This window comes from Microtus oregoni, unplaced genomic scaffold (genome assembly GCF_018167655.1).
Source record: "Microtus oregoni isolate MIOR12 unplaced genomic scaffold, Mior012 000005F_ref0000423, whole genome shotgun sequence".
Taxonomy (NCBI): Eukaryota; Metazoa; Chordata; class Mammalia; order Rodentia; family Cricetidae; genus Microtus; species Microtus oregoni.
Genome location: NW_024543064.1, coordinates 5,602,010 through 5,745,363, shown reverse-complemented (window position 1 = coordinate 5,745,363; position 143,354 = coordinate 5,602,010). Strand labels below are relative to the sequence as shown.

General features: G+C 46.7%; 5 protein-coding genes, 1 non-coding gene and 1 pseudogene across 7 annotated transcripts in view; 4 read left to right on the top strand and 3 right to left on the bottom strand.

Moving 5' to 3' along the window:
* The window catches only part of LOC121448444 (Parkinson disease protein 7 homolog), a 14,526-nt gene extending 6,921 nt beyond the window's left edge, over positions 1–7,605 (bottom strand). Inside the window, exons 1-5 of the mRNA XM_041652486.1 lie at positions 7,476–7,605; positions 6,547–6,652; positions 4,717–4,818; positions 2,892–2,951; positions 1,599–1,668 (exon numbers count right to left, since the gene is read on the bottom strand). Of these exons, the coding sequence (XP_041508420.1) occupies positions 1,599–1,668; positions 2,892–2,951; positions 4,717–4,818; positions 6,547–6,636 (322 nt within the window). The 5' untranslated portion in view covers positions 6,637–6,652; positions 7,476–7,605. The remainder of the gene's footprint in view (positions 1–1,598; positions 1,669–2,891; positions 2,952–4,716; positions 4,819–6,546; positions 6,653–7,475) is intronic.
* A 20,071-nt stretch (positions 7,606–27,676) lies between these two features.
* On the top strand, positions 27,677–40,847 carry LOC121448809 (tumor necrosis factor receptor superfamily member 9-like). 2 transcript variants are annotated; one of them, XM_041653027.1, is made up of 8 exons: positions 27,677–27,723; positions 29,118–29,242; positions 29,767–29,871; positions 32,567–32,704; positions 33,281–33,350; positions 33,641–33,729; positions 34,551–34,688; positions 40,724–40,847. In XM_041653027.1, exons 2-8 carry the CDS (start codon positions 29,143–29,145, stop codon positions 40,816–40,818), a joined length of 735 nt encoding a protein of 244 aa, XP_041508961.1. In that variant the 5' UTR covers positions 27,677–27,723; positions 29,118–29,142; the 3' UTR covers positions 40,819–40,847. The 2 variants fall into 2 exon arrangements, with proteins under 2 accessions (XP_041508961.1, XP_041508960.1); XM_041653026.1 differs by having other exon boundaries at positions 33,641–33,768.
* An 11,465-nt stretch (positions 40,848–52,312) lies between these two features.
* On the top strand, positions 52,313–52,470 carry LOC121448972. Its single transcript, XR_005974439.1, has one exon. It is a non-coding gene; the product is annotated as a U1 spliceosomal RNA (small nuclear RNA).
* An 18,913-nt stretch (positions 52,471–71,383) lies between these two features.
* LOC121448810 (urotensin-2-like) lies at positions 71,384–78,231 on the top strand. The gene is made up of 4 exons (XM_041653029.1): positions 71,384–71,486; positions 73,429–73,539; positions 74,859–74,902; positions 78,118–78,231. Exons 1-4 carry the CDS (start codon positions 71,384–71,386, stop codon positions 78,229–78,231), a joined length of 372 nt encoding a protein of 123 aa, XP_041508963.1.
* A 2,249-nt stretch (positions 78,232–80,480) lies between these two features.
* LOC121448811 (period circadian protein homolog 3-like) lies at positions 80,481–132,743 on the bottom strand. Its single transcript, XM_041653030.1, is given in 22 exon segments — positions 80,481–82,724; positions 84,696–84,843; positions 85,507–85,675; positions 86,697–86,799; positions 88,878–89,560; positions 90,395–90,625; positions 93,711–93,884; positions 97,952–98,073; positions 98,554–98,686; positions 108,034–108,160; positions 108,657–108,785; positions 109,868–109,973; positions 114,570–114,726; positions 114,896–115,002; positions 117,438–117,516; positions 119,462–119,554; positions 119,557–119,603; positions 125,700–125,748; positions 129,256–129,457; positions 130,651–130,766; positions 131,740–131,885; positions 132,244–132,743. Coding segments are annotated over 22 exon segments (3,303 nt in total). The 5' UTR covers positions 132,342–132,743; the 3' UTR covers positions 80,481–82,640.
* A 2,780-nt stretch (positions 132,744–135,523) lies between these two features.
* LOC121447791 (vesicle-associated membrane protein 3) lies at positions 135,524–142,479 on the bottom strand. The gene is made up of 5 exons (XM_041651039.1): positions 142,396–142,479; positions 140,345–140,429; positions 138,412–138,570; positions 137,684–137,735; positions 135,524–137,134 (listed from the first exon to the last, which is right to left on the bottom strand). Coding segments are annotated over exons 1-5 (315 nt in total). The 5' UTR covers positions 142,398–142,479; the 3' UTR covers positions 135,524–137,117.
* Positions 139,270–139,441, top strand: LOC121447793 (annotated as a pseudogene).
* Positions 142,480–143,354: the final 875 nt, after the last annotated feature.

Below are 143,354 nucleotides of genomic sequence, written 5' to 3'. Positions count from 1 at the left end.
GTGACTTCTTCTTTTACTTAGCATCATCAAGGGCAAAGCTAACAAAACAACTGTGTTTGTGGAGTTCAAACACGGTACTGATTCCTGACCGAAGCACCAGACGGCCTGACCTCTGCTTCATTCCCTGGCCGAGCTACTCCTGTTCTCTCTGCTCACTATTCAGGCTGTGACCCAGGACAGCCAATGCGGTGAGCACACTGCTAGCACTGTTTCCTTTTCAGTAACAATCTGGTCCACAGGAAGGCCTCATTCAGCTTGCCTCAGCACAAGCGGTGACCCAGCTAAGGCTGATCATGTTCTACTCAGTGACACAGAAAAACAAGATGACACCACACTTTAGCTTCAGTCAAATCGGAGGGAACAAAGCCAGGGAAACCCTAAGGAGGCCAATGTCGCAGATCAGTGAAGAACACCAGCCCACCTGTGACTCCCTGCCCCAAGACAGGTCAAGGCTGCAGGGATCGCAGGACCATCAACCAACAACACCCCTGGGCCTCAGCACGGCAGGGAATCAGAGCGTAGGAGCCAGGACAAGGTGCCCAGGGCAGTGCCTAAGAGCTCCCACTGGCTCTGTGATGGCTCGAGCACACAGTGTGGGGCCTCTGAACTTCTACACAGATGATGCCCATTGCTGTGTCACATCAGAGATTGAGAATGGTTCTGCCTGTCTGTCTTTGGTGCTGGGAATGGAACCCAGAGCCCCACACATGTGAGGCACACAGTCTACACCTGAGCTACTCTACTGGCCCCAAAGTGGGAACATTTAGAACGTCCCCCAATTATGCTTCCCCCTTTCTTTTCTTCTTTGAAGAGAGGCTCCACTATGTAGCTCAGGGTGGTCTTGAACTCATGAACCTACTTCTAGATCCCCTGTGCTAGGATTACAGGCATGGTCTCCACGGCCAGCCCAGAACTGGGAAAACTTACAACAGGAGACTACGGCATGATGCCTTGCCTGAAGGATGGCCTCGACAGGCTGATGTCATTCCAGTAAGAAGTGAACAGAACAGGTGCAGAAGCTCCTGCACGATAGACTGTCCCCAAACAAAACCATCCACCCTTTAGTCACGGGTTCACCTGTTCTGTGACACACGGGAAAGGCACCCAACAGGCAGACACTGGCAAAGTCGCACTGACCCAGAGGCCAGAACATCATCTGATATTAGGGCAGCAGGAATGGGTTTCCAGAAAAGCAAGCGATTACGGTTCATGGCTCAGGACACGTCTGAAATCCAAGAAGACCTTATTTGAAGCCACGGGTGTTCAAGAGCACTCAAGCAAAGACTCAGCAAGCCGGAGGCAGGAGAGCCCCGCCGAAGCTGTGGTGTTCAGGCCACAGATTCGTGCTGACTCTCCTGGCAATCCGAATTGCTGACACAGGCTCTGCTGGAACAAGCGGTTTGCTGGACACCAGAGGTCTTGTCCTCCAGGTCAGCAAACAGGGAAAACGGTGAGTTTCCCAGAACAGAGGCCCAGAGCACAGAGAGACAGAAACAATCTCGCTCAGCTGCAATGTTGTGACGTTGCGGCACTGAAGGCCAGCTGTGTGCGGTCAGGCTTCCCCTCGGAGCTCCCTCTCCACACCCGCACGCACTCACCTGCACAGATGGCAGCTATGAGCCCCTTCCTGCTCTCCTGCTCCTTCAGAATCTCCTTCACCACAGGCGACTAGAGAGAACACACACACTCGGTCACCACTGAGCCACAGAGCCTCCTGCAAGAGCTGGGAGAGTCATTCTCGGCTTAGCTTCCTTCCAGCAGCTTTCCAGAAAGAGCTCCAATCATTAACACGGAAGTGACAGGTTCCCCACGCGCCTGTGTTCCCAAGCCTGGGCAACAGCACTCCCCCCAGAGAAAGGCCACCTCAATAAGGATGAGCAAGGAAAGCAATGTCACCAGGGCACTGAACCCTGTCCTGTGCTGCCTTCCCATGGGACTCTTGACACAGGGCTTGAGAGGAAGCACAGAGGCCACCTCCGGCCCCACAGCAGCCCCTGACCCGATGACAAGCAGGCAACACCTTCTAGGTTGAGCCCATTTTGCTGCAGCAGCCGCTGGACATTCGCAGCTCACACTAGTCTACATGCACTGAGCCTATCTGCAGCTGGACATTCGCAGCTCACACTAGTCTACATGCACTGAGCCTATCTGCAGCTGGACATTCGCAGCTCACACTAGTCTACATGCACTGAGCCTATCTGCAGCTGGACATTCGCAGCTCACACTAGTCTACATGCACTGAGCCTATCTGCAGCTGGACATTCGCAGCTCACACTAGTCTACATGCACTGAGCCTATCTGCAGCAGCCGCTGGACATTCGCAGCTCACACTAGTCTACATGCACTGAGCCTATCTGCAGCTGGACATTCGCAGCTCACACTAGTCTACATGCACTGAGCCTATCTGCAGCAGCCGCTGGACATTCGCAGCTCACACTAGTCTACATGCACTGAGCCTATCTGCAGCTGGACATTCGCAGCTCACACTAGTCTACATGCACTGAGCCTATCTGCAGCAGCCGCCCCATTTCAACTTACTCAGCAGTAAATGTTCCTAGAACTGTGCTCTGCAATGTTAGACACCACTCGGCTAACCTCCGCTGCTTCTCCTGCATCTACAGTAAATGTTCCTAGAACTGTGCTCTGCAATGTTAGACACCACTCGGCTAACCTCAGCTAACCTCGATTTTTTTACTGAGTCTGCAGTAAATGTTCCTAGAACGGCCCTCGGCAATGTTAGAGGCCACTCGGCTAACCTCAGCTAACCTTGGCTGCTTCTGCTACGTCTGCAGCACGATCCCTCGGCACACCAGATCAAACATGACAGAACAGAGTAGAAGATGCAAGACTTTCCCGTAAGCCCCTCACTGAGGCATGACTGAGCAGCTTACCTCTGATAAATTCTGTGCACCCAGATTGCCTCCTGGAAGAACCACCACGTCGTACGGTCCCTGTGAATTGGGAAACAAAAGGGAACGTTTTACTTCTACTGTGTTAATGCGAGCCCAGGAGTAGCTTCGTATCTGAGGATGCACTATCTGCACAGAACAGCGCACGTGCCTCAGGGGTGGGGCTATGCACACAAGCAGCTCTAGACAGAGCTTGAGCACACTCTTAGCACAAGTGAGACCCTGGGTTTGATTCTTCAACACTAAAAATAATAAGGCATAGTGGTGCCATCAGAAGGAGGAAGCAGAGCAGGAAGATCAAGGGTTCAAGGGTGCCCTCCACTACACACTAAGTTTGAGGCCAGCCAAGTATACATAAGACCCTGTCTCAAAACAACAAAAATCACCAGATATCAAACAAATAAATTAAGGCATATCCCTATGGAGGAACATTGTAAAAAAAAAAATGCAGCTATGAGGGCTGGAGAAATGGCTCAGCAGTTAAGAACCCCTGTTGCTCCTGGAGGGCTGCAGTTTGGGTCCCAGCACCCACATGGTGGCTCACAACTCCATATAACTCCAGCTCCAGGGGACCCAGCACCCTTTTCTGATCTCTGTGGGTACTAACACAGACAGACACACACTCACACATAAATAGTCTCTTTTTTTGTAAAGATTTATTTATTCATGTATTTTATGTATGAGTGCTCTGTCTTCATGCACACCAGAAGAAGGAATCTGATCCCATTATAGATGGTTGTGAGCCACCATGTGGTTGCTGGGAATTGAACCCAGGACCTCTGGAAAAATAGCCAGTACTCTTAACCCCTGAGCCATCTCTCCAGCCTGGAAATACTGTAACTTCTTAGAGAGGAATGCACGGCCCTCCACTGGGGACAGCGTGGGGAATTACACTCATGCCTTTCCTGCCTTTGCTGCCACGTCTCTGCTCACCAGGGCACAGCCCATCTCTTATCACCCTGAGTCATGACCTCTGACCTCTGGTAGTAGCTGAGGGTCAATGGGCAGGCACGCTGATGAGGAAAGTGATAACCAATAGTCCCCCATCACCATAAAAACAGAGAAGGCAACAGTTTAAGGAGCGCTCTCACCTCACCCTCAACCCAACTACTCAAGTGTGCATCCCTCCACACAGGTCATTCGAACAGGAAGAAAAGGACAGGAGCCGGGCCCTTGACCCAGACGACAGAGGTCACAGTCAGGCCACCTGGGCCACCACCAGTGCCATTTCCAAAACCCTGTCTCAAAACAAACCTTTAACAAGGGGGAGAGGTTAGGAGGACAGAAGTCAGTGGCAGAGAGCTCGCCTGACATGGAAGGCCCGAGGTTCAACTACCAGTACTGAGAAAAGAAAATGGAAAATATGGTAGGCTACTTACAAGGCAAGGAGGCCTCTGGGAGAAAATACCAAGGAAGAACAATGCTCCCACTCAGCCGCCACTACCCTGCTCCCTCCTGCTCCCCCACCCACACCACCCACTTATCGGACACAGGATCCAGCCATTCTCATTCAGGTACAATCATTTTCTTTAATTCTTTCTGTTTGTTGAGACAGGGTTTCTCTATGTAGCCTGGCTGTCCTGGATCTTGCTTTACAAATCAGGCTGGCCTCAAACTCACATTTCTGCCTGCCTCTGCCTCCCGAGTGCTGGGATTAAGGGTGTGTGCCACCACCGCCACCAGCCAGAATCATTTTCTTGAATTACGTCTGCTCTAACTATAGTCATAGATACAACCAAAAGGCATTTCAAAAAAAAAAAAGTAATAAGCCCCCAGAGAAGGAACAGTCCACATGTACAAAACAAACCTGCTTTTTTGCATCTTCAAGACTGGCATCAGGACAAATCATTACATCACGGCTACACTGCACGGGGTCTTTCCCAGCCAAGCCTGCAACGGTGACTTTAATCTAGGAAAAGAACAGATGCTCAAGACCATGAAGATACACAGACACGGGCAACATTTATACCCATTCCGTGGTTCTAAGTAACTAGTCAGGGAATACCACAAAGCCAAGTCGAGGCAATGGCCAAATATATTTAATACTGGTCTCTTCTGTTTTGCCTGAGACAGTCCTAACTTGTAGCTGAGCCGTTGCCCCAGTTCTGACTGGCTAGGACACGCTTTACCCCACACACATTGAGTTTGGGAGATGAATTACAGGGTCACCCTATTAATAACCCATCTTGCTAAGCTACCGTTGTCATTTAAATCTCAAGACCTTTTCCAAAAGTAGAAATGAAAACCAAACAAATAAACAATACTTTATCCTCCAGAACACTCATTAGGGGACATTACCAGGAGCTAGTACCCAAAACACGGACGTTTCCTACAGTGCTGGGAGGTCACAGGTCAGCTCACTGAAGACGAGCTTGCAAAATTTAGCAACACTGACCATAACAGTCCTGGTCCAGCAATCCCATGTTTAGGTGCTGAGCCTCAAAAGCCGTCCTCATGCTTGCTTATTGCAGAGGCTGGAGAGATGGCTCAATGGTTAAGAGCACCTGGATTTGGTTCCCAGCACCCACATGGCAGCTCACAACCACCTATAATTCTAGTTCTAGGGCATCAGGCACAATTTCTGGCTTCTTCGGGTACCAAGCACACATGCAGTGCAGACTTACATGCAGGCAAACATTCACACACAGAAAAAAGTTGAAAATCTCAAATATCCAGCAGCACAGGCTATAACTGGAGTGAGGAGGCGGTGGTATTCCACACTGTAGAGCACTGTACAGCAGCATGAAAAGAGGACGCTGGCCTTCCAGTGTGCAGAGCTGACTGTAAACACACACCCGGGGCTGAGCTCTGCTCACACAGTGTGTGCGGGGCTGACTGTAAACACACACCGGGGCTGAGGTCTGCTCACACAGTGTGTGCGGGGCTGAGTGTAAACACACACCGGGGCTGAGCTCTGGTCACAGTGTGTGCGGGGCTGACTGTAAACACACACCCGGGGCTGAGCTCTGCTCACAGTGTGTGCGGGGCTGACTGTAAACACACACCCGGGGCTGAGCTCTGGTCACAGTGTGTGCGGGGCTGAGTGTAAACACACACCCGGGGCTGAGTTCTGCTCACAGTGTGTGCAGACCTGAGTGTAAACACACACCCGGGGCTCACACACCCGGGGCTGAGCTCTGGTCACAGTGTGCGCGGGGCTGACTGTAAACACACACCCGGGGCTGAGATTAAAGGCGTGCGCCACCATCGCCCGGCTGGTACTACAAGTTTTCAAAGTCAGCAGTGAGCCAGACATTTGGGAAGCTGAGGCAGGAGAACTGCCAAGAATTCAAAGCCATCCTGAGTTACGTGGTAAGTTCCAGGCCAGCCTGGTCGAGAGGGTGAGCCTCTAGCTCAAAAACAAAAAAAAAAGTGAGCAGAGAACAAACTAATGTTTTACTATGTAATCACTGTAGCTTTGTACTTGAAATAGTTCACAAAGTAGGGCTGGCAAAAGAGGCACTGGCCTCCAAGCCTGAGGAGACCTTAGCTTTATTCCCTGGACCCATGGTGGACAGAGAGCCAACTCATACAATTCACCCTCAGTCCTCCACATCTGCACCCCAGGACCCCAGGACGCAGGCTCGAGTACAGTAAACAAGTAAAAATGACAGGCTAGCGCATAAGGGAGACTCACCCCAGCTCGGCGCATGACATCCACGGGAATCACTGTCTCCATCTCCTCCGCGCCTTTGGCCAGGATGACCAGAGCTCTTTTGGAAGCCATTTCTAATTCTTAAAGACTTAAAAAAGAAAAAAAAATTGTTTAAAAAGTTGCCAATGTAATAGCCACTGTTCAAGCAGTGTGAACAGCTTCCTGGGAACAGGCCGGGACAAACGAAAGCAAGCAGTTTAGGTTAACACTGCTTTACATGGTAGACGTTCAATCGCTAATTCTGGGTGAAAACAGGGTAGCTGGCCTGCAGGGATGGACCAAGGTTTAGTTCCTAGCACCGTGACAGCTCACAACTGTCCCTAACGCCAGTTCTAGGGGATCCGGCGCCCTCTTCCGGCTTCTGCGGGCACTGCACGTATATGCACGCAGGAAAAAAACACACCAAAAAATTTTTAAAAACAGAAAGCAGGGATGGCTAACATATGTTAGTAGTGTTTGGATTTTCCTTTACTGTGCTTTTTTAAGTCCAATTTCTTACAAAGGCAGGTCACATAATGGGCCGTGAAGAACTGATTCAAAAAAGAAAAAAAAAACCTACATTTCACGGGTCACAGAAATGAATACACAGTCTGGAAACTTGTACATTTTTGGGGGTTTTTGTTGTTATTGTTCCAATAAGCGGTACTAAAAACTCGGGACCAGGTTGGGGAGATCAATCTGACCACACTGTTAATGATGAAGAGAGACGGAGTCAACCCTGTGGACAGCCGCAGCTAGACGCCTCTGCGGAGCCCTTTTCGCGTGTTTTCCCTGCACTTTAAGTCCAAGCCACAACTCCGTGCAGAGCTCTGGCCCGGCATGCACCGCGGCCGCCGCCCCCAGCCCGCCCGGCCGGGACCCTCCCCGGGCAGCGCGCGGACAAGCCGGCCTCTCTGTTCCCGGGCGCTGACCTGCACCCGCGCCTCCTCCACCCACGCGAAGCCTCGGTCAGTCACGCAGCAAACCCACGCCAGGCCCAGTCACACAGACAGACTCGCAATGCAGACCGCCAGCACGCATGCGCGCCGCCCGCGCTGAGGCTGCGCAGTTTGCTCGCTTCCGCCTAGGGGTGCGTCACATCCGGTCGGGCCCATCCCGGCGAGATGGGAAGGGGGGGGGGAGGATGGACTGCGTTGCCACCGCGACCTTTAGACGCCAAGGCGTGAGAATGGCCGCGAGTTCGAGGCCACGCTCAGCTAGAGCGTGACCGCCTCCCCCCCCCCCCCCCCCCCCCCCCGCCCCATGCAGACAAAAGAGAAGAGAAAATAAAAGCCCGGCGTGGTTGCCCACACTTGTTTGTAATCCTAGTACTTGCGAGACGGGGGCCAAAGTTCAAGGTCATCTTTGGTTTGGGTTTTTTGTTGTTTTTTTTTTTTTTGGTTTTTCGAGACAGGGTTTCTCTGTAGCTTTGGAGCCTGTCCTGGAACTAGCTCTTGTAGACCAGGCTGAACTCACAGAGATCTACCTGCCTCTGCCTCCCGAATGGAAGGCTAAAGGCACCGCAGCCCAGCGCTGTTTCCCTTCTTGCCCCTTACTGTGACACCCCCCTCTTTTTGCCTCTGACCTGCTAATATTCCGATCCAAATCACACCAGGCCTGTCCCGCTCCCCCAGGCCTGCTCACCCTGTCCATGGGATCACAAGAGTTTTGGTTTTTCACTGCACTTCTGGAGCTGGAGAGGCAGCTTGTGATACACTCTAATAAATCCACTTTCAACAAATATAGTGAGATTGATTTTTTTACCAGCCCTGCTCATTAGAGAACCTGAATTGTGTAGACATGGTTTTTTTCATCTGCCCATCGAAGAAGATGCTCTGGCCAACACAAAGGGCTGACTAGTACTGATAAAGACAACATTCCTAACTTCAGGCAGCTCAAGGCCGTTTTTGCAGAGGACACAGGTTCATTTCCCGGCACCCACATGGGGAGACTCATAAAAGCCTGTAACTCCAGTTCCGGGGGAATCCAGTGCCCTCCGTCTGACCTCCATGGGCACCACACGCACACAAACAAAAGCCCTGCTGCAGCATGGTAGAACAAGGCTGACATCTCCAATGCATTTTACATGGGTTATTTAGATTATGTAATTTTATTCTGGGTTTTTACTTTTTTATTTACATTTATTTCTTGTCTGTGCATCTCAAACTGTACCAGAGAATGCACTCGAAGGGTCAGAGGAGACTGCTTGCTGGAGTCCGTGCACTCGGAGGGTCAGAGGAGACTGCTTGCTGGAGTCCGTTCTTTCCTTAGCATCTGGGCCCAGGGATGGATCAAGTGTGCGGCAAGCACCTTTACCTGCTGAGCCCCCTCACCTGCCCCTCCTAAGTTTTTAATGAATATCTTTACCAGCTGAAAGGAGGGAGACTAGTCCTCACCTGGTCCCATCCCTACTGCCTACAGGGAAGGGCCAGTTCATTTGGCACCTCTCAGGACTTCGTGCAAACCCAGGCAGGATACACACTTGCTTTCCTTCCTATATAACGAGATAAAAGACATTGGATACCCCACATACATTGGTTGACCTCCATTACAGGTTCAAATCTTATATACTGGACATTCTTACAATGACAGTGGATATGTTTTGTTGTTTGTTTATTTATTTATTTATTTGTTTGTTTTGTTTTTTCAAGATTTTCTGTGTAGCCGGGCGGTGGTGGCGCACGCCTTTAATCCCAGCACTTGGGAGGCAGAGGCAGGCGGATCTCTGTGAGTTCGAGACCAGCCTGGTCTACAAGAGCTAGTTCCAGGACAGGCTCCAAAGCCACACAGAAACCCTGTCTCGAAAAACCAAAAAAAAAAAAAAAAAAAAAGATTTTCTGTGTAACCACCCTGGTTGTCCTGGAACTCGCTTTGTAGACCAGGCTGGCTTCGAATTCACTGAGATCCACATGCCTCTGCTTCCCTACCTCCCAAGTGCTAGGATAAAAGGTGTGTGCCAACCATTGCCTGATTTGTTTTTAATTTTTAAAATTGTTAAGCCATGTAGATAACACTGTACTTGAGCAAATGTTTGATGTCGTTTAATGATTCAGGAAGAAATCTTTAGGAATTCTAGAACGACCTGGCTTTTCACTGTCTGCAAAGGGAAGAGGCAGAGCTAGCTCCCTCAGCTTTGGAGGTGTAGCAACCTGGAGTGATGGACAGAAACAGACAGGGACAACTTGTCAGCCATGTGCTCCAAGATTCACAGAGGGTGCTGGACACAAATCCCAGGGACTTTTATAAAGAATGAAATCTACCTTAGGTGGACGCATGCCCTTGTCTCTTTACTTAGGGTTAACCCAGTGTGGCAGCTTGGAGTCACGGCTAGGGGACACCCCAGGAAGGCAGCTTCACCTTGAGAAGGTGTGCTTCTCCTTACTGGAGTGGCTGCCCCTTTGTGCAGTCCCTGGCTCAAAAAGGCAGAATTTTTCCTTTTTCTTCCTGATGCTGCTCAGAATCTATGCATTTAAATTCTCTAATGTGGGGCTGGAGAGATGACTCAGCAGTTAAGAGCACTGCTCCTCCAGAGGTCCTAAGTTCAATTCCCAGCAACTACCTGGTGGCTCACCAGCATCTGTAATGAGATCTGGCGCCCTCTTCTGGCCTGCACGGACAGGTGCAGGCAGAACACTGTACATAATAAATCAATCTTTAAACTCCCTAACTCTAAGTCTCCTTTCCTAAAGCCAGTATGTGCTGACCACTGCAGCTGACCTCTGCAGCCACTGTGTGCATGCGCTGACCCATGTCCACTGACCCGCGCCTTTGTGTGTGTCAGTGGCCAGGTGCTGACCTGATCTCTGCCACCATAAGGCCAATTCTTCGCACTGTGTGGCTGCCTGCAGGGCGCTGACCTCTGTGCAGCCATTCTCTCCCTCCAGACAGCGTTTAGATGGACAGCGTGCCTGTCCTGGGGTCTTCCTTCTAAACTCGACTACACCATCCTCAAGCTTCTGTTTGAACCCATTCTTAATTTTTTTTTTTTTTTTTTTGGTTTTTCGAGACAGGGTTTTTCTGTAGCTTTGGTGCCTGTCCTGGAACTAGCTCTTGTAGACCAGGCTGGCCTCGAACCCCCAGAGATCTGCCTGCCTCTGCCTTCCGAGTGCTGGGATTAAAGGTGTGCGCCACCACCGCCCGGACCATTCTTAAATTATTTTAGTAATTTCATCAGGATCATAAGCCGGCTCCATAGAGATTTCCCAAGATTTGTGGCAATACATTATTCTTGCCTTTTAATTCTTTAATTGGCAAAGACCATGAATCCATTCTGCATCCCTTGACAGCCTTATGTAGCATGAATAATGAAAACCCAGAGGCTCTGTACGAGCTCACAGGCAGATACTGGGGTTCAAGCTGAAGATCAGAAAAGCAAAGCAGCCAGCCACGACCTTTTACCTCTCCTTCAGACTAAAATGGGCGCCTGCCTCCACGGATCCTCAAACTGAGACTGAGAGCTGTCTCCTCCCGTTTTATATTCCTCTCTCGTGCTGGGATTAAAGACATTCACCACCTCTGCTTGGCCTGTATGGCTGACTTGTGTGGCTGCTTGGAACTCTGATTTTCAGGCAAGCTTTATTTATTAAAACACATACACCACTATGCATCACTTGAGAAAATGAGGCAGGATCTCAAGTTTCAGGCCAGTCTGGGAAACTTAGCAAGACCCTGTCTCAATGCAACAACAAAATATGGCTGAGGTTGTAGATAAATGGCAGAATGCTTGTGTAGCAGGAGTCAGGGCCCCTCATTCCAAAAAAGAAAAACAAACAAACAAACAAAGGGAGAATTATTTTGAGGACCAGGCTCAAAAAGCTGGCTATCTGCTATGGCATAAAACAAAGCCAAGGGAAAATAATGGTAAGCCCAAGAGAGGTGGGGCGGCTGCAGTGACCATGACAATAGGTTTGAGGGCAACACTCAGAGAAGCTCACACTCCTGAAATCTCTGCACCACCATCAAGAACTGAAGTGGAGCTGAGACAACACAGCTTTCTGGCCAATGAATGCTAAGTCTCAAACCCTAGGGCACATGACTGAGATGTCTACTTAACAAATCAGAGCAGACCTGGCCACCAAGTTCTCCTAGCATCCGTCAGTGCTGTGCAACGATCTTTGTTCACTGTAAATATGTACTACTCTCATTGGTTAATAAAGGGCTGACTGGCCTATAGCTGGGCAGGAAGAGATCGGGCAGAAGAGTTGTCCTAGGAGGATGCTGGGAAGTCTGAGGAGTCTTGAGCCAGAGAGAGAGAAAGCAGGATATGCAGGAGAGGTAAAAGCCAGGAGCCTCAGGTCAGCACCTAGATTAATAGCAATGGGTTGATTTAAATCATATGAGCTAGTTAGTAATAAACCTGAGCTATCAGCTAAGCATTTAAAATTCATATTGTCTGTGTCAGTTATTTCGGAACTGGCGGGAATGTCCACCAACACTTCAGTCCCTATCTTTTTTTTTTAAATATTTATTTACTTATTATGTATACAATATTCTGTCTGTGTGTATGTCTGCAGGCCAGAAGAGGGCACCAGACCTCATTCCAGATGGTTGTGAGCCACCATGTGGTTGCCGGGAATTGAACTCAGGACCTTTGGAAGAGCATGCAATGCTCTTAACCACCGAGCCATCTCTCCAGCCCCCCAGTCCCTATCTTTTAAGGGTGTGGCTGGTAGACCTAGCCTGTATTCAGAAGTTTCCTGTCCCAACTGCCCGGTCCCAAATAATCACTCAGAGGAGAGGCTTATATTAATTACAAATGCTCGGTCAACAGCTCAGGCTTATTACTAACTAGCTCTTACATTTTAAGTTAACCCATATTACTTATTTATGCTCTGCCACATGCGGTACCTTTATTAGCACGTTCATCTCCTGCTCCCTCTGCGGTTGGCTGGCGACCCCTGGCTCCACCCTTATCCTTCTCAGCATTCTTAGTTTGGCTCTCTCACCTAACCTTATTCTGTTCAGCTACAGACCAGTCAGCTTGTTTATCAAACCAGTCACATGGAAAACTCTTCAGTGTACAAAGGGATTATTCTACAGCAGCGGCCCTCTACCCTGAACTCTCCAGCCCAGCATCCAGGCTGCCCTTCTCCCAGCTGCCCTTCCCTATATAATCCAGCCATTTTGGCTATGCCATTCTCTTGGTCAGTCTTGGCCCAGGCTGCCCCTCTTAGTCTTTGGTCCCTCCTCCCTCCCGCTCTGCACACGTGGCTCAGGGTCATGTGCACCCTAGACTCTCCCGGATATCTCTGCCTCTGGCTATGCTCTCCCTTTTATCAGCAATAAACTTTCTCCTCCTCCATACCCTAGGAGCTGTCACGTCCTTTTCTTTCTTTCTTTCTTTCTTTCTTTCTCTCTCTCTCTCTCTCTCTTCATTCAATGGATACCCTGCACACAGTTTTAAAACTCAAATATTGGGGTAAAGAAATAGTTCAGCAGTTAAGTGTTGCAGAAAACTTGGTTTGGGTTCCCAGCACCCACTTCAGGTGGCTCATAACAGCCTGGAACACCCACATCAAGGGCTCCAACGCCATCTGCTGGCCTCCAAGGGCATTCGCCCTCACATACACATACCTACACACAGAGAGGAACACAATTAAAAGTTTAATCTTTTAAAAATCCTCAAATATTACTCATTGTTACTTTTGTAGCTGGATCTTGCTCTACCCCAAACAGGCCTTTCCCCCTCCAGCTGCATGTATAACATGCTTTCTTCCCCTTTGCCCGGGTGTCAGTCTTGTCGAATATAAAGGCAGGACTGAGCAAAGCCTTGAAAAGCCAGGGCTTGACGAGAAGAGCACTTCTCCAAAGCAACTTCCATGGCTCCTCAAACGATGCTAACTCACACAAGGAGCCCCTGGCCTTCAATCCTTCCTACCCCAACTCTTTGTTTATCTTCTCTGCCAATGAGCTCAGTATTTTGGGGGGGGGGGTTCTATGTAGCCCTGGCTGGTCTTGAATTCACTATCCACACAAGGGTGGCCTCACAGAGATCTGCCTGCATCTGTCCCCTGAGTGTTGGGGTTAAAAGTAAGTGGCATACACCCAATTTGGTATCAGTATTTTTAGCCAAAATGCTAATGTTTGTTTTCTCATTGACTTTGACGGTTACTATTGTCAGCATGACAAGATGTAGCATCCACAGGAACAAGCCTCTGGACTTATCTATGAAGAATTACTTAGATTGGGTTGAGGTGGAAAGACCACTGTAAATGTAGGTAGCATCCTCCCATGGGGTGGGAGCCAGTCCCTGGACACACAAAAGCAAGGCAAACTGAGCACTGGCATTCAGTGCCAATACAGTGTGGCCAGATGCCTCCAGCTCCTGCAGCCATGTGGTGATGGACCACATACATCCCTCCAACCGTAAGGTAGAATAAACCCTCCATTCCTTATGAATTCAGATAAGGAGAGAAGTGATATAGTATCGTAATTTCCATTTTACAGATGTGAAGATGAGGTGGAGGAGAATGAACTTATTCTTGCAGTCTTGGAAAAACCCTGATATGATGATGCCAGGACTCATTCTACCCACCATACAGGCTGCCAGCATTAGTTAATAGTGCCAGTAACTCTCATGGCAATCCAAACGTATTTCTCAGCACACACAAAAAACCCAACCATGAACCAATATATTGCTGTAATACTGGTCATGAAGACCCTATTAGTTTCTCAGAACAGCCCCATCCTATCCAGGAACTTTTTCACTCAACGTTTGACAAGTCATTATGCATTGTGGGAAGAAGTTAAACTCCCGGGTTTCAAGGAAGTCGGTGTGTTGAAGAAATCACCATATTTAATTTCTTTCACACCCCAAGGTCATCTGGGCAGACGGTGCAACACGGGCACTTGTGGCGTGAAGTTAACGGTTTCACCTCTTTCTTCCTTCCCTGAATTTAAGTCACAGATACTGGGCAGAAGAAAGGTTTGGGGGGACATTTATCGAAATAGAAAAAAAAAACAACTTTTTTTTGAGACTGTCCCTCATTGCAGCTCAGTCTCGACTAGACTCGAGCTCGCGGCCATCCTCCTGCCTCTAACTCCAGAGCCTCCACGTCCTGCTGATACACGAGTTTCCAATGTCGCGGAGAACCTCCCCCTCGGAGCCCAAGAAAGGTCAGGTCGGCGCGACCGGAGTGTGGGCGAGCCCTGACCTTTGAGGCCGCGCTGGCGCAAGAGGGAAATTCTGACTCGGAGCCCTGTGAGCGGCCGAGCGCCACTCCGCCTCGGCCGGAACCGGGAGAAAAGCCTCCCGCGGGTGGACCACCCGGAACGCCTCCAACGGACCATCGGCTGCCGGAAATGGGTCGGCTGACCCGCAGAGACGCACGGCTCACTTCCGTCAGCCGCGGCGCCGGCGATTGGCTAAACCTAACCGCAGTGGGCGGAGCAGAGCGGCCCGTGCGGGACCCGGTGCGCTTGCGCATTCTCCGCGTGGGCTCCACCGGAGCGCGGGAAGATTTCGTTTTCGCAGCGTTGGCTGCGGTTCCCGGACGCCCCAGGGTCACAGAGAGCTGCGACCTTGCGGACTTCCGGGGGGAAGACGGCGGCTTGAAGGTGTGACGTGCTTGCTGGTGACCGCGGCGAAAGGCTGGCGGGAAAGTGACCCTGTTAGCGAATTCCCAGCTCTGGAGTCCGGGCTGCCTTGACGTGTTTGAAGACGGTGTCGTGCTCCAAAGTTACTGAGAGCTGCTGCTTCAAGCGGCACCGAGCCTTCGACATTTAGGGTTTTGTAACCGGCCTGGCAGAAATGAAAATATTAAATAGAGACTCTGGCCGGGCGGTGGTGGCGCACGCCTTTAATCCCAGCACTTGGGAGGCAGAGGCAGGCAGATCTCTGTGAGTTCAAGGCCAGCCTGGTCTACAAGAGCAAGTGCCAGGACAGGCTCCAAAGCTACAGAGAAACCCTGTCTCGAAAAACTAAAAATAAATAAATAAATAGAGACTCTGTGTTCCAGTCTATGAGACTGTTAAAACAATGGCCCCAAAGAAATGGGAATGTCCCCAAGAATCTCATGTTAGGGGAAGGAAAGAAACCAGACTGAGGGGATTTGTTACCCAGTAACCGATTGCACAGGATGAGACTGAAGTGGCGGTCGGGACCGCAGCTTGACCCGGACAGCTTAGATGCGCATATCCTTGGCCTTCTATTAAACACTGACCAAACTCCAGGACCATAAAGATGACTTAGAAGACAGTTCTCTGCACCTCTTTGTTCCTCTCCACAGAGTGGCCACACTGAATAAATCCTTTGCTGCTTTATTCATTCAAGTCTTAATTGGCTTACTGAGGGCAAGTGGCCAGACCTTATTGGCAAACAGATTTTGGCACCCAGTCCAGATGGATGTAGTTACAGTAAATATAAACAGTTCCCTTCTACTCTAGGTTAAGACAAAGACAAATACTTGGGTGATGGAGTACTTGATCTTAGTTCTCTGAATCTGCTGGTTTAGGCAGCGACTCCTATGGAGGCATTAAAATCCATAGTAGAGGCCAGGCAGTGGTGGCGCACGCCTTTAATCCCAGCACTCGGGAGGCAGAGGCAGGCGGATCTCTGTGAGTTCGAGGCCAGCCTGGTCTACAAGAGCTAGTTCCAGGACAGGCTCCAAAGCTACAGAGAAACCCTGTCTTGAAAAATCATAAATAAAATTCATAGTAGATATGCCAGTCACATTCCACCCTTGCCACAGTGGCTCACAAATCTGTGGTCTCGTGACCCTGTGTCCCAACAACATTGTAAGGCAGTGTGTGTCACTTCATTCTCTCCTGCCTGTGAAGTAGCTGAACAGTGTGTCTGTGTCACAAACAGGAACACATTCGTGATGTTTTTCAATTGTGCTCTTTGTTCCAAGTGTGCAACAGTGGACAAATGATGTCCTTCCCTGGCAATATAGAAGATTCTGTTAGGTGGGGGAAGACGGTGAACATCAGCATAGATAAATCCAGTCATGTGCCACCTGAGATGTGTTCCGAAAACTACAACATTGGTTTTGTGTGGACATCACAGACATACTTCAATGCACTGCACTGCACACTCAACTTCAATGTCGTTATGTAAGCATCTTCTGGGACCACGCTGGTGGGTGTGGTCTGGTGCTATTATATTCAGTATATCACTGTGTATGTGTGCCAGGCTCTCGTACATATTATATTGTGAAGGACAGAAAAGGATGAACAGGTGAGTGTGTGTGTGCCCCCATCTGTAACACATCATGGGACATTCTTACTTCCTCCAAGGAGGAAATATGAGTAAGACTGGGGTATGAGTCACACAGCTCTGGAAGAGCATTTCAAACTGGAGAGCCGCAACCAACAGACTAGTCTGCCACAGAAGTGTGCTGACAGGCAAGGACGGTGAAGAGCAGTGGTGGTGGCAGGCTAAGCAGACCTGGACGGCCAGCACCAGGTGCAGACACTCAGTCCACAGATGCTAGGTGAACTGAGTTCGCTGACTTGAGGAAAATACTTCATGTGTCTATTTTGGTACTTGATCAAATGCATGCTAAGCGCACACTTTGCTATCAAGTGACACTGAGCCCCAAGAAAACTTAATGACTGTAACATGATCTTGGAGATTGCTTGAGGTCGAGTTAGAACTTTGATTCCGTGCGATGATATTTAAATAAAAAAACAAAACAGAAAGCAATGGTTTATGCATCGATCCATCATAAAAGAAATTCAAGACAACAGGAGACAGACACGCAGGGAGAAGTAGAATAATCTGCAATTATTTGGGTTGTCTGTCACCATTTAAAAGTCCGGGGGTGGCTAGGTACATGGCTCAGTTCTTGTGCAGAAGCACAAGGACCTGGTTTTTATCTTAGAACTCAAAGTGAATAAATAAGGCAAGCATTGTGGCATGTGCCTGTAGTCCCAGCCCTGGGGTGCTAGGGACAGGATCCTCTGGGCTCTCTGGCCAGCCACTGTAGCCAATGGTGAGCCAGGTCCAGTGAGAGAGTCAACAGCTTGGGAGGAATCTTCCTCCCGGCTGCCTTACTCTTCATTTGAACAACAACAAAAATGGAGTGGTCGTTGACAAAAACTGAACCTATGAAGTAATTCTGGGAATTTAGGGATTGATTTAGATAGTCTCCCCCACCCCTACCCCCACTCTGCCCTATGCTGGTGGTGAGTGTTAGGGAGGGGGAGCCTGCACTTCACAGGTAGAATTTGCTGGAAACACAAAATCACCCAACTCTGGATGCTGCTTGGGAGTGATTCCGCTGTGGCTACCATTTCTCTCTCCTGAGTGACGTTCGACTGCTGTCTAAAACGAACACAGCACATTTTATTTAATAGTTTTTGGTGATGCACTCCATTTTTTTCATTTTGTTTCTGGGAACTGGACCCTGGACTCCCTCGTATATATAAGTAAGACTGTACTACTGTGGTGCTAGTTTAATTGTCAACCCAGCCTTGAGTCACCTGGGAAGAGAGTTGAATAAGGGTCAATCTTGATCAGGTGGGGGAGTGTCTGCTTGGTGGAGGAAGACCCAGCTCACTGTGGGCAGCACCATTCCCTAGGCAGGGGTCCTGAACTGTATGAGTGTAAAAACTGAGCTGAGCACCAGCAGGCAAGCAAACAAGGGTGCATTCCTTTCTCTCTGCTCTCGACTGTGGATGTGATGTGACCAGCTGTCACAACCTCATGCTGCTGTGAATGCCCTACTTGGATGGACTGTAATCTGGAGTCCGAGATAAAATAAAGCTGTTCTTTAAGTCGCTTTTTGTCAGGGTGTTTTATTACAGCAACAGAGATGAGAGTAGGACCACCACTGAGCAAAGAGGCAGTGTGTGTGTGTGTGTGTGTGTGTGTGTGTGTGTGTGTGAATGGCACATGTGTGCAGGGACCCTCAGAAGAGGGCTTCGGATCTGTTGTGGAATGTTTGTTTAATTATGCAAAGATGCGTTAGATTTATGTTGTGGAATATTTATTTATGTAAAGATGTGTTGCTGGTTTACCTTGCCTGCCTAAGGCACCTGATCGGTCTAATAAAAAGCTGGACAGTCAATAGTGAAGGAGGAGGTATAGGTGGAACTTGCAGGGAGAATAAGAGTAGTAATTTAGACTGGAGGGGGGATGGAAAAAGAAAGAAAAGGAGACTCCAAGGGCCAGACAGACAGACACAGAGGAAGCAGGAAGATAAGACATACTGAATGAAAGAAAGCTAAAAAGCCCCAAGGCAAAAATGTAAATGAATAGAAACAGGTTCGGTTAAGTTAAAAGAGCCGGTGGGACAAGCCTAAGCTAATAATAAGTCTCCAGTAGCCCAAAGAAAATGCCAACTACGCAGACCCTCTCAGGCTAGGACCACAGGCAGTTGTGAGCTGCCTGATATGGGTGGTGGGATTGGCTCCTCTAGAAGGCCATCAAATCCTCTTAGCCACACAGCCTTCTCTCCCCATGATTTTTAGAAGCATGGCTCCCATGTAGCCACTGATGCTGCTCTTTGTCCTGTCTCCAAGGTGACGTGGATCATCCGTTTCTGGGTAGTCAAGCACGTAGCTGTGGTTTCTGTCTTAGCTCTCAACCACTGAGTCCGCAGTATCACTCCTGGCTGCTGAGTCAACACACTTACGTTTTCATTCACGCTAAAACCTGCCAAGCCGCTCCGAGTCATCACCCTTGCCCCAGGTTCAGGTGGCTTCCGAATGAGAAGTCCTGGGTTCCATCGCTGACATCTTCCTTCCTCAACTCCAGCAGGCTTGTGTTTGGAAACCCTACTCCCTCTGGTGGCAGCCTGGATAGGCCTAAGCCTGAAGTGTTCCTGAACAAACTGCTAAACCCGCAGGCCTCGGGCTCCCTGCCCATAAAACACTGACATGGCCTCTGTGTACTTCAGAGTCTTATCATGGGGATGAAGAGGTGCCAACAGAAATCAGAACGCTGGCCTGCAATAAACACAGGCTTCTTTTCCTCCCACAGTAGAATGGTAGCCACAGCTCTGAGTGGCTATGAGCTTCATTGAAAGCCTGTAATCTCAACATTCAGGAAGTCGAGTGTCTTAGTCACAGTTCTGTTGCTGAGGAGTCATTAACTGGGGGCTGGTTTACAGCTTCAGAGGCTTAGTCCGTTCTCATCATGGTGGGAAGATGGTGGCAGACAGGTGTGGTGCCTGCGAAGTAGCTGGGAACTACATCCTGATCCACAAACAGAGAGAGAGAGAGAGAGAGAGAGAGAGAGAGAGAGAGAGAGAGAGACAGAGACAGAGAGAGAGACTGGGCTTGGCATAGCCTTTTGACATCTCAAAGCCCCCCTCAGAGACGCACTTCCTCCAACAAAGCCACACCTGGGAATCTTTTCAATCCTTTCAAACAGTTCTACTCCCTGGTGACTAAGCATTCAAATATATGAGCCTTTGGGGGCCATTCTTCCTCACACATCACGCTGAGGCAGGAGGATGGCTGTAGGTCCAAGGCCAGCCTGAACTACAGTGGAGACCATGCTCATGCTGCCCACAGGTCTGCAAACTTGCCTTGGCTTCCAAGTGCTAGGAATGCAAGCATATGCACAGAGCAATAAGGAAACCAGGCGTGTGCAGCCCGCAGGAAAGGATGCACATAACCTGTTTCTTCCATCTACAGGGCTGGGAATTGGAGCTGATCAACAGCCTGCTGATCCGTGTTATCTGAAGGGCCAGGCCATAGCAAGGTCCCACAGCCAGGGACACAGATACGTAAGAGTTCAGATGCCCCTTATCTGTGTTATCTGTATATCAGTGGGTCCCTACGAGCACCCACAGGCAGGATAGAAGGTGGCTAACAGCCCAAATGACCTCTATGCTATCTGTGTGACCAAAACCACAACAGATCCTCCTTTAGGCTCTTAAGCTAATACAGGTAGCCTAACTCTAAAACCTATCTTCTTGGGAGAAATGGCGTGTACTTTAAATTGAATTTCGGTGTAATTGTGTCTCCCTGTGCACCAGAGATTGTATTACACCAGGAAACGTTTTTATGAAACTGTGCTGTATTTAAACATGTTTACAATAAACCTCTTGGGGTCAGACTCCAGAAGTTTGAAGTGGCTGACTAAGTCCTGCTGAACTGGCTTCCTTTCTCCCCTTTGCGGTTTGTCTACTGACTGTAGTGTTTGCAGGGACCCACACAAGGTGACTGCCACCAGCCCCAGCTTCGCTTTTGTGATTAATTTTAAATTATGGCAGACATATGTTAATGAAGAGATTCATGCAATATCAAATCCCACACTGGTATTTAAGATTCTTGGTAGGGGCTAAAGAAATGGCTCAGCTGGTAAAGGCATTTGCCAGCATCCAGAAAGGGCAGTACACAACTGCCTTTAACTCAAGTTCAGTGTGTACATACTCAACACAGGCAGATAGAGACACAGTTAAAATAATTTATTTTAAATTTCACATTTGACTTTAAAATATATTTTTCTAAAGCCTTCAATATTATCTATTAAAATTAAAGCATAAACTATAATGAATAGCGAATATATACTATCAAATACTAAAATTTAATAAAATATTTATTTAAAAATATTAAATATGGGATTTTTGTTTGTTTGGTTTTTTCTTTTTTGAGACAGGTTTTTTTTTTTTTTTTTGTATAGTCCTGGCTGTCCTGAAATGAGCTCTGTAGACCAGGCTGGCCTCAAACTCACAGAGATCTGCTTGTCTGCTTTCTAAGTGCTGGGATTAAAAGTGTGTGCCACAAATGCCCAGCAAATAGGGGATTTTTCTAATGTTTCAAATTTTTATTAAGTTGTGTTGGTTAGTTTTTTTCCCTAAGAATCACTCTTGTCGGGCCATGGTAGCATATGCCTTTAATCCCAGCACTGGGGAGGCAGATCTCTGAGTTCGAGGCCAGCCTGGTCTACAAAGTGAGTTCCAAGACAGGCTCCAAAGCTACAGAGAAACCCTGTCTTGAAAAAAAACAGACAAACAAACAAAAGAATCAGTTTTATTGTGTAGCCTTGGCTGTCCCGGAACTACTATACAGACCAGGTTGGTCTTGAACTTGGGGAAATCCACCTGCTTCTGTCTCCCAAGTGCTCAGGATTAAAGATCCACCTTTAACTATATCAGAATTTAATTTGTCTACAATTCTGGAGTTCAGTTTCACGCTAGGTTAAGTCTCTGTGCTGTCCACAGTCATAGTTGAGGGTGCTGTGGGAGGCTCAGGGCGCTGTTGCGGTGGATACAAAGTCCGTGAGTCACACCTTTTCTTCTAGAGCTGCAAGATGGAACATAGGAGGACAAAGAAAATGGATACCTAGGACAGGTGGAAACCAGGACTTCCTGAACATTCCTACATAGAAGCCAGTTTTCCAGGAATGTGCTGTACCCTCTGTGTCTGGGAGGCAGGGGGCAGCCCTGCCACTAGTCCACCCAGCATGGTGATGGGGGCACCACCTGCCCGGTCCCAGTCATAGACACAGATGCTTGCTCACTGTGTGTCTGTGGGCCTGGGCTGGAGAGTGCTTACTTAGTAGCAGATCTTACCTGAAAGATTTCTTCTAACTATCTGGATGTATGGGTTTCCTACTGTGCACGATTGGGACTATGTGGTTGGCCTAAAGTATAAATATTTACGAGCCACCAATGTGCAGTGGACACCCACAGGGAGAGCACAGAAGCCAGAGGGAGCCCAGTAGTCTGGCTGCCAGCACCTCACCTCAATTTCTGCCTCCTTCTGGAGTTGCTCTTCTCCATGGGTTTTTTTTTTTTTAACTACTTTTCTTTATCCCAACTCTGATTTTTTTCTCTTCCAGGTCAGCTCTTGTTGATATTACAAGTGAATAGATGTCTTATTTGATGATTACCTACTGGATAGTTGCCCATGGTGTGGGTAAAGGTCATGAAGACAGGTAACAGTCCTTGTATTAGATGGCTCTAAAATGTCCCCGAGGGAACAGAGCATTTTTCAGAGGAAGGGGCTGCTTTCCTTTCTAGCTCTCTTTTCTCTCCTGTCCTCCTTTCCCCCATGCCCCTGTCTTTCCCTCCCTGCCTCTCTTTTAAAGAATCTCAGGTAGCCCAGGTTGGTCCTGGAGAATGACCTCGAACTCCGGATCCTCCTCCAGTACTGGGTTTGCTGGCGTGCACTACTGTGCTCCGCATCTTCACGTTCCTGTAAACATCTCCTTCATCTCCTTAGAGCAGATGAGACTCACTTGAGATGTTCAGAGTTGCAGAGGCAATTAAGCCACACAGAGCCAGTCCCTGGCTCAGACAAAAATCTCAGAATGTGGCAGGAACAGTTTTATGGATTCTGTCAAAGGCTGATGCTCTCTGCCTGGACTTGAGAAGATTTTGTAGTTTTGTGATTTTTTTTTAAATTGCATTAGGAAGATTAGAAAGACAAAATGGTTAAAGCAAATGACCATTTAAGCTCTTTGCTCTCATCTCCCCTCTGTTGTCATGGTGATGTTATCACTCAGAACTGCAGCGACGTGATGGAAGCCAAGCAGAAACTTGCACAGGACACTCCTGAAGCAGTTGGTCTGACTCAGCTGCAGGCTGGTAAAACTAATCTTGAGAATCTGTTAGCTCAGTGAAGACTCGTGTCACAGGTGGAGGGGCCCAGATGAATGTCACGTGCTGGAAAAGGAGTGACAGACGTCACTTCAGGGGAGGTGGCAGCTCTGCCCACAACCACCTAGATAGCAGGAGTAGGAAGCAGTCAACTAAATGTCACCGTGCAGTAGGGGCACAGAGCACATGCGTCTGATATGTGAAAAGGCCACCGGCTCAGCCTGTGATGTTGATTGGCAGTGTGGCCTTGTTTTTTATGGTGTGACAGACTTCACACCATAAAATGTCAGAGCAAAGCTCACAGGGTGCCCTGCTAGATGGCCACTTCCCTCTGCTTCTCTCCTGGAGTTGTTTTTGTTTTGTTTTGTCTTTGATGCAAGCTTTCTCTGTGTAGCCCTCCCTGTCCTGGAACTCTCCCTATAGACCAGGCTGGCCTCGAACTCAGAGACCCACCTACCTCTGCCTCTCGAGTGCTGGGATTAAAGGTGTGAGCCACCACCACCAGACTTGTAGCTGCTTTACTGATAATTGTGGTGGGAGGCTGGAGGTAGAATATTTCAAAACCTCATTTCATGAGAATTCTGTTGTCTTAGGAAACACATGCCTATCATGTTATCAAGTTATGTAGCTCATATTAGTTTGTTCCTTTAGTCCTCAATGCATAGAATGGACCAGAACTACTATACTATAAAGTCCGATTGGATAAACTGAGGCTTAAGGATTCTTAAAAAAATAAAATCTATCTAAGGTCACATGCCCATAAATGTCAGAGCCTGGATTCATCCAGGTCAGACTGATGGCCAAGTGTGGACCTGTAATCATTGTGCCGTGTTCCACGCCCTCCCCTGCCGAATTCAAGCAGTCAGAATCCTGTGGACCCCGCACCTTCCAGGCTGGCCTACCACTTTTCCTTAACAGAAGACAAATCACAAGTGTTAACATGTGGAGAACTTGAAAGCTTTGTTTGCCGTGGGTGGGGTTGTGAATTGATGCAGTTGCTGAGGAAAACAAGCGCACAGAGACAAGATTAGTCTCAGGGATGAGATTTAGGCTTCAGAGAGATGCGACGTACATGGGAAGTTGGTTTGTTTTTCCTGAGATAGGGTTTCTCCGGGAATCCCGACTGTCCTAGAACTCACTCTGTAGACCAGGCTGGCCTCTGCCTACCGAGTGCTGGGATTAAAGGTGTGTGCCACCATGCCCGGCTTTAGGGATTTCTGTTTTTAAATATTTCTTAAAAGCTGGGCAAGTTGGTACATGTGGATCTCTGGGAGTTCCCAGCACTCAGAAAGCAAAGACAAGCCCAAGTGGATCTCTGGGGGCTGGAGGCCAGCCTGGTCTCCATAGTGAGTTACAGGCAATTGAGAGACACTGTCTCAAAAAATTGTGTGTATGTGTGTTTGCCTGTGTGAGTATATAAGTGCACCACATGCTCGCAATGGCCACGGAGGTCGGAAGGGCAGCAAACTTTCTTAAACTAGAGTTATTGGCAGTTGTGAGCTGCCCCGTGGGTTGCTGGGAACCAAACCCAGGTTCTCTACAAGAACAGCTGGTGCTCTTAACCACAAAACCAACTCTAGCCCGGTGATTTCTTCTTGATTGCCGTGGATGCTATGTAATTAAGTAGGGGCGATAGTTTCATATCATAGTGAATATACTAAAATCTGCTGAACTTTGTAGACCTCGAAGGTGGGAATTTATGGTATGGGAAATTCCCAGGAATCCACAAGGATGACCCCAGTTAAGACCCTAAGCAATTGTGGAGAGGGTGCCTGAACTGGCCTTGCCCTGTAGTCAGATTGATGATTATCTTAAATGTCACTATAGAATCTTCGTCCAGCAACTGATGGAAGCAGATGCAGAGATCCACAGTGGAGCACTGGGCTGAGCTCCCACAGTCCAGTCAAAGAGATGGAGGAGCGAGAATATGAGCAAAGGGGTCAAGACCATATTGTGGGATATTTTACTCTTTTGGCTTTCTGGACTTTTGGGGGGTTCCATCACCCAGCTCCCAAATAAATCACACACAGAGGTTTATTCTTAGCTATGAATGCTCAGCTTTACCTTGGTTTGTTTCTCACCAGTTTTTCTTAAATTATTCCCAACTACCTGTTACCTCTGGACTTTTATCTTTCTCTATTTCTGTACACCTTTCTTCTTTCTCCATGGCTTGTTGTGTAGCTGGGTGGCTGGCCCCGGCGTCCTCCTCTACTTGTTTTTTTTTTTTTTCTGCTCTTTCTCTTTGTTCTCTGTTGTCCTATTCATCCTCTCTGCCTGCCAGCCCTGCCTATTCTTGCTCCTGGCTATTGGCCCTTTATCTCTACTAGATCATCGGGTGTTTTAGACAGGCACCGTAACACAGCTTCACAGCGTTAAACAAATGCAGCATAAACAAAATTCACACACCTGAAAATATTGTTCCCCAACAGACCATGATGGGGATACCCACTGAAAAAGCTTACAGAAGCTAATGGGAACCCACTGACTGGCCTGACAGTGGGAGGGGGGTTGCATAGGACCAAACTAGGCCCTTGGAATGTGGATAACAGTTGTATGACTGGGGCAGACTGTGGGGCCACTGGCAGTGAGGACAGAGAAAAGTTTTTATGGCCCAATAAACCTCTCCGCCGATGAAATAATCCAACCAGACCACATCAAACCGAATTAGAAAAAGCCCAGGTTTAATGGATGCCAGTTCCCCCCGGGTGGCCCTCAGAGAGGAGATGGGGAAGGAAGACCAGAAAACCATGGAGAGGGGAAAGAGACGCGGAGTTTGTTATGGGGGGGGGGTAGCATAAATATCCTGTGGGAGTGGTCTTGAGCATCTCTGGGGAGGGATCACCATTTGGCAGGCTTTCTTGGAGGTGGAGTCTGGACTAAGACAACTCCCAGAGGAGTGGGCCTGGGTTGGAACTTTCCACCCAAACATTCCAGACTCTTTGGATGCAGAGATGCCAGGGGCTGGGGTGGAGCCTTAACCTAAACAACCAGGATTTATCCCTACTGCATGTACTGTCTTTTTAGAACCTGTTCTCTTTGGAGGAATACCCTGCTCAAGGATGAGAGAACCAAGTTTGAACTTGTAATTAAAGATACTCTTTGATTTTACGTCGTATCTGGTCTTTTGGTGGTTTTGGGGGGTCCGGATTCTGGGCACAACACAGCCTCTGTCACTATGAACCCCTCTCCCACCCTTGATGAACAAGTTTATCTCAGCTTCCATACAACCACTTCCTCCGTTCCTTTTCCTCCATTCCCTCTTCTCCTTCCTCCATTCCTTCTTTCTTCCTTCCCCCTCTGGAGTGATATTTTATTTGTGTTTTAATAAATAAAGCTTGCCTGAAGATCAGAGTGCAGAGCTAAGCCACTAGAGGTCGGGGAGTGGTGGCACACACCTTTAATCCCAGGACTCAAGGCCACCCAGGGCTACAGATTGAATCTATCTAAAAAGAGAAATAGAACTCAACACAAAAGTGATCCCAGCACACGGGAGTCACAGGTCTTTAATCCCAGCACTAGGCAGGTGGAGACAGGAGCGATATGGCTGGGTGGAGAGAGGAATATAAGGCAGGAGGAGACAGAAGCTCAGTGCAGTCTGAGGTTGGCGGGGAGCATTGCAGCCTAAGTCATGCTGAGGATAGAATCGCCGCTTTATTTGTCTGAGCCTTGGTAGAGGTAAGAACTCTCTATTCGCTTGGCTTCTTTGCTTTTCTGATCTTCAGCTTCAGCTTGAACCCCAATATTTGTCTCTGGTTTTATTATTCATGCCACACTCCTCCCTCCCCTCCTCTTCTTCCTTCTTTCTCCCCTCCTTCTTCCCACCTCCCCTTCCTATTCTCTTCCTCCCCCTTTTTGCTTTTCTTCACCCGCCACCTTCTCCATTTCTACTTTCTCTGTTCTCCCTCTCTCTCTCTCTCTCTCTCTCTCTCTCTCTCTCTCTCTCTCTCTCTCCACTCAATTTAACATTTCTCTAAAAATCCTCACAGGTCCCCACTTTGCCCAGGAACATCACCTAGCGCCTACTCATGCCTGCCTGGCTTCCCTCCCTTCACGCTGCCCTTCACGCTGCCCTGCATTTTTCCCTCCTCCCTGGTCTCAGGCACCCAGGCACAGCACAAAACGTCCTGCTGATCCTCCCCGCCCTGTTTATCCTCTCATTTGCATAAGCGCATCCTAAGAACAGCCTAAGAACAGCCGTGGTGAGACTGCTCTCTGGGCCCCTTAGCGGTTAGAGCAGGTAGGTGCACTCCACAGCGTGCACTCCACAGCGCAGCTCCGTGCTGAGTTTAAGGGGTATTGCTTCTCTGGATGGCTTGTGACAAAAGCACTGTTTACTTAGTTTGACCTCACCCCTTAAGGTTCCAAGATTTTAAGGACACATCAAAAGCTCTAGCATGGAGAAAGGACCACATTAAGTGACCAAATCCTTTCCGTATGATTGCTTAGCAAATGTCCTAATGGTTGAGAGCTGATTCCAAGAAACCCTTCAAAGTGACCTTATCAAGTGGGTTCTGGGGATTTTGAGAGTGCAGGGGTGAAGAATCACCTCACAGAGCTGCGTGGGGGATTTCCCAGGAGGCTTTGCTCAATTGAGTCACCGTTTGACCCGTGGTCTTCTGGAGCGGCAGAACCTCGCTGAGCTTCTCACAGAGCAGAAGGTTCTTCGCTGCCCTGAGATCACAAGGTTTGTTAACTTGGGGCTGTGTGTGTGTGGCGGGGAGCTAAAGAAGAAAGAATGGACTGTGTTCTCACTGCAGATTTCTAGACTTTTCTTCCCTTCTAATTTATAACTTCTATGTCCACTATGTAAAGACCAAGAAAAATGAAGTTGGTCCCCCCAACACACATCTTTCCTTTCCTCCTCCTCCTCCTCCTCCTCCTCCTCCTCCTCCTCCTCCTCCTCTTCTTCTTCATTATTCTTATTCTTATTCTTCCTCCTCTTCCTCCTCCTCCTCCTTCTTCTTTTAAGACAGGATCTCATTTAGCTGGGTCTAGTCTCAGACTCTGACCCTGAATTTCTGATTCTCTTGATTCTCTTGCGTCCACCTTCTGGGTGCTGGGATTAGATATGAACCACTGTGCTGTCTGATTGAGTGCTGGGGATGGAGCCCAGGGCTTCACGCATGCCAGACGCACTCTCCAGCTGAGCTTCATTCCTAGCCCCAGGATTTTTTTAATTGCCATTTTAATCTTTTTTTTTTCTACAAACTTCAAATTTCAGAACTGGCCAGTGCAGGTCTGTGCTTGAGAAGCTCTCAGCCGGTGACTTTCAGCAGAGGTCTTCCGCAGTCAGGGCAATGAAATGCCCAGCCACCGAGGGCAGAGCAATAACTGCGGGGCTCCCTCTCCCTGAGGGGGCACTGGATGGCATCACCCTCATGACTTTGCCTCAGAGACAGCAGGGGCGCCAATGCCAGGAACCTGAAAGTCCCTAATGTTCCTGCTCTCATTTCAGCCTGAGTTTTGGTGGGCGTGCACCAAGTCAGTGGCCATTGTACAACTCTCTGTAGATTTACTGTGTTTCCATAACATTCCGGGCTTTTTTAAAAAAATATTTTTTCTTAAATTTTCGATTGTGTGTATATGTTTGTATGTGGTATCTACACTTGGATGCAGATGGTAACAGGCATAGGATCCCCTGGAGCTGGAGTTATAGACAGTTGCGAGCCACCCAACATGGGTGTTGGGAACCGAACCTGGGTCCTCTACAAGTGCAGTGTGTGCTCTCAAGCATTGACTGATCCCTCCAGCCCCAATATTCCTTAAAACCCTGCAGGACTGTCTAAGTATTGCTGGCAATGCAGAGAGTTGTGGAAGGACCACCCACCCTGCTTATATTTTGCGGAATGACATTTGGGAATGAACCCCTCTCTTAAAGACAGGCTCAGGTAGTCCAAGCTGGCCTTGAACTCTCGGCCCTCCTGCCTCTGCCTCTTGAGTACTGGGGTTGTGGGCATGGACCTCCACCATGGTTTCTGAAGTATGGATGCCTCTTGAGGAGGCACTCTACCAAGTGAGCCACACCACCAGCCAGAGAGCAGCTTGTTTGACTGAAACTCTTGGAATCTCCTTTGCTAGTGTCATATGTGTGCAAGAGGTTGTCATGGGGAACAGCTGTTACAACATGGTGGTGACTGTGCTGTTGGTGGTGGGCACTGAAAGGACAAGAGCCCTGCAGGATTCCTGTGCCAAGTGTGAGGCGGGTAAGTACCAGACCGACAGGTGCGTTTTCTGACCGTTGAAAACTCAGTTCGGTTAGCCCGTTCAGAAGACCGCTCACTCCCTTGCAAAGGCTTTTTGGGCCGTGGGGATCTGGCTCACTCAGTCTCAGCTCCTCAACCTTGCCACTTGAGTACAGTCAGAGAGGCTGTCTCAGGGTGCTTGGAAGGGCCCAGGACAGGCTCAGAACAGCACACGGTGCATAAACTCTGCAGCAAGGAACAAGTAGGTGGCAGCATCGCTCTTCTGGGCCCCTCCTGTTACACTTATCTCAGGAGATCAACAGACTTAGGGTTTTCTTCTCTTGATTTCTTTGTTGCAGCATTTATACACTGTTACTACTAGTTGCACGGTTATGCCAGGGGGCACCCTGCAAATGTATAGTCTTAAAATGCCAATCAGTAAATGTGCCATTGCCAAGATGCCTAGACATCTGCTCTGATGTCCTCATGATGCCTCGGGTGACAGTCTAGTGTTGTCAGACACGGACACCTGTGCTGCCTTCCAGGTACCTTCTGCGAGAAAGACAATCCTGTGTGCACCAGCTGTCCCCCAAGCACATACTCCAGCACGGGCGGACAGCCGCACTGCAACATCTGCAAAGTGTGTGTAGGTGAGTCTGTCTGTCTGTGTCGAAACAGAATCTTTCTGCTGCCTATGCTGGACCAGACCTTGTGATCTTCACCCTCCCAGGACTGGAGGTCAGCTTTACACTGAGGCGTCTCCATCTTTAGGAAATCTGGGGCGAGACCACCTTTGGTCCCCCTTTACTAACTGGTCTCTACTCAAAATCTTGAGCCTCACAGGGGCTGACTCCCCTGTCCACAGCAGGTGTAGCCAAAGGATTTCATGGAATAGCTACTGTCGCTGCCTCGAGGACCAGCCTCCAGCAGCTCAGGGACTGAGGGGGATCCCACAAAGTCAGCTGACTAATCTATCTGAGGGAGTAAACTTAACTCTTTGGGGCCTGTGAGGGGGGCTAAATTTAACTCTCTGGGGCTGGCGCAAAAGGGACCCCCCCTACACACACCCACCCCCACACACACCCCTTTAGGGTCTCCCCATCATCTTCTCTCTATGTTCTTTCTTTTCTTAGCTCTCTCTACATGTATTCCTCTGTCTCTCGTGATATTTTTCTTCTAACTAATTTTATTTTTTTCCTACAGCTTATATACCTCAGCAAAATCTTTCAAGCAGTATAGCCATTAGAATGAGCTTACACACTATTTTAAAGAAAATGATTACAGTGAATACAAGTGAAAACCAGCATGTTTTCTACATCTCTTACACAATTAAATATTTTACACATTACAGGTGAAAAGCAAGTTGTACCCAGAACCCACATACATTCATGTCCAAGCAACTTGTTATTAACAGAGTGTAAACGAGCAAGGCGTCTTTCTCAGTCAGCTCTCTTGCTGCCAGGCTGCATTTTTCAGTTACAGAGAAAGGACAAGTCATTTTATTATTTACCTCAAAGGTAATCTCATAAGAAATCTTAGGAGAATCACAAATCTAAGTTTTTATGTATGGAAAAGAATCAGCCAGCTCTCTTTTAAACCCTCAGGGTGCACACCCACTCATCAACAGGTGTTTATACTCGGAAGCGGAGGGCAGAAATGGGCATAAAGGGTTCCCCATCAGCCTTGACCACCGAGACCCATCTAGCAGGTCAGCCAGCGACAGCCAGGCTACCATTGTTCTTGGTCTCCGCCCTCAGTGCGCCCCTCACTCGGCTATTAAGAGCAAACTTTTTAAAATTGTTTTCCAAGATTTTTTTATTTACCTTAAAGCTATTAACAAAGCCATCTTAACCTACCCTTAAGTCATTACTTAAAGCTGTGTTCTAGCTACGGTGCACACTGAAACCGTGACCACATCTCTCAACATTAGGATGAGAAGAACATGAGCTGACTTAGCTCCTGGGACACAACTGTTCTTCTTAATCATCGACATAAGCCAAGTCCATATGATGCGTCAGAAGAAACTAGCTGTGTGGTACTTCCCTGTTCTTATTTCTGTCTTCTGCAGCCCCTGCTTTCTCAGGAGCAGAGGTAACACTGTGTCTTGCATTTGCCTATTTTAGCTTTCCCACTAAGGAAAATCACAATCCCTTACTATATATACTAAAGACCCCCCAGGCATCAACATCCTATTTAAACGAACACTACTATTGTGTAAAAGTCATTGCTTTAAGTAGCACAGCTTAGGAGGAAGTCATCTTCACAATAATCCACGGTAAAAATCCCCAGGAGAATGGAATATTTCCATGAGATAATCACACTACATTACAGGCAGCGGGGAATCTCTGCCCATTCACACCACGCTAGATATCAGAGGAAAATGACAGCGGCAGACATGGAAAGACAGCAGTAACAACAGCCATCCTGGGGCCGACACTCTCAGGGCCTTGGCGGTCCGAGATCCACCCAACCCAACTGCGCCTAGCACGCAGGTGGGCCAATCCCCTGAAGTCAGTCGCCACCTGCTGTTCCTCTGACGTGGCCACTATCAAGTCATCATTTTTTTTTTGACTGATTTTTTAAATAATAGAGGAAATACTCACTTGACACGAAAGGCTTTTATTGTTTTTGTTTTGTTTTGAGACTGGGTCTCATCATGTAGCCCTGGATGACCTGGAACTCACTATATAGGCCAAGCTGGCCTGGAACTCAGACCTTCTGGCCTCTACCTCTGGAGTGCTGAGATTAAAGGTGTAGATTTTTTTTTTCTCTAAAGTAGGGTCTCACGTAGCTTAGGCTGGCTTTGAACGTCTCTTCTTCCCGCCCAAATGCTGAGATTACAGGCATGTGCCACCACATAGTGTATGAGGAGCTGGGGATGGGACCCAGGACTTGGGCGTGCTAGGCAAGCACTGAGCTCCCTCCCCAGCCCAAGAAAATCTTTTAGTGAGCAAAGTGGAAAATATCTTAATGGGGATTGAAAATAAAACAGTATGAGCCAGGCACTGGGGCACACAATCCCAGCACTGGAGACCGAGGCAGGAAGATTTTTATTTGAAGGGTAGACTGGTATCCACAATGAGATCCTATTCCACAAAGACAGTAAATAGGGGAACACAACATAATCATTAACATTATAAGCAGAGCAATGGAGATATATATATATATATATATATACACACACACACACACATACATACACACATATACACATGCACACATATGTATGCATATACACATATATACATGAACACACACATACATATATGTGTGTGTGTATATATATATATTTCAACTGCAATACAAATTTGTTTCCAAGGGTAACACAGAGCCGGGGCTTTGCAGGTTATTTCAGGCTCAAGAAGCCTTGCTCCCCGACCAGCAATGCAGAGTGTGAATGCATCGAGGGATTCCACTGCTTGCGGCCAGAGTGTGCCATGTGTGAAAAGGACTGCAAGCCAGGCCAAGAGCTGACAGAGCAGGGTAGGTTTGCCCTTTCTCCGCCCAAGTTTGTGAAGGACAGAGATGCAGTGTGTGGTGCTGACGGTGTTGTAATTACAGTCCACTATGTAGTCTGTGTTTGCACAAATGGAAATGATTTTGTTAATCACCCGAGCCGTGTATTATTGCACATTTTGGTTACAGACAATATTGCTCATATCATTAGACTGAAACTGAGCAGTCTTGGGGTTTCAATTCAAGAGTCACTAAGCAGGGGCTGGAGAGACGGCTTAGTTAAGGGGGAATACAGCTCTTGCCGAGGACTCGAGTTCAGTTTCCAGTACCCACTTCAGGCTGCCCACAATGGCCTGTAACTCCAGTTCTGGGGGGGGGGGAAGGGGTCTGACGCCCTCTTCTGGACTTGATGGGCATCTGCACTCACATGCACACATGCATACACAGATGTGTGCACACATACATGCGGATAACAGATTAAAGCGTTAAAATCATCGTGATGCAATTTGCACAGGTTAGCCTATGACACCATGGCATCTGCTCATCAGGGGAACATCGTAAAATGGTAAGATGCCTCCTACTGATTCTCAGCTTTCCTTCAAGGTTGTAAAAACTGTGGCTTCGGGACATTTAACGATCAGAATGGGGGTGGCACCTGTCGACCGTGGACCAAGTACGTATATATTCTCACGTCTCTCCCAATGTAAAGAACTTGAGAAAAACTGAAAAATAAAGGACATTGCTGCTGGCTGGCGTGCAGACCTGCAGTGCCTCACCCCTAGGGCACAGGGGACTCTGTGAGGTCACAGGGTCTTGTGTGAGAGTCATGCGGGAGTTTCTCACATCATCTGCCCATTGCTTGAGAGCCCAAGCCCTACTGTATCATGTGGTTACTTCCTGGGATAACTGTGCTCCTCTGGACCCAAATTAATCATCTGAACTCTTCTTCTTGACCCATCTAAGCTGCTCTCTAGGTGGAAAGTCTGTGCTTAAGAACGGAACCACAGAGAAAGATGTGATCTGTGGCCCCACGTTGGTCAGCTTCTCTCCAGGTACCTCCCCCACCGTGACTGCCCCGGTGAGAAAATCAGGTGGTTGTTTTATTGCTATTAAATACAAGTTAATGGTCGGGGTGGCACACAACTGGAATCATAATCACACCACTACAGAGGCTGAGGTGGGAGGCCCGCAAGGTCCAGGCTAGCCTGGGCTACACAGCAAGACTCTCTGAAAAGGTTTATCCAAACAAACGCCTGATGTCTGTTCAAACTATATGTGAATGCCCTCAGCGCTGCTGACTCTCCCAGCTCTGCCCACAGCAGGCAGCTCTGGGGTGCTCTCCTCTTCGTGCCCTGTCTTGTTTTCCTGGATGTTGTCATCAGTAATGGTGACTCCTCATCCCAAACAGAAAACATAGCTTTACAAAGGCCAAGTCCAGGGAAGTAAAGGGCCTCATACGTTACGCTCAGTAGTCCAGTCTACTTAGTTGCTGGGAAAATCATTAAATTCGGGCTCATTTTAAAATGTCACTTAGATTTAGGACTTGGGGTATCACTCAGTTGGTAGAGCCCTTGTTTTACATGCTAGAAAGGCCCTGGATTCCATACCCAGGATGGCATGGATTTGGGCATGGTGCTGCAATCCCCACCCTGTGGTGGAGGCAGGAGGATCAGGAGTTCCAGGTTACGCTCAGGTACAAATGGAGTTTGAGGCTAGCCTGGGATCCATGAGACTCTGTCTCGGGAACAAAAGAAAGACAGTAAAGTCATCTAAGCTTGTTAAGTTACAGGTTTGGGGTGCCCAGGGTGCTGCCTCACTGGAGCCCATGTGTTTGCCCTCACCGAACACTCCAGCATTTCTCTCCTTGCTGCAGAAAGAGGGAGATCCTTGCAAATCCTTACCTGGTTGCTGGCACTGACATCGGCCATGCTGCTGTTTCTACTCTGCATCACTCTGGGGCCCATTGTGGCCAAATGGAGCAGCAAGAAATTCCCCTACTTGTTCAAGCAACGTAAGGCCAACACATCATGGGAGGCGGGGAGGCAGGACGCGTGTCTGGGAGGCAGGGCAACTCTGCAGACAGGGTTCTCTCCCATTTCAGAGAGCGAACTCAGGTCCTTAGATTTGTACGGCAAGTGCCTTTGCTCATCTAGCCATCTTGCAGGCTTGGATTTTTTTTTTAAGTTAGAAGCCTCTGATTGGCTAACATAATGGTTGTAAAGCCAGGACAAGCTTGTTTCCACAAGGGGACTGACAATGTCTGGAGGCAGTGGGGTAGTTGTGACTTGTGCTGGGAGGTATGTTTGGTTGTGACTTGGAGTAGCCTCCCCATCCTAGCCACAAGAATTGGGCTCTGCATTTCATTTGGGAAGAGATGGAGATGGAACAGGACCCAGAGTGTAGGGAAGACAACGGACACATAGGGCACGATCCCTGATAACTGTGCACATATAATGTGGGCACCCAGTCAGCCCACGCCCATGACAAAGTGGAACCAGAAAAGAACATTGCCTCAGAAGTTGGGGAGACAGCTTGGTTGGTAAAATGTTTGCTTTGCAAGTGCAAAGAAACGTTGATACCCAGATCCATGTAAAAAAGCAGTGGTATGTGCTTGTAAAATCCCAATGAGGAACAGGTGGTGACAGGCGGTGACAGGCAGTGACAGGCAGAGACAGGTGGTGACAGGCAGTAATGGGCAGAGACAGGCAGTCAGTGATGGGCAGTGACAGGCAGAGACAGGTGGTGACAGGCAGAGACAGGTGGTGACAGGCAGTCAGTGATGGGCAGTGACAGGCAGAGACAGGCAGTGACAGGCAGAGACAGGCAGATCCCTTGCTAACAAGCCATGCTCATCTATTGGAAAACTCTAGGCCTGTGAGAGACCCTGTCTCACACAAGAACAAGCAAGCAAGCAAAGGTGGACCTCTGACTTGTATACACAGCGCCTTAAAGCACATCAGCCCACCCAGTGTCGCTTCTCGAGTTGGTAATAGCCTTGGTCTTAGCTCTGGTCCATACTGGAGGAAGTGGGGAGAATTGGATGATGCTGAATGGGTGTAAGGTGAATTATTTCAGAAATAGTTTCAAAGGGCTGGGCAGTGGTGGTGCATGCCTTTAATCTCAGCACTCAGGAGGCAGGGGCAGGCAGATCTCTATAAATCTGAGGCCAGCCTGGTCTACAGAGTGCATTCTAGGCTGGTCAGGGCTACATATTGAGAACTTGTCTTAAAATAAGAAAGAAAGAAAGAAAGAGGAAGAGAAAAAAGGGAAGGAAGGAAGGAAGGAAGGAAGGGGATTTACCCACAGGTTGAGTTCCAGTCTCCTGTGATCAAAATCCAGTCTTCTCCATTTCTTATAAAATAGCAATGAGCAATGCATGGTTCTGTTCTGTGGGTGTCTGTATGTATAGTGCACATGTGTATGTGTAGACATCAAGGCTGGGGGCAGGCATCTTCCTGGCTTGCCCTCCACTTGCTCCTGTCAGTTGAACCCAGAGCTCATGGATGTGTCCAGCCAGCTTGCCCCGGGGACCCTTTCTCTGCCTTCTGCGGTCACAACGATTATTGCCCTGCCTGGCCTTTATGTGGTACTGGGAATCTGAATCCTGCTCTTCTTGCTCTCATGGCGAGCATTAGTTACCTCAGGGTGAGCACTCGCTACCTCAGGGTGAGCATTTGCTACCTCAGGGTGAGCACTCGCTACCTCATGGTGAGCATTCGCTACCTCAGGGTGAGCATTTGCTACCTCAGGGTGAGCACTGGCTACCTCAGGGTGAGCACTGGCTACCTCAGGGTGAACACTCGTTACCTCAGGGTGAGCACTGGTTACCTCAGGGTGAGCACTGGCTATCTCAGGGTGAGCACTGGCTACCTCAGGGTGAACATTCGCTATCTCATGGTGAGCATTCGCTACCTCAGGGTGAGCATTTGCTACCTCAGGGTGAGCACTGGCTACCTCAGGGTGAACACTCGTTACCTCAGGGTGAGCACTGGCTATCTCAGGGTAAGCACTGGCTACCTCAGGGTGAACATTCGCTACCTCAGCGTGAGCACTGGCTATCTCAGGGTGAGCACTGGCTACCTCAGGGTGAGCACTCGCTACCTCAGGGTGAGCACTGGTTACCAAACCATTTCCCAAGCTTTGTTTTTGTTTTTCAAACTAGGGGGAAAAGACGTGGGAATGAGTAACTTAAGTCCTGTCCAAGTACGTAGGTCAAACTGTTTTCCAAAAGTGATGGGGGCCACATTGAACGCCTCTTCAACAGGGTGAGGGCGAGAGCGCTCCATTCGCCCCACTTCCGTGTGAATGCTGGGCGCAGCAGCACTATTTTTATCTGGTGGGTGGGGAAGAGTGGCTCACTGTGGTTTTGATTTGCATTTCCTTGACGAGGTCTGAGGTTAGGTTTCACTTTGATTGGCTGTTTGGATTTCTTACTCTGAGAAGTCTTCCCACGGAGCCACCTGCTCTTTATCAATGAAGGGCACCCTGTCCCCTACTGCAGGCACGTTTGCTTTCTGTAGTCTCTGGAGGAGACCTCTAAGCCGCCTAGAACCGTATTTCCTCCTAGAGAGGCAACAAGGTTTCTGTGAAGATGTTTTCAAAGGTATTGATCAGTAATGAGGGTCTTGTAGTCATTAAAAAAGAACATTTTCCTTTTCCTATAATTACACATTATTAGAAAGTCACAAACAAGGAGCAGAATAGTTCCACGGCCGTTCACAAGGCTCTAACATCACAGTGAGGCCGGGACGACGACGCACAGAACACACACACAGCTGCATGTCACTTTATCAGGTTTGTAGATTCATTTACCAAGCAACACAACTGAAATACCAAACTTGAAAAGTGTGTGTGAGAAGCCTGCCTGGAGCCCCAGAGATAGAAACAGGAGGCTCTCAAGGTCAAGGCCAGAGGTTACACAACTCAACAGCAAACAAGCAAACAAAACAACCCCAGAGTATTCACAACCAAGATCCAGCCCTGCTTGCCCTCCTCACAGCTCTGCTCACCCTCCTCACTCAGCCCTGCTCGCCCTCCTCACTCAGCCCTGTTCGCTCTCCTCACAGCCCTGCTCGCCTTCCTCACTCAGCCCTGCTCGCCCTCTTCACTCAGCCCTGCTCGCCCTCCTCACAGCCCTGCTCGCCCTCCTCACAGCCCTGCTCGCCTTCCTCACAGCCCTGCTCGCCCTCCTCACTCAGCCCTGCTCGCCTTCCTCACAGCCCTGCTCGCCCTCCTCACAGCCCTGCTTGCCCTCCTCACTCAGCCCTGCTCGCCCTCCTCACTCAGCCCTGCTTGCCCTCCTCACTCAGCCCTGCTCGCCCTCCTCACTCAGCCCTGCTCACCCTCCTCACTCAGCCCTGCTTGCCCTCCTCACTCAGCCCTGCTCGCCCTCCTCACTCAGCCCTGCTTGCCCTCCTCACTCAGCCCTGCTTGCCCTCCTCACTCAGCCCTGCTCGCCCTCCTCACTCAGTCCTGCTCGCCCTCCTCACTCAGCCCTGTTCGCTCTCCTCACAGCCCTGCTTGCCCTCCTCACAGCCCTGCTCGCCCTCCTCACAGCCCTGCTCACCCCTCTCAGTTCTTCCCTTTCTCTGGCGGTCACTCATCTATTTCTGATTTTTGACTCCTGGCTGTTTTTAAAATGTATTTACTACGTACTTTATTTATGTCACGTGTGTTTGCTTGCATGAGTTGATGTGTGTCACATGCATGCAGGAACACCCGGAGGCCAGATCCCCTAGAACTGGACTTATAGGTAGTTATGCATCGCCATGTGGGTGCTTAGAATTGAACATGAGTCCTTTGCAAGAGCAACAAGTACTCTTACCTACTGAGACATCTGTTTTTTAACTCTTTTTTTTTTCTTTTGGTTTTTCTGTATAACACAGTCTAACCAAGGTGACAGGCTCCCTTACCTGTGGGGCCTAGGACTGGCCCTGGCCTTTGCTGTAACGATCCCTGATTGTCCAGAAGCTCCCCATCTTGCTAGGCTGGTCTGTCCCTGGTCTGGTAGCTGGAGTTGGCGGGGTTTCCCCATCTCTGTGCTGGCCTCCCCAGGCTCCCCACTCTTCTAGCTCCTCTCTGGGAACAGGAGGCAGAAAGAAAGCCCAGACCACCTACTGCCACGCTGCGTCTTAGGCTCTGAGATTCTTGGCCATCCTGCCCTCTCCTCTCCTCCCAGCCATCTTGGGCTTGTTTCGTAGGTTATATGTATGGAGTTTTGGATGGTACAGAGCAGTAAATACAGGGAAGTATGGTCTCTTCTACCTGAAGCAAATCACTACTGTTTTGGTTAATCTTGGATACAATATTTCTCAGTCTTGACTTAACTTCCTTCCCTTCCCTTGCTTCCCTTTAAAAATAAGATTTAGAACACAGAAGACATGGCCTTGGAACAGGGCCTTCGCTTGTTAAGTTTAAAGGAAGTAGAGATGGAAGACTGCTAGCTGTAAAGGCAGATGGGTCCCAGCTGTGTGTAAGAGCAGCTGTGCTGCTGTAAGGGCAGATGGGTCCCAGCTGTGTGTAAGAGCAGCTGTGCTGCTGTAAGGGCAGATGGGTCCCAGCTGTGTGTAAGAGCAGCTGTGCTGCTGTAAGGGCAGATGGGTCCCGGCTGTGTGTAAGAGCAGCTGTGCTGCTGTAAGGGCAGATGGGTCCCGGCTGTGTGTAAGAGCAGCTGTGCTGCTGTAAGGGCAGATGGGTCCCGGCTGTGTGTAAGAGCAGCTGTGCTGCTGTAAGGGCAGATGGGTCCCGGCTGTGTGTAAGAGCAGCTGTGCTGCTACACAGAGCAATTCTGGGCTTTCACAGACATAGAGATGGGACACAGCCACAGGATCACACCGAAAGGAAATGTCAGTCTGAAACAACGTGTGAGAATAAAATAGGGGTGCTGATAGCCGGTGGTGGCTCAGGCCTTTCACCCCAGCACTGGGGAGGCGGTGGTGGTGCACACCTTTAATCTCAGCACTGGGTGGGGGGCAGAGGCAGGTGGATCTCTGAGTTCGAGGCCAGTCTGGTCTACAAAGCAAGTTCCAGGACAGCCAGCACTGCTACAGGACACTGTGTAACAAAATAAAAAAAGGAAAAACAGTGTGGGAGGAGTAGGCAGGGGTCTGCCGCATTGAATCCACAGTTGTGCCTGCAGTGTAAGCCATCCTCTATGCTGCTGTGAGTTTGGCTCAAGCTTTGGTTTGTTGTTGTTAAGCCAGTGTATAAAATAGAGAAAATGGTTTTTAAGATGAAGGAAAGGTGGGAAGAAAGAAGGAAGGAAGAAGGAAGGAAGGACAAGGTTTTCTGTGCCTCCATAATAGGTTTCTCCACTGATGCAGTAAGTCAGATCAAGTCGAATTGGAAAAGTATAACAGGTTTATTTGAGCAAAGCAACTGCCGGGTGGGTTCTCCAGTCCCAGAGATGGAGGTCAGAGAAGCCACACACCAGGCTAAAGCAGGGAGATTATATAGCTCTTAGGCGAAGGGCTATGACATGTCTGCCACAAAGGTGGGTTTGTGCCCAAGCATGGTCAAAAGCTGATCACTTTAGGCGGGGACTCGGGCTGCTGGCAACTTCAGGGGAGGAGCTACCATAGCCGCCAAGAATGTGGACCTGGGCTTTTTGGTGCCTTTTCTTTGTTCAGAGATTCCAGAATGGGCAGGGTTTGGAGAGACAGGAATGGGGCTTCTCAGACCACGCAGGAAGGAGCTGCAGGAGCGAGCTGGAGGCTCCAACCAAAGAGGAAGGAAGGGAAGAAGGAAATCCCAACGTGCTGGGGATTACATATTGTAACACCAGTACTTGGGAGACTGACCTAGGGAGATTACCACATATCCAAGGCCAGCTTGATCTATAGGGAATCCCAGTTGCGAGACCCTGTCTGCAAACAAAACACAACATAAGAAAACAAAATACTGTAAGATAAAATAATCAGTCTCCAGAAAGCTCAGATAAGCTGTTGGCTGGCTGGTGGGTAAGCTGAGCAGGTTTGTGGATGGAGCAGAACTGTTGTCTGAGACAGCGAACTGGAAGCCTCTTACATTGTTTCTGCTGTTTCCTAGCACTTAAGATGGCAGTTCGCACGGCTCAAGAGGAAGATGCTTGTAGCTGCCGATTTCCAGAGGAAGAAGAAGGAGGAGGAGGCTATGAGCTATGAGGTGACATCTCAGAAGGCGTGGGGATCCTCGGAAGGCAAGGAGCAGCACAAGGACCCCACTGTCCTGTTCTCAAACACCATCCCAGACAATACGTAGTCGTGAACCCCATCCAAACCTCTTCTGATGATAATGTATTGGTTTTTACCATTTAAAACATTTTTATCTTTAAGCTTTATGTGTATGAGTGTCTTGCCTGCGTGTTATGTGTGTGTGCATGCAAGCACACACACCATGTGGATTCCTGATGCCAGCAAAGGCCAGAAGAGAGGTTGCTGAATCCTTGGGAATTGGAGCTAAGGATGGTTGTGAACCACCTCATGGGTGCTGGGAACCAAATCTGGGTTCTTTGCAAGGGCAAGCTGTCATAACTAGTGCGCCATCTCCAGCCCTGCCCTTGACATTTTTAGTAGGACTATGCAAAGAAAAGGAATGAAAGACCAATTTCTAGGTCTCCTTAACTATATATGGCTGGGCGTGGTGGTGCACACCTTTAATCCCAGCACTAGGGAGGCAGAGGAGGGTGGATCTCTGTGAGTTCAAGGCCTTGGTTTACATAGTGAGTTCCAGGACAGGACAGCCAGAGCTATATAGAGAAACCTTATCTTGAAAGATAAACAACAAAAAACTAACTCCCCAAAAGAACCCCAAGATAAATAAATAAATCCATATATCTAGATATATATGGATATATAGATATATATATATATAATTTATCTAAAGAAAAAGACACTTTCAATTGGATCACATGGACCAATGGTCCAGCTAAAATCATGGTAAAATCAATGTAGGTGTGTATGTGTGCGTGTGTGTATGTGTGCGTGTGCGTATGTGTGCGTGTGTGTATGTGTGCGTGTGTGTATGTGTGCGTGTGTGTGTGTGTGCGTGTGTGTGTGCGTGCGTGTGTGCGTGTGTGTGTATGTGTGCGTGTGTGTATGTGTGCGTGTGTGTATGTGTGCGTGTGTATGTGTGCGTGTGTGTATGTGTGCGTGTGTGTGGATCTGTGTGCGTGTGTGTGGATCTGTGTGGCATGTGTAAATATGACACGTGTCATAAGATGCAGTATTTTTCCCCCACCAAATTCCCCAGTTTCTCACTTACTACAACACCTCCCTCCACTGTCTGGTGAGGGGGAGGCCCCGTGTCCCCATCTGGAAAAGGCCTGTCAGAGTTTAAGGGGGCTCTTCAGAGGAGTTCAAACGTCTGCCCGTGTCTGTCCCTCCACACACTTCTGCCTGTCCCTCTGTGTCAGGCTCATCAACAAACAGGCCTTGCAGGGAAGGCACAAAGCACTGTGAAGAGGGACACAGCTGTGACCTCACTGGAGCGAGGCCTCCCAATGCCCCCTACACACACACATTGCCATGCTCAAACATGGCTGCTGCTTCTTTTCTATGGCTCCTGTTCAGCTCAAGAGCTAAAAATGGTTTTCAATCTTATTTATTTTTGAGACCAGATCTCACTGTGTAGCCCTGGCTAGATTGGAACTCACTATGTAGATCAGGCTAGCCTGGAGCTCATAGAAATCCACCTGCCTCTGCCTCCTGAGTGCTGGGACTAAAACTGCATGAGTGTACCCAGCTAGCCTTTCAATTTTTTTAAAACTATAAACTGATTGGCCCATTAGCTCAGGCTTCTTATTAACTCTTACAACTTATATTAGCCCATTATTCTTATCTGTGTTAGCCACACTAGTCTTTCAATTTTTAAAAGCCACCTAAATATATAAACATTGGGGATCTTGCAAAATTTGAGCCTCCTCTCTCTCGCCTTGATCAGTCAGGATGGGCCAGGTTATGCAGTAATAACAAATGACCCCCACAGATCCCAGTGGAGTCCAGCAAGGTGGAGGTAGATTTCCTTTGGAATGTGTGTAGTGGTGTAAGCCGGAGGTCAACCTCAAGATTCTGTTCCTTAGATCTCTTACTGAGCTAGGACTTGGCCTGCTGGCTCAGGAGCCCCAGGGTTCTCCCAGGGCTGGAATTACAAGCAAGTGTGACCATACTTGACTTTTTCACATGTGTTCTGAGAACTGAACTCAGGTCCTTGTGCTCGGACAGCAAGCACTTAGGTGGCCAAGCATCTCCCTCGTCCCCCAGACTCTTCTCTTACTGTGATTGCAGGCCCATTCCAGCTGTGGCTCTGTGTCTGCTATGAGGTCATGCTTTGAATGCTTGGCTCCCAGCTGGTGGCTGCAGAATCTTTAGGAGGTGAGCCTGGATGATGGGAGACTTAGAGCAGCCCCTTGAGAGTTCTACATACCCTTGTCCCAGCCCGCTTTCTCTGCTTCCTGATCCACTCAGCATGAAGGGTCTTTCTATGTCTGCTCAGACTGTTCTGTCTTGACAACACCATAAACAATGTCTGTGTCCTCTGTGAGCTGTCTCTGGGACCTGGGTGAGGGAGCAGCTTCTACTTAAAATGTTGGACATCTATGGCAAAGGGTGACTTGTCACTTCAGAACATGTATGACTGGTTCGTTAGGTGCTAAGCTTTGCAGCTGCACACGTAACTGAGCCAGGCAAAAAGTATAACTAGGTGAGCATAGTGGCACATGCTTTTCTGAGCGCGGGTCTCATTCATGCAGCTGCCTTCTTGCCACCATCCAGCTGCTTTAGTGACTGGCATCCTCCCTGCCCTTAGCTTCTATTAGAGCCCCTGATTTTGTCGGTTTGGTGGTGCAGATGGCATTTCTTTCTTGACAGATGAGTGTCCTGTCACATAGTCATATACTGTTTGATCCCTTTGAGAAGGAAGATTTAGCTGGGAATGCTAGTGCCGCCTTTATTCCAGGCTACACGGAGAGACTTTGTCTCAAAAAAATTAAATTAAATAAAAAGATATATTTATTTTTTATTTACATATATGCCTGTGTTATGTGCATCACATGCATGTCAGTGCCCACAAAGACCAGAAGAGGAGGCTGAATCCCCTGGGAACTAGAGCTACAGGAGGTTGTGAGCTGCCCCAGAAGGATGCTGGGTACAGAACCCCTGTCTTATGCAAGAGCAGCCAGTGTTCTTAACCTTGAGCCATCTTTTTTTTTTTAAAGATTTTATTTATTTATTATGTATACAACATTCTGCCTCCATGTATGCCCACATGCCAGAAGAGGACACCAGATCTCATTACAGATGGTTGTGAGCCACCATGTGGTTGCTGGGAATTGAACTCTGGACCTCTGGAAGAGCAGCCAGTGCTCTTAACCACTGAGCCATCTCTCCAGCCCCCTTTAGCCATCTTTTCTGCCCTTCCTCCTCCTCCTCCTTCTTCCTTTTCTTTTCCTTCTCCTTCCTCTTCCTCCTCCTCCTCTTGTTTTGTTTTGTTGTGTTTTCCGAGGCAGGGTTTCTCTGTAGCTTTGGAGTCTGTCGCCCTGGAACTTGCACAGCTTTCCCTTCCACCAATCAGAGGCTTTACACAAAGACCAATCACAGACCTCCTGTTGCACCAGTCACTAGCTCTGTAGAACCTTCAGGGTTGACAGTGCTCCCTCAGGTCTGCGTGCATGAAATAGCTGGGAAATAGCTGTGGGGAAAGCTGGGCCTCCTGTTTACAGAAGCTAATCTTAGGATGTGTCTTCCAGTCTTCCAAGGCCAACGCAGGGCCTGTGGGGCAGCCACACCTGGAGAGTGAGCCTGAACTCAGCTGCAGGGGTCCTTACAGCTGGGGTAAGGGTTCCTCAGAGTGGGAGGGGAGGATTTGAACACCTGGGCTGTCTTAGAGGCAGTCTGGTTGTCGGCCAAATGTTTTCTTGACTGGTGGTTTCCCGTTAGAGGCAGCCAGGCAGAAGGGAACTGACAGCCCAGCTCAATGGCTGAGTGGTTTGTTTCACACAGTTCAAGTTACTTCAAGAAAAAGCACTTTGTAGGCGACACCAACATTCTGGAACTTGCTTACCGCACTGTCAAATGCTCTTAGGGAGAGCAGGGTCCTCCACTTATGGATCTCAGTTTTGTTAGGATGAAGATTTATTGTGTTGTTTTACTATGTGTAAAATGTATGTGTCCGTGTCTGTGTGCAGGTATGTGCCTGTGGGTGCAGTTGCTCTCAGAGGCCTGAAGGGGCCATCAGATCGCCTGGGGTGGAGTTACAGGTGGTTGTGATTCACCCGGATCCAGATGCTCTGTAGGATCTGTATGAACTTAACCACCGAGACGTCTCCACCCCCCTTTAGAATTCTGGAAATTTAGAAAAATTTCTAAGGCTTTTGCTTTGCTGTTGCTCTTGAATGGTGTGTTTTGTTGTTGGAGGCAGAGGTTGTGCCCAGCAACCTCTCCGACAGCCTTTCTTATCACTTCTGATAGGAGAAACATTCTTTTCCTTGTTGGCAGCCAATTTGTCTACAATGACGGTGGTTTCTTCCTTTTTCTAGTCCATTATTCCTCACTCTTGACGGAAGTGCTAGGACTTGTTTCAGTAGGACAGTCTTTTCTGCTCTGACAGAGACAAGGGAATGTTCCTTGAGCAAGCTAGGACACTCCCCTCCCATTCTCGGTTTGTGCAGAGAATTTTTTCTCCTTCATCTTTGTCTTCTTTTTCTCTTTTTAGGGGGAGGGGCATTTAGGAAATAGGAGACCACATAGCCCAGGCTAGCCTTAAACTTGGTAAGTAGTAAAGTAGGATGTTGATATCTTGGTCATCCTGCCTCAGTTTCCCATGGGCTGGAATTACCAAATGTGTGCCTCCATTTCTGTTTGTTCGTTTATTTGATTGAGATAGGCTATATATCCATGCAGCCCTGGCTGGCCTCAAACTCACAGAGATCTATCTGCCTCTGCCTCCCGAGTACTGGAATTAAAGGTGTGTGCCACCACTGCCCGGCAGTTCTTTTTTTTCTTAACAAATTTCATTGTTTTGTTACACAGATTGTCAGTTTTTTACCAGGCTGGAACTGCCAGGATCAAGGATCTTCTTGCCTTAGCTTTCTGAGTAGCTGGGACAACAGATAAATCACCTGCCTGGAAACCCTGTCAATTCTAAAGGGACACCTCATGCCTTTGGGCACTTGGTGCCTTGGTCTGTGTGTGCCACTGTCCACATGTGACCTCTCCAGTGTGGGGCATCCGGGTAACTGAGTTCGACTCTCATTTGTTCCTGACTAGGAACACAGAAAACACACAGCCTGTGCTTTCGAATGGGGGCTGTGTTAGCTGCCTTCCCATCCCAGAGACAGAGCCCCTCAGAGCTGCCGAGGGGAGAGAAGCTTTGCTGGATTCACCTGTGGTAGGGAAGGCCTGGCAGCACAAGCGATCCATCTTTGGTCACGGCAGGAGCATGCTATATGGCTCCTTACCTGTTGATGGCTAGCACCGGAGGCTGGTCTAACCTCCACAGGCCCTTCCTGAATGGCCTGCATCTCCTAGCTATGTCCCACATCCCAAAGCTCCATAATCTACGGAAACAGCACTGCCAGCTGTGAACCAAGTGCTCAGAACATGTGCCTGTATGGAACGTTCCAGATTCAGCCCACAGCAGACGGTGTTCACTTTCTAGACTGTGTGACGCCCTTGTCATAGTATATTTTGGTGTCGCATATGAGCAAGTGGAAAACACAGGAACTTGGGATGTGCGTCACTGTCCCCTGGGCAGATAACAGCAAAGGAAAATGGAGATGGGGGGAAATGGTTCCACCTGGAAGGTAGTTTAGGCAACCCAATAATTCGCTTTAATAGAATAAATATACATTTCAATGACCTGAATAAATGAAATCATTTAAGCTTTCGGGTTCTTAAAAACAGCCCCCGTTATTTCGGAAACAGATTTTGATTTTGTTCTTAGCGGAAGATGCTCTCTGATGGAAACTTTAGGTCTCAGGGATGCCTAGCTACTCAAGTGGGTGTCTTCACTGTGCCAAGCACATGTTTCCGTTGTGGGTAGGAGGCACCACAGACCATGGCCAGCGAGGCCCCGTGCGTTCTGCACGTGTTGGGGTTAGTAGAACAGTGAGCATTATCGGTGCCTTTACAAGAAAGGCTACCATGAAGCCTGAGATCATCTTTAAAGAAAAACAAAGGCTAAAAAAGAGTGTTGTGCATGGCGGGTGAGTACGTGTACAAGTGAGCACATGTGGAGGCCAACTCATGGCCAGCTGTATTCCTCGATAGCACTGCGCCTTGTTTTTGAGACAGGGTCTCTCCCTGTACCTGGAGCTCACTGACTGGCTAGTCCGGCTGGCCAGCAAGCCTTGAGGACCCCATTGTCTCTACCTTCCTAGTATTAGGATTTCAGGTATGAAGTTGTGCCCGTATTGTTCTGTAGGGCGGGGGAATTAGACTCCGACTCTTTGCATGCTAGTACTACACACAATTTAGTTGACTAACCCATATCTCCAGCTCTGCCTCTCTGAGGCACAGCTTCTGTGCTGACCCTGAGGAAACTCCTCGGAGAGGTCACCTCAGTGATGCTGGCCTCTTACTAATCCCAGCTGATGCCCCCGCTGCAGCGGACCAGAAACCACAGATTCTAAATTCCAATCGAGCACACAAATGGCCCTGGTGGAGCCTTTGCTTGCCTCTGAAACCTCACAAGCCAGGCCGCCTTCACCTCATTCTCTCAACCCTCTTACCTTCCAAGAGACCACAAAACAGTGCTGAGCGCTCAATGGCTTTTTCAACCCATAGCTCTATACACTTCCAAAATCCTCCCAAGACAATGTTGTCAGGTCTATCGCCACGACACCCTGAAACCTGGTATCAGTTGTCTTCATTTGGTTCCTGTTGCTGTGGTAACACCAAATGTTGTAGGAGGACAATAGTTTTTTCCCAGGTGCTCAGACCCAAAATAACCACATAGAAACTACACTATTTGCAATACTGTCTGGCCAATAGCTTAAGCGCATTTCTGGCTAACTCTTACATCTTAATTTAACCCAACTCCATTAATCTGTGTATTGCTAGTGGCTGTGGCTTACTGGGTAAAGTTCCATCCCCAGTGTCTGTCTGTCTCCAGAGGGGCTACATGGCTTCTCACTGGCTCCGCCCACTTTCTCCCAGCATTCAGTTTAGTTTTCCCTGCCTACCTCTGTTCTGCCCTGCTACAGGCTCAAGCCAGCTTTCTTTATTCATTAATGGTAATCACAGCATACAGAGGGGAATCTCACATCAACCAAAGACTTCTTAGGAGAAGTTGGGGTTTTATCGTTCACCATCAAGCCCAGGCAGGAGGAACTCAAGCAGGAGCAGAGGCAGGAGCCACACAGGAGTGCTGCTGACTGGTTTGCTCCCCATGGCTCAGTTAGCCTGCTTTCTTGTATAACCCAGGACCACCTGTCCCAGGGTGGCACCGCCTCCCCTCCCCCATCAATCATCAGTCAATAAAGCACCCCATAGACCCACCCACAGGCTAATCTGATGCAGACATTTTCTCAGTTGAGGTCTTCTTCCCGGATGGCGACAGCCTATGTCAAGTTGGCAGAACCCTAGTGGACACCGCAGTAATTGTCCAAACAGACTAAGGCGATGCCCCTGCCAGCTTGACATAGCCTAGCTCTTTTCCAGTGTGTGCAAGGTGGCTCCCTGGGACTGCCCTGGTAGAGGACCCATTTTCCCCTCCTGGGCGCCTCTCCTGGTCCTCACTTTATCTACCTCATTACCCTAAAGCCCTTTGTGTGAGGAGCGGCCTCCTTGTCCCTGGAGGGGACACAGACACGAAGATCCCTTACACTTCAACCATTTTAGAGCTGCTGCTAGGTAGAGGAGACTTGATTTTTGGTTTCCTTTTTTTCGCTTTTCAGATGGGTCTTGATGTGCAGCTCAGGCTGGCCCTGAACTGGAGACTCTAGAATGCGGGTCAAATCCCACAGCCTGAATCAGGGAGCTGTCTTGCTGTAAGCCTTTGGTCACTTGGAGTAACTTGTCTTACTGGGAGCCACAAATGGATGCAGGCTGTGATGGTTTCCTTCAGAGAACGCAGAGGAGAGATCAAAGGGGCTTTGTTACGAGGAACCTGCTGTACCCCAAACACAACCTCTTGTGTATCAATAAGTAAATATGCTTCTGAAAGACAGTTTGAGGTTCAGGTCACAGAAATGTTCCTCCCTGCTGCCAGAAAGCCTAAAGTTACATTCTCGAGTGACTCTCCGTGTCCCACAACCATGTGAGTGTTTGTCTGGGGGCATTATGTATGCCCACCACGTGTGTGCCTAGTGCCTGCAAGGGCCAGAGAGGGTATGAGAGCCTCCTGAAACGGCCACAGAGGGTATGAGAGCCTCCTGAAACTAGAGTTATGGATGGTTGTGAGCAATCATGGGTGCTGGGAACTGAACCCAGGTCCTCTGTAGAAGCAATAAGTGTTCTTGACAGCTGACCATCTCCCCAGCCCCCTCCTTCCCACTTTAAATGACGCTTCTCTCCAGGCCTGAAGGAGACTCCCCTCCTCTCTAGATCCACTGTGCTGCTTCTCCACAGTGTTGCTTCTCTCTGGTGCTCTTTTCCAGCTTGAGCCCCCGTCATGGTCTGAGCCCCTTTGATCACAACAAACCTCACTCCTGAAGGGAATTAAGAATCACACGCCAGCTTCCTTCCCAGCTGATCGCTGCTGTTCTTGTTTATATCAATATGACTGATCCTCCATTGTGGCCTCCTGTGTGCTGGGATTGTTCGTGTGCGTCACCGGTCAGCGTCAATGGCACTGTAAGACACACTACCGGGGGAAGGAGGTACAGCTCCTGAATTAAGCTCTGAGTTAATAGAAGACTGCCCGCTGCCATCTCTTATAGTATATTCTGGAATTCTGAACAAAGAAAGGCACGTGGCTGCAAGGACCCAGGAGGTTTGAATTGTATCGACCCAGTGAAGCAGTTGATTAAGGTGTTGGATGTGTTTTTCTAAAGATTTGTCTCCTCCTGGAGCATTCTGGGAAATCCTCCGACAAGGCTATGGATGAAAAAAATGACAGAGCCAGCCTGAGACTTGGAACTGCCCCACAAAGTCCACACAGATCACTCAGATTGGGAGACAGTTAAGAGGTTAAACGTCTAGAATTTGAAAGTATCTCGGCTATAATGTTTTTAGCATAATTTATACAAGTCATTTCCAATAAGATGACTGCTTCTCTCTCGAGGATGGATAGGCTGGTGGTCGCTTGGACAGAGCTAAAGCAGCTTCTGCCAAGGGTGCTGCCTCTTATTTATTTATTTTTTAAAATAAGTTATCCCCCCCTAAACTTTTAAACTCTCTCTCTCTCTCTCTCTCTCTCTCTCTCTCTCTCTCTCTGTGTGTGTGTGTGTGTGTAGGGTCTGAGTAGGCCAGAAGAGGATGTCAGGTCCCTGGAGAGGAGTTACAGGTGGATATGAGCCACCCAGTCTTATGTGGGTGCTGGGAGCTAAACTTCTGCCCTCTGGAAGAGCAGCCTGTGTCCTTAACCCCAGAGCCATCTCTCCAGCTTCCCCTCCTTTTGTTCCAGACAGGGTCTAACATGGCGCAGGCTGGGTTTGAACTCTCACTGTACCTGAGGATGAGAAACTACTGATCCTTCTCCCTCTTCTCAAACGTGCTGGGGTTCAGGGTATGCTCCTTTGCAGAGCTGAGGGTGGAACCTGGGGCATCGTGCATGTAGGCAATCAGCCTACTGAGCTATGGCCCTTTTCGGTACTGGCATTGATATTGATCTAGGGTCGCTACGTCGGCAGTGGGTCGGTATTGGCTGGCATTGGGTTTAGGGTGTTGGTGTGGTTTGGCATGAGCATTGGAGCCAGGGTTTTGGTGCTGGGTTGATACTGGCTTGGCGTTGCGTTTGGTTCCTGGTGTTGATATTACTTTAGTATTTCTGTCCAGGCTGTGTTTAAGGTGGGGAAATTTGAAGAGTTTCTACGTTCGCTTGCCTCCTTCGTGGGAGTGGTAAGCAAGCCACGGAGGAAATCCTACGGCTGGTGAAATGTCATCAAATAGACACTTGCCACTAAGCCCCGAGTCTGAGGAAGGGGCAGGTACCAGCTTCAGGCAGATAGATACTTGGGGACTGTTCAGAAAGTTGGTGTGGCCGCCTCCTATCTGTGTGTGACTAATTCAACCTGTGATATGCTTCTTCGAAATTTAAGAAAACAGGAAGTTCCCTGGCAGATTAAGACCCAGGTGCCAGATTTGCTTCTCTGAATTCCACCGGAGCTGAGGCAGCTCCCGCTGTGTAAATAGAGGTCTTATCACAATTCACCGGAAATCTACCTGGCCTGGCGGAACTTCGGGCTATCTTGATAAGAACTGAACTCAGACGTCACGGCTGACTGGCCACCCTGTGTTCCAGTAGGCCGGACAAGGACGCCACCCTCCCCTCGCATCAGGAAGCTCCTGAAAAGGAGCTCACTTCACTGTTGATTGCCGGCCTCCTGGAGGGGCTAGAGAACTACACCCCGCAATACTTGTGCTCCCTGTCCTCAAAAACAGGAGAAAGATGGGTGTCCCTGGGAAGAGCTTGTGTCCCAGCATCTGGTCTGCAGGACGGCTGGTAGAAGTCCCCCCTCCCCGGAGACTCTCTTGAGACCTTTGATCAACCGGAGGAGACCCACTCTTCCCTGCTCTACTCCCCCTACGACTTTATTTTCATGTTTTATTAGGATATATTAATTATTCCTAATAATGGGCTCATTACACCATCTATATGTATGTAATGTTTTTCTGACAAGTTCACACATCCCTTTCCTCTTTTCCTCCTTCCCCTCCCTCGAATCCCCTTCCTGTCCCAACTAGCCCCCCTACTTTCTTCTGTGTCCTTGTGTATGCGCCACGCATTACTCGACGGGCTCCATTAGGTATGTTTAAAGGCGCAGCTACACCACCGAGGAAAAGGGCTTTCCTCCCCCAGCGACCACTAACTGCATTTAGGTTCTCAAGGAGACGCGGGGCCCAGTGAGCTCCCCCGTTCCGCAACACGCATCGGAAAAACGCCTCCACAGCGACATCTAGAGTAGAGTTTGAGCTCTGCACCAGGCTGTTGCGCTGCACTCTCAGCCCGGTAGATTTTTCTCCAAACTCTTTTTCTGTGCTTTGATAACGCTGCATGACAGACACGTTTAAGAATCAGCGACAAAGCCGGGCGATGGTGGCGCACGCCTTTAATCCCAGCACTCGGGAGGCAGAGGCAGGCGGATCTCTGTGAGTTCGAGACCAGCCTGGTCTACAGAGCTAGTTCCAGGACAGGCTCCAAAGCCACAGAGAAACCCTGTCTCAAAAAACCAAAAAAAAAAAAAAAAAAAAAAAAAAAAAAAAGAATCAGCGACAAGCAGCGGTAATCGGAATCACTCTGAAATTAAAAGATCTGAAAACAAACCACCCGCGTGTGTCCTTTACTGTGCAAGTTAGACACAGTTGTTAAAAGCTAGCACAAGCCAGGCGGTGGTGGCGCACGCCTTCGGAGGCAGAGGCCGGCGGATCTCTGTGAGTTCGAAGCCAGCTTGGTCTACAACAGCTAGTTCCAGGACAGGCTCCAAAGCTACACGGAGAAACCCTGTTTCGAAAAACAAAAACAAAAAACAAAAATAAAATAAAACCAAAACCCAGCAGAACACTTGCCTGGCAGGGGACACCATGATCACAAGGTGGTTTCCCAGCATGAAGCTTGTCATTTGCCCTTTGATGTGCTGACCCCTGTGATTTCCCCACATGTGGGAAACTTAACTGCACAGTCTGTGGTAGCGGGGGCTGCATTCACACTCTCGCCCTAAAAAAAAAAGATTTTTAGAAACCCAACATAATAAAAGTTTGCAGTAGAGACTGGAGAGACAGCTCAGCCATTAAGAGCGCTTTCTGCTCTTGCTCAGGACCCAAGTCCCAGCATCTATATGATGGCTCTTAACTGTCTCTTAGTTCTAGTTCCAGGGGATCTGATGCCATCTTCTGGCCTCCCTGGGAACTGCATGAATGTAGTGCATACGCACCCGAGCAGTCAAAACACCATACAAATAATAACAACGATGATGATAATAATTCAGAACTATTTTCACTAGAACCACCATCCGAGTGGCTGGAGAGATGGCTCTGTGGCTGGGACCGCATCCTGATCCTGAAAAGGAGCCGCGTTCAGTTCCCAGTACCCACGTCTGGTGGCTCATCTCAGTCTGTAACTCCAGCTCCAGGAGATCTGACACTCTCTTCCGACTTCTACAGGCACCTGCTTGCACTGGGTGAGCTTTTGCATAAGTAAATAAAACCAGAAAAGAAGGAAAAAATATTAAAAGAAATACAGAACCGTGAAATGTGAACAGCAAGAAAAGTGGTAATGTGTATATTCCGATATCAGAAGACAGTCGCTCTGGGATTGAGGTTTTAAGAATCACAGAACCAGAAAAGTCCAATGTGCAGTCACAAGCACCATATCTGTCTTGTCCTCATGGACAGAGCCTCTCCGGTGGGAGACGACATGTGTGTAGTTCTTTGCTGGGCTCTAAACCTGGTTTCATCAGCAAACAAACAGGTGTCAGGTTGTTGAGCGATCTCCTGGATCTTGCTTAAATGTGTTCAGTCTCCAGGGGGCTCTGGATCTCTCTCTCCTCCTCCTCCCCCATTTCCCCCTGATGTCACTTAGTGTGACACTCAAGTATTAAATATTTGACACACACATGCTGCCACACTGGCTGGTGGGAACTGGAAAGAACAAAACCCCTCTCTACCACAAGAGGGCAGTAGACACCAGCAGCGAATGGGGGCTAGCTGGGAATGGGGAGACTCCAGGATGAAATGGAGTCGTGGGGGTCACCTAGTTCATACCCGTTCTCCTGGGGACAAAAAGACAGTCGGGGACGTCCTGAGATCACACTGTTGGCCAGGGTCCAACAAAGGCTAACTTGTTCTCAATTAGACAGTAGCTCTCAGCTGGAACCAGGAAGCTCATAGTTAGGGAAGCTCTGGCTGTGGTGATATACTGGTGTTGTTCCAGCACGGGGGAGGTGGAGACAGGTGGACCAGTGGATGCACGGTGCGTGCTGGCCAGCCAGAATACCCTACTTAGTGAGTCCACCAGGCCAAAGAGAGACCTCGCCTCAGAAAATCAGAGTGGGTGACTCCTGAAGTAAGACACCCAACGTTGTCCTCCAACCCCCACAGGAACCCGTCTGTACACACACGTGTAAATACGCACGATACACCACACACACACACACACACACACACACACACACGAGGATTTCTAAGGCGAGATTCCTGCCAGGATAAAACAACTAAAGTTCTAGGAAAAGTACGATTCCAAAGCAGACTCAAGAAGACAGGAAATGCATACACAAAACCACTATTGGGGAAACTGAGGTAGAAGTAAAAATCCAGAGGCCAGCTCGCCCTTCGCAGCCACAGAACAAAGTATTCCAATGTGTTCAGACTTCTGTAGGACACAGACACAGGCCTGGGAAGCGCCCAATAATTACTGCCATGATAGATGATTTAACGCCAAGTCTGGAGCCTGCAGTGTGCACCTGTGTGCAGTACCTAAGGACGCCAAAAGAGGGCAGAAGATTCCCCTGGAGCTAGGGTTACAGGGAGTTGTGAGTTGTGTGCATGCTGGGTCTTGGACCTGGGTCCTCTGCAAGAGCAGCTAGTGTTTTAACTGCTGAGCCATCTCTCCGGTCCTTCAGTTTTGAAATTCTTGAACAGACTAGAATTCTTGTGAATGAAACAGATTGGGCAGTACAAGCCCGTCTCTTATTGCAAGAGCTTCTTGCCAGTGTTAATCGTGTCAGATGGTAGATATCTTCAGATTAATAATTGATCAGTCATTGATTCCAACAGGCCTTGCACCCCCGGGCCTTCCACTTTCTGATACGGTGTGCCTGAGCTTCCTGTCCCGCCATTAGCCCTGATTCACTCTCCCCTGTGTTCAAGGGGTTGAGGTTCAGGGAGGGAAATTAGACCCACATATTCCATGCAGGGCTGGGTAAGACAGGCAGCTCAGTTGCTTGGGTGTGGGCCTGGCACGCATGGTTTCAGTACTGCATTAGAATCAGGTGTGGCAGGGTACCGTAACCCTAGCCCTTGGCAGAAGGTAGAGGCAGGAGGATAGTTCAGAATCACCTTCCGCTACACAGTGAGTGGGAGGCCAGCCTGGGCTACTGAGGTCATCCTGGGCTACTGACAACCTGAATCTGATCCACATGAGAGAACTGACTCCTGTAAGCTGTCCTTTGGCCCCCACATTTGTATCATGCATGTGTGTGTACATGCTCACACACACTCGAGTACATACACGAGTACACACACGAGTACACACACACATGAGTACACACACATGAACACACACACGAGTACACACACGCACACGAGTACACACACATGAACACATACACACGAGTACACACACACGAGTACACACGCACACGAGCACACACACACGAGTACACACGCACACGAGTACACACACACGAGTACACACACATGAACACACACACGAGTATACACACACGAGTACACACGCACATGAGTACACACACATGAACACACACACGAGTACACACACATGAACACACATGAGTACACACACACGAGTACACACACACGAGCACACACACACGAGTACACACACACACACGTAAATACAAAAGAAATATCATTCAAAAAAATTCTTGTCTCGGGCTGGAGAGATGGCTCAGTGGTTCAGAGCATTGCCTGCTCTTCCAGAGGTCCTGAGTTCAATTCCCAGCAACCACATGGTGGCTCACAACCATCTGTAATGAGATCTGGTGCCCTCTTCTGGCCTGCAGGCATACACGCAGACAGAATACTATATACATAACAAAATAAAATAAATAAATATTTTAAAAAAATCTTGTCTTAAGCAAGGCAGTGGTGGTGCACACCTTTAATCCCAGCACTCCAGAGGCAGAGGCAGGTGGATTTCTGGGAGTTCAAGGCCAGCCTGGTCTACAGAGTGAATTCAATGACTGTCAAGCTACACAAAAGAACCCTGTCTTGAAGGAAGAAAAAAGAATTTTGTGTTAAAACTAGATTATTGTCACCATAGGTCTGATTTTAATAATTTTCTCTACATGCAAAACTGCCAGCGGTGACGCAAGTCAGCCATCTGGCCAGTCATCATAGTATAAGAAAGGGAATGAGGCCAAGTGAAGTACAAACTGTTTCCGGGCTTCGGGGCCATCTTCCTCACCGTCTGTCTCTCAGCGACAGGGGCGTTCTTCCTGTGAGCCCTGTGTGCTATAGACTCGGGCCTTGCTTCCTTCTTTCCCACTGCCTTTCCCCACAGACGACCCACAGAAAGATCTGGGTCTGTAAGAGCACATGTCCTGTCTAGGCACGGTGTGCACACCTGCAACCCCAGTGTTCAGGAGGCCAGGTCAGAAAAGGGGTGAGCCTGGGGCCAGCCTGGGCTACATAGCAAAGCCCTCCTCCTCTTCCTCTCCTTCTTTTCTTTTTTAAAGCAGGAGGCAGGGCTGGAGAGATGGCTCAGAAATTAAGGGCGTATGTTGCTCTTGTAGAGAACCCATGTACAGCAACTCACAACTTCCTATAATTCCAGCTCCTGGGGACTCAGCACCCCTTTCTGGTCTCTGTGGGCACCTGTACACACATGGCATACACACAGAGACATCTACACATGCACATAAATAAAAACAAATCTTTTAATAAAAAGGTACATTTTATTTCATATTTAAACGGGTTCCACCTTGAGAATTAGTTAGAAATGTAAAATCTCAGGCCATAATAAAATCCAAATCAGGACCTGCAATTATTAAGACTTTTAGAATTGTGTGTGTGTTTAGGTGTACAATGTGTGCTAAAGCCTGTGGAGTCCAGAAGAGGGCAGGGGACCCCATGGTTCAGGAGTGTAAGCTGCTATGTGGGTGTTGGCAATGAGCCTGGGTTTCTCTGCAAGGGCAATAAGCATCCTTAAGTTTCTCTGCAAGGGCAGTAAGCATCCTTAACCACTGAGCCGTCTCTCCAGCCCATTATTATCTTAAAAACTGTTAGGATACCATCTACACTCATATCAGGATTTGTTTGTTGTTTCTTTGAGACAGAGTCCTCAGGCTAGCTCCTGAAGATGATGGAGATGGTGGCATGGGGATGATGCCCCAATGGAGCAAGTACAAAGAGAGACTGCAGGCATCTTCTGGTCCAAGTCAGGATGCCAATCTTGCTACAGAATGAATAAGAACCATGACTCACCGGTGACACACCGGAGGCTGAGTCCAAACCTGGATGCAGCACAGTTGGCACTGGGGAGCTGGGGCAGGTGGGGCAGGCGGGATAGGCGGGGCAGATGGGCAGGTAGGGGATGCAGGGGAGGTGGGATGGGCAGAGTAGGCGGGGTAGGCGAGATAGGCGGGGCAAGTGGGGCAGGCGGGGTAGGCGGGACAGCAGGGCGGCAGAGCCACTTGTAGCTGCTGCATTTAGGAGAAAGGTGTTTGAGTGGAAGATGTGTGTGGCTGGAAACAGCTTAGATGGGAGAGGGGAGCAGAGAAGGAAAAGCAGGCTTGAAGGGAAGAGACCCAGCTGGACAGTGAAGGGACCCTGCCTAGACTGGGGGTCACTGCTGTCTGCCCACATGAGAAGCTGGTGCTCAGCCTCTGAGATCCTCCCACACGCCACTTCCTGCTGATCCCAGCTTCGCATTGCATTCAGGCAACAGCTAGGGCAGCTCAGGCGGAATACTTCTTCTGCAGACACACACTGGGCTTGGGAAGGGGCCTGGCTCTCCTGTAGGGAGATTGCATTTCCCTCTGAGCCTGAAGCTCAATGCCTCCATCTAAGTGGCATTTATTGTCTTCAGCTTTGGTCTGGGAATTGAACTCAGTCTCTCTTTGCTAGGCAAGTTCCCAGATAGATTTACACTACAGCCCTGAAAAGGCCTCATTTTTAAATAATGATCACTGGCTCCAAGTTCACTTTTAATCTGCTTTAAATTCTTGGGGTGTATGTGTGCACTTTTGTGTGCGTGTGCATGCATGCATGTGTGGCCATGCTGGAACTGAAACCCAGGACCTGATGTATGCTAGGCAAGCACTCTACTACTGAGATACATCCCTAGCCTCAGGCACGCATGTGAGCGTGCGCGTTTACACACATGCAGGCGCGCGCGCGCGCACACACACACACACGCACACACACACACGGTGGGGGAGACTGATGAGATGACCTTCAGTCTCTGATCTTCCTGCTCTGACCTCCCTAGTGCTGGATTCCAGGTGTGCACCACCGTACCCAGTCTCTGCCGTTGTGGGAACAGAACCCACGACCCCACCATGCATGATAGTTTGGCACTCCCAACAGAGCCCATGCCCCAGGCCCGGAGCATTTCCTACAGTGTGCTGGTTGCCACAAATCTGCAAGTAGTCCACCTCATCATGCAGGAGAGCCACTCCCTTCGTTCTGCTCACACACATACCCCAGGAGCACTTCTCTGGCTCCATATCACATCGGGGTTCCTTTGGATAGCACACGAAGGTGTCCCTGGCATGGAAGGCTGCTTCCAGGTACCCCAGATGGGGAAGCCCCCCCTCCAGTGACTTCATTCCGACTTGGAACTTCTTGAGGATGGTATGAAACTGCCTGACAATTTTTATAACGTTGTCTCTGTCATACCCACAAAATTCCATCCCATGCCACTTGGCAGTGAAGAACGGGCAATGCGCAGAGAGAAAGGAACACAGGATCCCCACAAGGACAGCCAGATCTGAGTCTTCTCTTGAAAATTACTTTCTGAATCCCCTGCCCAAGAACAAACCCCAAGCAACATGATAGTCCAAGGCATGTCAGGGTGTGCTGACCGTGGTCTGGCGGAAGGAGAGGCAGGAGAGCAGGAGGGACCATGCTTCCTGCTGGGAGTCCTGATGTTGCAGCAGCTGGAAGCCTCCACTCTCCTTGCTGCCAACCATCTTTAGAGCCGAGACTTTGGGATGTGGTGAGGCTTTGGTAACTGGAGAAAGAGTGTAAAGCCTTCCCGATTAACCTCAAACCAGTGTGACGTGGGTCCTCGGGCGACACCCACCGCAGCCTGCTGTACTCTAAGGACAATTTATTTGTTTATATTTTATTTGCTTATATTTATTTTATGTGTATGTGTGTCTGCCTGCATGTATGTCTGTGCACTTCATGCATGCCTGCCCGTGGCGGGCAGAGAAGGATGGCAAACGCCCTAGGATCGGAGTTACAGATGGCTGTGAGCTGCCCGGTGGGTGCCGGGAACCACATCCAGGCCCCTGGACCCTGGTACAGTCTTAGTCTTAACCTTAGCATTGTGCCAAGCATGTGTGTGAGTGCCCACAGAGTCCAGAAGAGGGCATCAGTTTCCCCTGGAGCTGCGTTACAGGAAGGGGTGAGCCATCCAGTGGTGCCGGGAACTGAACTCTGGTCCTCAGCAAGAGCAGTAAATGTTCTTAACCATGGAGCCATCTCTTCGGACCCTTTGATTTTTATCTCAAGACAGAATTTTTGTACGTTGCCCATGTTGTCCCTGAGTTGGACTCTACACCTGGCTGCTGGTCATTGTTTTAATGGAATGAACATCTAAAGGGATAAGATAAAGGGAAGGGGGGGTACCAAAGTGGAGCACAGATGGCAAGTGGCCCTGGGATGTCTTGGGGGACAGTAGTACTGTCTTGGTCTGAAAGCCTGACCCACAGCCCAGTCCCAGGCTGTGTAACAGACAGCCCCAACAGTTACAAGTAGAGGGTGAACATTTATAACGCTCACGGAGCCAGGTGTGGTGACACACACCTTTAATCCCAGCACTGGGGAGGCAGAGGCAAGCAGATCTCTGTGAGTTCCAGGTCTATAGAGAGAGTTTCAGGACAGCCAGGGCTACACAGTGAAACCCTGTCGCAAAAAGCCAAAATAAATAAAAACAAGCAAGCAAGCAAATAATAAATAAATAAAATGCTCATGGGGTTTGTGGCCAGGAGTTCAGACAGTATGAACTGCTCTGTTCCACGAGCCTGGGCCCCAGCTGGGCTGCATTAAAAGGAGAGCAGGAGCTGAACACCAGCATTCACCTCCCACTGCTTCCCGACGGTGGGTGCAGTGAGAGCAGCTGCCTCACGACCCTGCTTGCACCACGTCTCCTCCACGACGGACTGAGCCCTTTTCCTTTCTTCCCTTGCTGTGGTCGGGCATTTGGTCGCAGCAGTAGGAACAGCAAACAATACATATGGACTCAAGCCCAGGGCAGCACAAGGGCTGAAGGAGCTGAGTTTTTAACAGAAACGTCTGCCTGGGTCCCAGGCAAAGCTCTAAATGACACACGCATGGGCTACACCCAAAGGAGCCAAGGACAGATTTTAACGGCTTAGGCGACATAGAACACCTGGCAGAAATGACAAGATGGGACTTGGATGGATCTGCTCAGAGACTCTAGGGAGCCGTATGAAGGCAGAGCAACATCAAAGCATCAAGGTATTCGATGCATGAAGAACTGGGGAAATGTGAGCCCTTCTCAAGGAAGAAGAAAATGGACGGATACCAACACTAGCTGCCCTAGATGAGGGACAAAGGCCCTGGTGTGGCTCTTCAGGGTGAGGAAAAGGCGCTCCATGAACAGAAAGGTCTGGGTTTTTAACAGAAAGCAGAACATATGAAAAGGAATGGAAACATTATAACTAGAAAATTCAGTATCTTAACCATCATGACAGAAACAAAGACGACACAGGGGGAAAAAAGCGGTGGAATCAAAATTAAAGTTTTGACTCGAAAAGCAGATCAGAAATCACCAAAAACTGTCAAACAAAAATCTTAGAGCTCTCTAGGGCCACAGAAAGATCTAGACAGTTCTGCTATCGGAGGAGTTGTAGAGATAAGGAGAAGGGTGCCGGTTCTCATCTGGACAAACCGGGAGTGATGAACCGATGTTACCGAGGCGCTACCAGACTGGCGTAGGAACACTAAGCTACACAAAGTAGGATTTGGATAAAGGAGCACTCCCCAGTTCTCCTCTTAGAAAGAGCACGGCTCTGCCAGCCGGGCAGGACAGCCCTGGCTAGTGGCTGCCTGGGGACAGAAGTCCTGGTTTGTCCAGAGATAACTGACAATATTGTACACTGTAAATCTCTCCATTTGTGTGAACAGCCAACCTTGGAATTTCTGTCTGTGTGAAAAGTTTGGTTACTCAAAGCTGGGGCCACGACGCTGAATAAGCCGATGGGGTCTCTGTTGGGGCTGGTTCCCTTTTGTGCATTCGCCAGAAGCAGGCCTGTGCTATGTTCAGGAGCCTTTTCTTATTTCTCTCTCTCTCAGGGAAGGCACATTCATTCTGTGACAGTGTAGAAAATGATACGAAGACATACTGATGGATTGCTTCTCGTCCCGGTTAGGGTTTCCATTGCTTTGATGAAACACCATGACCAAAGCATCTTGGGTAGGGAAGGGTTTATGTCAGCTTGCACCTCCAGGTTAACAGTCTGTTACTGAGGGAAATCAGGGCAGGAACTCCAACAGGGCAGAAACCTGGAGAGAGGAGCTGACGCCGAGGCCGTGGCAGGGCGCTGCTTACTGGCCTGCTTCCTCTGGCTCCTCTCAGTCCGCTGATAGAACCCAGGGCCACAAACCCAGGGGTGGCGCCACCCACAAAGGGCTGGGCCCTCCCCCATCAATCACTAATTAAGAAAATTCCCCACAGATGTTTCTTCCAGAGGCTTAGTTAGGGTTTCCATGGCTGTGAAGAGACACCATGACCACAGCAACTCTTATAATGGAAAACATGAAATTGGGGTGACTTACAGTTCAGAGGTTCAGTCCACTGTCATCATGGTACGACATGGTGGCATGCAGGCAGACATGGTGCTGGAGAAGCATCCTACGTCCTGGCTTACAGGCCACAGGAAGTGGTCTCCCTTACTGGGTTTAACTGGAGCATAGGAGACCTCAAAGCCCACCCCTACAATGACACACTTCCTCCAACAAACCAGGCCACACCTCCCACTGGTGCCCCTCCCTTTGGGGGCCGTTTTTTCTTTCAAACCATCACAGAGGCGTCTTCTCAATTGAGGTTCCTTCCTTTCAGATGACTCTAGCTTGTGTCAATTTGACATAAAACTAGTCAGGATGCTTCCCCAACTGAAAGACATAACCCTTAAGCAGCTCAGCGAAGCCCAGAAAGACCAGTCAGCCATCTGGGTCACGCTCACCAGCTCTATCAGAACAGACAACACCAGGCAAACAGACTTGGGCCAGCAAGGCAGCTCAGCAGTGAAGGCGCTTGCCTGCCACCCAACGATGTGAGCCCAAGGACCGCAGTTCAATCCTTAGGACCCTTGTCAAGGTGGAGGGGGAGACTTCTGACCTCCACACAGGGGCCACAGCACACACCCACTCATACACACACTAATAGTAAATAAAAACAAATGCATAGTATTGGTAAATCAACTAAGGTACTGAAAAACATTCAAATGGTCCCAGAGAATGGGGGAAGGGGATAATGGAGAAATAAGAAAAGTGTAGTTTAGGTGGTAGTGTATGCCCTCAGCATGTGCTTAGGTCCTGGGTTCAATTCCCAGCACCACATACTACAACAAAACCAACCAAATAGTAGTGGGAATAGCAGCAACAGCGGTGGGTGCTCGTGATCCCAGTTCTGGGGAGATGGAAACAGGGGGATCCCTGGAGCCTTCTGGCTGGCCGCCTAGCTGCCCTAGCAAGTTTTAGGACAGTGAAAGACTCTCTCTCTCTCTCTCAAAAAAAAAAAAAAAAAGGTGCCTGAGTAATGACACCTAAAGTTGAAGTTGTCCACTGGCCTACACACACACACACACACACACACACACACACACACACACACAGAAACCAAGACCATTTCACCTGTGATCCTATCTGTCTAGATAAAAACAAGAGCACTGTTTGAACAGAAGAAATGGCTCCCCGTGGAGCTGAAGAGATGGCTCAGCAGTTAAGAGCATTCTCTGTTCTTACAAAAACCCAGGTTCAGTTCCCAGCACCCACATGGTGGCTCATCTGTAATTGCAGTTCCAGGGGACCTGGAATCTGACCTCTTCTGACATCCTTGGGTTCCTGTGCACCCAAGGTGCACATACACACAACTACTCAAAAACAAGTCTTAAAAATGTTTTTAGGGCTGGAGAGATGGCTCAGTGGTTAAGAGCACTGCCTGCTCTTCCAAAGGTCCTGAGTTCAATTCCCAGCAACCACATGGTGGCTCACAACCATCTGTAATGAGGTCTGGTGCCCTCTTCTGTCATGCAGGGATACATACATAATAAATTAATAAATCTTAAAAAAAACAAGTCATTGTTTTAAAAAAAATGTTTTTAAAATGTCTCTCTACGTCTGATGACTTTTTTGCCACCTACAGGCTGTAGAAGGTTCTCTTTGGCTTCTCGATAAGGCACTGTCTTCGTTTCATTTCTGATGACGTGTGAAATACCCCACCAGAGAGCAAGGTGGGGGAGAAAGGCTTTCTTAGTTCGCAGTTCCAGTCTGTCACTCAGGGAACTCACAGCAGCTGGTCACATGACAACCACAGTCAAGAGCAAGCAAAGCACACTTGTGCACTTACTCATCAGCTTTTCTTACACAGCTGGGGTCCCAAACCAGGGAATGGGCCCGCCCACACTCAGGAGGGAGCGTCCCACACCAACAAATGCAATCGAGGCTATCCCTTATGGAAAAGACTCAGGCTGGTCTGATCTAGAAAGTCCCTCACTGAGACTCTCTTTCCAGGAGATCCTAGGTTGTGTCCCGTTGACAATTAAAATTGATGCTCAGATACCATCGGTGGGGTCCAGAGGCTGGCACAGCGGGTAAAGGGACTTGGCACCAAGTCTAACAACTTGAGTTTGAGCCCTGAAACTCACATGGTGGGAGGAAAAGAACTGGATCTTCCTGGAAGTGGTCCTTGAACTATGATGGCAAGTTCATGCTTCTCCCCCAAATGAACAAATGAAATATAAAAACAGAAAACAAAACCCCAAATCTGGCACACTTCCTCCAGCAACAGTTTCATAACCCAACAGCGCCACCTGGTGGGAGACAGTGTTCAAACACATGACCCTATGAGGAACATTTCATATTCAAATCCTGACACCAGCCTAGTCACTGAGTTCCAGATTCAGTGACAGACCCTGACCTAAGAAAACAGGTTGCAGCCAGGCATGGTGGTAGATGCCTTTAATTCAAGCACTTGGGAGGTGAGGTAGGTGCATCTCTGTGAGTTCGAGGCTAGCCTTGTCTACAGAGCAAGTTCTAGGACAGTTAGATATGATACACAGAGAAACCCTGTCTCAAAAAAAGAAAGAAAGAAAGGAAGGAAGGAAGGAAGGAGGAAAAAGAGAAACAAGTTGGACAGTACTGGAGAACCAATATCCAAAGTATCCTCTGGACTCCAACTCCTACTCCCTCCTCCACCCCCGGTAGAATTATCATTAGACCACTGAAGTAGTCGGCTCTAGTGGCTGGGCCTCTTTACCAACAAATCTGTTTTCTCATAGCAACCGAGCGAAGCTTCTGGAGGGTGAAGTGTGAGATACTGCCGGTTGGTCCTTCGAAGGCCTCCGAAGGCCTCCTTGGCTTGATGACGGGTTCTTCCTCAGTGTACGCTCAGCTGTCCCTTTTGTCTGGCTCTTGATCTCCCTGCAAGGACACTATCCATCTCAGTTCAGGGTCCACCTTAAAGGCCCCAGTTCAGGGTCCACCTTAAAGGCCTCAGATCAGGGTTCACCTTAAAGGCCTCAGGTCAGGGTCCACCTTAAAGGTCTCAATTCAGGGTCCACCTTAAAGGCCTGCTTTGGCTCAATCACCTCTTCAAAGACTCTCTCCAAACACCATCTTTTTGGGAGAGTCTGGATTTTACGGTTTTAACATATGGATTTTAGGGAATATATCTCAGCACAACCCTTCCATTCCATTGAGTTACAGACAGGAAATAGTAAAACATCATGAAACGGGGTTTGAGAGATGGCTCAGCGGGTGCTGTGGGTGTCACGCAAACACGAGGGTCTGAGTGTGGATCTCCAGCACCCATGCAAATGCCAGGCATGGTGGCACGCACCTAGAATCCCAGTGTCAGGGACAGGAGGAGTACAGTGGCCAGATCGTCTAGCCAAACCAGTGAGCTCCGGGTTCAAAGAGAGACTATCGTAAACCTGAGGAGCTGAACAGTCACGGAACATGCCTAACACTGGCCTCCGCCCTCCACACACGAGCAAACCCACATGCACACACACCCATATGAGTGTGTACACACATTACACACTCACACAAATCACCAAAGGAAACAATGCAGGCGGCTGAGCCTCGGCACTCCTCCGAGTATTATTTGCGTGCGGCTGTGTTTTGACTTTTTCATTTCCGCTTAGCTCCCCAGCTGGCTCTCGGTCTCCTTTAATATCGATAATAGGACAATGCATTGGCGAAGCTGTACCAGCATCAGTGAGGTGACATTTTGAGTCATCGGATGAATCAAATCAATAACTAGAGCGGATGTTTACTGCTCGTCACCCTTCCTGTCCTCATGACGCGGGTGAGTGACACATCAATGCTGGATTCTGCCCAGACGCGGTACCGTCCCTTTGGCAACCCACTGTTCTTTGTGAGGTGGCCTTCTGGGTCACAAGAATAGCTATAGATACCTCTCCTGAAAAAAAAAGTCCCAAATTGAAGCGTCAACCCGCATATTCTTCCTGAAGCACCCCGTGGTGGCACAGTGTGCTAGAGGCTTATACTAGCATGCTTCCAGCAACCTCTGCATGTGGACTAGGCTCTGTGAAACAGAGCTCTGACCGTGAACCGTGGCCATCTGCTCCGGTGTGCTCATCTTTCTCGATGTGATGGCTAGAGCCACCTGGTCTACTAGCACAGAGCTGCTCTTTCTGGGTACACTACAGTGGAGGGGCCCCTGAGCCCAGGGCCTGTCTTTAGAAGGGACCAGTACACACTTCTACCTTCCAATATGGTCAAGGTCATACCAAAGTCAGCTGAACAGCTAATAGTCCTGCCCGGCCTGAGCCAGCATCTGTCCCTTGAGAAGCCGGGATGTTATGATAGCTCTGCACCCATTTCTAGGCTCTGGAGGAGGCATGTGATGCTTGCTATAGCCTGTTGCATCTTCCAGAACAGCATACTATAGCCTGAGGGGACTTCACACAGACAAGCGTTCCCTGTCTTGGAAGCTGCATAACCACATCCAAAGCATCAATGCATTCAGTCCTGGGAGGGCTCAGGTCCTGCTCTGCAGACAACGGACTTCTTTTCCTACATCTTCACATGCACAGAATCCTCAAGTCTCTCTCTTTTTAAAAGAGGGCACCGCTCATCCTCTGAGAATCCCAGCCTCCTGATCTGATCTCACACTGTTTCTCCTATGGCCCCCATTACACTGGGAGTTTCAACAGGCATGCACGTAGGCTATGCTCAGAGCCCAGGGGCTCCCCCGCTTAGAGGGAAAGCTTGAACGTGGCCTAGGCCATCTGCTTCACTCAAACAGGGTTGTGAGGGTGTGGACATCCTGACTAGATTGGGGAAGACAAGCTGGGCCTCTGGGGTTGGCTGTAAAGTTGGGAGTCCCCTAAGGATGCCCTTGTCAACTTGGCTCCCTCATGTCTGTGCTTGCCTGGCATCTGGAACTGAGCCCTTGTATGCTAGCCCAGTAAGACGTGGTAGAAGGGGGGGAGGAATGAAAGGGAGGGCACGAGGGAGAGCAATAATGAGAAAACGAAAATGATTCATATGTATGAAGCCGCCATGATGAAACACATTATTTTGTTTACTAACCTAAAGGATTCATTTAAAAAATCTTTTTATAAAGAGTTGTGTGGGGCTATGGAGATGGCCCAGTGGTTAAGAACACTGGCTGATTTTGGAGAGGACCTGGGTTCAGTGCCCAGCACCCATATGACAGCTCACAACCATCTGTGACTCCAGTCCTGGGGGAACAGATAGCTTCTTCTGGCCTCTACAGGCACTGGAATGCACATGGCACACAGACAAACGGGCACAAACATACACACAAAACAAGAATAGACAGACAGACAGACACACACACACACACACACACGTGCACTTACAGTCATCCTCCTGTCAAAACCCAGGGTGGATCCACAGACTTTACAAGTTATACTCCTGAATGGACCCGCTCCCCATGAGCAACCATGGTGGATGTCATCCTGCCGACCTGTTTGTTTTGTTGTTGTTGTTTTTTGTTTGTTTCCCGAGACAGGGTTTCTCTGTATAGCTTTGGAGCCTGTCCTGGAACTAGCTCTTGTAGACCAAGCTGGCCTTGAACTCACAGAGATCCGCCTGCCTCTGCCTCCCAAGTACTGGGAATAAAGGCCTGTACCACCACCACCTGGTCAGGCAATGTGTTTCTAATCCCAGCACTGGGGGAGTGGGGGTGGACAGAGAAGACCTCTAGGGCTCACGGGTCATCTCATCAGCCAAATTGGTGAAGCCCAGTGAGAGACTGTCTCAAAAAACAACATGGCTCCTAAGGAGTGACACCAGAGCCTGACCACTGGTCTCCACATGCGCACACACACGCATGTAAGAGAACAGAACAGGGACAAGCAGAGAGGACAATCGTCGCATACACCAGGAAGCAGATGCCACCTGCCGCCAGCAGAAAGCAGCCCTACAATATGTTGGCCTCATCTGTCTCCGTGGCCCCATCAGTGGGGCTCTGACAGAACAGCCCTACAGAAAAGTGTGTCAGTCCTGGAGCTGAGGCACTGCTGGCTTGCTTGGATCAAGAGAAGGCAGTGAACGTGAGCTTTGGCCTCAGTCTGTCTCAAGATGCCCTGTGACATCTCTAGCTTAAACTGCTGGGGATAAGATAGAAGGGGAGGGAGGCTCAGTGGCTAGCCTGGGCTAGCCTCCAAGTGGGCAGTGAGGTCATTTCCTCAGTGAGGCTACCAATAGGCTTTCAACAGTCCATGGCTGGGGTTTAGAGTCAGAGGGTGAGTCCATGATTATCACTGCGGGGAGCATGGGGGTGGGCAGGCAGGCGTGGTCCTGGAGCAGCAGCCGAAGGCTCACATATGGTCTCTTAAGTTGCAGGTGGGTGTGTGTGTCTGGGCCTGGCGTGGATTTTTGAAACCTGAAAGCAACTCTCCTCCCCTGACCCGTGACACACCTCCTTCAATAAGGCCACCTCCCCTGCCCCGTGACACACCTCCTTCAATAAGGCCACATCTCCCAATCCTTCCCTGTAGGCAGAAATGGCTCATTCGTTTCCCAGCCGCCCAGACCTGAATGATCGCACAGAAAGGATACTAATCACAACACCATTTGGCCAATAGCTCAGGCGTATTTCTAGCTAGCTCTTATATCTTAAATTAACCTTTTTCTATTAATCTATTATGTATTGCCACTAGGCTGTGGCTTACTGGTGCCGACATGTTATGCCTATGGTGGTCACATCGAGTCTCCCTGATTCTGCCTACTCTCTCTCTATCTCTGTTCGGATTTCCCGCCTGATTTACTCTGCTAAGCCATTGGCTGAAACAGCTTTATTTATCAATCAGTAAAAGCAACACCTATACAGAAGGACATCCCACATCATGTCCTAGGTAGTTCCACCAGCTGGGAACTAAACACTCAAGTATATGATGAGCCTACGGGGCCATTCTAACCAGGCTACAGGTTTCAGTTGAAAGGGACACACACAGAAGCCAAGCACTATGCTAAGGAGCTAAAGGATCAGGCATTACTGGTGCTTAGGCACTGGTTGTGTGTGAGGAGTGGGCAGGCACCTGGGATAACTATCATCTGTGTGGATCATTGCCCCAGGAAGCAAAACACAACAGAACATGACATGGACTGTGACCATGACAAACTGAAAACGTACAGAGGGAGGTGAGAACACAGGAGATGCCAACTTACAAATTTGAGCAAGTTTTTCCATTAAGAATGTAGAGTTGGGGCTGGAGAGATGGCTCTGTGGGTAAGTGCTTACAAGACAAGTATGAGGTCCTGAGTTCATATTCTCATAAAGAGTTGAGTGCCGTTGCCACACTTGTAACCCCAATGCTGGGCGGATCACATTAGAAGGTAATGGAGGCGGAGACAGGAGGATCCCTGGAGCTTGCTGCCCAGTTAGTCCAGGTGATTGCTGAGTACCCCAGAAATATGGTGAAGAGCTGTTGAGGATGGTACCTAATGTTGACCCTTGACCTCTCCGTGTTCATTCAGGGACATATGCACAGCTCCCTTCACATGTGAATACACATACGTGTAACATGCACACACAACATGAGGATGAGAAACACAGATTGCAATTTTAAATAAAGTCTGCCCATTAAAGTAGGGGAACGAGTTAGCTCTATAGCTGTCTGGGGGACAGCACTTTGGGCAGAGGGAATAACCAGTAACCAGCTACCTGAAATACAACCCTACAATGACTTACCTAGTTGTTATGCATCGACAGTCCCTGTGTGTTAGTGGCCTATGACTTTGTTTTGAGGTCCAGGATGGCAGAGTCCCCTGCCACCATCTCCCCAACGCTGGGACTGCAGGTTTACACCACCGCACATGGGCCACAACTCACATAGTTCCAACTCTACCTGAGGAAGTTCCAACAAACATCTGCTCCCACGCTAAACCTGGCAAGCCAATGAATTTATTGGGCTTATAGCACATGAGTGAGGGATGGCAAACAGGAGCTCCATCAGTGACGAGACTCACCCCATGAGAGGTGGAGTCCTCCAGTTAACCTCTGCGCTCTAGGTGTTAAGTGCCTCCTGAGATTGTGCACAGCTGAGCCTGCCTACAGCTGCCCAGAGTCGGTCAGCTGGTGGGGGGAGCAGCTTGTGAGGGGGCAGGGTGAATGGGCTAGTGGTCGAATGGTCAGGACCTTGGCGAGGTCTGGAGACCTTTTCCACCCCCACCCCCCACTTTCTGTAAGACCTTCTTGAGGGATAAGGGTCTCTGAGGAAGGCTCAGAGGACAGCATCTACAGTCACACACCAACTGCGGGGGCTGGGTGAGAGCTCAGAGCACTTCTGGGACAAGGTGACACTGTCATTGACAACCTATGGAAGGATGCTAATTTTCACTGAGGACTAGGCCTTCCATAGTAACTTAATTAGGCCAAGCAGTAAAACTGTCAGGAGGACCCCTGAGTCACCAGGGTATGACAAAGCTTGGCAAGCCACCAGCCTCTGGGGGAGGGAAAAGGGTGACTTCACTGCTTCCTCACACAATTGTCCTCAAGGGTCACCAAAGACCCCTAGACTGATTGGCCTGTTCCCCACCTGTTGGCAATGGCGGAACATGAATGATTTACATGAATATGTGCACAGATTTCATACATGCAAACACATCCGTCATAGACTTTTAGTTTAGTTTTTACTTTTTAAAGACAGGGTTTTTCTGTGTAGCTCTGACTGTCCTGGAACTTGCTCTGTAGACCAGGCTGGCCTCGAACTCAGAGATCTGCCTGCTTCAGCCTCCTGAGTGTTGGGATTAAGGGCATGGGACACCATGCCTGGCCCCAGCATAGACTTTTAAAAAGATGTACAAACCTTAGACTTCTGATGCCCCTGTCTCCATCTCCCAAGTGTTGGCATTACCACACCACCTGCCTGGTTTATGCTGAAGACTGAACTCAGGCCTCATGCAAACACTCCAGATGAGGTAGGTGCACCCCTAGCCTACGGCACAGCACTTTAGGAAAAGAAAATCAAATTTTCCCAAGACAACTACTTTCGGCTTTGTAACAGTCCATACCAACCCCACAGGGCACATCTTGGGTTGACTGTCTCCTCCTCTCATTTCCCTGTAAACCAACTTACAGACTCAACTGGGGCTTGGGGTGTAAATTTGGTACCTGTAGGTTGAATGAAGACTCAGGGATGTAGACCAGACTGGCCTTAAATTCAGGATTCTCTTGCCTCAGCCTGTGGTATGTTGGACCACAGCTGTCTGCTACTACACACACACACACACACACACACACACACACACACACACACACACAGAATTGAGGTGATGTGAACTGACTGCTAACAGTACCACTTTGCTGGGCTGAGCTGACTCTGCCTAGGCTTGCTCCTGGCCAGGCAGCATGGAGACGTACTTCAGTCCTTCTTAATCGTATTGGCCCACTCTAAGGAAATCTTGCTCTGAAGACTCGAGTGCTTGGGATCCTACAGGAAGCCAAGTCCATACGCTGGACTTGAGCTTCAAGCCAAGCCGTGCCTGCTATGCGTCTTTGCTGTTTCAGGTGGGTTTAACACAACGTGACAACTCATCTATTCCCAAATGGAAGTTTTTTTGTTTTTTTTTTTTAAAGGAAGCCGACATATTTCACATCATACCCCACATCACTTCTTCTACTACTCATAAATCTCTTTCCTTCTGCCTTGGCCGCATCATGTCTGCCCCTGTCTTTCACTTGTGATTTATGGCTGAGTTCCTTATGTTGCCAGATTTATAAACTTTGCAGGGCTTCCTGAATGCCCACTTTGTACACCAGTCCACAAGCCAGTAAATTTATTGTCTATGAATTGCTACTTTGAAAAATTACATCAATGCAAATTGATTGGCTTTTAGCCTCCCTAGCCAATAAATTCATTTTATTTTTTTGGAGGGGACATCTGAGGTCACAGGATGATAGATAAAACGGGCAATCCCTCAACGAGGAGAGTCGGAAGTTCTCCTGAGCAGAAGCCCGGCAGGACTTCTCTCCATCATCATGGATAGACTGGCCTTCTGCTGCCTGCTCTTCGTGGGTCTCCTGAACCCACTCCTGTCCCTTCCCGTCCCTGATACGGGGGAGAAGGCTCCTCAGCGTCCAGGTGAGGTGACTGTGTTTATCAGTCTAGGTGGCACTCAGGAGGAGGAAAGGGATTCCGGCTAAAAGGCTCTTCTGTAAGCGTAGCGATGCTTTGAAGAGAGAACCAGGGGGCTCTTACTGTGTGTCTTAGATCTAGCAATGGGTACGGTCTTCTCTAAACACAGGCAGGTAGCATTGCTTACTTCATGTCACAAATGCACTCAAACTTTCGTAGTGGTCAGCTTTTGTTTATAAAAATTGGACTGAGTTTAGAACATTACCTTCAATTTTGAGAGGACTGGTTGAGGGTAGGAGTGGTTTCTCCAGCTACAGACTAATGGGTCCTTATTCTGTCATGAGAATTAGAGAGCAATAATCTGTGTTGTATGAAACAAAATGGCTTAGTTAAGCACAGTGGCTGCTGAAGTTGGACTCAGACAGCCAAGCACGTTTGTTCTCTTTTTAATTAATGTTCTACTTAAGTCCAAGTTAAACTAAAAAAAAATTAGAAATTTTACCAAAACCCCTTAATTTGGAATTAGGTTGTGTATTATATTTCATAAATATTTAACTGGATTTAATATTTAGTGCACACACCATGGCGGTCAGAGGACTTGAAGGAGCTGGTTCTCTAGTATGTGGGAAGGCTTGGTGGTAACACTGTCCTCCCTGGGGCCAGCTCGCTGCTTTTGGGTTCTTTCAGACATTTTCTTAAGTAGTTTCTCTTCCAAGCCACTGCTGTTACACTTCCTAGTCTGCGCTGCTCTCCCGCCAGCATTCTGATCGTGTTTGAGCATCACTCACATTCTGCCAATCATCTGCTGGCATCACTGAATCCACATTGGCACTTAGCCTGTTGGTCAAAACCAGGCAGGAACCAATTCTGCTATTTTAAAAGGGCCAGCACACACCACCAAAAGAACTCAGGATGTTCAGGTGCTGACGGCGCTTCAAACGTCTACAATAAAAAAGCTGAAATGAGGCAGCCTCTTACTCAAAAGTCCCAACAGGTGAAAACTTAGCGGTTTTTGCCAGAATGCTCCCTTGGGTTCATCCCTCCGCAAATGCCCTGCAGCACAGACATTTGCACGTTATCAAAGTCTGCAGGTGACCATTGGCATTCTCCAGGAGTACCGTGAGTGCACCTGGCTGCTGTTAAAATGCTTTGTTCCTTGTCTTCCCATCAAGGTTGCAGATGAGGTCAGCCTGCAGCATCCAGTGTCATGAGTGGCTTTCCGATCAGACTCCCAGAGCAGCTCAACCTGCTGGCACCTGCCCAAGACATGTCCCACTGCCAGCCTCTGCCAGTCACATCCATCTTGCATGCACTTAGCATACACAACCAGAACATTTAGCACACACCCTGTGCAGAAAGCACACCTCATACCTGCTCTCACTCCTCACACCCATTTGCCACACATGTTGCATGCACTTGCCCTCACACCACACACTTACCCAAGGATACTTGCCATGCATCCCTTACATGTGTGTACCACGTTTCCCTCACTTATACACACCCCATACACGCTGGGTGTCAGTCACACCTCACACAGAAGTCATAATGCAGCATCTGAAGCCTCAAGTGAATCCCCGCAGCGAGGTGCAGCGGAGGTGCCTCCCTCCTTTTTTGTCTCCCACTCATAGACCTCAGAAGGGGATAAATGGAGATGATGAGCCCAATTAGACTTCCTGAGCCAAACTAGCATTGGGGTCCCCTCCTGCTCAAGGCAGCTGGTAGGGTGGCCACGATGGCAGGGAAAGGTGGTCCACATGTTTCTCACTTTTGGACTCCCGCTGGCTTGTGTAGCACCTTTATTTCTGCTAAATGCCACCGAGACAGATCACTGATTTCCGCACTTGGAGTTCCGGCATCCACCTCCCCGTCCTGGTACTCACCAAAGACAAGGAACAGAGATGGCCACGTGAAGGCCAGGGTGGACTACTTGTCTGTCTCTACCCCACAGTGCTTGAAGAAGATGCTCGGCTGGCTCTGGAGGAGCTGGAGAGGGTTGCCCTCCTGCAGACGCTGCGACAGACAGTGGGCACAGAGGCAGGTGGAGGCCTCAGCGAAGCAGGTAAAGGCATTCTTGGGCAAGTGGGTGAATACCATAGCTACGAAAGTTGTCATCTATTCTAGCTATCAGAAAAAGCTCTACAAAGTTCAACTATGTGAAATTTCCTAAAACCCTTCTTAGTCATCCTCCATTATCTGTCCACTATCCTCTGTCCAGCCTTCCAGCTTCAGCAAGTGCTTGCAAGCCCAGGCTCCCCAGGCTGGGCAGAACTCTTTTCATATGGACTGTTTAAGTGCCATCGAGACCAACTGTAAATCTCTGTGTCCCACTTACTACCATCTTCACAAATAATTTAATCTCTCTGTATCTCAGTTTCTGAGTCTGAACACAGGAGTGGCAAAGACAGTCTATACCAGGCATGATGGTGCACACACACCTGTAATCTCAGCACTTAGAGGCTGAGGCAGGTTTGGGAGTTTGAGGCAAGTCTAGGCCACATAATATGATTTTATATATCTAGCCCAAACTAAATCAACAGCAGCAAAAAAAAAATTGACTTCTTGGGGTGACTTAGAAAAATCAATGCAAAAAAAAAATGCAAGTAAAATGTTTAGCAGGTCAGAGAGATGAGTAAGGTCAGACATGGTGACTCACACCTGTGAGCCCATGAGTCTGCAGACAGCCTGAGACCCCATTCGACAAACACCGCCTGATGGAAATGATGACAGACTGATCCAGTGCTCAGAACGCCTGGGCACAATACGGAGCGTCTTTAAGGAGACACTCTGACGGGCAGTCCAACTGTGTTTCTGACAAACTAGGAATGGTTAATGAGAAAAACAAAGTGCTGAAGTCAGAATCCTTGCCTGCGTTCAAGTTCACATTGCCTCAGCGTGCACAGGACTGGAAACTACACATAATTTAGAGATGTTATATTTTTTTTTCTTTCCATGTGTGCTGTGCGTGTATTGTGTGGGCCCATGTGAGTGTGGGGGGCAGAGTTGGATTTTTCCCTAGCTCTCTTCATTGACTGAAGCCTGTCTCCAGCTGTGTTAGCTAGCCAGCCTGTCCCAGGGACCCTGTCTTTACCTCCCAAATGTTTAAGGGATCAAGGCGGCCTCCATGCTCACCCAGCTGTGATATGGGTTCTGGGGACCTGGACTCTGGTCCTCAAGCCTGTGCAGCTGGTGCACTATGGGTCACCTCCCCAGCCCTGGAATCTTAGATTTCGTAGGTTTTAAAATAAGCATGGCTGCTGAGTGTAGTGGCAACGGTGCTGGGTATGGTAGCAAACGCCACAGCTGCTTCTCTGTGAGGCCAGCTTGGTCTGCGCAGTGCATCCTTGCTTTAAAAAGAGAAACTGTCAAACTGTTTTCCAGATCCCAGTGATGATACTCCCACCCCAAGGGGAAGCTTGAGAAAGGTAAGAAACTCTGGTTTTTGAGGGCGAAAGGCTGAAGTTCTCATAACCAATTTTACAGAACCCTTAATTCATGACCTAAGAGTGTTCTTGGTGGAAATCACATCTTATAGTGATTGGCCAGTGTTCTTCCAAAATGTTTTTTCTAAACTGTTTCATAGACTATATGACTGTAACATGGACTTGACAAGCACCTGTTCCAGGTGAATGACAGTGGCATGTAAGGGAAAGGAGCAGCAGGGAAGGCCCCTGCTGCATTTGCCGTCCACTGCCGTGCCACGTGGCCCCAGCAGCAGCAGAACTAGGATGGCACTTACTAGTCAAACTTCAACAGACCTACAGGGACCAATAAGCAGTCATATGGGGCACCACAAGGCACCATGGGAAGGGAATGGAATGAGGATGTGGTCCTGTCCTTGCGATGCAAAGGCTGGGGTGTGGTGTGAGTGACAGGACACACATGGATGGTGTAGTGTGGGGACCACTGTATGCTTTCCAAGGCGTCTCTCCAGGGACCCTGCCTTCTGCCCTGACAGTCAGTGTTTATGATTATGTAAATGTCTCCTGAGAAATCATGACATCAGCATTCATGGATCTGGACCAGGCACACCTCTAAGGTTGTAATAGCCACCAGCGTTCTGGCAGCAACCACCCTGATATGAGATCCCAGAGACAGTGAGCAGCACCTGAAGCCCCTAGGGGACATTCTGTGAGCCATTAGCGAAAAGTCTTCACTCAGATGTTTACATGCTTCTAAACAGAAGCCAGTCCAGTTAGTGTTACTATTGCTGTGATCAAACTCCATGACCAAAGCAACCTGGGGAGGAACCGGTTGATTTGGCTCACACTTCCACATCACTGTTCAACACTGAAGGAAGTCAGGGTAGGAACTCAAACAGGGCAGGAGCCTGGAGGCAGGAGCTGAGGCAGAGGTCATGGAGGGGAGCTGCTTGCTGGTTTGAACTCATGTCTTGCTTAGCCTGTTCTCTTATAGAACCCAGGACCACCAGCCCAGGACCACCAACCCAGGACCCAACCCACAATGGGCTGGGTCCTCCCCCACCAATTGCTAATAAAGAAAACGCCCCACAGGCTTGTCTACAGCTAGATCTTATGGAGGCATCTTCTCAATTGAGGCTCCCTCCTAACTGATGACTCTAGCTTGTGTCAAGTTGACATAAAACAATCCAGTACAAGGATTATTCCTAAGGCCTAAAACCATATATGTAGGGTGTGCCCACTTTATTCTAGAATAAGAAGAAAACTACGGCATTGCTCTACCTTTAAAAGAAGCCAGTTTTAACAGGTAAGATCTATGTGAAAATGAAGATTAAGAGTCCAGAATTAATCACCGACAGAAGCCAACATAGAATGGTCACTGAGTGTTGGCAGAGGCTGCTCATTTGCTTCCCAGCCATCCAGACTGGAAATAATCATGCAGACACTATATTAATTAAGTGATTGCTTGGCCAATTAGCTCTATTGGCTAACTCTTACATCTTAAATTAACCCATTTCTATTAATCTGTGTATCACCATGTGGCTATGGCTTACCAGTGTCTGTCTGCTCCAGTGGCTACATGGTGTCTCCCTGACTTGGCCTTCTTTCTCCCAGCAGTCAGTTTAGTTTTCCTGCCTAGCTCTACTCTGCCCTATCATAGGCCAAAGCAGCTTCTTTATTCATTAACCAATAAAAGCAACACATATACAGAAGGACTTCTCACATTATCTCCCCTTTTTTGTCTAAATAAAAAGGAAGGTTTTAACTTTTAACATAGTAAAATTACATTTAACACAATAGGTATCAAGCAAGAATTAGTTAAAATATTTGTATCTACTTTATCTTTTATCGTAACTAAAGAAAGCTATAACTATATAGTCTTCAACTCCATCAAAGATTCCAGAAGGATATAATATTACCTAAGTAAACAGGAAGTGCATTGTAAGCAAGTTCCAAAACTCTAGAATTAACAGAGACCTCTTATTGCCTGGACAGTCACCAAAGTTCTTCTGTATCACTGGAGCATCCATCTTCAGCCTACTGAAGGTATCTTCAGACTTTTCTATGAAGCAGGAAATTTCAAAGACAGTTCCGCCTATATTGGCAGTTTGTTAGTCACTTTCTTCTGTGTCCTGCAGAATGTCTGACAGATTCTTTCATGAAGCAGGAACCCCAAAGGACTGTGTCACCTTCTTTTTTTTTTTTTTTTTTTTTTTTTTTGGTTTTTCGAGACAGGGTTTCTCTGTGGTTTTGGAGCCTGTCCTGGAACTAGCTCTTGTAGACCAGGCTGGTCTCGAACTCACAGAGATCCACCTGCCTCTGCCTCCCAAGTGCTGGGATTAAAGGCGTGCGCCACCACCGCCCGGCTGTCACCTTCTTTAAGCAGCTTCAGCAGTCATTTTCTGTGGGTCCTGCATGTCCAGTTCATACAGCAAACCATTAAGCAGCCCAGGCAAGAGCAGTTTCTTGCCCAAATGGCTGATAAACTCCATAAGGAGCCTTTTTGATACCCGTTATCCTCTTAAAGTAGATTGGTGCTGTCAGGAGTAGATGTGTCTCATTGTCATGAAAAGACTTTAGTTTTTAAAACATTTTAAATTCCATATTCCATAGGTCTTTGAAAGGTTTTATGAGATTATTTATATAACTGAAATATATCTCTATATATCTAGAAAACTTAACTGACTACGAGCTTGACTATTATAGATGATTATCTATTAACCTGTATTTCTTAATTATACACTACATTTTTTTTGCAATTTTTTTAAGTTTTATTTATTTATTATGTATACAGTATTATCAGTATTCTGTTTGCATGTGTGCCTGCAGGCCAGAAGAGGGCACTAGATCTCCTCACAGATGGTTGTGAGCCACCATGTGGTTGCTGGGAATTGAACTCAGGACCTCTGGAAGAGCAGGCAGTGCTCTTAACCACTGAGCCATCTCTCCAGCCCTATACACTACATTTTTAAATGAGCTACAAAAATACAATACCTTGATTAAGAGCAGCAACATACATATAACAAAACTGACTTTAAATTTGTATCAATAAATCAAGATCCATACCAATACAAATCTCTATAACTGAGAGGATAGGGGAACTCTAGCAACCACAGGGTTAAGAAGAGAGAGAAAGAGAGAGAGCGCTCGCGAGCGAGCGCACACGCTCCGAGGAGCCCCCATGAGGGTTACTTATTGTTCTGAACTTTGGGTTTCAGGCTTTCTCTGGACAAGATTCTAACACTGTACTGAGTCGTCTTTTGGCAAGAACCAGGAAACAACATAAGCAACATGGGACTGTCTCGGAGTGCTTCTGGAAATACTGCATTTGAAGAGATACAAGCATCAATTTACTACATCAGAACCACCACTTTAGAAAACTAAACAAGGAAGATGCCTGAAGAAAAATCCAGCTAACTACCCCATTTCTTCATTATTATGAGAAATAAATCCTCAATGTTTCACGAGTGTCACACAGGGTCAAGTTCACTTAAATAAACATCCTGAAAAATCTATAACCTGTATTTCTCCCCATTATCCTTAGTATTTCCTGGAAATCTACAAGTTAGGCTGGAGGTGTAGCTCAGTGGCAGACAGCTTACCTAACATGAGCTCTCTGTTCCATCCTGGGCACTGCAAAAATGTCTAAGTAAAGCAATAAACTCTCCTATATGAGTACAATGCATTTTGGTCGTATACAACCTTCCCTCTCCACCTTCAACTCCAGCAGTGCCCCTCCCCTTTACTTCTAAAATGCACCACGTCTCTTATTTGGCCAGGGGGGTGTGGCTCACTGGTAGAGCTCTTACCTAGCAGGTGTGAGGCCTTGGGTTTTACTACAAAAGCAAAACACAAAGCACCACACACTCAGAACAACTGACGCCAATAGACCAGTTATTAGCAAAGCAATAAACGAAGTCAGGTGATGGTGGCACATGTCTTTCATCCCAGCACTCAGGAGGCAGAGGCAGAGGCAGAGGCAGAGGCAGACAGATCTCTGTGAGTTCGAGGCCAGCCTGATCTTCAGCGTGAGTTCTAAGGCAGGTTCCAAAGCTACAGAGAAACCCTGTCTCCGGGGAAAAAAGAAAAGCAGAAGCACACAGCACGGAGTAAGAAGAAAAAGGCACCAAGATTTATCCAAAAGTGTCTCAAGTCATAAATGATTCAAAAATAAATTACTTTGTTATGACATCTTCTCAACCATTAAAAATGAATATATGAATATATAAGTTGCAGATGTCATCACATCCAGTGGCTGTAGTGCTGAGGATGGGATCCGGGGTTCCACGCTCATGAACCAAGCACTCTACCACGTGTCAGGAAGGCAGTACCTTAGCTTGAAAAACTCAAGCTCTAACACAAAGGCACCTGGAGTGGTGCCTGGGCAATGGTCTGAACTGTTTCCTGTGGGGAAGTCTGTGTGCTGATTCCCACTTTTAGTAGGTCGCAGTACTGAGCACTTGAAAACTTCCCTGCTCTCAACCTCTGTGAGTTAAGGTCATGGCTGACTCACACTAAGTATTGAAACTCACTTCCACTGCAGCCATTAAAGGCAAAACACCCTGCATTCTTAGAGGGGATGCAGAGGTTCGGGTGTGCAATGGAATCAGTAGACCCACATATGTGTAAACACACTAGCATTCCATGTACAACTGTGGCAGTCTGGAGAGCTTCAGATCTGCCATCATGGGACACTATGTGACCCATACCTCTGTCAGCAAACATCACCAATGCCTTCAAACACAGCTCTGACAAAGCTTTCCTAATCTAGACATCAGCCACAGCTTGGCAGGGAAAGCAGGCATGTAGACTCAATTCTGAAATCAAGAATGAGAATTACGGTTCTTCAATCTAAGTATCAAACTAGTTCTAGCTCCCTACTGGCAACCCCCAAAAGCCTAAGTGGTTTCTAGTATACTAATATAATCTAGAAGTCATCAGGAGGTGCAGTGACTTGGGGTGATTTTCATGATGGATCCCTAAGCTCATCCCTCAGCAGCCTACCCTGCACAGTGAGAACAGCCACCATGGGCTGCCATAAAGGGAAGAGGGGGCAGCCGGGGGCAGAGGCTGTAAACACTGGCTATGTTTGTCTTGCTGTTGTTATCAGTGGAAGGAACACATGACTGGAAAGGCATGAGATCTAAGGCCTTGCTAGCTCCAGGGTCTGGCTCCATATTTTGATTTCTAGATTTTGCTGCTTTAATTAACATTCAGACTGTAAAATACAAGCTCACCCTACAGAAGCTTCAGAAATAATTTTGATAGTTTTACTAAACTGGCATAAATGAATGGCATTATACATGTGTATACATACACAGACATCCAGGACCCAGTTGAGTCTTCTCAGGGCTCAAATGAGGATGAAACACACTGGGAAGGGTCTTTCTTCCAGAGGGGACTGGAGACAAACTGACACGCAAACACCCGTGAGAGTGGCAATGCTGAGCTTGCGGGGTGGGGGGAGGGGGAGCTCAGGGGATCCCAGGAAGCAGCTCTGGCTGACACCACGCATGTTCAGGGCTTGTTGATACAATGAAGAACATTCTCCACTTTTATGCATACACTGTTTATTGTTTTTACTCAAAAAAGATAACCAATGGAAAGATTAATAACCATTAAAGTACAAGCAATAATAATTATAAACAAACTGCTAATTTGATTAAAATTTACTATCTTGTGAAATTATAATGATGTTTCATTTAATCCATTCACACAACATCTTGTTTTCTTAAATTTGGACCTATGACCTAAGAAAAGAAAGCTTTGGGGGAAAGAGTTATGTAAACATTGAAGTCTACAATACATACTTTTGTTACCAACTCTATAGTTATTAATACTACAAAAGTCAGTAAGCTTGAACAATGGTTTCCACTGGGTATAGCCCCCATGGGGGGCAGCAAGCTCTGCTGGACCCACCCCAGCAGCAGGGATTCTGAGTGCACTGACAGCAATGCTAGCAGAGGGGAGACTTGGTTAAGGGCTTTCCAAATTACAAGCACCAGTTTCAAATCAAGCCTGGATAATACATACTCCGTAAGAGGTGACTAAGGCAAAGAAATAAGGAGCTGTAGATGAAACAAGTACTCAGAACCAACAGGAAAGGGCCCATCCTACCAGAGAACATCAGGTCTAATGTACGTGTGCATGGATGCAGAATGGCCCCAGTAGCTCCAAATACCACAACCCTTCACTGGAGAAGGCCAGCATGACCAACGCAGGCTCTGACATCCCCATCTACTGGGATGGGGTAGACTATGAGAAGTTTCGATTCACATAGCAGGAACCTTTGGTGGAACTATGCAATACCAGAAAATTCTAAGAATGTCATAGGCAGCACTTGAGAATGTGTTTGACACCTTCTGATAGGACTGCCATCCTGAAAAACCATTATTTTATAAAAGAAGTCTAAGCCACAGAGTTGGAGCACTGGGCCAGCAGTCATCATAACCTTCTCCTGATCAGAACGACAGGACATTTATCAACAGCTAAAAACTGTCAGAGAAAATAGTATTTTCTTGAACCAAAGCAAAGCAACAAAACAGAAAACTATGTGTTAGATTGCTGGAAGTACTGCGCATGAGAGGAGACTGCAGACCGCCTTTCCTGCCAGCTCCTTCCTCTGAGCTGCCCGGGGGTGGATTCCACAGTCACTGGAAGCTGAAGAAGGAATCTTGGGTGTCTCTAGTCTAGAGCACTGGGCAGTGAACAGACAAACAGGTAAACAGTCATGCTCACTACCAAGACAGAGCTGCAATCCTGAAGGCTGGGGCCACCGAGTTCCCCTAAGTGTAGTTTCTCACTCTGCAGGCCCCAAACCCTGTTCAAGGGCAAAGGAAAGGCAATGACAATCTGGCCTCTGGTTGGCATGAAGGCCTCTTTGTGTAAATTCAGCAAAAAGAAAAAGTTAACTGTTAGACTGAGCATTTAAGCACATATATCTCCAGAATAACAGTAACATGATTTTAAAAACTTTTCACATTTATTTTATAACAACAACAAAAAAAACCTTTAAAAAATACGATTGGCTGAGTAAGCAGCTCTTTTAACATGCAAGGCTTGATTTCAACTCTCCAGAGTAAGCCCTGTTCAAGCAGTCAGACCTTACAAAAGAAGTTTCCATGAGAGGCTGACATCAACAGGAAGTGCATGGACAGGAATGGGGACAAACAACCAAATCCATGACTCCCGCACTTCCTAGAGAACAATGCACTCTAATGTTCTGTGAGAAAGGTGGAATGTTTTATAGTAACCATGAAGGGAAGCACCACGCTGTACAAAGCCTAGATCGATATGTTAAATTCATGGAAAACATCATGTGAACTACACAGCCTACAGACAGAATTCAAGTATTCCAATGGGAAAATGCCTTTGCAGCAACAGAACAAAACAAACAGGACTAAGGCTTGGAACTTATTCAGAGTGACTTCCGAAATCAAATCTTCTCAGACACACACCTCCTCAGAGGCAATCTGGTGCCTTCAGAAGATGGCTAGGTCAGAGATTGGGAAAATGTCACCTATTAAAAACCGAGAAGGGAGGGCTGGGATACAGGTCAGTAGTGGAGAGCGCCAGACTAGCGTGTGCAAGGAGGCCCTGTGTTTGACCCCCAGTGCTACCCAAAACAAAAAAAAAGCAAGGGGAAAATCTTGGTGTTGATGACTTTGTCATTTAAGAGTTTAGTGAAGTAATACAGATGTCTTTGTGTCCCACAAGACCTGGAGAAAGTGTGAACAGTTGCTCAACTGGTGTCTTCTGACGCCTGATGTTCACAGGCCTCTCCAGTGTCACCAACTGAACCTCTGTCTTCACAGGCGACACAATTCTCCAAAAGAGAACAAAGAAAAATGTGTTATGTGATGCTAATGTCATCTAAAAAAGATGTGCTGGTTGGCTTCTGTCAACTTGACACAAACCTAGACATATCTGGGAAGAGAGAATCTCAACTGAGAGAATATCTCCATCAGCCCACCCTGTAGGCAGTCTGTAGTGCACTTTTGTGATTAAATGATTGATGTGAGAGGGCCCAGGTGACTGTGGGTGGTGCCACCTCTGGGCATGTGGTCCTGGGGTGCTATAATAAGCAGACTGAGCAAGTCATGGGGAGCAACCCAGCAAGCAGCACTCCTCCATAAGCCTCTGCATCAGCTCCTGACTTGAGTTCCTGCCCTGACTTCCTTTTGTAGACTGTATCATCTGTGAGGTGAAATAAAGCCTTTCCTCCTGAGTTGTTTTTGGTTATGGTGCGTCTATCACAACAGAAACCTAACCAGCATAGAAGGCAGAGAAAGGGGGCTGGAGAGATGGCTCAGAGGTTAAGAGCATTGCCTGCTCTTCCAAAGGTCCTGAGTTCAGTTCCCAGCAATCACATGGTGGTTCACAACCATCTGTAATGGAGTCTGGTGCCCTCTTCTGACCTGCAGGCATACACACAGACAGAATATTGTATACATAATAAATAAATATTAAAAAAAAACACACAAGGCAGAGAAAGGAAATACACAAACAAGATGAAAGCATCCGCCAAGAATCCTTTATCTAGCAAAGCTCCTTAGAAAGTAAGGGAGAAACAAAGGCTGGAGAGGGGTATGACCTCACCATACCTGCAGTGTTAGAAAAGCTTTAGAGGGAGGCTGGAGATGGCTCAGTGGGTAAGAGCACTGGCTGCTACTGCTTGGTTCGATCCCCAGCACACAGGGCAGCTCACAACCACTTCTAACTTCAGTTCCAGAGGCTCTGGTGCCCTCTTCTGCCCTCTGAGGGCACCAAGCCCGCATGTGAGTGCTCAGACATATGCAGGCAAAACACCCATACACATAAAACACAACAATTGAAAAAAAAAAAGAAAGGAAGTGACAAGGGAGACTACAGATTGAATCAGAAGGATGGTAACTCAAGCCGTATTGATGCTGCAACCCTGGCTTGCCAGTCTGTTATATAACGTAAGAGATTAATGCTTAAAATGACTGGAGTTCGTGTTTTTGGGCTGTGGAGCTCCAGAGGAGCAGAGCTCCTGCAGGGTGAGATAATTCCCTGCAGTGTGGGCCTTTCTTGTATTTGGAAGTTAAATTGCCACACAGGGATAGTATTTGAACCATGTATCTCTGAGAGCTTCCCTCAGCTGGTCATGTCAGGGTAGTGTCTTTACCACCCCAGCTTTCTAACTGGTGGAAGAGAACTATGTCGTCATGGTAGTGGCATGCTGTCTAACAAGCCTAAGGAAAGAGCTGTGCCTACTCATGAGAGAGCGAAGGGGCCTGTGACACTCTCTCACAGAAAAAAAAAACGGGGTAGAGAGTCATGAGACCCTCACTTTAGACCCCAGCCTTTCCTCCCAGTCCTATGCAATTTCACCTCAGGTGTCCTGTGCTTTAGGGAGGTGACCAGAGTCTACAGAGTGCAGAATGCACTGACGGGGTGGGGTGGGAGGCTGCTGACGGGTGGAGGAGACCACCTGTGGAGCTATGCTATGAAGTTACCATTCACACTAGGATGAGATGGTTTTGATGATGTGGCCATTTTGGGTCACCCATGCTCTGTATGTAAGCTCAATTAACTCACTGGTGTCCGGGTGCCTTGGCTTTAACAGTACTTTGGCCTGTGACTGTGCCCTTCCGGAGGTGAAGAGAAGGAACTTCACCAACAGTGTTAGGAAGACCACTTCTCAAAACCTAGAGCACACTGTGCTAGCTATTTCACACGCACACTGCTGTTGGAATACAAAGGTGACTGTGAAGGTGAAGGGCACCTGTCACCTGGTGCAGAACAGTCGCTGTATGAACAATTACGTGCTTACCTGGAGGTGTCCTTCTTGAGGGGCAGTCTGGCTGTGGATCCAGCACACCTTGGCCAGTTCCTCCTTCTGAGCAGGAAAGAATTGGGGCTGCCGCTGTTCCATGCTGCTGAGCTTTGCCAGGTCTCCCCTCAGCACCTCTTCTCTTCTCCTAAACACAGCAAAGGCCTATGAGAACAGCCTTCCCTTCCACCGTTGCTCTTAGCTGTTGACTCGTGACATAACCGAACCGTCTGCTTCTTGGTAGGAAACCCAGTGTGATGTTTAAGCAAAGCATGTCAAGAAATGCATTTCCTTCCGCCTCCTCTGCTAGGGGCACGGGTGAGCAGCCTGTCTGCTCTGTGGGGTCTGCACAATGCACAACTGCAGTCCTTCTCCAAGTCATTTGCTGCTTGACTTTAAATGAATAAATTTATAAACACATTTTTCTATGACTGTGTATAAGACATTTAAAAATCATATTAGAAACCAAACAACAACAACAACCAAAAAAACCCAAAACAAAACAAACTCCAAAACAGCCAGTGAGATATCTGAGAAAGAGAGGGCCCTTTCGGCCAAGAGTGACGACTGCTGCTGTCCTCTGACATCTACATACACACAGCACAGAAGGTACTTCCCTGCTCACCAAGCCTGGTGGCCTGAGTCTCATCCCTGGGATATAACGTTAGAAAGAGGTCAGGCTTCCACATGTGTCATGGCACACTCACAGACGTATACAGAACAATATAAATAAATGGTAATATAAATTTTTTTGAGTTACAGAAATAAACCATCCAAACATACAGCTGCATTTTCGGAAGTGCTCTCTTACCTCTCGGGCACCTGGTATGTCATGAGAACACGCTCTGGTGTTTGTTCTATCATTCTCCAGATAGACTCTTCGGCCACCCCGGGCAAGGCTTCATTTCTTTGTCTATTCTGGGACCTCTGTCCGTTTTCAGAAATTCCAGAATAGTCACTGCTACTGAAGTGTACACTTCCTAGCAAAGATCAGCAAAGCAGAAAACACCTGTCAGAAGTTTATTTGTCAAAGATTTCAGACTCTAGCATCTACCTACCCATCCCAGCAGTGGCAGTTTCTACACACATTAACCAGACACAAATGATCTAACTATTTCAAATGGCTCACAGCATTACAGGCCCAGGCCAGAAACAGTCCAATAACATCTGCACAATGTAATCCTCTAGAGCAGCAGAAAGGAACAGACCACCAATACATGCAATAAAGATGAATCTTAACAGCATTGTTCTGAGACTCTGGACACAAAAGCCCTCACACTGTTATCTGGGTGTGTGGAACTACAGAAACCGAAGGGCAGTAAGCACACCATCAGAATGCCAGGACAGAGGACCAGTGCAGGGGTGGACTGTCGGTCCGAATATAAAACACCTTCACAGGCACACACTTGAGCACTTGGTCCCCAGCTTGTGGCTCTGTTCTGGAAAGTGATGAAAACTTTGGGACAGGGGATATGAGGTGGATCACTGGGTGTGCGTGTGCGTGTGTGCGTGTGTGCGTGTGTGCATGTGCGTGTGTGCATGTGCGTGTGCGCATGTGTGTCTGTGTAGGATTTTGAAGGTTGTAACATGGCCTCACTCCAGGTCTGAGCTCTGTGTTTCGTGTCTGCTGTGCTTGGGTCCCTCCACCTCAGACCAAGATGCTCTTGCCTCCATTCCGTCCCTGCCACGACAGACTGGACCCTCCAAACCATGAATGAAAACAAGTCCTTCCTCCTGTAAGTTGCCTCAGACAGACTTTCTGTTACAGTAATAAGAAAAGTCACCAACACAGACTATAAACAGCTATAGAGGAACTTTTTAGAGCAGCAGGAATATTCTAAGTGGTGATTATAACAGTTATACCAATGCTAATTTTGTCAAATATAAGCATGCCCCGAAGAAAGCCTACAAAAAGAAGGGTTGGGAAACCCCCAAACTTTCTGTATTTATTCATTGGTGTCCAAACTAGAAGGCCTTGGACAAGTGATCCGGGTCGCCTACCTGTGGCTGCTGCAGACAGAGACTCCTGGTGCACTGATGGTGTGGCCAGGTCACTGGCGGCACAATGACTGCTCCTACTGCCATGGTTCCCAGTGACACAGTGCTGGAAGGGAAGACACAAAGGCATCTGGTGTACAGAGAGAACCAAATCCCCCCGAGTTGTCCTCTGACTCCACATGCACACTGTGTACATTAGTACCCACCCCAACCCTCACCAAAAGTAAATAAAATGTACTTAAAAAATGTGTTATGAGCCGGGCGGTGGTGGTGCACGCCTTTAATCCCAGCACTCGGGAGGCAGAGGCAGGTGGATCTCTGTGAGTTCGAGGCCAGCCTGGTCTACAAAGGGAGTTCCAGGACAGGCTCCAAAGCTACAGAGAAACCCTGTCTCGGAAAAAAAAAAAATGTGTTATGTATAGATGACCAAGTGTCTGCAGAGACCCAACAAAGACTGTGGAACCTTTGAGGCTGGAGTTACAGGAGTCAGCTGATAGGTGTGCTGGGGGCTACTCTGGCCCCCATGGCAGCATTGCAAGCACGCTTAGCCACTGAACCACTTATCTAGTGCTGAGCTGCGGTCTTATTCCCTAGCCCCCCAAGCTTTATTCACTCGGGCTCTCAGAAGTGAGTGTAGGGAGGGAGATGGCTCATCAGTTAAGAGCCCTTGATGTTCTTACGGAGGACCCACAAGGCAGCTCAGAGCTTCTTTAACTCCAGCTCTAGGGGACCCAGCTGCCTCTTCTGGCTTCTAAGGGCACTGCATGCACCTACTGCATACAACATTCAGGCTGCTAAAATACTTAGCTCTGAGTCTACACCTAAATGCAGGAATGACAGACTCTGAAGAGTAAACTGATAAATATATCTGGAAATGCTTTTTAAAGTAGAGTTTGCAAAGTTAAAGGATATTTATCTCAAATTTTTCAGTTTTGAAAATGACATGTATAAGCATGGAAGGATAAGCTGCCTGCTTTCTGATGATGCCAGAGAGTGGCTCCACCGCATCCACACATGCCTGCTTTAGGTGTACATACAGAAAAGCATGAATCCTACATCTCCAAAGAGGAGGCATTAATATTTTAAGAGCCAGAGGAACAGGATATCTGCTGTGAGACTGTGCCTACTAAAAAATGTCAGGGAAGCCGGGCAATGGTGATGCATGCCTTCGATCCCAGCATTCAGGAGGCAGAGGCAGGTGGATCTCTTTGAGTTCGAGGCCAGCCTGGTCTACAAGAGCTAGTTCCAGGATAGATAGGCTCCAAAGCTACAGAGAAACCCTGTCTTGAACCGCACCCCCCAAAAGAACAAAAACAAACAAACAAAATGTCAGTGAACCTATATCCATGAAGTCTCAATGGTATGGCTGCTTAAACAAGACCTGAAGAAGGACAACACCAACAGACAAGTCAACAGGAAAGGAGGAAAAAGCCACAGGGCCCCAACCCTAGACAAAGAACTACACGGAACTACAGTGCCAAGAATGGGAGAAAATAGTCTTCCCCAGGAAGAGTCTTCCAATTAGTTACCCAGTACCAAGTAGTAAGGCCTGAAATCATAAACATAAAGGTAACACTATATAGACTGAGCATATTGAACTTACATATTTAGGAATATGTATATATAGTATTTAAATATTTAAGAATGCATATATTTTGTATTTATATATTTAGGGGTACATACACACACCCTTATTAACAACAGCAACAGCAATAATAAAAGGCCATAATTTTGAGGAGAGTAAGGGGGATCTGAAGGGAAGCAAATGGGAGAATGATATAGTTCTATTTTGACTAAAAATTTTAAAAGTATGAATTCTAAATTCATATCCTGTCATATGGCTTATTCCCCTTACTTGACCACAACACCGGCTTTAATTTGTAAGGAATGAACATGTTAAGTTTAATACCTGGATATCAAATTTTAAAAGGTAGAGAAAACCTAGCACACTTAAAAAATTTGAAAAATATATTTTGTGAAAACCATCCCCAAGCATCAAGAACAGATGATTCCTTCATTTCTGCTCCACAAGTGGACAGGGACACACTCGCTCACACTGAGCAGGGCTTAGTCCAGCTGTGAGGCGGGTCATCCCCTAGTGACTAGGCTACCAGTGCTGAGCCTCGGACTTGGTTAAAAGGTCCAGATTTTCTCACTCACTCAGGTACTGACGGCACCACTTACACACTCAACTTCTGGGCCAGCAGCTCTTCTCACTGGATCTGGAGATTCAGATGGGGCAGGCATTTCTTCCTGGAGTAAATTTAACTGTAAAGGCGAACTGCTCCTTGAACTAATAAGTGGATGCTCTTCGCCGTGTGTCTCCCAGCCTTCCTCCATTCTCCCGCGGCTGTGGTCTGAAGAAGTTGGTTCCAGGTGTGGAGCCATTGCTGGTACTAAGGGTGTCATTTCAGAAGAACCTGCAGCCCCCAGGAACGCATATGGGGAGAATGATGCTGACCACAGAGGGAAGACTGGGGGGCTGGGCAGGAAGATGGTCATGAACGTGTCCAAGTAAGCAGAGGGGAAAGCTGAAATAGGCTGCGGGCCAGCAGGCAGAGGCGGGCATTCAGCTGCAGCTGCCCAGCCTGCAGAGCTCCCTACTCCCAGAGAGGCAACTTCAAAAGGGAAAGACGAAAGGAGACAGGGGTCCTGGTTGGGAGCTACCAGGGCTGATGGGAAAGCTAGGCTGGAGGGATCGGGGGAGGAGACAACAGAAGGGCTCCAGGGCTGTACACTGGGAAGGAGTCCTCTGACATGGGAACAAAAGTCAGCACTGGAGCTGCTGGTGTCCAAAGGCACTGGCAACTTCTTCCGTTTGTGCTTCCGTCTCCCACTTCCAGCACATCTGGTCTGCTTAGGAGAGCCTGATGAAGTGATAAAAAAGCCTTTAATCCCAGCACTTGGGAGGCAGAGAAAGGTGGATCTCTGTGAGTTCGAGGCCAGCCTGGTCCACAAGAGCTAGTTCCAGGACAGACTGCAAAGCTACAGAGAAACTTTGTCTCAAAAAAAAAAAAAAAAAAAAAAAAAAAAAAAAAAAAAAAAAGAGGAGGCATGTCACAGAAAAGTAACAACAAAGAGAGAAAGTTGCAGGTGATTTTAAACACTTTCCAATGAATGAAGTATTTGCCAATAGTAACTATTGTAAAAATAACAAAACATTGTTCTAACTCAACAAAAATTCTGGTAAAAACTAATACACTAAAATAAATCAATTCCAGCACCTTAGTAGGTGTTCTCAGGTTCAGATTCAAATAAGGTTGTAGGTAAACTGTGGAATAAGCGATTGTAGCATCTTGGTATCTTTTGGAACCAACCTGTAGTTCTCCCTGGTACAGTTGGCCCTACAATGCCACAGGTGCCAAACCTGCAGGTCTGGCCAACTACATACAGAAAATATTCAGAAAAAAATGATCATATACAAAGGTCCCCATTGTCCATCCAATTATAATAATATACTATAATAATGGAATATTAAATGTTAAATAAAAGATAAGTTAAAGGACATGGAAGATATGAGCAGGTCATGCAAAATATTATGGCTTTTGATATGTAGTAGGCCTTGAATGTCTGTGATTTTGGGTGTGTGTCAGGTAGTACTTCCTGGAGGCAATCTCCCACTGATACAGTAGTATAGTTCAACTTGCATATAATCTATAATAATCCAACAACGAAAGGGCTATGTTCTAAAATGTAGCTACCTTGAACACAGGAGTACTTAGCATTGCTTTTGCTCTTTTTCTTCAGATAGCAGCTGTAGGGTGAGGTCAGGATCCTTTCCTGGAACCTGTCAACATAGCTCTGTTCTTCCTTCTGCGTGTGTGTGGAGAGGACAGCTGTTGTGAGCCCCACGTGCTCAAATTCTTCCGCAGTCAGGGCCGATGGCTGTGTTCTCAGGGTCCAGGGCTTACATGCTAAGGCAACACCCTCTGCTAAGATCACAGAAAACAGATTTAATAATTAATAGCAATTATCTATTTTTTTATTTTGTAGTTGCCTTTCAACAAATTTCGACAAACATAATTGTTGGAATATAAAAATATCAGTACAGTACAGAAATTCCTCTTGTCTTTCTTTCACTTTAATGTATGATTATAATAATATAAGACATTTATTTAGATCTTGCTATTATAAACATTTTCCATGTCCTTACATTTTTTGATTTTTGATCAAAATTATTAATTTAGAAACAGATCTTGGAACTTACTACATAACCCACCTGACCTGAATTTGTGACCCTCCTGAACACTGGGATTACAAGTGTGTGCCAGCACAGTTAGCCTTTGAATTTTTCCTACTTGTTTCTTTGAGATGAAGCCTCTCTATGGAGCCCTTGCTGTCCTGGAACTTGTTATACAGACCAGGCTATTCTTGAACTCACAGAGAACCACTTACCTCTGCTTCCCGAGTGCTGGGATTAAATGCGTGTGCCATCATCCCTGGCTCAACTAGTTATTTAAATAGGCAACATGTTCACATAATTCAAACACCAAGTTTTAAAAATAAATTTAGTAAATTCTTCCTGTCCCTTTCACTACCTACCCAGCTCTTTTTTATTCTCCCACAGAAAATCATTCTTTTTCTCTGTCCTTTAACTTTCTTTATGCATAGAGAAATAAGCATGAACACAGAGGCTCATCTGCCCACTGACTGTTTTCTCCAAAAACACTAGCCTACAGTTCACCCCACTTCCTACTCCTTGGGGAATTTAACAGTACACAGCCATCTCATACTCTACATGCAGTGAAGCATTCACATCATTCACAAGTACACCTGCATGCACCTGTACACGGATTCTTCACATGTGCACCTGCATGCACCTGTACACGGATTCTTCACATGTGCACCTGCATGCACCTGTACACACATTCTTCACATGTGCACCTGCATGCACCTGTACACGGATTCTTCACATGTGCACCTGCATGCACCTGTACACGGATTCTTCACATGTGCACCTGCATGCACCTGTACACAGATTCTAAGTTGTTTCAAGAAGAGATCACCCTTTAATCCCAGCACTCGGGAGGCAGAGGCAGGCGGATCTCTGTGAGTTCGAGGCCAGCCTGGTCTACAAGAGCTAGTGCCAGGACAGGCTCCAAAGCTACAGAGAAACCCGGTCTCAAAAAACCAACCCCCCGCCCCAAAAAAAGAAGAGATCACGGTGGGTGCTGTGGTAGGCTTCCCAATACCCTTCCCACCTCTCAAGGCTGTGCCACCTCCAGAAATGGGCTCTGACTTATTTTGAATCAACTTAACTGCTGTGGCCAGCAGTGGAGCAGGGACTAGACTGACTTTCTTGCCTTAAATAATGAACACAATGGACAAAATATATGAAATAAACAGTTTCAGGGCCCTGAGCCTCAGATGGAGTCTCATAAACTCCCTATGAGGTGAGGTTAGATCTTCCAGGAGAGGAGAAAATAAGACAGCTACATAGAGAGGACCCTAGAGAGACAGACAGCCCCAGGGCCTAGAGTCCTGGGTTGGGAAGGGACTTTCAGAGACGAGATGACAGCTCAAGCTTAAAGAACACTGCTTCTTTTATCAGCCAGGCCAGAAAACCTCATTTCAGTCAGCAAGATGGCTCAGCGGGTAAAGGTGCTTGTTATGTAAGCATGGTGACTTGAATTTGATCCTAGGAATCCATGTAAAAGGAAAGAAACTGACCCCTAGAAGTTGTCCTCTGACCTCCAAACATGCAAAATAATGCAGGAGCATAAATGCACGCACATATACACATTTGAAAAAGCAAAAAAGAAAGTCCTGGCTTTTAGTAGCTGTGACTGAAGAATTCAGTAGCAGGGATGATCAGGTCCGCAGTGCTCAGAGCCGGTGCTGGCTTGGCAAGTTTTAAATATGAGTCTGAAAGAACCAGTCTGTTTCCAGGAAAATCAATTGGGTATCAAAATAAAACCCCAAATGTTCAAGAACACAAAATACTGTGACTCATTTAACAGTAACTGGCATCCGATAAGAAACGACCAATCACACAGGTGTAGTGGTGCACACCTTTATTCCCAGCACTCAGGAGGCAGAAGCAGGAGGATCTCTGAATTTGAGTTCCAGGACAGCCAGAACTATACAGAGAAACCCTGTCACAAACTCCACCCCATCTCCCCAAAAAGATGGCTTCTCTAACAGCATTCAGAGTTGTCTGTTCTGCTGCTGCCTGTAAATGTTAGTATGTTGTCTTCTCATGAGTATTTATTTCAGAATAATTTCAAAGTCCATTTCAGACTTTTTCTTTGACCCATGATTATTTAAAAACATGTTATTTAGTTTCTAAATTATTGGGCTTAAGTTGGACAGATTTTTAATGTAATTCACCCTAACAAAAAGCACATCTTTACATATCAGCAATCCTACATGAGAGACTTACATTTCAGCACAACGTATCTTATGTCAGCATACCTCCGAATTTGAGCTCTACAGTATCTGCTAAAGACTACCCAGGCCAACATGACCAACACTGTAGCTCAGTCCAGCCACCTTTTCTTTTCTTTTTTTTTTAATTAATTAATTTATTTATTAAAGATTTCTGTCTCTTCCCCACCACCGCTTCCCATTTCCCTCCCCCAACCAAGTCCTCCTCCCTCGTCAACCCAAAGAGTAATTAATCAGGGTTCCCTGCCCTGTGGGAAGTCCAAGGACCACCCACCTCCATCCAGGTCTAGTAAGGCAAAGCATCCATATACATAAAATCTCTTAGGAAAAAAAATTTAGCCACAACAGAACCCAATGCAGTCCACAGGAAACTACACTAACAATGGCGAACACAGAGGACTCGGCCCCACGGTGCCCAGCAGCTCTAGGAGCTCCATGCCTCAACTGACCCTGTTAACACACAGCATACGTAACAAAAATAGCCTGTAATACATAACCAACACAAACACGGCGACATTCTTAATTAGGTTTACTGGATAAAAGTCAGGGAACAATGGTTAAGATACCAAACTCATAACTAAGCAAATGGTATTAATGGATTCTTTTCTCATCAAAAGGCAAAGGTGGTACCTGAGTGTAGGGGCGGGACAGGGACAGTGGTGCCGCTGCAGCTGCACTGGCTTCTGCCAGACCCCGTGCTTAGTGTAGCAGGGGACAGGGACCACGCAGCACCTCCTTCAGCATCGGTGGACGGTCCAGTTGTTGGCATTTCTTTTTGAGGTTTGTTCAGGATCTGTTCAGTCTCTGGTGATACATGAGAAACTTAGAGTAAAAAATCTTAAGTGGATGCTTACAGTAGTCAGTAACCGACAAACAGAACCATTAGCCACACAGAGGATTCTGTGATCCACCACATAAACAGAGAGAAAAAAACAACATTATCATCTCATTAGATGCTGAAAAAGCCTTTGACAAAATTCAACACCCCTTCATGATAAAAGTCTTGGAGAGATCATGGATATAAGGGACCTACCTAAACATAATAAAAGCCGATTGTCAACATCAAATTAAATGGAAAGGAAACTCAAAGCAATTCCACTAAAATCAGGAACAAGACAAGGTTGTCCACTTGCTCCATAACTATTTAATATAGTACTTGAAGTCTTAGCTACAGCAATAAAACAACTGAAGGAGATCAAAGGGATAAAAATTGGAAAGGAAAAAGTCAATGTATCATTATTCGTAGATGATATGATAGTGTACATAAGAGAGCCCAAAAATTCTACCAGGAAACTCCTATAGCTAATGAACATCTTTAATCAAGAGGCTGGATACAAGAGTAACTCAAAAATATCAGTAGTCCTCCTACATACAAATGATAAACGGGCTGAGAAAGAAATCAGGGAAATAACACCTTCACAATAGCCACAAATAATATAAAATATCTTGAGGTAACTCTACCAAGCAAGTGAAAGACTTGAAGTCTTTGAAGAAAGAAATTGGAGAAGATATCAGAAGACAGAAAGATCTCCCATACACATGGATTGCTAGGATTAACACAGTAAAAATGGCTATGCTACCAAAAGTGATCTACAGATTCAATGCAATACCCATTAAAATCAACCAGTTCTTTACACATCTTGAAAGAACAATATTCAACTTCATATGGAAAAACAAAAAACCCAGGATAGCTAAAACAATCTTGAACAATAAAAGAACTTCTGGAGGTATCACCATCCTTAATTTCAAGTTATACTACAGAGCTATTGTAATAAAAACCATAAGGTATTGGCATAAACATAGACATGAGGATCAATGGAATCAAACTGAAGACCCAGATGTAAATCCACATGCCTATGGACACCCGATTTTTGACAAAGAAGCCAAAATTATACAACAGAAAGAAGAAAGCACCTTTAACAAATGGTGCTGGTATAACTGGATGTTGGCATGCAGAAGGAAGCAAATAGATCCGTATCTATCACCTTGCACAAAACTCAAATCTAAGTAGATAAAAGACCTCAACATAAATCCAGATATATTGAACCTGACAGAAGAGAAAGTGGGAAATAGCTTTGAACACACTGGTACCAGAGACAGCTCCCTGAATAGGATACCAGTAGCACAGGCATTAAGATTGACTATTAATAAATAGGACCCTAGGAAACTGAAAAGTTTTGTAAGGCAAAGTACACCATCGATAGGACAAAATGGCAGCCTACAGGATGGGAAAAGATCTTTACCAACCCCCACATCTGACAGAGAGCTGATTTCCAAGATATATAAAAAAATTCAAGAAACTAGATATTAAAAAACAAAATAATCCAATTTTTAAAATGGGGTAAAGATGTAAATAGAGAATTCTTGACAGAGGAGTATCAAATGACATAGAATCACTTAAATAAGTGTTCAACATCCTTAGTAATCAGGGAAATGCAAATCAAAATGACTCTAAGATTCCATTGTACACTTGTCAGAATGGCTAAGATCAAAAACAAAAGTGACAGCTCATGCTGGCAAGGATGTGGAGCAAGGGGAACACTCCCCATTGCTGACAGGAGTGCAAGCTTGTACAGCCACTTTGGAAGGCAATATGGCAGAAAACTGAGAATCAATCTACCACAAGACCCAGCTAGAGTTTGAAGAAATGCCTCAGTGATTAAGAGTACTGCCTGAGTTCAATTCCCCAATTCCCAGCATCCACACTGCAGCTCACAACTGTCTATAATGGAATCTGATACCATCTTCTGGTGCGTAGACATATATGTAAATAAAATAAGCAAATAAATACATCCTTTCTTTTTTTTTTTTTTTGCTTTTTGTTTTTCAAGACAGGGTTTCTCTGTAGCTTTGGGAGAGCCTGTCCTGGAACTTGCTCTGTAGACCAGGCTGGCCTTAAACTCACAGGGATCCTACTGTCTCTGCCTCCCAAGTGCTGGAATTAAAGGCGTGTGTCACTACCACCCTGCAAATAAATACATCTTTCAAAAAGAGAAAGAAAAGACCCAGCCATATCACTCTTGGGCATATACCCAAAGGATGCTCAAGCATACCAGAAGGGTACTTGCTCAACTATGTTCATAGCAGCATTATTCATAATAGCCAGAACCTGGAAACAACCTAGATGTCCCTCAACCAAGAAATGGATAAAGAAAATGTGGTACATTAACACAATGGAGTATCACTAGCTGTTAAAAACAGTGATATCATGAAATTTGCAGGCAAATGAATAAAACTAGAAAAAAAATCATCCTGAGGTTAACCCAGACCCAGAAAGATAAACATGGTGTGTACTCACTCCTAAGTGTATACTAGATATACAATAAAGGATAACAATGCTACAACCCAGACCCAGAGAGACTAGGTAACAGGGATGTCCAGATCTCCCTGGGAAGGAAATAGAAAAGATTTTGTGAGTGGACTCTGGGCAGGTGGGGATGGGAACATGAAGGATCAGGTTTGAGGAGGGGATGGTGGAGGAGAGAGTACTGAAAGACACTGCTGGAAAGGGAGGGCATTTTGGGGTCAGGAAAAACAACCTGGTGCAAGAGAATCTCCCGGGAATCTACAAGGATGAACCCCTGCTAAGATTCCAGCTATACGGGATACCTTGTTTGAATTGGCCATCTACTGTGACCAGGCAAGACTTCAAGTGGAGGATTGGGACAGTAACCCAATCACATACATTGTGGAGTATTCCTCTACACTGTGTGAAGATGTGTCACTGTGATTGGTTTAATAAGGAGCTAAACAGCCAAGAGGTAGGCAGGAGGTATAGGTGGGACTTCTGGACAGAGAGGTCTAGGGAGAAGAAAGGCGGGGTGACCAGCCAGATACAGAGGAAACAGGATGGGCAAAATGGAGGTGAGGTAATGAATGTGTAGTACAAAGTAGATTAAAAAATATGGGTTAATTTAAGTTATAAGAGTTAGTTACAAACAAGACTAAGCTATAGGCTGAGCTTTTATAATTAGCAATAAATGTGCTGTTATTTTGTGAGCTGGTGGCCCAAAGAAAAATCAGACTTGTATAGTCAGATCATAACCTTTGACCTAGAGTCTGTTCTGCCTATGGGAAACACTGGGGTAAGGGGACCTAGAGATTAAGGAAATGGCCAGTGACTGGTCTAGCCTAAAACCCATGCCAGGAGAGTAAGTCCACCCTGACACTGCCTGGAACACAAGGACCCAGAGACCTAGAATAGAACCATATACTACTGGAGAAAAAAAAAGCCAACATAATGATGCCTAATGATATTCTGTTACACTTGTAGATAAACGACTAGCCTAATAGTCATCAGAAAGGCTCCACCCAGCAACTGATGGAATCAGGTGTATACCCACAGTCAAACATCAGGTGGAGCTCAGGAGATCCTACAGAAGAGAGGGAGGAAGAATTGCAGGAGCCAAAGTAGTCAAGGATATCACAAGAAAATCCACAGAATCAACTAACCTGGCCAGGGGCTTAGTGAGAATGAACTGACCACCAGGGAGCCAGCATGGGACTAACCTAGGTGCTCTGTCTATATGTTACAGTCCTCCTGAGGAACTCCTAACAGTGGGAACAGGGGCTGCCTCCGACTTTTACAGGGTTTTGGGACCCTACTCCTCATACTAGGTCATTCTTCTCAGCCTAGTACATGGGGAGGTGCTTAGTTTCACTGCAACCGTGTAAGCCATGTTTGGTTGAGATCCATGAGAGGCCTGCCCTTTCCTGAAAGAAACGAAAGAGGAGTCGATTGGGGGGTGGGGAAAGAGGAGATATGGGGGAAGGGACTGGGAGGAGAGGAGGTAGGGGAAACCTTGGCCGGGATGTAAAATAAAGACAGACAGAAAACAATGAAGTCATCTACTGTGAGGACACTCCTGTACCTCGCAGGGCTGTGCTGCAGTCTGCATCGTGGTTTTGCTTGGCTTCTTCTGAGGATGAAGATGTGTTTGTGCAGGATATGCACTTTCTTTTCAAGGCCGGGAGACTGTAGCTTGTCAGGTACCTGTAACAACAGGATTGGGCTGTTTCTGTATTGGCTCCCACAAGCTTTTCCCACTTCTGTGCTTTGCTTCCATGACTGAGGCCTGGGGGACTTTGTCCTTCCTTCTGGGATGAAGTCAGCCCTGATCATCCCAGCCTGCATCAGTGACTTACAATATCTCTTTCACTACGTTCTTTAACTGGTATTCACCTCTCACACCATTTAATCCTGACCAGCTTACACATTCACTATACCACCGCTCTGCCACAGAGAGATGCAGCTTCTTATTTTCCGCGCCCTCCACAAAGGTCAATACATTATGAACCGTATGTAACAGGCACCCACTCCATGGCTAACAGAGGACTCAGCACCATTGTTCCCAGCAGCTCTAAGAGCTCCTCATGCATCTACTGATCCTATCCCTTGTAGTATGAAGTCAACACACACATCTCTGAAGACACAATGCAGTTCCAGTGAGCTAGGCTCGCAGGCATTTCTCACCTGATGACACTGTCGATACAGCTCATCTGCTGGTAGGATGAGCTGTGCTGTTCTTGCCTCGGGTCACCGCAAGAGCCAGTATCCATGCTTTTATTTCTCAGTGTCTGAGAGGAAGAAAAGTCCTTCTGCTCATCTGAAGAAAATGAAAGCATATGCAATTGAAATATTTAGCATGTATCAAGGAAATAGTAAGCTCATACATGTATAAACCGTTATGCAGTCATTAACCATGAGCTCAGATCTAAATGCACTGACACGGAAATATCAGTCAAGTGAATAAGGCACAAAAGCAAGCTACACAGCATGACTGCACCAGTATTTTTAAGACAGAATGGAGTATGTATACCAAAGCGACTATCAGATGAAAGGCTGGTGGAGAAAGCCCAAGGCCAAGCCAATACTACTTATTACAACTGGCCAAGACAGCTAATGCTGTGTGTCACCCCACCTTGCACAGCACCTGTCCGCTGAACACCTGTGGAGTGGGTCTGTGGACACGGAGACTGGAATAATTGGATACCACACATATCCCCCGTGTTGCAAGGTAAAGCACACAGCACTGCGCCTGTTTTTGTGCTGTCCTACATGCCAGCCACTACCACAGGAAGCACTTGAAATAGGCCACTACAACCAAGGAATAATAAAAGAATACTGTATTGGTTTGAATTTGAACTGAAATTATCAAGTGTGGCTAATGGCACAGATGTGGAGAAAAGGGGGAACACCTCTAAGCTTGAGGATAGGGAACCTGAACCTCCTGAAGCCAGAAGAGTGAGCCAGTAAAGAAGATGGAAAGATAGGCTGAGAGGAAACCCTACAAAATGGTGCTATGGGGGTCTGGAGAGATGGCTCAGAGGTTAAGAGCATTGCCTGCTCTTCCAAAGGTCCTGAGTTCAATTCCCAGAAACCACATGGTGGCTCACAACCATCTGTAATGAGGTCTGGTGCCCTCTTCTGGCCTGCAGACATACACACAGACAGAATATTGTATACATAATAAATAAATAAATTAAAAAAAAACAAAACCAAAAAACAAAACAAAACAAAACAAAATGGTGCTATGGAAAAAAGAATGGCGCCGAGGTCAAGGGTGACTAATTATGTCATACTGTTGACATATTTGTGGCATTTGCTACTGCTGCTCTTAGGGATGGGCATTTTTAGCTGACCTGGAGCACCCTAACTTAACACAGCTTTATGGATAGCCTCATTCCAACTCTACAGAAACAGTATGGAACATTGGCATGCCCCTCCCTGAAGCTTCCACTAGCATTCACACAGCAACATTCCACTAATGTTCACACGATACAATAAAACCATGAAATTCACAGTGGGGGCGTGCTCTACTGGGGCGTGCTCTACTGGGATGAGGACTTTGCTTGAATTTTTCTGGGTTATCGCTAAATGTAACTTTTATTTCAGGATCTGGTCCAGGATCTCAGTGAATCTGGTGGTCACATCTTAATTCTATTGTAACTTGGTCCCTTGGTCTTCACTTATTCCTCATTTTTCAGTACAGACGCGTGGTTATTTCATTTGGTGGGTTATAAAGCAACATTGTCATGATGAATTTTGTTACCTAATTGACCCAGTCTGAGCTACTCATAGTTCTTCCAAGCTCTGTCCTGTGCCCGTTCTGATGTCTTTTTGTCTCTCTGGTCCTGGTTCTCTTTGTTGGAAAAAATACACCCAGAAATCAGGATTTTGCTGTTAGGTGTGTCTATGCTTATAAGTACTCTAAACGGTCAAAACTGATACACAAGTCTGTATATTAACCCATATCTATCTGTCTGCCACCCTTCAGCCGAAAGCCTAAGTTCTTCCACATGCTTCTACTGCCAGTCCAGGACAACTTATTCTATAATTACTCCTTTGATTACTTGAAACTTTTACAATAGTGAGAGATCTTGTTATCATTATCTAAAATGTCTGCATAAACTTGTTCAACCTTAGTATACAAAGCAGCTTCAGGATTCTTCCTGTAATAAGCCCACCAACCTGGATATGGTGTTTATGTACAGTAGTACTTTGTATTTGGCATCTAGTTAAAATATATTATTTTTTCTTCTCTAAAACCTACCTCCTTGAGTATTTTTTTTTCTTTTAAACACTGCCTGGCCCATTAGTTCCAGCCTTATTGGCTAGCTCTTACATATTGATCTAACCCATTTCTAATAATCTAATAATCTGTGTAGCCCACGAGGTGGCTTTCCAGGGAAGATCTTAACCTGCAGCTGTGTCGGGTGGGAGAATCATGGCGACTACCTGACTCGGCTTCTTTCTCCCAGCATTCTGTTCTGTTTACTCCGCCTACCTAATTTTCTGTCCTATCAGGCCAAGCAGTTTTCTTTATTAGTTAACCAATAAAAGCAACAGATAAGATACAAGATCCACCTCTATCATTTCCCCTTTTTCAGGGAAGATCTTAACCTGCGGCTGTGTCGGGTGGGAGAATCATGGCTACTACCTCCTTGAGTATGTTTATGCCATCCATGTTTAGCAGATTTATCTGCACACAGCCCGAGTTCTCCCTACATTCTAGAGTGGGACTAACTACCCAGCTTCCCCTCTGTAGACAGCTCCTCTCCCGTCAGTCTCAGTATGTACCCCATCACTGGTGGCTGGTTTTGCTGCGGTTTCAGTTGCATTAGGAGAACAGGAGATGGCTATCTTAGGCAAGATTCAACAACTAACCCCATGGCTTCAGTTACCCATAGTTATGTCTAAGTTAAAAAACAACCAAGTAGGGGGCTGGAGAGATGGCTCAGTGGTTAAGAGCATTGCCTCCTCTTCCAAAGGTCCTGAGTTCAATTCCCAGCAACCACATGGTGGCTCACAACCATCTGTAAAGAGGCCTGGCGCCCTCTTCTGGCCTTTAGGCATACAGACAGAATATTGCATACATAATAAATAAATAAATAAATTAAAAAAAAACAACCAAGTGGAAAGATGCAGATGTTCACTCTTCCTGTTTTAGACTGTGCACTACTCTAGACAGTGGGATGCAACCTCACTGCTCTGCTCCATCCCACATAAGATATAAGTCATTTCTTTATCCAGTATATCCACATGGTCTACGGTACCCATCCCACCATGCTGAGTCCAGTGATTCATCATTAACAATGGACTCTTCCTGAGCTCTTTAAGGTCAATAGTAGACTACCTATGTCACAATGCCTGTTTATTCACCATCCTTCGTCTAATTTCCATGGTGCATAGGGTTCACTTCCAATTATTCCATTATTTCACAGACAAAGGCTGACAACAGCACATTCTCCCCACCACCTTGCCCATGTTTTACTTGTATGTTGTAAGTGCAGAACACTATTTTAGTTATTTTTTAAATAAATTAAAAATAAAACTTATTTTTCTTTTATTCCTTGTCCAGTATTTTTATTCCTTAGTGTAGATAGGTTTGGTTTTTATCATATTTCTTCAGCTAAGAAACTCCTGGGGCTAGAGAGATTGACTCAGTGGTTAAGAGACAGTTAAGGGATCCAGCACCTCTAGCCTCCATAGTCTAGTGTCCTCTCTCATGTACGTACACATGTATGCATCACACACACACAGAGAGAGAGAGAGAGAGAGAGAGAGAGAGAGAGAAGGAGGGAGGGAGGGAGGGAGGGAGGAAGGGAAAATAAATTGTTAAAAAATAAGAAATTCCTTGACATCTCTGGTAGAAAAGTGTGCTATCAAATTCTCGGAAGTTTGAGAAACCTGCTTCTGAAGGATTCTGTACCAGGTACAAAACTCTGCGTTGACAGTTTTTTCTTTCAAGATGTGGTTTATGGTCTTCCTCTGTAAATGATTTCTGGAGAAATGCACGGCTATGCCTTATCTATTGTCATCTGTTTCTTGCTGCCTTCATGATATACTCTTTGGGTTTATTTTCAGCAGCTTGAACAGAAATGATTTTTATTTTTTAAGAAAACTGATGTTCTTTGAATCTGCAGACTCTTGACTGTTAGATCTTCAAATATTTCTTTTAGGATTCCAATCAATCCCGTATTAGGTATACTGGTGCAACCCCTGAACTCGCTCCACTGTTTCCATTGCAGTTTGTGGAGTCTACGTGATATCCAAAGCAATCTATGCTGGAGCTTACCGATTCTTCTGTGTGCTGATAACTGTCATGTCTGATTTGCTGAAACCTTTTGTTCTCCAGAGTATACAAACATCAATGTTAGTCTCTTCTGACTTGGGTCATATGAACATTTTTATGTCACAGAGACACATCAGTGGGAAAATGGGCAGCAGGATATACACCGTATCTCCGGCATTTCTAACATTTCATCAGTTCCTTCTCAGAGCTGGCTTTGCTCATGGGGCGTTTTGCCCACTAGCCCAGCAATGCACCATTCACAATTATCCTACTTGTCAAGTATTTCCACTGTGGTGTGTTTGTATTCCTTTAGTGATCACTTTGTTTCTTGTCTTTCCATAAACTTCATTTCTTATCAAAACTGTCAGAGACAGCAGAGATGGAGCAGCCACATCCCTGTAAAGGCCTGGGCTTGGATTAATGCAACCTTAGGCTGAGCTTGCATCTGTTCTGACATTCTTTTCTGAATGACACTTCCAAAATCCTCTAGCCAGACTCTGTGCTTCAAGTGGTGGCTGTTTTGAGAGTGTCTTGAATACCTGCTCCATTTTCAGCTCTTGCTCCCCCTTTGCATATCTCCCTTGTAACTTCCCTGTTGCAATAGGCCAGTGCACTTCCTGAGTCAGCCAGTCAGCAGCAGTCCAGTGTTTGCTTTGTCCATTCGTGAAACAACTGTTTCACAAGCCTGAGCCTTTCCTTGGATTTCAGAACTGGTAGCAGCTGCTTCAGTATTCCAACAGGGTAAAGAAAGGTCGTAGATTTGCTGTCTTTTTCACTCCAAGTGTGGATGGACTGATGCTCTTTCTTCATTCCTGAGCAGAAAACGGAAGCACTTGCATATCTCTTTATGAATGGGGTTAGTGACCTTATAAAACAGCTGGAGGTTGATGTGGTGGCATGCACCCAGTCCTAGCATGTTGGAGGATGTTAGAGAAGGATTGTTTTACCTCAGGAATTTGAGATAACTGGAGTGATGATGAGCGCCACCTAAAAGCCATGGGGGTGACAATGGAGGGACGAGCTCCGCCTCAAAGCCATGGGGTGAGAATAAAAGAATGAGCTAAGACTCTTTTTGTTGTTTTTGTTCTTCTGTCATGTAGGGAGAGGTTTTCCTTTTCCTTGAAGGTTGTGGGTATTCAAACTCATTCTTGGAAGCAGTGAGGGCTCACACTGAATGCTGTATTTTCCATACCTTGACCCTAGATACCTGTCCACACTGTGAGAAATAAATGCCTTCTTGTTTGAAAATTACAACATCAAAAAAACAAAACAAAACAAAGCAAAGCCCTGTGAGGAAGACAGGTCTCATTTTGCAGCCCGGGCTGGCCTGGAACTTAACAACAATCTACCAGCCTCTGCCTTCTGATTGTAGGAGGTATATGCTATTGCCCCGGAGAGCTCAGAAACTTTGACATAATATTACACAGGGTCCAAAGCAGCAGTAACATGTGCTCAGTAGTCTGAGTTGCTTTGGGGTGTGCACGTGAGTAGAGATCAAACATCAATTTGGATCTTCTGTAATTCTCCACTTTAGTTTTTAAGATCAGGTCTCTCACCGAATCAGGAGCTGCGCTGGGTAGATTGGCTGACTAGTGGGTCCCTGGGATCTGACTGTCTCCACATCTTAGCACTGGAGTTGCCAGCATGCATGGCCATGCCTGGCCTTTATATGAGTCCTGCGGATCCGAACTAGTACTCACACTTGTGCAGCCAGGACTTTACCCACTGACCCACCTTCCTAGTCTGCTGCCTTAAAAGTCCTGACACATCTTCAACAACCCAGCTACTGTTACTACTGGTCTTAGAAAGTAAATGCCACCCATGTTATGTAAGCTTACAATTGACAATGATGAATACTATTATAAAATTTACATGATCAACATCCATGATTTCTAAAACTGTATTAAACTTCAAGGAGAAAAATGAAAGAACAAGCAGTTAAGTTAAAAGCAATTGCCGGGCGATGGTGGCGCACGCCTTTAATCCCAGCACTCGGGAGGCAGAGGCAGGCAGATCTCTGTGAGTTCGAGACCAGCTCTGGTCTACAGAGCTAGTTCCAGGACAGGCTCCACAGCCACAGAGAAACCCTGTCTCAAAAAACCAAAAAAAAAAAAAAAAAAAAAAAAAAAAAAACAGGGAAGTCAGTAAGTCGATGCACACAGACGGCAGTGTGGTCCACGGAAGAGTGTTTGCCTAGCGAGACCCTAGGTTCCATTCCCACAATCCAATCTAATTTCCAAATACAGATGTTTTTTGTCTGCTAGGTAACTAGGGAGCTTTCTAACATAAATACCACTGAATATAATCAACTGATTCAATACTTTTGGAGTGAGCCTTACCTTACACTCAAGAAAAGCTCAAAGGTCAAATTTTCTACTCAGTGTAGATTATTCTTCATTTATTTGAAGTGACAGAAAAGGATTATTTCAATATTCTTTATTATCTGTGTTAAAAATTATTTTCTTTCGGGTTTGGATAGCTTAGAAAGGAAAGAAACCGAGTCTGATGGTGTGGTGGTTTGAAAGAAAAATCGTCCCCAAAGAGAATGGCATGATTAGCAAGTATAGCCTAGTTGGAGGAAGTGTGTCACTGTGGGGGCAGGTTTTGAGGTCTCTGCTCAAGCTTCCCACTGTGTGACTTTCAGTTGACTTCCTGTTGCAAGATGCAGCACTCTCAGCTCTAACACCATGCCTACCTGCACACCAGCATGCTCCCCACCATGGTGATAATGAACTGAACCTCTGAAACTGTAAGCAAGCCACCCCAATTAAAGGTTTATGGTGTCTCATTACAGCAATAGGAAACCCAAGACAGAAGCTGGTACCAGGAGTGGGATATTATGATAGGTCTGACCATGTGTTTGTTTGGAGGAATCTGGACTTTGGACTTGGGTTTGTAAAGCAGTGGAATGCTCTAAGCTCTGCTTAATGGGCCACACTAGTAGAAGCATGGAAGACATAGGAGCTAAGAGTCATTTGAACTGTCAGGGACTCAACTCAAGAGGTTTCAGAAGAGAAGAATTTCACTATATTGCCTAGAGACCATTCTTATGATATTTTGGTGAAGAAAATGACCCACTTTGTCCTTGTCTGAGGAGTCTGTTTGAGGCTGAAGTGAAGCGATTTGGATTAATTCTGTTGGCAGAAGAAATCTCAAAACAGCCTAGTATAGACTCTGTCCTGTGGTTATTAGTGGTAACTCTAATGAATATTTATAATAAAAAGGAGCAAGCTGAGCAGGGTAAATTATAAAATGAAAATTTTGAGGAGAAAAAGAACACTGGGAAGTGGAGTAGAGCTAAATCCTGTGTTCAAGGAGATAAACAGATTAAGAAATGGAATAAAGAAGTGGTGACCTCAGGGTAAGATCTCAGCTAGCTGAGTTTCTAACTTGTAATAAATAAATAAATAAATAAATAAAAGCTTAGAGATGGGAGGGCACACCTTTAATTCCAGCACTCAGAAGGCAGAGGCTGGCAGATCTCTGAGTTTGAGGCCAGCTTGGTCTATAGAGCAATTTCAGGACAGCCAAGCTAAGGCAGTGAAAGCCAGAAAGTCGGTGAAGATTTAATTGAATGAGGAGGCCATGTTCCCCTTCCAGCAAGCAGCAGAACTTGGCATCTTTGGTCATATGCTTTTAGGTTTAGAGTTAAGGATAGAAGAAAGGAGTTATGGAATCAAGTTGCTGAGGCCAGGCATGTGTCAGGGGTGTCCCTGAATGGAGGCCTAGTAGAGAGGCTATTTCATGAAGCTGTCAAGTTGAAGCCTGGGTTGCCTTGGAGAACCCAAGATGGTAGAGATGCCAGAGTCATGGGATACCTGCCGAGCAGAGTTGTGTATCCAAATGTTTTTCTCTGTCAAGCCTGGTCCCGCTGGACTAGTTTCTCTTCCCCACATCAGTCCCAGCAGCTGCTTATGAAATAATCACTCAGAGGCTAATATTAAGTATAATTGCTTGGGTGACAGCTCAGGGTTATTACTGGCTAGCTCTCTCTTATAAATTAACTCATTTCTACTAATCCATGTATCACCATGTGCTGTGGTATTACCTCTGTTCTGGTGTCTTTCTCCTTAGGCTGCTGCTCATATCGCTCTTCTTGGCAGCTGACTCACATTCCTCCCAATCCTGCCCTTCTTTTCCTGTATATACGTTTGGATATCCCGCATATAGTTATATTCTATCCTGCCTTACGCCAAAGCAGCTTCTCTATTAACCAATGGTAATAAAACATATTCACAGCATACAGAGGGGTATCCCACATCATCTCCTCTTTTCTGTCTTTGTAGAGCTAGCCAGTAAGAAGCCTAAGGCACTGGCCAAACAGTTTGTAATTAAGATTAAGCTTCAGAGTGGTTGGTTATTCAGGAACTGGTGAATGGGAAGAAACCTCCAGATAGAATTGCTAACAGGGAGTGGAACCAGCCCAAGAGAAAGAAGTGTGTTGTATTCAACAAAGCTGAACAGAGCTGAAGATCTAAAAAGCATTTTGACATCGGACAGAGAGCTGCAGAGTTTGGAGTTTGTACAGCTGGCTTCTGGTCTTGCTTTTGTTCAGTCTTTCCTTGCTATGCCCCCTTCCTCATGTTTTAGAAAGCTAATGTTTATTCTGTGCCAATATATGTTGGAGGTATGTGATTTTTTTGATTTTGAATTTTATGAGGATTATAGTTAAGAGATTGTCATGCTTCTCAGAAGAGACTTTGAAATAAGTTTGAGACTATTATTGATTGTGGGAACTTTTGAAGTTGGACTAAATGCATTTTTTTTTGCATTATGATATGGCTCCAAGTCTTTGGGGGCCAGGGAGTATAATGTGGTTTGAAAGAAAATGGCCCCCAGAGGGAGTGGCACTATTAGAAATGGACTAGTTGGAGGACGTGTGTCACTGTGGGGGCAGCTTTGAGGTCTCTTCTGCTCAAGCTTCCCTCAGTGTGACTTTCAGGTGACTTCCTGTTGTCTCTAAGTAGAACTCTCAGCTACTCCAGCACATCTGCCTGCACACCACCACGCTCCCCATCATGATGATAATAACTGAACTCTGAAACTATTAACAAGCCACCCCAAGGAAATGTTTTCTCTATAGGAGTTGCTGTGGTCATGGTGTCTCTTCACAACAAAAGGAAACCTAACTAAGACAGATGGTATCAAAATAATTAAATCTTTATTAAGGCATATTGAGCTATACTGTAAAACTGTTTAGCTTCCCAGTGGTATTGTGCAGCCAGTATATCACTGCTGTCAATACTATTCCATTTTCTGGAAAATTCTGCAAGCTAGAGAGCAGCACAGAGCTCAGGGGTTTTGCTCAGAGTGCATACATGCAGCTGTCTATCAAGAGACAGATTCGGGAGCAGCGGAGGGCCACTCCGTTGACTTACCACCACCCTGCAGCTCCACGCACGTGTCCATCACTGGCTTGACTGATCTGGCCATTGACTCAATGTACAGCTGCTGACCCACATTCTTAATTTTGTTTACACAGGTATAGACCTGCGGCAAGGTCATCTTAGGGAGAAGAATGACAAAACAGGGTTTATAAGCGTAGAAGTGTGCACTAAAAGATACACAAACAATACAGGCTTAACCTCTGGTTCTCTGAGACAAGACTAAAAGCAGCCCTCACTTCAATTCCACTTTTTGCGGAGCCAACGTACAATGATGCCAATCAAACTGTCTGTCCATCTACTCATGATACACTGCTTTTCGGAAAGCATACAGTTAATCCAAATGTCACCTGGCAAAGGTGATTTTTCCCTCTGAAGACAGGGTTCTCACCATGTAGCCCAGCTGGCCTCAGAACTCTTGCTTTCACCCTGCTGGAATGATAAGCATTTGCCACTAAGCCTATTTCAGATTTTATTTAACAGACATTTATTTATTTCCATCCACATCATTTTCTAAAATAAATTTAAATCTGTCAAATGACAAGTCCTAAGAAGTCACGGGTACAGGAGAGCTCCACTGACACATTACATCTGCACAAAATACATCTTCCACACACCTGCTCCTTCTGTGCTTCCTCCACACAGTGTCCACTTGACTCACTGGAAGAGGGGATGCTGACGTGCTGCTCCTGTGAACCGCTGCTGCCAAGGCTCCCGTAACCACTGGAAGCACTGGCATGAATGGGCTAGAAGGAAGGGGCCAGCTCAGTCACTGCTGTGTGCGTGGTAAGGATGTTCACCTCTGAGCTTCCAGCCTACAACCACACAGCGAAGGGCTTCTTAAACGCGACAGTAGGTATGGAGGCTGTCAGCCTGCACGCTGGTGTGAGACACCTCAGCACCTTCCTACTCTCAGGGCAGGCCTATCTTTCTAGTCTACGTAGAGATTGCAGCAACATGTCCTTTTAGATGCCATAAGGTAACTGCTTTTTGTAAATCATAAATAATTTTATAAAATAAAACAAACTTCAGAGCCGGGCGGTGGTGGCGCACGCCTTTAATCCCAGCACTCGGGAGGCAGAGGCAGGCGGATCTCTGGGAGTTCGAGGCCAGCCTGGTCTACAAGAGCTAGTTCCAGGACAGGCTCCAAAGCTACAGAGAAACCTTGTCTCGAAAAACTAAAAAAAAAACCAAAAAACAAAAAACTTCAGTTCCCTGTGCTCAATTTAGAATAGACAGAACACATAAAATAAAAACACAGATTTTTAAAAAAATTTCAGAGACTTCATGAACCCTGAGATTTTATAAAAAACATTTCTGAAAAGCTCTGGGCTCACATTCAACACTGACACATTCAACTTTATTTACTAACAGGACCCATCTTCGGCTGTTCTTTCCAACAAGTAATTTTCCTCTTCTTCCTTTATAATGACAAGAAATACTGAGACCAACCATCTCGCTCTTCTACTTTTAAAAACGGAATTATTTTAAAAAACACTGAGGTTCAAGCTCAGGAGCTGAGCACACTGCTGGTGTCTGAAGCATGAGAAGAGTTTCTCATGAAGAAAACAAGAAAGCAAGGGTCTGCCCTGACACTGCAGCCCAGTCTGTTGTGCTGAAGTGCAGCCAAAAATGTCCTGTGCATCTCACTCAGAGTAAGAAACCAAATGAACAGAACTTAATCCATAGAAGCAAAGAGAAGAGCAAACATTTCTAAGATGTGGAGGCAAAGGTTCCTCTCTCCTCAGTGTGTTCTTGTGGTCTGACCTCACTGAGACCAAACTAACAAAAACACCATCTGGGGAATCGTGTGCTTTTAAAACTTTACCTGCAGAAGAAGTCTGTGAATCTGTTCTTGCAAATCTGCTATGTCTTTGTCGTTATTAGGGGCCTTTTTTATTTTGGTAGCAAAAACATCCTCATTTAATGGGCTCCTATAAAATGTCAAGAAAAACAATGAGCCAAACAATCAAATTCATCTAAAATGAAGACTAACGTGCTTGCAACAGACCATTTAAAGAATCAGCTATGTTCTGATGAACCAACTCTTTAACTCTAGATTCAGAAAATATGGAGTTAAAATTCCCAAAGAATCAAAATATACATAACAACTCCAACCCACGTGGTCCTGGGAACAAACCACAGGACCTTGAACAAGTTAAGAAAGCAATCCACCATAAATTACATCTCAGCTGTTGTTTTTTTGAGTCAAAATCTTGCTACAATTACCCCAGGCTAATCCTACTTCCTGAGAACTGGGATTACAGGCAAACACCTGCACAGTTTAAATTTCTCTACAGCACTGATCTTTATGTAACAGGTTCAGGGGTGTGTGTGTGTGTGAATTTAGTAAAAGTATTTACATATATAAAGCCAGCATTAAGATACTTCTTTTGTTCCTAAGAGATTCAGTAAGGACTGGTTTAAAAATCTGACTGAGTGAACCCTCTGTACAAATGTTAAGACCCTAAAGTTGCCAAGCTTACATACTTAAAGCTGGGCTGGAGATGGCTCAGTGGTTAAGAGAACCTGTTACTCTTCCAGAGAACTGGAGTTTGGTTCCTACCACCCATGACAAGTGACTTATAACCTCTGGCATCTGCACATACCCACATGCAGTCATATACACCTAATCTACACATAGTTAAAAAAAAACATAGTAAAAATAAACTTTTAAAAATTTAGTTGGGCATGGTAGCACATGCCTTTGATCCCAGGACTTGGGAGGCAGAGGGAGGAGGATCTCTGTGAGGTCAGCCTGGTCTACATAGTAACTTCTAGGACAGCCAGAACTACACGATGAGAGCTTGGCTCAAAACACCAAAAATAAATAAAACATAAAGCTACTAATCACCTATGCTACCTGATAAAGATGCTCTACAACCCCCCCTAGTGGTGAATATGAGGCTGTCACACTCCTACCTCCCACCTCATTTATAAACTTCAGAGGATTTAAAACCTGAGCTAATGGGAGCTCACCATCTCCAGCTGGACAGGGAAGAAACCAACACAGGACCAAACTAGACCCTCTGAATGTGGGTGACAGTTGTATGGCTGGGGGAGACTGTGGAGCCACTGGCAGTAGCACCAGGATTTGTCCCTGCTGCTTGTACTGGCTTTTTGGGAACCTATTCTCTTTGGATGGATACCTTGCTCAGCCTAGATATAGTAGGGAGGGCCCTGGACTTTTCTCAAAGCAATGTTCCTTACCCTCTCTGAAGAGTGGATGGGGAGTTAGGTAGGGGAGTAGGTGGAGGGGATAGGAGGGAGGGAGTGGGAACTGGGATTGGTATGTAAAATGAAAAAAGATAGTTTGTTTTCTATTTTAAAAATGTAATTAAACCCTCCTCCCCCCAAAAATAAAATCTGCCACTGAGGTGCTTCAGGGTAAAATCGTTTGTCGTGTAAGCCTGATGACTGGAGGGATCTCAGAGCCCATAGTGAAAGGTGATACCCACACAAGATATTCTCTGAGCTCCACATGTGTGTGTCATGTTACATATTCCCCCATCTTACATGATAAATTAAAAAACGAAATAAAAACTACCTGAATATAGTGAATACCAACAAAGATGACAAAGAGAGGAAACTGACATTAAGACCTCCTCCTAAAAACTATGTTAGTCTCTAAGAAAATGAAAATAACATCCTCAAAAGCCATAAAGCAGCAGTTCTCAACCTGAGGGTTGCAACAACCCCTTTGGCAAATCCCTATCTCCAAAAAAATTTACATTATGATTCATAACAGTGGCAAAATTACAGCTACAAAGTAGCAATAAAATAATTTTATGGATGGGGTCACCATAACATGAGGAGCTGTATTAAAGGGTCCCAGCATCAGGAAGGATGAGAGCCACTGTTAGAGAGTGATCATCATTGTTCAAGTGCTTTACAAGAACCATCCTACCATGGATGTCAACCTCTCGAGGTCCCCAAGTTATTAAGGGGAGATGAGAGATAAAGGAAGGGACCAGTTTAGGTACCAACGCTCACACATTCGTCATGACAGGAAACTACCTCTTGGGTCCTCGGTAGAGTGGGTACTGATGAGGAATACTGAGTCAGATATATCACTCATGAAGTCTTAGGATGTAGGCATTACCCCTGACATTTGGTGTGAGGCTGGGTGATGTAGCCCTGTGGGAGAATGTTTGCCCAGTCCAGGCTGGATGGAAGAACTAACCAAGAAACAGCCAAGTGAGAAGCCAAAGAGAGGGCTCCGTGGTTAGTGGTTAGGAACACTTTCTGCTTTAAAGAGGACCTGGGTTTGGTTCCTGGCTCTTACAACAGCTGCTTACAACAGTCCGTAACTCCAGTCCCAGAGGACCCAGTGTCCTCTTGTTGCCTCCACGGACCCAGGTACATACTCAGTATACTTACATACATGCAAGCAAACACTTATACTTACAAAATTAAATCTTTTTTTTTAAATATTTATTTATTTATTTAGTATACAATATTATGTCTGTGTGCATGTCTGCAGGCCAGAAGAGGGTACCAGACCTCTTTACAGATGGTTGTGAGCCACCATGTGGTTGCGGGAATTGAACTCAGGACCTTTGGAAGAGCAGGCAATGCTCTTAACCACTGAGCCATCTCTCCAGCCCCCCAAAATTAAATCTTAAAAAAACTTTAATTTAATTTTTTAATGTGTATGGTGTTTTGCCTGAGTATATGTCTGTGCACCACGTTCATGCCTGGTGCCTGTGAAGGCCAGAAGAGGACACTGGCTCCCCTGACCTGGAGTCACAGATTTACAGTACAGCTACCGTGACCTAAGAGCTGAAACGCTGCCCAAGACTATAGTCATCACAGTGACCTAAGAGCTGAGACACCAAGACTACAGCCATCACAGTGCCCTAAGAGCTGAGACACCACCCAAGACTACAGTCATCACAGTGCCCTAAGAGCTGAGACACTGCCCCAAGACTACAGTCATCACAGTGACCTAAGAGCTGAGACACCAAGACTACAGCCATCACAGTGACCTAAGAGCTGAGACACCACCCAAGACTATAGTCATCACAGTGACCTAAGAGCTGAGACACCAAGACTACAGCCATCACAGTGCCCTAAGAGCTGAGACACCACCCAAGACTACAGTCATCACAGTGACCTAAGAGCTGAGACACCACCCAAGACTACAGCCATCACAGTGCCCTAAGAGCTGAGACACCAAGACTACAGTCATCACAGTGACCTAAGAGCTGAGACACCAAGACTACAGCCATCACAGTGCCCTAAGAGCTGAGACACCAAGACTACAGCCATCACAGTGACCTAAGAGCTGAGACACCACCCAAGACTATAGTCATCACAGTGACCTAAGAGCTGAGACACCAAGACTACAGCCATCACAGTGCCCTAAGAGCTGAGACACCACCCAAGACTACAGTCATCACAGTGACCTAAGAGCTGAGACACCACCCAAGACTATAGTCATCACAGTGACCTAAGAGCTGAGACACCAAGACTACAGCCATCACAGTGCCCTAAGAGCTGAGACACCACCCAAGACTACAGTCATCACAGTGACCTAAGAGCTGAGACACCACCCAAGACTACAGCCATCACAGTGCCCTAAGAGCTGAGACACCAAGACTACAGTCATCACAGTGCCCTAAGAGCTGAGACACCACCCAAGACTACAGTCATCACAGTGACCTAAGAGTTGAGACACCACCCAAGACTACAGTCATCACAGTGACCTAAGAGCTGAGACACTGCCCCAAGACTACAGTCATCACAGTGACCTAAGAGCTGAGATACCACCCAAGACTACAGTCATCACAGTGACCTAAGAGCTGAGACACCGCCCCAAGACTATAGTCATCACAGTGACCTAAGAGCTGAGACACCGCCCAAGACTACAGTCATCACAGTGACCTAAGAGCTGAGACACCGCCCAAGACTACAGTCATCACAGTGACCTAAGAGCTGAGACACCACCCAAGACTACAGCCATCACAGTGACCTAAGAGCTGAGACACCACCCAAGACTACAGCCATCACAGTGACCTAAGAGCTGAGACACCACCCAAGACTACAGCCATCACAGTGACCTAAGAGCTGAGACACCGCCCAAGACTACAGTCATCACAGTGACCTAAGAGCTGAGACACCACCCAAGACTACAGCCATCACAGTGACCTAAGAGCTGAGACACCAAGACTACAGTCATCACAGTGACCTAAGAGCTGAGACACCACCCAAGACTACAGTCATCACAGTGACCTAAGAGCTGAGACACCAAGACTACAGTCATCACAGTGACCTAAGAGCTGAGACACCAAGACTACAGCCATCACAGTGACCTAAGAGCTGAGACACCGTCCCAACACTACAGTCATCACAGTGACCCAAGAGCTGAGACACCGCCCAAAGACTATAATCATTATTAGAAAAATCAGAGTGCTGGCAGTGCCATGAAAGTAGCAAAAAAAACTTAACTCAATCATGTTCATCTTCCATGACAGGTGACATCTGCCCCACTCACCTCTGTACCCCATAGCACCAACTGATGAACTTACGTTTGAACTTTATGCCGACCAATGATGAAGGAAACCTTCCGGCTCCAGGGGTTCACAAAGCTGGACCAGCTAGAATCCAGAATGACATAATCTCCATTCTGAGTGCAGAATCTGATGGGCGAGTGCTCAAATGGAGGATGGCCAACATACTTTAAAACTATGTAAAGCAACAAGATTAAAACCAAACTTTACACAGATAAGATTGCAAGTGTCCTGCTTCAGTTATCACTTTAAAGGAGGAAACAATTACTTTAGCAGTTCAATACATTTTTTTATCAGAACCAATTAGTGACAAATAAGAGCGTCCATAAAGGAGCAGGCCCCACCTTTTTGGTGTATGGCAACCATCAGAGGCCGATCTTCAGGGTGCACATATGTTAAGATGGATGTTCCAATCAGATCCTGAGGTAGGTAACCCAGCAAAGGCACAGCCCTGGGGCACAGGTACACAGCACAGGAAGCATGTTATAGTGAGCAAGTAATTAAGTAGTTTTTATATACTTAAAAATACCCACTCAGGCTGGCAATATAACTCAGTGAGAGGCTATGTGCTTAGCATACTTAAGGATCCCATCTCCTGCTCTGCAAAATAAAACATCACCACCAAACCCTAATTTCCCTATTTAATTCTAAATAGGAAGAACATTTATGAAAAGATGTCCATTAATGCACCCATGAAAGCAAAAAAACCTATATAAGCTAACTATGTCAGTAGTCATCTGATACACTGCATCAAAATCACCTCATTCCCTAAGAGCAGGATTGCGGGCTCACTGTGAACTCATGAATCACACACTCTGGAGATAACCCATGGACATGAATTTTTATCAAGTTCCTCACGAGTCTTGCGCTCTTTGTTATACTATCATTTAGAAAGAGCACATGTAACAGGATGCTAATGATAAAACGGGCTGTGAACTTACACAGCGTTAGTACAGTGTGGTAAAGCCTTTAGGAGACAAAGCCTAGTGGAAAGAAGTTGGGGTACTGGGGTATGCCCTCAGGCCTTGTCTGAACTGGCATTAACTGTCAACCTGAACAGCTTAGAATCACCTGATGGAAGTCTCAGCTGAATAACTGTCTTCATCATAATAGTCTGTGGACATGTTTGTGAGGGACTGCCTCAACTGTCTACAATGGGCATCATTTCCAGTGGTCCCAGGTTAGGTAGGAAAGCTAGTAAAACGTGAGGCAGTGGGTAAGTCAGGGAGTGAGCCAGCAAGCAGCATTCATTCAGGAAGGAAGCAGATTAATGTCACTGTGTGCTCCCACCATGATGTCCTGCCCCACCAGAGATTTCAAAGCCATGGAGCCAGCTGAGTGACCATGGCCTGAAAGTGCGCAGGGATTAAACCTTTCTTCCCTCCTTATAAGTTTGGCCATTTCCAGTATTTCACTACAGTAACCAAGACTGATGAACAAACACATGGTTAATACTGACTGAATACGATGTAGTGGCCAAATCAAATATAGTATCCAAAGGCAACTATCATCCCAACCAATACTCACAGCAATGTTTTCAGAATGGCTTAGACAAAACAAGCTCTGGAAACATTTTCTATGCTTTGTTTTACACTAAAGCATGTTACCCAGATTTTCAAATTTCAAGAATAAGTAAAATTCTGAAATAAATGTGTATATGTGGGGCTGCATATACTAGCTGATATCAACATTTGCTTATTTGGCTTTTTGAGATAGTGTTTTTCTGTGTAGCCCTGCCTGTCTTAGAACTCACTTTGTAAGCCAGGCTGGCCTTGAATTCACAGAGATCCGCCTGCCTCTGCCTTCTGTGTGCTAGGATTAAAGATGTGCACCATCACCGCCCGGCCAACATTTGCTTTATCCAAACAAAAATACAAAAAAACAGGAGCTGGAAAGATGCTCAGCAATTAAGAACATTGATCTTCCCGAGGACCTGAGTTCGATTCTCAGAACCCAGATGGTGGCTCACGACCATCTGTAACTCCAGTTCCAGGGGATCTGAAGCTGTCTTCTGTCCTCCTTAGAGGTGTATCCACATGTGGTACAGACATACATGCAGGCAAAACACCTGTACACATAAAGTAAATTTTTTTTCTAAAAAATACTGAAAAACAGCAATAAGCATCATCTATCACTGTTAAAAAAAATAACAAAATCATTTTAAAATTGCCCTAAAAAGAAAGGTAATGTAAGTTCAAAATAAAGAAAAATTCTTAAAACTTAGCCTTTATTAAAAACGTATGTCCTCTTTTTCTCTCTCTCTTCAGACTACAATATTTAGCATAATTGATTTGAGCACATTTGTCAAATGGAAATACCACTAGAGTAAATGCTAAAGATTTTAAATCTTGGTCCTAAGTTGAGTATAGTCAGATATTCTTGGTGAACTGATCCTTGATTTATGTAAAATAAGAGTAATATCACCTGCACCACGTATGCCTCAATGTTATGAGATCTAGGAAGGTATCACATAAATCACTTTTAATAATACAGTATGCAAAATGTTTACACTAAAATTCAGACAACAGGTACAAGTACTTGCCTCCAAGCCCGCTGGCCTGAGATGCGTCCCTGAGACCCAAACAGTGGAAGGTGAGACCCAACACCAGAAAGGTGTCCTCTGACCCCACGTGTACATGGAAGCACGCGCACACACGCACACACGCGCACACACACACACACACACACACACACACCCCAATAATAAATGTGATTTGAAAATGTATTTAAGAGGACTCAATTTAAGCTGCACTGTAACCAGCAGGAGCCATGCAGGCAAACCGACTGTCACAGAATACACAACAGTACACAAAGCATAACACAGACCTCTAGTACCTTGCTTTGTCTTCCAAAACAAATCTCTTTTAGGCTCAAAGAAATATTTACCTTTCATCTACTTCAAGAAATACACATCCTGGGGTGTGTGTTGTAGTAAAAATTCTTTTATTTACAGGGATTCGAGGAGCTATTAAAAAGGAGAAAGGCTGATTAGGGTCAAATATGCAATCAATCATCTACTCAACATACAAGGGATAAAATCTCAAAATGAAATGGCAGAAATCTAACTTAAATCTAAGGTCTGACTGCCATGAAGTCAAAGCCACAGTAAAATAATGATAGTTTCCATTATTAACTTGATTTTAAAGAGGTCAATATGTAATACAAAAAGTCTGCTGCATTCTTAATAGCTTATTTCTTTATCATAAATATCTAATAGGTAAAGTGGGAATAAGGGAAGGGCTGAATATTTTTTGGTGGCGGTGTATAACTAAATGAAAACACTTGCAATAGCACTAAAGCAATTTGTTGTAGAATAAAATTAGTACCATCGAGTCAGGCAAGTTCTAATCTAAAATGTGCACTGAAAAATGCAGTCCACACTCTGAGAGTAGGCTTACATCAGTTACTTCAGCATGATGCCAATTGCAAAAAATCCTAAGTGAATACACAAAAAGGCACCCAGTGTCTGGAGCTACTCATGAATACATACAACACAGATACATTTCAACTGTGGCTACCTCGGTGAATTCCGAGGCAGTTACAGGAGTGCTGTTGTTATTGTTTAACGTATAAATTAATGATTTATTATTTCCTTTTAAAAAAGAAAATTTATGTGTGTACATGTTTGGTCTGCATGTATGTGCAGGATCAGGTCAGAAGAGGGAGTGAGATCTCCTAAATTGGAGTTACAGGCAGCTGTGAGCCACTATTTGGGTGCTGAGAAGTGAACCAGGACCTACTGAAGTGCAGCCAGTACTCCTAACTGCTGAGGTATCTCTTTAGGCCCTTTATCTTTTTGTTTTTCTGTTTTTTTGTTTTCGAGACAGGGTTTCTCTGTAGCTTTAGAGCCTGTTCTGAAACCAGCTCTTGTAGACCAGGCTGGCCTCAAACTTACAGAGATCCGCCTGACTCTGCTCCTGAGTGCTGGGATTAAAGATGTGTGCCACCACCACCTGACTTGTAATTAATTTTTTATCATTGTGCCCCCAAACTAATTTTTCCAATAGTCCTATGTTTTCATTGTGACTTATAGGGTAGGTAGGTATGTGCTTTGTAGGAAAGCACATATCATGTCTCATCAGAGCCAACTATGTTTTTAGGTAGTAAATGGAAGTTGCCTATACACAAGTTTAGAAATGGATTTCTGTTTATTGAATATATATACTGCAATTTCTGGAAGTTTCAAAACACTTGTAGAACATGTTGTTTCAGTCGGGCGGTGGTGGCGCACGCCTTTAGTACCAGCACTCGGGAGGCAGAGGCAGGCCAATCTCTGTGAATTTGAGGCCAGCCTGGTCTACAAGAGCTAATTCCAGAACAGGCACCAAAGCTATATAGAGAAACCCTGTCTTGAACCGCACCCGCCCCCCCCCCCCAAAAGCATATTGCTTCCCCCTCCATCAAGTGTTAAGAATCAAACCCAGGGCCTTGTAGTTACACAGCATGACAAGCACTCTACCACTGTGCTACACCTCCAGCTTTTGGTTTGTTGAGGCAGGGAATCACTATGTAGCCCAGGCTAGCCTTAAACTTATTATGTAACCCAGGGCATTCATGCCTTGGTCCCTCAAGGCATGTGCTACCTAGCAAATGCAATCTATTATTGTAGCTTCTTCATGAAATGATTTTAGTGCTATTATTTCATCTAAGATAGGTCCTTGTAAAATGCCACAGAACAGGTCACCAATAGAGAAGGGACTAAAGTAACTAATATCTATCCAACTCTGCTGCTGAAGTCACACTGTGGCAGTGATAACAGCACAGGAAGTCAAGGTCAGCAAACAGCACCCAGTAAACACCAGCTAGAAGTGAGTTTATATGGCCCACACTGGACATGAAGCAGCCTTCTCCACACTCCTGTCTGAACACCGCATTCTGCCTCTCACTGAGCACAGGAAATCCTGGCTTACCTTCATAACCAGAGTGAATCTTCTCAGCCAGTGCTAGACAGCAAGGCTCTGGTTCTGGCTGGGCAGAGCTATGTACGTGAAGCAGATAGGGAGGGTCCAGAACGGAGAGTAATGCTTCTTTTGTGCTCTGTCCCCACCTCCACTGAAGAGATCAGTGATTAGAGCTGACAGTGGTGCACTCAGCCCACTGTGAAAAGGCTGGGGATGCTCCACCGGGAATTCCCAACACAGAAAGACCCAATCTAAAACGTTTAAAGATGCTTGTTTCCCCAAAGGGAAGGTTAGCTTGAAATCTTAGTACCTCTGGGCAATAACGATCATCCACTACTCACTACCTAAGAAGTTTTATGGAGGGCTGCTCACATCACTGTGAGAGTCACCCCACCCACGACCTGCTCATGACCATGCCCCAAACTCCCACTGACTCTTACCCTTCCACTGTGAGGCACACCAAGCACTGCAAATAGAAAATGGGCCCCATGTGATCACATGGCTAAACCCAACTATAGCGCACCCCTCTTCTGTTGTTAAAGAACTGACCACAAAAAATATTTCTGACACCTGATGACAGGAGCTCCTCATAGGTTGTTCAGCAGAAACTTGTTAAGCTCCTTTAACTTTAACTGTGCAGGATTTCTAAATTAGGTTCCATACCCACGGCATCGTCAAAGCCACCAACTGCAGCAACCACATTGACGATGTTAGGAGGAGCAAGGATGTGGTTGCTGCCCAAATTGGAAAAACCATGACGGGAGTATTCGCTGCATAGCTGGTGTCGTGAGCAGGACTTGAAGCAAGAACCCGCATATGGGCATTCTGAGGGTCCAACGCGTCACCTAGAGAAGGTGTGTGATCCACGCTGGTGGTGTTAACAGTAGTCTCCTCAGAAGACTGACGATTGTCACCTGTTTCACTAACGCTGGTGGTGTTAACAGTAGTTTCCTCGGATGACTGACGATTGTCACCTGTTTCACTAACATGAGAAGTTGATGTGGCATCGGCATGGGCAGGAGGCTGGGGCACGATGTCCTTTCATTGTTTGAAGAATATTTTCAGTTTACTCTTTGACATTTTAATGATCACGATGTATAGGCTCAATGTCCTTTATTTATGGCTAGAATCCACTAATGATTTTAGAGATGGTTACAGTCCAGAGATTGCCTTGAGTCTTAGAAGAGATGTTGAACTTTTGAACAGTGTCGAGACTGTGAGAGACTCTGGAGACTTTGAAGCTGGACTAAATGCAGTCAGCATTGTGACGTTGTGAAAGAATGTCTGGAAGAAACTTCATGAAGCTGAAAGAGTTGATCGCCTAAAGCTGCAATGATGTGGAGGGGTGGGAATGTTGCAGGTCCAGGGCCCCATTACAGTTTATTTGGGGCGATCGTTAGCCTGGTAAATAGCTAGTCCTTACTCTCTGTGTGTCAGACCAAACATCCTGACAAAGAGATAGAAACCATTTGGAAGTTATGAGCTTAACAAAGTGCCGGTTCCCCTCCCCTAGGAGTAGACCTTGAGAGTTTAATGCCCAGTCTCTGTTTTAAGCTAGTTGTCGGGATATGATCTCTCAGCTTCCGGTTCCTGCAGACATGTCTGCCACTTGCCGCCATGCTTTTCCACCACGACGAACTCTTATTCTTCTGGAGTGAAAATAAACTCTTTCTTCCACGAAAAAAAAAAAAAAAAAAGAACTGACCAAAGCTCCAGCTACTTTCTTGGTTGCTGCAGGCTTGGCTTGAAGGTCAGCAGTGTCCTGCAAAATGCCTGGCTGGGGAAAGCACATTAAAACCTAGCTGCCTAGCCTGGCCTCTGGAATAGAGAGAGACCCCTTCTCAGTCTCACTGAGGAAGCTCTGAGGATGTGCACAAAGCTTTCTCTATACTACTGGGACATGCCACATGCTGTAGAGTCTAACTGTCAAAGAGTGAGCCACTCTTCTTTGTCTGCAATCAAGTCTCTCTTCTAACTTAATCTAGATTAGTGACCCCAATCCCAAGGCAGTCCCAGTGTACTGGCTACCCTCACTATGACCCTGCTTCCTATTTTAGTCATGTGGATGACAGCCTTCCCCCAACTACACAAGAGTTCATGTTCCATTTGTCCAGCTTCCCCCTATAAAGAACTTCTTCAGCCTTGTCCATGCCAAGGGTTCTAAATGTCACTTATATACACTTGCACTACACATTACCTGCTGGCCTGCACCTCTACCTAGAACTATGTTTTCATACAGTCTCAATGTAAACCCAGATTAACTCAGACACAGCTCCTCTCCAGGAAGGTGCTTTTGCTCCATGCTCTCGGGCCTCAGATATTTCCACCCAAGATTCCTATCGCCAATCCCTCATTCCTTTTTATATCATGTTCCAATTATAACCCATAAGTCCTTGCTGTGGGACAATGGTCTGTATCCTGTCAATTGTATTTTAAATAAACGCTCATTGGCCAGTAACCAGGCAAGAAGTATAGGTGGGGTGAGAACAGGAGAATTCTGGGAAAAGGAAAGATTCAGTCTGCAGTTATCACCCAGACAGAGAGGAAGCCAGACACAGAGCAAGTAAGATGTGACTGCCTCACCAAAAAAGGTACCAAGCCATGTAGCTAACACAAACAAGTATTATGGGCTAATAGTTATGAGTTAATAAGCCCGAGCTACTAGGCCAATCAGTCTATAATTAATGTAGACCTCTGTGTATTTCTTTGGGGCTGAATGGCTACAAGACCAGGCGGGACAGAAACCTCAGTCAATAAGTCCTGGCAAAGCAACCAATTTTTTTTTTTCTTCTACCACCTCACTAGCCTGACTTTACAACCCACGCCTTCCAGTGCTACAGCTGACCTGGTCCTTCACACAGTCCTTTGTAATTTAAAATGTGCTTTCTTGATAAATGAGACCTCTTAGCACTGTACACAAATACTGCAGCCCCAGCGTAAGGACTGACCCTCACCCAGAAAGGGTCTCAATGGTAACGTCATTTCCCTCCACCTGCAAAAGGGAACACCTGGAGAAAGCATGACTCAGAGTCTGGGATGTCACATGACTAAAGGCAAAGGAGGCTGTCAAAGACCACGTGGATATTGCTAGAAGGGCAGGGCATCGATCCTAACAGTGTTCTTACTGGTCAAAGGCCAGGATGGTTTTATCATCATAAGGTGAATGGTAACTTTGCTTTTTAGAAATACATTCTGAAATACTAATGGAGGAAATGTCTCAGTTCTGAGATAAGAGCAGAGGGAAGAACTGGTGGAGGAACAAGTGGCACCAGGCTGGCCATGGCTTATAGTTGGGTAGTCAGAACATACTGGCTCATTATACTATTTTCTTTGCTTGTTAGGTTAGAAAGTCCTAAGGAAAAGGTTTTGAAAGCAATTAATCTCAACCAAATACTTCCTTCTGAGTGTAAAATTCCCTGTGATCTAGGCCTTGACTTTCCATCCACCCTCCTCTCTTCCCTTCTGTTCCAGCCAGGTTCTCCATTAACCTTTCCACACTCAGGTGTGTTCCACCCCAGGGCCTTTGCACATCTGTTTCTTCCACACAGACCGTATTTCCTCAGAAACTTCCTTAAGGCTGCCTGGTTTACTCGCTCACCTTCTTTAGGGCACTTGCTGCAACTGGGATTCCTCAGAGAAGGGTCCTGTCCTAGCCAGTTGGATGTGCTTTGCTACCAGAAGTCCCCAGCCAGTGCAATGGCAGTGAGAGCAATGTGGGGCTCTAAAAGGTCATGGGAGCACCACCATAACAAGGGGATCAATGCAGACCCTGTCAGAGTGGGCTAACTTTGGTGAGAGCTAGCTGTTATGGTGTCTGGCTCCCTTTGCCTTTTTGCCCATGCCAGTTTGCCCTTCATCATGAAGCCCTTGCCTAATGCCGAGCAGACACTGGCTTCATGCTCTCTGACACCAGAACGGCACGCCCAAACCCTTATCCTCTGCAAACTAGACACTCTTAGGGGTTGTGTTACAACAGCAAACAGACAAAATGTCTGAAAAAAACAGCAATTTCTCCACTGTCTTCACGAGAGAACTCACTCTCTTGTCTGGAATTTGTTGCTAGCGGACACATTAGTATTTACACATTATTGGTTTCCTGCTTACAGAGTTTAAACACATGGGGACCAAAGACATTTGCTTTGAGCAGTCTGACTCAGACAGGACCTATAAGTATTTAGTGTGATTTAAGCCCATGTGTCATTTATGTCGGGAGCAGAGTGTGAGGTCATTGTGCCCACAGATCTCCAGAGAAACCAGGAATGTTAGGCACACAGGATTTTGTCTTTCCAATGGGAAAGATGAAAAACCTGTCCTTCTATCCAGAAAGCTGGGAACTGGAAGAGATTAACAGCCTGGTGATCTGTGTCATCTGTTGGGCCAGGCCACACAAGCTCCTACAACCAGTACTGGATGTGGTTAGTAACTGAAATGGCCCTGATAGCCAGAGGCTCCCCCAAGCTCCTACAACCAGGACCAGAGGAAACTAACTACCCAAATGACCTCTAGCCTATCTTTACAACGCCAGACCCTTAGGCCCTGAAGCTAGCACAGGCAGTGTATCTCTAGACCCCATCTGCTTGGGGGGAATGACAATACCCGAGTTGAGTTTAATGTAATTATGCTTCTCTGTGCACTGGGGACTGTATTACCCAAGGAAGCCTTTTTTTTTTCTTCTTCTTCTTCAAATTGTACTGGGCTGGGGACTGGAGAGATGGCTCAGAGGTTAAGAGCATTGCCTGCTCTTCCAAAGGTCCTGAGTTTAATTCCCAGCAACCACATGGTGGCTCACAACCATCTGTAATTGGGTCTGGTGCCCTCTTCTGGCATGCAGGCATACACACAGACAGAATATTGTGTGCATAATAAATAAATAAATATTTTTTAAAAAAAATTGTACTGGGCTTAAATACACTGGGAATAAACCTCCTGTCATTAACTCTGTGAAGTCTGATCCAGGCTGACAAAGTCAATCTGTACCAGGTTTTCCTTCTTATCTCTTCCTGGTTGGCTTGCCTGTCTGACACCTGCAGGGATGCCCCCACATTTACTCTATTTCAGGCTTGTTTCTGATAAAGGCACTGGTGAAGGACACAGTAAACCATACAGCCCTCCTACCTGTTGACTGTCAGTCGGATTATCCCTCCTGCTTAGGTCCACAAACAAAATTAGCTCAAATCCCCCCAGTTTTACAGAGTATTTGGTTATTTCCATTATAAACATTTTCCTTCTCTAAACATCTGGAGTAGTTACTAACTTAAATACTGCTGTTAACAATAGTGACACTTAAAAATGTTTTTTCTTGTTGGGCATGGTGGTGCACGCCTTTAATTCTAGCACTCAAAGGACAGAGACAGGTGGATCTCCATAAGTTTGAGGCCAGCCTGGTCTATAGAGTGAGTTTCAGTACAGCCAGGACTACACAGAGAAACCCTGTCTCAAAATAAAAATAATAATAGCAAGTTAAAAAGTTTTTCTTTTCACAATGAAAGCAACATTATAGTAATTTGTTTAGAGGGTGACAACTATCTACAAGAAGTCACTTCTGTTAAGGTGTGGTCAATTTTCTTCTACATCACTCTCTTTTTAAGGCCTGCTATTAAAAATTATAAAAACTAAGAGATAGGTGTGGGGAAATTTTAAAAATTAATTTTAAATGTGACTGAAAAACGAAAAGCAAATAAAATGGGGCTCAAAACACATTTTTTTTTGTTTTGTTTTTTTGAGATAGAGTTTCTGTGTAGCTTTGGAGCCTGTCCTGCAACTAGTTCTTATAGACCTAGCTGGCCTTGAACTCACAGAGATCTACTTGCCTCTGCCTCCTGAGCGTTGGGACTAAGGTGTGTGTTACCACTGCCTGGCTCAAAACAGTTTTATTGTTAACTTCAAACCAAGGGCTCTGATGATATATGGGGCTAGCATTTATCTTTCAGTCTTTTTTTCTTCTCAATCACATACAAATTTTTTGTTTGTTTTTTGAGACAGGGTTTCTCGCGTAACAGCCCTAGCTGTCCTAGAACTCACTCTGTAGACCAGGCTGGCCTTCAACTCAGGGATCTGCCTGCTTCTGTCTCCCGAGTGCTGGGATTAAAGGCATGTGCCACAACCACCCAGTCACATACAAATTCTCATGTAAGAATCAAAAGAGATTTTTGTTTATTTGTTCCGTCTCACGTTGTTGTATCTATAGCAGAATCTGGCTGAATGTGAAAGCATCACCACATTTTGAGCCTCCATACCCTTTACTTACCAGATTCTGCAGAAGAAGGATTTCACTGATGCAGATCCATACTGTGAAGCTGGAAACAAAGGAAAACGGCCGTTGTGTCCCTCACAGGCAGCTCCTCAGGGAAGCAATCCTGTCCCACCACTCTGCTCTCATCTGGGCCTGCGCTTTCCTTCGTCTGACCCTGCCATCTTCCCCTTACTCTCCAGCTAAGCACATCCACTTATGTCTCTGTGACGGTCTGACGACAGTCTGGTCCACTCTAACAGCCTGGGGAACTGTGGAGTGACTTCAGACTTCAGTTCTTTGATGCACATGAATGTGACTGTTTTCCTTTGCTTTTGTTCTGCCCTTGGGGAGATCTAACACTGTGCTCTAGGTTACACGCATGACCCTTTCATGACTCTAATGTACTGCTAATGTCATCTCTCGAGGACGAGACCAATTACTGCAGTGTTTGTTTTAGCCAGCCTTCCTGGTGACAACCTAGAGGTGACAGCCTTCTGCCTTCTTGTGACAACCTAGAGGCAAATACATGTTAAAGTCAAATGAGGAGGCAGAACCTCTGCCCAAACGCTTCACTGAAGTAAAAAGACCTAAGTTACAGAACTATGAAAAACTGCAAAAATACACAGTAACATAATGAGTGAGAACCCGCAGGTCCAAAATACTGAAGAGGACGACGTCTCTGAACAGCTAAGGGAAGGATGATAGAAAGAATCAGAAAATTGCCTTTTGCTCACACCATTTACACATTACACCAGGCTTCTATGTTCACCACGAGGCAGACTCTGTGATCTCAGTGGACACAAGCCCATAAGGCACTCCACAAGCTGAAAGTGAGTTCTGAACAGCCATCCAGTCCTTCTGAGAGGTCTATACAACTGACACTAAGTGGAAGCGTGTTCTAAAACAGGGCCAAACTGACCGTAGAGGATGCAGCATTCTGTGTTGTGTCCACTGATGTCCTCTAAGCTCAGAGGAGACTGAAGCAGGTAGCATGGGCACTGCCCAGAACGGACATGGAGCTTACTACCTGTTCTCAGCTGAAGCTCAAACCTCAGATTTACATAGCAGAAGTATACTATTCAGAATAAACCAGATGCACATCAGGCCTGCATCGCAGAAATAATGATTTCAGGATACAGTAAAGTTTTAGGAGGGATGAAAATATCATGGCAATGATTAACCTATACAAACACTGCTGAAGGAAAAAAAAAAAAGCAAAAGACAAAAATTAAAACAAAAAACAAAACCGGAAAGAGCTGGCAACATGTTTATCAACCCAGCATCTAGAACAGTTCTGGCCAAATCTAGAACGGATCACTGGCCCCAAGTGTTGAATGTTCGTAGAATGGGTCATTGATGAAAGCAGAAAAACAAACAGACAATGAAAGTTGAAATGAGTATTTGTTACGGGAGGTCCTCCCACTCCTCCAGCCTATCGCTGCTGAGATACCAGCCCATTGGGGCGTGGTCTCTCTCCCTTTAAAAAAGCGGCCACTTCCCTCTCCTCTCTCTTCACTTCCTGCTCCGCTGGCACTAGACTCCCTTCCTGGTTGCGCAGAGGGCTGACGGGGATCTGTAAGTTTTTTCCCCTTTAAATAATTACCACCCTATTAATCATAATTCCAAACTGGTGTGGCATTGTTTATGACTTATGCCTTCAAGTATTTAGGAAAGGAAGATGAACAATAGCAGTATTTTTAAGATGGGAAAAGAGAGATAACGGAGCTAGAGGAAGGTAGAGAGCACTTGATTTAAAACACCATAAACGTGGAGGCCAAAAGGTAATAAAGTCGTGGCAGTCTGTTTCACTAGAGTGTAAACATATTTCATACTATTAATCCCTGAACTTAAACATGATTAGAAACAGTAAATCTTGTGCTACACTTTCTTAGGATTTCTCACCAATGTAGACCACAACGGCCTTGAAGTCACACCCTGACTCATTCTCCAGAATGCTGGGCTTAGCTACCATGCTTACCTGTTTTCCACTTTTCAGAACTATAAAATGAACTTTTTTTTTTTTGATAATTAGAAAAAAAGGGCACTAGAGGGATGGCTCAGTGTTAAGATACTGATTAATCTGCTAGAGGACCCAGACTCAATTCCCTGCACTTACACGATGACAGCTAACAACTGTCTGGAGCTCCAGTTCTAGGGAATCTAATGTTCTTTTATGGCTTCCATGGGGCCTGAAGCCCATGTGGTGCACAGACAGACAAGCAGGAAAAACACTCATACACATATAATCGGGATGTAGTTCAGTCAGGAGATGCTTGTCTAGTCTGCACAAAACCTTAAGTTTGATCCCCAGTACTGCATAAGTTTGCCTGGTGGCATATGACTGCAATCCCATTGCTCAGGAGGAAGAGGCAGACAGATTACAGTTTAAGGCCATTTTTGGCTCTATATACTGGCTGGTTTTGTGTGTCAACCGGACACAAGCTAGAGTCATTAGAGAGGAAGGAGCTTCAGCTGAGGAAGTGCTGCCATGAGATCCTGCTGTAAGACATTTTCTCAATTAGCAATCAGTGAGGGAGGGCTCAGCCATAGTGGTTGATGCCATCCCTGGGCTAGTGGTCCTGGGTTCTATAAGAAAGCAAGCTGAGGAATTCATGTGAACCAAGACAGCAAGCAGCTCCCCTCTGGGCCTCTGCCTCCAGGTTCCAGTCCTGTTTGAGTTCCTTTTCTGATTTCCACCAAGTGATGGACTATGATGAGACATGTAAGCCAAATAAACCCTTTCCTGTGACTGCATATCTGGTTCAGACAAACAAGCATTTCACACGGAAACGAAGTTATGAGATCCATGGACTTTTAGGGCCAGAAAAACTGAGTAGGGGTGATCAGCATCTTGTCTATAAAGTCAAAGCTGTTACACAAAGGGATCTTGAAGACTGCACGGGAAGAAAGCATGTTGTATGGATTCCAAGGGAAGAGTGCCTGTATTGCCGTCACCCGCTGTGAAGTATGCTGGTAATCAAAGATATTTTTCATATAAAATCTGAAAAATTTAAGTTTATAAAAAGAAATGTACTGGTTTGTTATGTCACTAAATGACAAAAATACCATTTTATTGTGTTCCTTTTACAGAGGAGAATAAAGCCTGTTGTGGTGCATGCCTTTAATCCCAGCACTAAAGACGTAGAAATGGGGCTGAAGAGATGGCTCAGTGGTTAAGAGCACAGGCTACTCTTCCAGAGGTCCTCTGAGTTCAATTCCCAGCAACCACATGGTGGCTCACAACCATCTGTAATGAGATCTGGTGCCCTTCTCTGGCGTGCAGGCATACATGGAGGAAAGAATGTTGTATACATAATAAATAAATCTTAAAAAAAAAAAAAAGATGTAGAAACAGGCGGATCCCTGAGTTTGAGGCCAGTGTGACCTACAAAGTGAGGTCCAGGACAGCCTTGGCTACATAGGGAAACCCTGTCTCAAAAAACAAAAAAGAAAAATAAGTAAATACACAAATGAAGCACAAAGAATAAGGAAAACATGTATGCTGTACTACTTCTGTAAGCATGACCAGATCCCGGGGCAAGATAACTCACCCTAACATTGGTCTCATTACCTCTTTGGGTCTGGCTGCTCCAGAAAGGAAGCTGACTCTGAACAGTGTGTGTGTAGAACACCCTCACGTCTTGAGGGGCAAGCAGGTCGACAAAGCGCGAGGACGTCAAGGAATCTTTCTTAGAGTTCAGGATCGAAGCAGCCTGCTCAGAAATGTGCACTAGCCGTCCAGACACAAGGGAAAGCACTGCCACAAAGGTATCCTGGGAAAAACAGATCAGACAAAAATTGAAAAACTTACACACAGTACTCTCTGAAAAGTCAGTTTCTTCTGGATTTCTACCATAATCCAAGGCTTAAAATACACGTGTGTGCCCACACGCACACCCCCCCCCCTCGTAAAGAACAAAGCTTCCTAAATAGTTTTCTCCAGCATGCTTCTTAGCAGCCATTATAAAAAGGACACTAGGCTTCCTGAAAGTTTGATCTCGATGCCACAAACCCACACCAGCTCCTGAGCAGACTAAATATGTATGCGGCACATAGGCTTTTCTCTTCTGCTAAAGACTCTCCCCCAGGAGGGGACTGTCTTCCTGTCAGTCATACAGGTTCTATGCTTAAAGACGGAGCTCAAGATCTGCCTCCTTCACAAGCTGCCCTCCACAGACCTCATTACATAAGAACTGCGCCTCAGGTCCTGTTCGCTTCAGTCACCGACTTCACTGATAATCGGCCACTGTTCTTGCTCACGTGGACTTGCTTCCCTGTCTAGACTTATGGTGAATGTTTCCTCAGAAGCTGTTTCTTTAAACACCTACTACAGCACTAAGCTCGTTAGCAGAACAAGCTCTCTTAGGAAACACTACATGACTCCTTGTAATACCTACAAAAACATTAAGTTAAAGCGATGCTCAAATTTAAATATCAAATTAAGGCGTCTCCACCATCAATAAAATATGAGGCTTAATTACTGTCAATAAGAAGAGATGTATATACGCACACACTAAAGGTCTCTTCCAAAACTTCCCCATAAAAATGACATCTCAACTCACCTGCTCTACCTAATCCAGCTGCTTCAACTTGAGGGAGTAGGTATTGGAACTAAGAATGATACAAATAGAAAGTAACAATTTGGAGATTAGAATAAGGCGCAGGAAATTACTCTGCCATGTTCGGTTGGCTGCTTCTTTCCTTTTTATAGTAGAGAACATGGGATGGTGAGGGGAGGAAAGAACCTGACAGCTCACACACGAGGCTGCATTAGAGCGCGAGCTGCAGTCTACCTTCAGATGCTCTGCCACAGGCCGGAAACACCACACAGCACCTTCTCAGCAGTTTCACCTTTGTTTACCTCAGCAAGAGATGCTTTCAATGACTATTTTAACACCTAGAGAAGGTCCTTAGGAGAAGTCACCTCATTCATTGGAGAAGGCAAAACTCATGAAATCTTACTTACTGTGTTCTTGGAAGCTTGTTCAGAAGTGAGACTGGCCAGCTCCTCAAGACCGTGCGCAGACACGTCTGTCTGAGGTGCTCCGTGTGGACCGAGATTTGAGAAAAAGTCTCTGTTTGCTAAGAAACAAAGGGAGATAAATGGGTAATCCAGTGAAAGCAGCATCTTTAGGAAGTCATGTCTTAGCACTAGCAAGCTGACTTATTTCCCTCAAAACCAGGTCATGTTTGGCTTGCATCAAAAATATGGTCAGTTATGCAAACTTAAGACTATGAATTTTATAAATCCTGCATGCTCTAGGTTACAGGGGACAAAAACCATTTACAGTTCTAAAGCTAGTTAAAGAAATTAAAAGTTGGGGCTGGAGCAATGGCTCAGTGGTTAAGAGCACTGCCTGCTCTTCCAAAGGTCCTGAGTTCAATTCCCAGCAACCACATGGTGGCTCACATCCATCTGTAATGAGATCTGCCCTCTTCTAGCCTGCAGGCATGCATACAGACAGAACACTGTATACTTAATAAATAAATAAATCTAAAAAAAGAAAAAAAGAAAGCAAGAAGCAGCAGGAAGGGGGAGAAAGGAAGGGGAGAGGCAAGCTATAAAAAAAAAGAAATTAAAAGTTCACACACACATTTCTTTATGGAGGAAGCATTAGCATGCACAAACTACTTATTTGTCACAGGTGAGGCAAAGAGGTTTGTGCTAAAGACATACCAACTTACAGACTACTCAAGAAAGAAAGTCAGAGGGGAAGGAAAAATGTTTGTCCTTTAATTTAGCCAATTTTTTATATTGTGGTTGCACTTCCAAGACATGTGCATGACAGGAAAGCATACATGTCTTTTCTCTTGGAACCTCCAAGGAAGGCAATGCTTCTTGAAAAAGGTCTTCGAGTCTTAGTTTGACTGCTAAACTCTACTCTTGCAACAGATCTGCAGAGACTGCAGTTAGTAAACTCTCAGACAGATCCCATCCTCCTGGCTTTGGAAAGCCCAAAGCGTCACTTCATAACCAGCCTGGCTTGTCCTGGCCACAAAGACGCTCAAGCCTCTGGAGAACCCCAGTGCACCCTATTCTTTGCAACTCATTTACCTTGCACGCTATGCACACAGCGTATGGCATAGTTAAGGGCATCTAGGGTGCTGGGTTTAGTGTGTCTCTCGGCTGGAAAATACTTTTTCATTTCTTGGACAATCATTATAAGTTCTTCAGATATTCTGTTTCTGTCTTCATGTTCACTGAATAGAAAAAACACACAGAAGAAGTGGCAATGGTGGACATTCAGAAGTATCTGTTTTTTAGAGTGTTTGGACGCACCAACTCACTCGGGTTAATGTCCTTTCTCTTGCAGGTAGGGCACATTTGACACTCTCCAACCTCCCTTCAGCTCTACCTAACTCCGTCGAATTCTTTAACCACTTGGCCACTTCTTTCCTACTCTGGTAATTTACTCTAGTAACCCCTCCTCCCATCGATTCTTACTCAAGTGTCCAAAAGTTCCCCGTCGTGTCGCCTCCTCTGACACTCTGCCCCCGGGGTCAAAAATACAACAAAAAAAGTTGTTAGCTAGCTCCAGGGAAGGCTACCCGGCGTCACCTGTGGCTGCTGTCCACGAAAGTGCCCAGCAGCGGACCCTTCTGTACCCTGTCGTGGGGCCAGTCGCCGCCCACTGCCGGGTCTCCACAGGGGTCCATCCCGCCTGGCAGCCCTCAGTTTGCAGCCAGCCACCAAACCCGGCTTGTTTGGGTCCCTGCCATCGCCTTCGGGAGAGACTGGTCGCCGACCACGCTCATCTGAGGGGCATTTTTCTCCTCAGCATTTTCACAGTCTCTGCTCGGGTGACGAGCTACACCGACACCTCGACGCCGGAAGCGGGCTGGTCGGACCCCGCCGCGGCTCTTAGGGAGCTCGTTCAGCCCGAACCAACTTTTCCACCGTCCATGCTGGGAAGTCGGCGACCATCAAGAAACGTCTCATAGCGCACAGTTCCGGGGCGACCGCCCGGGCGGAAGGCCGGGGCAGAGCGGCTGATCATGCAGCGTCGGAGGCCTCCCTCCAGCCAAGCCCTCGCCCACCCGCGCGCCGCCAGGTCTCGAGGCCAGCCGCGTGCTGAGCCGCCGCCGACCCCGCCCCCCTGCGCGCTAGGGCTCCGGCCACGCCCCTCCGCCGCGCGACTGGTCCTGGCGGCCGGCTACGAGAGACTCCACTGGCCAGGGGCGGGCCGGGGGCGGAGTCAGTCTCGGCACGGCGGGGGGTTACATAACCGCGGGCGGGCGGGCGGGTGCAAAGGCCCCGGAGAACCTTACGTAACGCGCGGGTCGGGCGAGGTCGGCTCTCGGCCAATCCCGTCCGCCAGGAGCCCGGGTCGGGGGCGGAGTGGCCGTGAGGACGCTAAGGCCTAGACGCGCAGTCTACGGCTGGGCCTCCCGGAGGCGGGGCCTCGGAGCTGTCAGTCAGGAGGGGGCGGGTCAGGGGCGTGGCCTGCGCGGCCGACAGGTGAGTGGAGCCTGGTTTCCCAGCCGCACTTGTGAGGCTCCTCGAGGGGACGCCGTGCTTTGGCATGAACGATCTTCTTGGTTTCCTATTGTTTTAATCTTTCCTAAACTTGCTGTCTCCTCCCGAATGCCAGCTACAGGCGAATGGACCCAGGTAGAATCCAACCGAATTTTCAGAAATAGAAATTTAATGATACAAGGTAACTTCCCTGGCTGCCCTGAAGTTACAGATTCATTTAGCAACAGGAGGAAAATGAACATATGTAAACGACGCCCCCTTTTCCAGGAAACAGCCGGGACGCTCTTTTCATCTATCTCTACTCTTCCGAAATGAAATCAACAGGGCAGAGCTCCAGCCCTCTGCTGCCTGGGTACACCAAGAAGACACGGTGGTAGGGGTGGGGGTAGGAGATGGCGCAGCAGTTTAGAGGGGAGCGCCTAGTCCGTCCGTTGGACGGTTCCCAGGCACCCTCTATCAGGTGCCTCACAAGTATCCTGCTCCAGCGGATCCAACGCCCTCATGGATAAAAGCACTTGCACGCACGTGCACATATCCAGACACACAGCAGAGAAATAACAGAATCTTAAAAAAAAGGTACACACAGTATTTTTTGGATGAATGAATGATGTTCTAGGTCAAAGAAGAGGAAAGTGACAGAGGGCAGTTATCCACATTATGTAGTTTTTCTCTACACCGGACCACTCTACTGCCAAGCTCTTCTTTAAGAAGCATTCATTATACAGCTATTGTGTGCACACCTGAGCAGAGATTATTGTACTCTCTGAGGACAGGACAAAAGTCTCTACACTCAACATACAACACAAATGACCCCTGAAAGTCTGAGATGATGATAAAGAAGAAGCTGGTGGAATGGGAAGGATGGAGGTTAAGGGAGGAGGCAAGAGGATTGGGAAATGGACTGGAGGATGTTTTCACTGAGAAGGGGAAACTGAGCCTCAGTGGTGCCTTGGGGTGAGGGAAGTGGGTGGGCCGACAGCACTGAAGAGCACTGCATCTGCCAGGCCATCCCGGTGCAGAGCAGGTTAGCTGAACCTGTGAACCTGTGAGCCGGTCCGAACGGAAGGGCCCAACCATCCGTATTTACCTATCTGGCTGGTGGGGGTGTGGTGTGCCAAGGCCAACTTTCCAGATTACTTCCAGAAGACCATATTTTAAGAAACCCACAGGCCACATCCTACCTTCAAGCCAGCTCCTAACTCATCTCTGCACCGAGAAGCACTTTAATTTGGGGTGTGTGACACTGTTGACTTTATTGGGTCTGGAATCAGCTGAAAGGGCAACCTGCTGGGCAGGCAATGCTGGAGGATTTTCTTGCTCAGATTATAGGAAGTGGGGAAGACCTACCCTGTGTAGGCAGCCATTTTTGGCGGCAGCCCAGGTAACGGTGATGGAAGGATGCTCTGCTTTTTGCCCGTGAGCCTCTTTCACTGGAGCTCATCCGCCCTGATGTGGCTGCACTTTGCTGTTATCTCAGCTTCTCTGGGCTTCAGCATGGTCCGAAGACCAGAGGTTTTCCAGGAATACCCCAGCCTGCAGTGCTGGGCTGGAACTGCAGAAGCACTTGGCCTCATGAACTGAACAGCTACCAAGTTCTCTGTAAGGGAATGGTGGGTTGGAGCAGATCAGCTCAGCACACCCCAAGGCCAAGGTCTCAGCACAAAGGAGATTTATTTGCCCCAAAGGAACAAAGGGCAGAGAAAATAGGGGATAGAGGATGAGGGAGAAGGGAAGGGAACCAAGGTAGAAGGGGCAGGGATGTTTGTCCTGGAGGGAGACAGACGTGATCCATAGGAAAATGGCAGCTTATAAAGGGAAAAGGGGAAACCCCGTGTTTGGATGAGGTCTTTAATTTTAATTGGGCATGTTAATCAGGTGAGCCAAAGGGGGTTTTTTGATTGCTGGACTTCAATACTTTGACAGCTGGACCTTGGTAGTCAGTCACAGGAGGAGAAGTGGCTGAATAGGGAAATAGACCTTGGGGGCTAGCTTTAGGAATGTAATCTAATGTTTTTTTAGGGAGGGAATAGGAGAGAAGGGCAGGGCCTGCCAGAGTCATGTCTGTCATGCTTAGGCCGGCTACAGTTCCATCATTCTCAGCCTCTTCAGTGTGAAGCAGATGATATCACACAAGCCAACCTAATAAACCTTCCTCTAATATATATTCATCTTATCAGTTCTGTTGTCCAAGGGAAGCCTAGCACAGGACGGGATCTCCAGCTGCTCAGGGAAACTTGTGCTGCAGCGGGGGTGTGGGGGGGTAAGAGACAAAAGGTAGTATGTGGTGGGGGGGGGCAGCAAGGAGAAGTTTTAAGACATGGATCAGGTGTACCCACCCCGCTTCAAGGAACACAAGGCAGGATCATGTTAATAAACAACTTTATTTAGGACATCATAGTGGGAAAGTTCCCAGCTAAATGCACAGACAAGCGAGGTATTACTGTGTTAACGCAGGAGCCAATGAGTTACATGGGTCTGAGTATGGAGGAGACAGCACCAAGGTTGTGGGTCAGACCAGGACAGAGGCCCTAGGCTGATGCTGCTTTCCCATAGCGGGGCACACTTTCAATAGTTATATTGTTTCAGTAATGTCAGGGGAACAAATAAAAAACTGGAACCAGATTCTATTATGCCTTGACTGATGCCACTTTGCACACACAAAATCCAGGGCATTCTAGTGGCACTGCCATAGGCAAAGAAAGCCTGTTTCTTCCTCACTGATTTCTTATGTTCATTCATGCCTGAACTCTCAACTTTGAACCATGCCTTGATGAAAGTCTCAGATACACAACGAAAGTGTTTCAGATGGCAATAGCTATGGCTTAAGAGCAACAGGCATCTCTGCTTAGCTCTCCACTTGGAAGTGGCCAACACCTTACCTCAAGCACGATACAGAGGACCGGTTTAGGAAGTGGGGTATGAGCAAAAGCAGAAACAGCATTCAAGATCTCTGGTCTGTGCAAACTGACGTGAGGCTGCGGAGCTCCTGCTCACACTGCACCAGTGACCGCAGCCTCTACTTCAGTCTGCAAACTGCTGGCTAAATGCCTTATCTATAGGTCTGACTTTAGCTTACCTCTATAACTCTATAAAAGAAACCAAATCTGAAGGAGTAGCATTATCTACAGCACAGAAAGGACTGTAAAAATGCTGAAGGCTCACACAGAATTAACACTTTTTTCTTGAAGGGCACCTTGAGTTACATTTGGCACATTGTTTGAATTTGTCTATTAGGGACAGACTTATGGACATTTTATTTGTATTTAACTTTTGGCAAAAATACTTTGGTCATAGTTCTACAAAAACATTTTAAAGGGTTATTTTTGATTAAAATACTCTGAGAAGTGATACACAACAAGAACAAAAAAGTAAACATCTTCACACCTAACATGAGAGCATCTTAAATACAGCAGGAGTCAGTAGTGCTTACAGAAAGGAGGGTCCTCTTAAGGAAAAGGAGCCAGTATCAAAATAAGGCTCACCCTGTTATTGCCACCGATGTTTACTAGGCAGTAGTGTTCTTGGAAGGCACAAGTTGGGAATCTAATCACCCAAAGGTTTGAAAATGTGGTTTTGAAGACGATGTCAGGTGTGGGGACAACTGACTTGAATAGAATCCCCTTCCTGGAATCCACAGCGAGTCATCAGTGACAACATCCACCTTGACTCCAGCACTCTGGAGCAACAGAAGTCCTCTTTCCTAGTCGGTGCATAGCTCTGTGAAGGCACTGTGCAAAATGTGGGCAGGGCAGCTCACACCCCCATTTGGAGTGTATATTTAAACAAAGGCACATTTCCTAGGCACTGAACTGTATGTAAACTAACAAAAATAATCATTTGGACAAAAAAAAAAAAAAACAAAAAACAGTAGGTAAGCTCAATAACATAGCAGGTTCTAAGTAGAAAGTCTTGAAAACGCTCCTGAACAGTAGGCTTCGGTTTCACCAGGATCTTCATTAAGAGACACACCACACTAAGAAGCAGGGAAGATTTAGAAACAGTGAAAGGGCAGTTTAGTCTTTTTGCATAGATACTCAATATGGGCTTCTATTGTCTAAATAAGGACAGGAAGAAATCGATTTGGCCAGTTGGGATGGAGCAAGGTGGTCTCAGCTAATCACTATATTACACAAAAGGAAACATAAAACGACACAGGAAAGAAAAATTGACCAGTTAGTAGGAATGATATTCCAGTTTCAAAGGATTAATGTATGTATGTATGTGTGTATGTACCTATCTATCTAAAACACCAGACTTTATTACACAAATCAAATATTTAGGGTCAATATGGTGGTGGTACATACCTATAATCCTAACACTTGAGAGGTTGAGGTGAGAAGATCACAAGTTAAAGGTCAGGTTGAGTTGAACAGTGAGACTCTGCCTCAAACCTCCCTCCACACCACCATCCTAAAAAACTCTCAAATATTCAAATTATTTGGTAAAGAGAACCTTGGAATGAACTAACCTTCATCCTTTGCTCCTGCACATGCAAACATCTGTGAATAAGGGGGGAACTCACCAATAATGATGATGACAATAATCACCAGGACACTGATCCCTATCGCCCACATCTGCAACAAGACAGGTCCATTTAACATTGCAAAAACAGACAGAGAGCGCTCACTGAAATAGCAAACACTGTAGTGTGAAATAAGTTATCATTTCTAAAGCCTAAATTTAACGTTTTCAGTTAAGGCCTAAAATTTAGTTATGGGCTTTCAAAAATGTGTTCCAATCCTCCACGGCCCCTGGAAAAACAAATTTCCACACAAGCTACTGATTGTCCCATGTATCCTTTCTAAAGAAAGCATGACAGAAAAGTATTTGCAATGTAATCACAGACGCTCTCATCTGCTAACTATGTAAGCCTGCTTTGAGCAATATTTGTATGTGGCTTTCTCTTCTTTCATTGAGCAGGAGAACTTCTCAGCATTTAACTTTTGAAATCAGAGTCTTTCCTAGAATGGCCTGCAAACTGAGTATCAAAGCCAGAACTACCTTATCAGTGTGTTCTCAGGTACCTAGGCGGGGATCTAATGCCCAGGGCTGGTTTGGGACAGTTTTATTCTGCATATCTTTTAACTTTAGTACAAAACATGAGATTGGATTCCAAGCTGTGGGCAAGGAAAAGTGAAGTAGACTCCCGGTTGGCTCAGATCCACCCAGAGTCACAGAATGCAATGCTGTGGCCTCTGCAACACTCTGGCACGGAGGGTCTAAAGGGAAGGTCTTTCAGAAGGGCATTACCTTGCAGTTCTTCCACCAGTACTTTCTCTTCAGCTTGGCAGCACTTGTTTCAAACTGAGAAGCACCTGCCTGCAGTGCATCTGCGCGATCATCTAGCTCCGAGAGCTTCTGATCTCTTTCTAACACCTTGTCCACGTTGACTCTCATGATATCAACCACCTAAACGGACATGGTTCCAGTTACACAAGAAGGAGAGGAAGAACAAAACTCCACATGAACTCTACGGGCACCTCCCCCGCCCAGGTCAGCATTTTATTACTTTGAGGTAAACTTTCACTTAAAAAAGGAGGCCCAGGTCTTTGTGATAAATCCACTTAGCAAACCGGTGAGAGAAGGGAACATCAATAATGGGCAGTGCTGGGGAAATCCACACTACCACTGCATGCCACGGTGAGAGAGTCAGCTTCCTCTAAGGTCTGAAACAGAATAGGGCACTCACTTTCATGGCTCTACACTGGCAGTTCTGGCCAGGGCAATCAGTTAAGGAAACAAAGACATCCTAGTTTAAAGTAAGAGGATATCTACTGCTCCACGTAAGAAATTCTGGTCTACAGAGTTCTCGAGACTGAGGACGGCCTGGGCTACACTGAGAAACCCTATAAAAATATAGAAGTAGGGAACCAGGAAGTAGTTCATCAGTTAAGTGCATTGGCTGCACAGCAGCTGACAACCTTCTGCAACTCCAGTTCTAAGGGTTTTGATGCCCTCTTCTGGCCTCCGAAGGCACTGCACACATGCAGTACACATACATGCAGTCAAAACACTAACACAGATGAAATAACAATAAATCTTGAAAAAAAAAATCCTTACTGCTGCCCTTGGTCGTGAGGTCGTGCTTGGCACCAGGCTGCAGCAGTCATGATGACCCTGCTTCAGCATGTATGTGATCACTGGGTTACATGTCTCTGTAGGATTTGTCTTTGGATGCTAAATAGACAGAAGGGATGACCAAAAGCTAACGGCCTTCTGGAATAAGACTATGCTCTTTCAAAGGGAACTGAGACCTAATGAGGAGGTTAGTTGGAAGTAAAGCCTGTGGCTAAATCACAGGATGTTTACATTTTAAAGTTATCAGAGAAATAAAAATGTTTATTATTTTTTTAAAAATGAATATGGAAATGTTGGCCTGAGGTTCTCACAGTTTACTGTACACATGAACACACCCAAACAAAAGACACCGTAAGAGTCCTCTAGCTTGAGAGTTCCAGAGAGAATGCTGGACTACAGCAGTTCCACCTTCAATGTGTCCCTCAGCAACTGCCAAAGAAAGCGTCAACAAACCTGCCTATACCAGGTAACTAGTAAACCTAGCTATAGGACACACAGCAAATAAACAAACACCAGATCAGAAAGACTTGACCCTTCTTGAACAATCTAATTACCCCATTCTACAAAGTGGCTCTGAGGACATACTTCGGGGACAGGATCATCTGTTTTAGGTATCTGATTTGATAGTAGATAATTAAGTATGAAACCAGGAAGAGTCTACTTTGTGCTTAAAACACAGCTTCTACAACATGCAGGCAAAACACTCCTACACATAAAAAATAAAGAATATGAAAAAAGAGAATATGGAAATACTGGTCTGAATTTCTCACAGAATCTTCCCTGTGGTCCTCTAACTACACATCTAGAAAGACGTCTACATAGTCAAAATTTATACTTGCACATTGATGATGCTTTTTTTCTAACAGTAATTTTTTTAAAATTATGTATGTGTGTGTGTCTATGCAGATGCATGCAGCTGCCCTTGGAGGCCAGAGTTAAAGGCAGTTGAGTGGCCCAAATACGTGTACTTGGAACCCAACCTGGATCCTCTGCTAGAACAGTAAGTGTTCCTAACCACTGAGCAATTTTCTGCAGCTCCAGTGACTTTCCTGACAGAATTCCCATGTCTGTTTAAAAGTTACACTTCAGCATTTTAGAGCACTACCTCATCTACTTGATTCTGTGTCTGCTGGAGTCTGCGGTTACTGCCAGCGGCAGCACTTGAACTTCCTGAAGGCACACCTGTGGACCTGAAAGGTAGAAGGCAGAAGCATGAGTATGTTATGATTTCCAATGTACTTACATCAGCCAGACTTGGTAAGGCAAACACGTAATCCCAGTGCTCCTAGAGTGAGATGGGAGGGGGAGACATGAGAGCTTTGGGCACTTGACAAACGCAGCACCATCTGAAACTGTCCTCTGTTCTCACACATATACCACGCCGTGTGTGTGTACAAACTTTTATGTCAGGACTCAGTCTTATAATGAAATTTTTTAAAAAGAAAAAAACAGTCCTGCAGTAAGAAATAAAGGCACTAATGCATTTTTTTTTATACTCCCTTGATAATTCCCAAGACTGTCCCAGTTGATGGTGACCAAAGTCTGAAACATTTCTTCTATCAATGAAGTGCATGATTCTAAGGCTGGATACCTCTACTTTTGGTCTTCTTAAAAAAAAAAAAATTTGCTAGGGGCTGGAGAGATGGCTCAGCAGTTAAGAGCACTGGCTGCTCTTCTAGAAGTCCTAAGTTCACTTTCCAGCAACCACATGGTGGCTCACAACCATCTATAATGAGATCTGGTGCCCTCTTCTGGCCTGCAGGCAGAACACTGTACATGATAAATAAATTAAAAAACCCAAACTTGCTTTAGGACACACAAATGATTAAGGGCACCGAGTATTCGCCTGACTTTTTGTTGGGGCAAGAACTGTCTTATTATAGTTAGAAACAATCACAAAATAGCAAAATGGAGAAGTAGTGCTTGGGTTTGTGTGAATGGAAAGGTGGGCTGAAGCAATACTCTCTTGGGAAAGCCTTCTTCCACAGGTTCTTTGAATGCTCTTTCACTCACGCCCACTTTTCATAACTACTCTTGCTTTGAAATCCTTAAGACCTCCATTAAACTCCTCCTGTGTCTAGGACAGCACCTAAGGTGAGCCTCGCTACACAGCAGTCGTCCAGTCGGTGATACAACAGTTCTTTGAAGTTTGCACCGTGTCTATCAACAGGACACGACACTTCTGATGGCTGTCTCACAGAACTCCAGGTCTGGGAGGGAAACAGATAAACCGAGCTCTAGGGCCAAAAGGTATCCATGTGTCCTATGAATCCTAACAGCTCCCTGAAGAGGGTAGATAGTCTTCCCCTCTTCATCTTTTTTTTTTTTTTTGTTTTTTTGTTTTTTTGTTTTTCGAGACAGGGTTTCTCTGTGGTTTTTGGAGCCTGTCCTGGAACTAGCTCTTGTAGACCAGGTTGGTCTCGAACTCACAAAGATCCGCCTGCCTGTGCCTCCCAAGTGCTGGGATTAAAGGCGTGCGCCACCACCGCCCGGCACCCCTCTTCATCTTACTAAAATTTAGAATGAATATGTAGCTGGCTAAAGTGAAGCCAGGTCCAGTTTAATTCTTTGAATGAGATGTCGGGCACAGCAGTCTGACCAGGTACATCTTAAGTGGTGTCAACTTTGGGTAGAGGGATTTTACCCATTTACAAACAAGAGTGTTTTCAGCTTAAAAGGGAAGCGAAACCCACGGCCAAGGGCTGCTGGGACCGCGGCAGCTCTTCTGAGGTCGCCACCTGGGCCTCACCCCTGGCCGTACTCGGGTTTCCCGCACTTTCGGGGGCACCACCGCGCAGAGAGCGAGCCTCAGCTCGGGGTGGCCCCCGCCCCTCCAGGACCTCGGGGAAGGAACCACGGGGTGTGGCGGCAGCTTCCTCTGGAAGCCGGTGCCCCACCCTCGCCCTTCCGCGTCTGCCCGCCAGCCCGCGGGGCACTCCGGGACGCCGCGCCACCCCGACTCGGCCCGCAGCGTCCGAGGGCAGAGTGCACCCCGGGGCCACCGCCCACTTCGGGCCCAGGGCGCTGCGCGCAGGCCCGCGAGGCCTCCACCCGAGTTCGGGTCCCGAGCAGCGGCCACCACGCCTGACGAGGGTCCCAGGAGGGGGCTGCGGCCCCCGGAGCCCGCCTCGCCTCGCAGCGCGGCGCGTCACTCACATTTTGGCGGCAGCGGTAGCGGCGGCGGCAAGCAGCCGAGGGTCTGCGGACTCGTGCGGCGAGCGACCGAGGCTGTGGAGATGGGCGGGGCTTCGGTGACGTCACGAGCTGGGGCCGGACAGGAACCGAGGAGGAGCTCCCGGCCGCGGAGGGCGCGCCGGAAGTGGGCGGGGCCCAGGCGCGATGCTTGGGCTGTAACCGCCCTGCCGAGCAGACTGGGAGGGGCCAGAGCTCGACGGGGGAGGAGTGGGCGGGGCTAGGGCGCTACGCCTGCGCCTGCGCCCTTGGGCTGGCTCTTCGACGCCAATGAATCGCAACAGCTTCCTCAAGCGTCACCGCTGCCCTGTCTCTAGCCCTGGAAAGGCAGTTTAGAGTAAGAATGGGTGCGTTTTACATTTCTTTGAGCCTGCACACGTTGTCTCTGGGTCGTGACAACCTTAGAAACAGCGTACGTGCCTAACGTTCCAGAATAATCTAGTGGTCCTGAGAGACAACCAAAGTTCTTTTCCGAGGAAGGTAAGCAATAGGAAGTCCGCTTGGAGTCTTGGCCACAGGGCTTGGGATAAGTCCCCTCTCGTGTTCTCGCCAGCCATGGCAAATATTTGCCATCGCACGGATATTACAATGCCTGAAGGGAGCCTTGACGAAGAAAACTCTTAAGTTTCTTCGTTTTTGTAATTCTCTGGCCCTAGCAGAGGAGGTTCTCAACTTTTGGTTAAATGGGGGGAGTAACATATGTTGCAGTGTATCCCAACGTGCTTAAACAGACCAATTAAAGTCAGTTGGTGGACTCATTAAGTGAAAACCACTAAGCAGTCTTCCACTTCAATATAGTAATTCAAAAAGCAAACGTGTATTGGAAATGAGAGCGTGCCACGGAAGTGGGTATTGGGTTGAGTGGTAGCTATGAAGAACGTTCCAGGGAAGTGCAAGTGGACACAGTGGGCACAGAACAGGAG

Bases quoted from the DNA above. Each gene is read 5' to 3' on its own strand.
- LOC121448809 (XM_041653026.1), top strand. From the start codon at position 29,143: ATGGGGAACAGCTGTTACAACATGGTGGTGACTGTGCTGTTGGTGGTG. The intron at 29,872-32,566 runs GTGAGTCTGTCT...GGGGCTTTGCAG, and splicing joins CATCTGCAAAGTGTGTGTAG to GTTATTTCAGGCTCAAGAAG. The intron at 32,705-33,280 runs GTAGGTTTGCCC...CTTTCCTTCAAG, and splicing joins CCAAGAGCTGACAGAGCAGG to GTTGTAAAAACTGTGGCTTC.
- LOC121447791 (XM_041651039.1), bottom strand. The intron at 138,571-140,344 runs GTAGTGCTCTAA...ATGTCCGTTTAG, and splicing joins CACAGAATCAAGTAGATGAG to GTGGTTGATATCATGAGAGT. The intron at 137,736-138,411 runs GTAATGCCCTTC...GTCTTGTTGCAG, and splicing joins ACTGGTGGAAGAACTGCAAG to ATGTGGGCGATAGGGATCAG.
- LOC121448810 (XM_041653029.1), top strand. From the start codon at position 71,384: ATGGATAGACTGGCCTTCTGCTGCCTGCTCTTCGTGGGTCTCCTGAAC. The intron at 71,487-73,428 runs GTGAGGTGACTG...TCTACCCCACAG, and splicing joins GAAGGCTCCTCAGCGTCCAG to TGCTTGAAGAAGATGCTCGG. The intron at 74,903-78,117 runs GTAAGAAACTCT...TTTGGGTTTCAG, and splicing joins CAAGGGGAAGCTTGAGAAAG to GCTTTCTCTGGACAAGATTC.